The 144,179-nt window shown below is 41.2% G+C and overlaps 3 protein-coding genes and 2 pseudogenes across 3 annotated transcripts; 2 read left to right on the forward strand and 3 right to left on the reverse strand.

Moving 5' to 3' along the window:
* Positions 1-7,600: 7,600 nt before the first annotated feature.
* Positions 7,601-22,438, reverse strand: LOC135522035 (3-oxo-5-alpha-steroid 4-dehydrogenase 2-like). The gene is made up of 5 exons (XM_064947933.1): positions 22,013-22,438; positions 10,224-10,387; positions 9,526-9,627; positions 8,287-8,437; positions 7,601-8,086 (listed from the first exon to the last, which is right to left on the reverse strand). Exons 1-5 carry the CDS (start codon positions 22,288-22,290, stop codon positions 8,020-8,022), a joined length of 762 nt encoding a protein of 253 aa, XP_064804005.1. The 5' UTR covers positions 22,291-22,438; the 3' UTR covers positions 7,601-8,019.
* Positions 22,439-38,098: 15,660 nt separating this feature from the next.
* Positions 38,099-47,349, forward strand: LOC135520305 (presenilin-2-like; annotated as a pseudogene).
* Positions 47,350-51,001: 3,652 nt separating this feature from the next.
* LOC135522040 (protein dpy-30 homolog) lies at positions 51,002-53,441 on the reverse strand. Its single transcript, XM_064947946.1, has 5 exons — positions 53,321-53,441; positions 52,022-52,062; positions 51,881-51,928; positions 51,414-51,556; positions 51,002-51,213 (listed from the first exon to the last, which is right to left on the reverse strand). Exons 1-5 carry the CDS (start codon positions 53,328-53,330, stop codon positions 51,141-51,143), a joined length of 315 nt encoding a protein of 104 aa, XP_064804018.1. The 5' UTR covers positions 53,331-53,441; the 3' UTR covers positions 51,002-51,140.
* On the forward strand, positions 53,414-93,064 carry LOC135520310 (spastin-like; annotated as a pseudogene).
* Positions 93,065-118,988: 25,924 nt separating this feature from the next.
* Positions 118,989-136,700, reverse strand: LOC135522049 (catalase-like). Its single transcript, XM_064947959.1, has 11 exons — positions 136,437-136,700; positions 135,221-135,392; positions 132,476-132,586; positions 129,002-129,132; positions 128,702-128,806; positions 128,285-128,410; positions 126,139-126,330; positions 125,238-125,660; positions 123,074-123,181; positions 120,337-120,414; positions 118,989-120,002 (listed from the first exon to the last, which is right to left on the reverse strand). Exons 1-11 carry the CDS (start codon positions 136,500-136,502, stop codon positions 119,940-119,942), a joined length of 1,575 nt encoding a protein of 524 aa, XP_064804031.1. The 5' UTR covers positions 136,503-136,700; the 3' UTR covers positions 118,989-119,939.
* Positions 136,701-144,179: the final 7,479 nt, after the last annotated feature.

The following is a 144,179-nucleotide window of genomic DNA, read 5'->3' on the forward strand; positions in this document are numbered from 1 at the left end:
TTCCTCCAGCACATTGGTGCGGCTGGCTTCCGGGTTGGATGTGCACTGTGTTAAGAAGCAGTGCAGCTGGTTGGGTTGTGTATCAGAGGACGCATGACTTTCAACCTTCATCTCTCCCAAGCCCATACGGGAGTTGTAGCGATGAGACAAGATAGTAGCTACTACAACAATTGGATACTACGAAATTGGGGAGAAAAAGGGGTAGAAATTTCACAAAAAAAACAAAAGAAAAGTAGAAAGGGAAGAGGTAGAAAGGATGCTGTTGTCTCTTTCAGATGACAAGACGCCAAATTGCTTAGAGTTACAGCTAACAAAATATCAACACCAATCTCTCATATTTTTAATAAGTTCTTGATGTATGGATGCCCAGAAGTCTGGAAAGAGTCAAAGGATACACAATCTGCATTCACTGGTGCTAATAGTTGTCCTATAAGCTTGCTGCCTGTGTTAAGTAAATTATTGGAAAAAAATTGTCTGTACAAATCAAGGATTATTTCTCATATAATGGTCTAATAACAGGTTTCCAGCATGCATACAAAGAAGGGGATTCTACGAGTACGGCCTTAGCACAAATGACAGAGTATGGATGATAGGAAGTTAGTTGGTGCAGTGTTGCTGGATTTCAGTGCTGCTTTTGATGTAATTGATCATGAACTGTTACGAGGAAAACTCAAATGTTATGGTCTTAAGGATGCAGCTCTATCCTGGATGGAAAGCTATCTATCCAGGAGAAAGCAAAAAGTGGGAGCTTAATGGTAGCTTTTCAAATAGTAAAGATACACATTGTGGTGTTCCTCAAGGAAGCTGCCTAGGCCCACTACTCTAATGTATCTTTTCTAATGATTCTAATGATTTTCATGTATGCTGATGACTACAATGTATGGTGCAGCATCAGAATGTAATGAGCTAACAGATGTACTAAGCAGTGAACTAAGAATGGTGTCTGAGTGGATTGATATGAACAAATTGCTGTTGAACATTTCTAAAACTAAATGTATTGTATTTGGATCAAGATATATGCTTGCTGATGACCCCCAATTGAATTTGTCAATGAATAGAATACATGTAGAGCAAGTGAAAAAAACAAAACTACTAGGAGTCGTGTTGGACGCGGCTTTATCATTATCAAGATCAGAACACATAGATAATATTGTTATTAAGATGGGTAAGGGAATTTCTTTTACACGAAAATGTTCCGAGCATGTAACATCTAGCACTCGGATTCAGGTGATTCAATCCCTGGTCCCATCACACTTAGAGTTCGGTTATATGGTCATCTGCAGCAAAGAAAGTTATAAAAAAAGCTCCAAATGGCTCAAAACAGGACTGCCAGATTCTCTCTTCATTTCTCTAACTGAATGAATATTATTAAAATGCATCCGAAAAATGCATTTGTCACATACACATGGTTAGCAGATGTTAATGCGAGTGTAGCGAAACGCTTGTGCTTCTAGTTCGGACAATGCAGTAATAACCAACAAGTAATCTAACTAACAATTCCAAAACTACTGTTGTATACACACAAGTGTAAGGGGATAAAGAATATGTACATAAAGATATATGAATGAGTGATGGTACAGAGCAGCTGTCACGGTTTTCATAAGGTGAAGGAGAGTCGGACTAAACTGCAGCGTGTATATTGTGATCCATGTTTAATAAAACAAACGTAACACGAATCCAAAACACAAACTCTACAAAACAATAAACGTAATGAAAACCGAAACAGCCTAAACTGGTGCAAACTAACACATAATAAGGACGTCAAGACACTCAGGACAATCACCCACCATACAACCAAAGAATATGGCTGCCTAAATATGGTTCCCAATCAGAGACAACGATAAGCACCTGCCTCTGATTGAGAACCACTCCAGACAGCCATAGACTTTGCTAGATAACCCCACTAGCTACAATCCCAAATACATACACACCAAAACCCCAAGACAAAACACACATATGATATACATATGAGATGAATAATGTAGGGTATGTAAACATTATATTAGGTAGCATTGTTTAAAGTGGCGAGTGATATATTTCACATCATTTCCCATCAATTCCCATTATTAAAGTGGCTGGAGTTGAGTCAGTGTGTTGGCAGCAGCCACTCAATGTTTGTGGTTGCTGTTTAACAGTCTGATGGCCTTGAGATAGAAGCTGTTTTTCAGTCTCTCGGTCCCAGCTTTGATGCACCTGTACTGAACAGGCAGTGGCTCGGGTGGTTGTTGTCCTTGATGATCTTTATGGCCTTCCTGTAACATCGGGTGGTGTAGGTGTCCTGGAGGGCAGGTAGTTTGCTCCCGGTGATGCGTTGTGCAGACCTCACTACCCTCTGGAGAGCCTTACGGTTGTGGGTGGAGCAGTTGCCGTACCAGGCGGTGATACAGCCCGCCAGGATGCTCTCGATTGTGCATCTGTAGAAGTTTGTGAGTGCTTTTGGTGACAAGCCGAATTTCTTCAGCCTCCTGAGGTTGAAGAGGCGCTGCTGCGCCTTCTTCACGATGCTGTCTGTGTGAGTGGACCAATTCAGTTTGTCTGTGATGTGTATGCCGAGGAACTTAAAACTTACTACCCTCTCCACTACTGTTCCATCGATGTGGATAGGGGGGTGTTCATTGATAATGGCCAGACTAATGTGACTGCTAGAGTCTGGCAATTCCAGAAATCCCCCCCCACCCCTTTTCCCTACACCCATAGGAACTATTTGAGTAGCCACAGCTGCATTGGGCAACATAAGTATTCCATAAATGAAGTCTGGGATTCGCTATATCAAGTTTAATCAGTCATAACCTGACTCATCACAGCCTAGAACAAGACCAAACCAAACAGATGTTACTGGACCAAGACCCTGTACGTTCTTTATCTCTGCATTGTTGGGAAGGGCCCGTAAGTAAGCATTTCAGTTACTCCACATCTCTTGTTTACAAATATTTTAGATTTTATGTACTTGTGGCTTTAAATTTGGTCATTGTTTGTTTAAACAAAAGACATTTGTGCATGATAGTCCATTTATTGAGGCCAACTGAAGTGCATTGTCACAACTTTGATTTTCTTCACACCCTGGGGGTGCTTGCTATTCAGTAAAGTATATTTTCATGGCTTTAGAAATCTGTCGGCAGCTTGCCCAACAGGGAAGATAGATCTAGATAAGCTTCTCCATCAATAGAGAGAACACGTCAGTGTGTCCCACCCAAGACATCTGAAATGGACCGTTTTGAAAGAAGCTCCCATTTCTCACAACCTTTAAAATGGGCCAATGTAGCTTTAGTTCCTGGTTCTCATAAGAAGTGATGTATACTGTGGGCACAGGGAGTTGGGACTATTATGACTGATAGAGGCTCAGCTATCACTGGCCACTTAAGCCCAAATTCTTCATTGTACTGCTGCACCTTTTGTTCCCAACCACATTGTCACTAACCAGAACTCCACTTGATGCAAAGTGTCCCTCAGTGACATTTTTCTGATAAAAAAAAGAGTTTGCATTTAGCACAGGTATGGGCAACTTCAGTCCTCGGGGACAGGAGTGGTGTCACACTTTTTACACATACCTAATAACAGCTAATGAAACTAATTGCATTCTAAACTAAAGATCATGATTCGTTGATTATGTGTTAGCTGGGGCTGGGGTAAAAGTGTGACACCAATCAAGCCCCCGAGGACTGGACTTGCCCATCTCTGATTTAGTACATACTTAGCTTTTTTCACATACTGTTAGCTTCAGGCCTAACTGAATAGATTATTTGGTAAAACATAAAATAAGGCCAACAGGTACTGTATAGGCTAATGTATTATTATGTGATCATATATAATCCTTTGAAGACATAAGTTGTTGTGCTTGCACCCCCAAAAAAATATTGAACCGTTTCCAACTGTCCCAGTCAGAGAAATAATCAAAACAATTCTGTAATCTTGAATCTGATCCAAAAAGAATGAGGGAGTCGTCCACTTCAAGTGACTCCTTCTCCTCTTCACTCTTCCTCGGCCAAGTTCAAGCTACAGCAGATGCCTCCTCATTGATTCCACACGAATCCTCTGTCAGTATCTGGTCTGCATCATCTGCAGTTCGTGCCACCACCAAACCTTATCTTTCTAGCCCGTGTCCCAAGAGTATTACTGTCCAACTGTTGTGCTGCACAGACAGGCCATGACGCTCCCTCATCACCTTCCAGGCCTTGAACCTTCTACGTTCCTGTCCAATGATGGTTGACCACAATGCAGCTCTATATACAGTATCTTCTGTATAGCTACACCTCTTCCCTTTACACTACATTTTGTGTTCAGTACTTGTCCATTTTGGCCAGATTGGATAGTAGTAGACAGAAAACTGGTTCTGGATTTTACTCTTTCTGGATTTCATTCAGTGTTGACATTATTGAGTAGGCCAATTAACAAATATGTTTTATAATATTTAACTTTTTTCCTGGAATTTGGGTCGAGAGACATAAAAGGAAGAGAGAGAGAGAGAGAGAGAGAGAGAGAGAGAGAGAGAGAGATTCATCAGGTAATAATTACATAGGCAGACAGCGCCCTCTGCTGGCCCACATATCTAATCAATTTTGGAGAGCTTCAGAGACGTGTTAACATTTAACAACGATGAATTGTCAACATTTAACCAGCCAAAGGAACATTAAAATAGCTTCATAAGCATATAGCTTCTGCTTACCACTTCAACATTACATTGTGAAAACGCAGGAACACAATTTATCGTCCTGGCAAAGTTGCAAACATGTTAAATGAACATTGTAGTCATTTAGCTCTTATCCAGAGCGATTTACAGGCGCAAATAGGATAAAGTGCCTTACTCAAAGGGACATCGACAGATTTTTCACATAAACCAGTGAGTGACCTTTCAGTTACTGTCCCAACCATAGAGATGGAAAGAGACATCGTTGTGGCAGAGCTATTGAGGCTAACTCCATTTTGAAGTAGTCTATTTTCTTCTTCACAATTGGCTGATCCCTCAGGATGACCAAGTTGCACATGACTCTAAGAAGGTCACAAAGAGGGATTAGCCAATGACGTTGGATGTCCCACCCAGTTGACTTCATTAAAATGATGGCAGCCTGCAGTGGTATTGCCCATGCAAAAATAGGCTTTTGGCCACCAGAGGCCTCTATCATTCTCTATGGGCCCAACGCTCTTAACCACTAGGTAGCTAAAATATTGACTGCATCATTATTATTATGTAGTTTTTAAAAACGTTTGTTTAAAATGTTAAGCGGAAAATTAGTTTTCATTTAAAACATCTAATTTTCTAATATTTATATAAGAGAGGTGATTCTCTTTGCTGATATTATCAACATTACACAATTATCTCATGTTCAGGCATCTTCAAGTCGACAATACTGCGAGGACCCAGAAATGGTGGACGTACGAGAAAGAGCTGACTCTTGAAGGTGAGTACTAGCTAGCTAGCTAAACCTAGTCACACGTTAACAAACATTCAGTTAGCCTGCCAGCTTTTACATTTGGTGAAATACGACATTACTGAAGTTCACAACGTGAAAAATGTGTGTTATTGTATGTATGAAGCATGATGAATTAATGATCTCTGAATGTATCATAATGTCAGCTGTTTCACGAGCGAAAGCTGTACATAACCTAGCTAGCTGTGCTAGGGCAGAGAATAGCCTTGTGCTCAAATGACTCAAATGGCAAATCTAACCCAAGCAAGACAGTTATTCGTGCGGCATTGCAGTTTGATGACTGACCAGTTGAACAATTTTAAAAAGATCAAGAAAAAAATAAATGCATGGGGACATGACACCCTTTTGAAAAATGTCTACAGTTTGACTGAATAGAAGGTTATAATGCATTAACAAGTCAATGCTTCTTGACATTCATGTTTTCTTTATGCTTGTGGTTATAGTTGAGCCAAGTGCCTTTCAATCATGGGATTGCGGACAATCTGGAATAATTACAAAGTCTTGATTGTTATGGGCACGAGCCTTGGACTCATACACTGGGGTTGGTACAACGTCAAGTCTCACCCTGCGCTACACAAGAATAAACAGGACTATATGCCCGAACCAGGCATTGTGGCATATGTTTCTCCACCTCAAGCCCCTGCCAAGGCAAAGTAGCATGTGAAGGTAAGGTAAGCATGTTGGAGCTCTTTATTATTGTTATGTCATGAGTCATGATTATCATCCTATCAATCTCGATGTATTATGTGACATTTTCTCTCTGCACTCTAATCTAAGGCATGTCAAGGTCTTATAGTAGCTAAATCATATTTAATGTAACCATAAAGTGACACATCCTTCAGTTGTGTAGATCACCTTCATTTGGAGTTGCCATGGAAGGGAACCACGAGTCTCTTGTATCCTAATTGTTCTCTGTTTTGTTCCAGTGACGTACACATCCTTCAGAAAGGACAACACCGACTAGGCTATGAAGCCCCAGAGCTGGTTGAAGAAGAACTGGCTGTGGGTGGCTGGGGGGTCCTTCCTTGGCATCCATTTAACCACTTGGCTCATGCAGAGGGCTATGAGAAGCGTCGCTCGCTCTGAGATGGCACTGAAAGAGAAGGATTCCCAGGAGTGACTAGTGGTGAGGCATTTTGCCAGTGGACTACTATCTATTTAACGATTCACGTGTGGCGTAAATGGAAGATAATGATGTAATTACCTGTGCTTGATTAGCTGTAAATGTTATTCCTCTGTTAGAGATCAAATAAAACGATGAATTTCACAATAAGTCAAACTGCAGAGGAACTTGTTTACAGGTGTGTGGAGTATGAACATATTTCACCCAGGGAAGACCAGGGCTGCATTTCAAGACACTACAGACATCACATAATCAATTACATTTAAAATGTCAGCCATGAAACGCAAAGAAAACTTGAGATTGTATTCAATTAGACCAAAGAGTGGGCTTAAGTACCATCACAATTGAGTGCAATATTGGGACCTCCATTCCTAACATGTTCCATCCCTAACATATCTAAGGCCTGTTTCACACTACTGTGCTGACCCAAACTGTACTATGCTTTAATTTTTACATGCTCCTTTCCAGCATGGTTCCAGCAACTATGGTGACTGCGTAGCCAGGCCAGCGCATTACAGCTTGGCTGGCTCAGTGATGTGGAAAGAATTTAATCTTTTCCATCATCAGCACTGCTCTTTCTCCAGATCAGTGCCAATGAAGGAAATTAGAAAACCACCTGAAATTGAAATATTGATGTGGCCTGTCTGCTTTTAGAGGACTATGTTGCGCTCTCTAATACATGATATCCTCATGAAAACGCTTGTACTACCCCCTAGTGGTGGAATTGGAGGATTACAACTACTGTCATGTCATAACACATACTGTTAAGCTTGTCTGTCAAGAACCTCAGTGATGCACTAGCTCGACTCCAGTTCCCGAGGGTGGCAATGTTTGCCATCGCTACGGAACTTAATTGATTGAATGTCACTGCTTAGCCAGATATTGCATTCACGTGATTTCCAGTAAGCTGAGCCTCTGTCCCACCGAATGAAGGATGACTTTGCCTTTGGACTGGAAATTAAAAAGTGCAATTAACATATGCAGCAGTTATTAATCACATTTTTGATGAACTGCATAATAAAAACAGACCAAGGTTTTTTTCAGACCAAGGTAAATAAGCGGAGGTTTAATGAGCCTTTCCAAAAGTGAAGTAGTGCATCTAAGAAATCACTTTTTGCACAACGAAGGCAGTCAGTCGTCCCTTTTGAATGAAAAAATGTTTTTCCTTTATTCAAGACCTACCCACCACCCTCTTTCTCTTCACCCTGAATTCTTTATCCTTCATTGAGCTTTGACCATGCCGAATGCTGCCACATAATTCATTCCTCCAAGCATTTGGGAGTATGGTATTACAGATCTGTTGCTGCAGGTGTGAAATATGATCTAGCTCTGAATACAATGAGATGAGAGGAATATGTCTAGTTAATGAAAGCATTTCATTTCAGAGTTCCGTAAATGCCAATATCATGGCTATGACTAATGATTTTAGCTAGGTCCATCCATTTATAAAGCTTCTCTGGTTTTCTGTTCTTATAATATGAAAGGTATCACAGCTTTCCTCGACTGGGGGTAGTCTTCAAACTTCTCTTGGTAGTACCTGAAAGAGATGAGAATGTCATATTGAAGGAATCCTACTACCATGATTTTCCATTGTAAAATGTCAACACAAGACAGTCCATGGTTACTGCTTTGCTGAAAGACCTAAAGTTTTATCAATACCAGTGAACATGAGTGTATCGGTGTGAGTATGTGCATGAAGAGATTACAGAAGGCTCTTGAGGTTGGACCTGTCAGTACCTGTGGTGGTGGTAGGCCCGCGGTCCGATCGAGCATATAGTGAAAAGGGCAAAGGAGAATGTCGGCAGGGACCACGTTGCTAGGGCATACCCGCACCACTCCATAATCTCTCCAAAGAAGTTTGCTCCAGAGACATACTCAAACATTCCCCCTGGAGTAAAAAGGGTCAGACAGTTAATTCAGTAGTAATGAAGTAGGGTCTGTACACTCATACCTTGAGAGTAGTTCAAAACAATTCAATCCCTGAACTTTCAGACCCTACTTCATATCTACTACCTTTTTTTGGACACATCACCCCATGTCAAGGGATTGGATAGTTAATTCACCCAAAGGTGGGAGAAAACATCTGCTGTGCCGCTTGCAAGGTTCTGATAATAGTTGCAAGATGTTACTTTTTAACCTTTCCGCGAGGTAATGGCCCAGAAAACTGGAATGTTTGATTCCTGTGTTTCTTGGCGAAACTGAATGCCGTGTGTACTTTGCTCACAATCTTCTATGACCCTGGTGATTACATTCGCACTTAAAGGCCCAATGCAGAAGTGTTTATATCAATATCACATTTTTACTGGGTAACAATTAAGTACCTTACTGTAATAGATTTCTATTAAAATAGGCAAAAATAGCTTTTTAGCTACAACAAAAAATCTTTCTCAAGCAATAATTTAGCCAGGACTGTCTGTGAGTAGTCTGAGTGGGGAGGAGGAAACTAAAAACTAGCCGTTATTGGCAGAGAGGTTTGGAACTCTCTGTTATTTGTCTATTAACCAATTTACCACATGGTGATGTCACCATGAAAAGCCAAAACTCCTGCCCATGAAACCTGCTGAATTGAAGGTCTGTGTAGATTGTATTTTCAACCAGCAATTATCAGGAAGTAGTTTTCTTCTCACACCTTTAGTGTTAGTTTCATCAGCTGTTGTACAGTATTATATAAAACACAGGAAAACTGCATTTTGACTGCACTGGGCCTTTAAATATCTTTCGATCAGCACAGGCATAGCCCTTACAAAGCAAAAGTAAGTAGAAATAAAAGCAAAAGATCACATTGACACCAGAATGTTCTGAATATGCTCTTCTTCTGTTTATCATCACATGGCTGTGCAGACAGTGACTAACTAAACAGTACCGAACATGGTTAGTTATTTGGCTAAAGATTGACATTTTTGCTATTGTTTCACAACACTGGAACAGTTGCCTGAAACACTGCCTGACATCTGTTAACCAGAATTCATCTGGTACCTTTGGGAATCTTGTAAACAACTTCTCCGGGTTTTCTCAAATTTAGAAGAATGTGGTCACTGTGAATGTTGATGGCCATTCCCAGGAAAAATATCAGCAAACCTGAAAAGAAAACAGTACAGGCGCTTAACGCAAACCACATTCTAGTTCTATAAAAAAACAAATGTATGAGCTGTTAAAATATTTCATGCTGGCAGAAGCTTGTACAATGCAACCCCAAACTCAACAAATCATTATTTATATTCTTGTGGAAGAGTACTGTCAAATGTATCATCCCATATCCTGCTGAGACCAAAAATGCATGTTTTGAAGCTGACCAATAAACACAGAACATTTGCAAGGAGGAAGCAAATGCCAACTTGTTTTGTCACAGTTCCAGGCTAAAAGCCTCAAAGTTCTCTGGCCAGATTAGTCTCCCATACTGCACGACTGGTTTTCCCGTTGTGTTTTCCTAACCAATTTTTAAAAATGTTTTTGATCTCTTATTTATCTACAGTAGCTCTAGTTATCAAATGTTACCCTTTAAAGGGTGAAATTACACGACTTTGGAAATAAACCTATAGCATTTATTTAAGGCTTCAACATAGGATACCAAATGACTGTTAAATGTCTGTGAACATCATCCAGGCACTGTAATATTCAGAATAAGGGCTGGGAAAAGACTGAGAAATCATTTCCGCTGGTATCTCAGATCTTACCGGTGTACAGACGAATGTCGGTCTGCCACGCATCATCGTATGTGGCACAGTGGAGCATGTAGTGGCCTTGGAGAAAACCGTTGACAGAGCAGAAGACTACCGCAGAGAAGACAATGTAGAGAGGGAAAGGGCGGCCTTTGGTCAGCAAGGAGTAGATGAATGTTCTTGCAAGAAAATAGAAAAATATTGATTAAAGAAATCAAGTCAAAGATGGATCAATATAGCGCTGCTGTGTACAAACAATGTGAGTACCTGGAAGCCATGCAGTGCCGTGTTTCTTAACGTAGATAGAAATAGATTGTGTAGAACAAACATTCCCCTGTAACAAGTAGAATAGGAGATCACATCATTCATTACATTTCTATTTTAGATTAGAATCTGTTTGTCACAGACCTTTAAAAAAAGGTAGGGGCGTGGATCAGAAAACCAGTCAGTATCTGGTGCGACCACCATGTTTCTCATGCAGCACATGGAATTGATCAGGCTGTTGATTGTGGCCTGTGGAATGTTGTCCCACTCCTCTTCAATGGTTGTGCAAAGTTGCTGAATATTGGCCGTTGCTGGATATTTTGCGCCCCCCTCGGGTTTGTGCCGTGGCAGAGAACTTCATGGGCTATACTCAGCCTTGTCTCAGGGTAGTAAGTTGGGTGGTTTGAAGATATCCCTCTAGTGGTGTGGGGGCTGTGCTTTGGCAAAGTGGGTGGGGTTATATCCTGCCTGGTTGGCCCTGTCCAGGGCTATCGTCGGATGGGGCCACAGTGTCTCCCGACCCCTCCTGTCTCAGCCTCCAGTATTTATGCTGCAATAGTATGTGTCGGGGGGATAGGGTCAGTCTTTTATATCTGGAGTATTTCTCCTCTCATCCTGTATACATCTGGCCCTTCTTTGGGCCATCTGGCCCTTCTTTGGACACTGTGCAAACAAACCTACAAACGAGCTTCAATGCCATACAACACTCCTTCTCGTAGCCCCAAACTGCTTTTAAATGCTAGTAAAACTAAGTGTATGCTCTTCAACTGATTAGCATCACTACTCTGGATGGTTCTGACCTAGAATATGTGGACAACTTCAAATACCTAGGTGTCTTAGACTGTAAACTCTCCTTCCAGACTCACATTAAGCATTTCCAATCCAAAATTAAATCTAGAATCGGCTTCCTATTTCGCAACAAAGCCTCCTTCACTCTTGCCGCCAAACACCCTCGTAAAACTGACTATCCTACCGGTCCTTGACTTTGACTTTTACAAAATAGCCCCCAACACTCTACTCAGCAAACTAGATGTAGTCTATCACAGTGCCATCCGTTTTATCCCCAAAGCCCCATAAACTACCCACCACTACGACCTGGATGCTCTCGTTGGCTGGCCCTCACTACATATCTGTCGCCCATCCCACTGGCTCCAGGTCATCTATAAGTCTTTGCTAGGTAAATCCCCACCTTATCTCAGCTCACTGGTCACCATAGAAACACCCACCCGTAGCTCCAGCACGTATATTGCACTGGTCATCCCCAAAGCCAACACTTCCTTTGGCCGCCTTTCCTTCCAGTTCTCTGCTGCCAATGATTGGAACAAATGTAAAACAATCTCTGAAGCTGGAGTCTTTTATTTCCCTCTCTAACTTTAAGCATAAACTGTCAGAGCAGCTTACTGATCACTCTACCTGTACACAGCCAATCTGTAAATAGCACACCCGACTACCTCATCCCCATATAATTACTTACCCTTTTGCTCTTTTGCACCTCAGTATCTCTACTTGCACATCATCATCTACACATCTATCTCTCCAGTATTAATGCTAAATTGTGATTATTTTCGCCTCTAGGGCCTATTTATTGCCTACCTCCCCACTCTTCTACATTTGCACACACTGTACATGGATTTTTCAATTTTTTATTTATTTTGTGTTATTGACTGTACCTTTGTTTATGTGTAACTCTGTTGTTGTTTTTGTCGCACTGCTTTGCTGTATCTTGGCCAGGTCGCAGTTGTAAATGAGAACTTGTCTCAACTAGCTTACCTGGTTAAATACAGGTTAAATAAAAAACAAATGTAGAAAATCTGGTGTCCTGTGTGAAATTAAGTATGCTCCCTCTATTTCTCTCTCCCTCTTCTCTCCCAGAGGACCTGAGCCCTGGGACCATGCCTCAGGACTACCTGGCCTGATGATCTCCTTGCTGTCCCTAGTCCACCTGGCCGTGCTGCTGCTCCAGTTCTGCCTGCGGCTATGGAACCCTGACCTGTTCACCGCATGTGCTACCTTGTCCCGGACCTGCTGTTTTCGACTCTCTACCGCACCTGCTGTCTCTAACTCTGAATGCTCGGCTATGAAAAGCCAACTGACCTTTACTCCTGGGGTGCTGACCTGTTGCACCCTCTACAACCACTGTGATTATTATTATTTGACCCTGCTGGTCATCTATGAACGTTTGAACATCTTGGCCATGTACTGTTATAATCTCAACCCGGCACAGCCAGAAGAGGACTGGCCACCCAAGAGGACTGGCCACCCATTTAAGATGGTTATACCATGGATCATTTGCTTTTGAATTGTACTACCACTTTACTACTATATCCCATAGAAACCCATTGACCAACACATTCATAAAATACCTCCATACTTCCATTAATCTGTATGAGTTACCTTCAGACGAGTCCCATGACACTTGTGAGGGTCGTAGAGCCAAAATGGAGAACACATTCAGATCATTTTATTGGTCACATATACATGGTTAGCAAATGTTAATGAGCGTGTAGAGAAATGCTTGAGCTTCTAGTTCCGACAGTGCAGTAATATCTAACAAGTAACCTATCAATTCCACAACAACTACCTAATACACTCAAATCTAAAGGGATGGAATAAGAATATGCACATATACAGTGGGGCAAAAAAAAGTATTTAGTCAGCCACCAATTGTGCAAGTTCTCCCACTTAAAAAGATGAGAGAGGCCTGTAATTTTCATCATAGGTACACTTCAACTATGACAGACAAAATTAGAAAAAAAATCCAGAAAATCACATTTGTAGGATTTTTAATGAATTTATTTGCAATAATTATATCCAATAATTCTTCCCGGCTGTAGGTAAGAACACTTAAGATTTTCTGGGCAAACAATGTAAGAAATAATACATTAAAAACAAAATACTACATAGTTTCCTAAGGACAAGAAGGCATCATCTTGATCATGGGGTCATATTAGTTCGTATCCCAAATGGTTCAGACGCTACAGATAGAAGTTGACATATCAGCGTTATCGAATTCAGACGAGTCTTGTGGGGGTCATAGAGCAAAACCGTTCTGATGCAGAAGATCCATTTTCGGGATGTCTCCTGGTCTGACAAACAGTGCTGTAGCTCTGCCACTTTCCACCGCAGATGTGGAAGGGCGACATAGGCGGATGCGTTAGATTGTGACGGATTTTGATGGGGATTTTTTATGTTCATTAGCAATAAACTCGTATTAAACATTTATATAGGCCTAGACTACAGAATAGCATTATTACAGTATACATTTTGTATTGAACCAACAGGTGATTTGAATAAATAATGTGCATGTCTTAACAAGCAAGGAGTTCCATAGTGTAGGCATATGTAAAACTTTCTTTGCTAATAATGACATCACTGTGTCTTATAGGAAAAACTACTGAAAAGCAGGTCGGGGACTTTTCAATGTGCAACTCTGAATTTATGTGGTTTCCACCTCGGCTGAGACGGGTCTGGTGCGAGTATCCAGGATGTGGCCTACTGAGGCGGGGTCACTCGACAGAGAAGGAAGGCTTTGACATTCTTGTCATTCAAACCGATTGCTGGTTGATAACAAGTGTGAAGCATCAGACTTCAGGAAGATTTTGAAGGATGAAATACAAATATATACAGTACCAGTCAAGTTTTGACACACCTACTCATTCAAGGGTTTTTCTTTATTTGTACTATTTTCGACATTGTAGAATAATAGTAAAGACATCAAAACTATGAAATAACACAAATGGAATCATGTAGTAACCAAAAAAGTGTAAACAAATCAAAAATATATGTTAGATTCTTCAAAGTAGCCACCTTTGCCTTGCACCTATTGGCTGCTTTTCCTTCACTCTGCAATCCAACTCATCCCAAACCACCATTAAGTGTGCCTTGAATTGTAAATAATTTAATTCTAAATAAACACCATCACCCCTCCTCCTCCATGCTTCATGGTGGGAACCACAAATGCGGAGATCATCCGTTCACCTACTCTGCGTCTCACAAAGACATGGAGGTTGGAAACAAAAATCTCAAATTTGGAATCATTAGACCAAAGGACAGATTTCCACCAGTCTAATGTCCATTGCTGGTATTTCTTGGCCCAAGCAAGCCTCTTCTTCTTATTGGTGTCGTTTTAGTAGTGGTTTCTTTGCAGCAATTCGATCATGAATGCCTGCTTCACGCAGTCTCCTCAGAACAGTTGATGTTGAGATGTGTCTGTTCCTTGAACTCTGTGAAGCATTTATTTGGGCTGCAATCTGAGGTGCAGTTAACTCTAATGAACTTATCCTTTGCAGCAGATGTAACTCTGGGTCTTCCTTTCCTGTGGCGGTCCTCATGAGAGCCAGTTTCTGCGCCTTCTTCATGATGCTGTCTGTGTTGGTGGACCAATTCAGTTTGTCTGTGATGTGTACGCCGAGGAACTTAAAACTTACTACCCTCTCCACTACTGTCCCATCGATGTGGATAGGGGGGTGTTCCCTCTGCTGTTTCCTGAAGTCCACAATCATCTCATTAGTTTTGTTGACATTGAATGTGAGGTTATTTTCCTGACACCACACTCCGAGGGCCCTCACCTCCTCCCTGTAGGCCGTCTCGTCGTTGTTGGTAATCAAGCCTACCACTGTTGTGTCGTCCGCAAACTTGATGATTGAGTTGGAGGCGTGCGTGGCCATGCTGTTGTGAGTGAACAGGGAGTACGGGAGAGGGCTCAAAACGCACCCTTGTGGGGCCCCAGTGTTGAGGATCAGCGGGGTGGAGATCTTGTTACCTACCCTCACCACCTGGGGGCGGCCCGTCAGGAAGTCCAGTACCTAGTTGCACAGGGCGTAGTCGAGACCCAGGGTCTCGAGCTTGATGATGAGTTTGGAGGGTACTATGGTGTTAAATGCTGAGCTGTAGTCAATGAACAGCATTCTCACATAGGTATTCCTCTTGTCCAGATGGGTTAGGGCAGTGTGCAGTGTGGTTGAGATTGCATCGTCTGTGGACCTATTCGGGCGGTAAGCAAATTGGAGTGGGTCTAGGGTGTCAGGTAGGGTGGAGGTGAAATGGTCCTTGACTAGTCTCTCAAAGCACTTCATGATGACGGAAGTGAGTGCTATGGGGCGGTAGTCGTTTAGCTCAGTTACCTTAGCTTTCTTGGGAACAGGAACAATTAGGCACATTTGGGCAGTCTGCACACCTGTTAATTGAAATGCATTTCAGGTGACTACCTCATGAAGCTGGTTGAGAGAAAAGCTGTCATCAAGGCAAAGGGTGGCTACTTTGAAGGATCTCAAATATAAAATATATTTTGATTTGTTTAACACTTTCTTGGTTACTACCTGATGTGTTATTTCATGGTTTTGATGTCTTCACTATTATTTTACAATGTAGAAAATAAAGAAAAACCCTGGAATGAGAAGGTGTGTTCAAACTATTGACTGGTAGTGTATATATATTTTGTTTTGAAGTTAAAAATATACTGGCCCAAGTGGGCCATATGAAAGGTTGATTAAGTGGCCCGATTAGCGGGGAGCCCTGAATGTCGAACCCTGCAGTCAAGCTGATCCACTCCCTGTACACCAGGTCATGTGTCAAAGAAAAAACGGCACCTGCTGAAGAAAACAGATTTTGGACCCAGTCATCCCTCTCGCTTCGCCTCTTCCTCTCTTGTGTAACTCAGAAATGTCAGATAATTACTATAGCTCTCGCCTTCAGCCAATCTAGTAAATTCCAGATCTCTATGGCGTGATGCATCATTCAGCCAAGTTTCGTCAAAATTGGGCCAGTGCTGTCTGAGATATAGCGTGTGACTAAGGGATAGATGGATGGGATGTTCTAAGTCCACAAAAATGTTTAAACAACATGAGGAGACCACTTTTGAGGTCTGGGAAAAATAACATAAATGTAGATTCTTGAGTGTAGTTACCCTATAATTAAACTGTGCAGTCCCCTAGCAATCTCTGTTGTTTGGTTAGCTGTGTGTCTGTAGTGCACATGAGATGGAGTTTGCAAAACAAATGTCCACTGGATTTATGCAAATAATCATAATACCATTCTACTAGGTCGGCGTAGTCTACTTTGTAGCTAGTTAACATTTAATTGAGAATGTTTTTGGGGAAGCCTTTTCATCTACCAGAAGACGGTTAGGCTTGTCATTGGCATCGCTATATTTTTCCTGTGCCTTAATTGTTTGAAAGCTGAACGTTTTACTTCATATTATGAGGCGTCCTTACCATGCTTCAAAGTAGCCTATAGCCGAAATCCTAACATAGAAACGTGGCGGCAATTATTTTATAAATAATTCTTCATGCTCTCTCCTGTTCTGTTTTCAAAGCAACTATCATTGTCGAGTCATATTAGCAACAGATATTTCTATCTCTATAGGGTAGTTGGGGGTAACTAGTCCCCCCCCCCTGTAATTCACATTAAAACCACAAGATGTCACCAAATTATTTCCCCAAAACCTTCAATGGCGGCCACTGCTTTTGCTCAAATGAAAATGTCCTCTCCTCATAACTTTTGGAGATTTGTCAACAAAACAATTTTATTTTTTTTATGTTAAAGTTGTAGATGTTTTAATAAAGTTAGATCTATAGATGTATTTTTTTATATACAAGTAGGAAACTCTTAAGAAAAATAATCCACCTATTTAGAGAAAAATGTAGATTATTTTTGAGTAAATTAGTAATATGTTGGATGAGTGTGTTGCCCCCCGACCCCACCACCACTAGGGTCTATCTACTCCTTTATGGTTATGAATGGCGGTGAGCATAAGCTGCTAGCTAGCAACCTTACTACAAGTTCGTCTGAGGTAGAATACATAAAAAAAATATAGAACTTAATTGCAGTTGGAAATGTTTTCACTAATAGCTTTACAGTTCATCTTACTTTATAGCCTTTTAGCTATTTTACACAGCATTTTATGTCATATAGCTTGATATCTAGCTATGTTTTTAAGAGAGAGCTTTTAAATGAACACCTCTCCCCCCTGTATGTTAATAATAATACTTTGAGTCAGGTGGTTTGAAAGAAACTGTCTTGTCTTATGGTACACAGTGCTGTGTGTGGTAGTTGGGGTTAGGGCCATATGTTAGGGAGGGTTTTGGGTAAGGGTTAGGGTTAGGAGCCATTTGTTAGAATAGAGGTCAGTTCCTAATATGATTCATGTTTTTATTTTCAGATGAGCACATACAAGAAGAAAACAGACCGTTGAATCTATGGCTCTGAGGTGATACAGCATGCCCTGAAGGCAATAGAACATGGGAAGACCTTAACGGGGGCTGCCAGGGTGTTCAACATTCCACCAAGTACCCTACAGCACCACAGAGGAAAGGAGGTGAAAAACCCAGGCTTCAGCCAAATGGGTGGGGCGCCAGTCTTCTCTTCCACATACAGTTGAAGTCGTTTTTCAACCACTCCACAAATTTCTTGTTAACAAACTATAGTTTTGGCAAGTCGGTTAGGACATCTACTTTGTGCATGACACAAGTAATTTTTCCAACAATTGTTTACAGATTATTTCACTTATAACTCACTGTATCCAGTTGGTCAGAAGTTTACATACACTAAGTTGACTGTGCCTTTAAACAGCTTGGAAAATCTGCACACCTGCAAAAAGTGCAAAACAATCCCAGAACAACAGCAAAGGACGTTGTGAAGATGCTGGGGGAAAAAGGTACAAAAGTATCTATGTCCACAGTAAAATGAGTCCTATATTGACATAACCTGAAAGGCTGATCAGCAAGGAAGAAGCCACTGCTCCAAAACCACCATAAAAAAAGCCAGAATATGGTTTGCAACTGCACATGGAGAAATGTTCTCTGGTCTGATGAAACAAAAATAGAACTGTTTGGCCATAATGACCATTGTTATGTTTGGAGGAAAACGTGGGAGGCTTGCAAGCAAAAGAACACCATCCCAACCGTGAAGCACGGGGGTGGCAGCATCATCTTGTGGGGGTGCTTTGCTGCAGGAGGGACTGGTGCACTTCACAAAATAGATAGTTTTCATTCCTCGTGATGCCATGTGCATATATTGAAGCAACATCTCAACACAGTCAGGAAGTTAAAGCTTGGTCGCAAATGGGTCTTCCAAATGGACAATGACCCCCAAACATACTTCCAAAGTTGTAGCAAAATGGCTTAAGGACAACAAAGTCAAGGTATTGTAGTGGCCATCACAAAGCCCTGACCTCAATCCCATAGAAAATTTGTGGGCAGAACTGAAAACGCGTTTATGAGCAAGAAGGCCTAGAAACCTGACTTAGTTACACCAGCTCTGTCGGTAGGAATGGGCCGAAATTCACCCATCTTATTGTTGGAAGCTAGTGGAAGGCTACCCGAAACGTTTGACCCAAGTTAAACAATTTATAGGCAATGCTGACAAATACTAATTGAGTGTATGTAAACTTCTGACCCACTGGGAATGTGATGAAAGAAATAAAAGCTGAAATAAATCATTCTCTCTACTATTATTTCACATTCTTAAAATAAAGTGGTGATCCTAACTGACCTAAAACAGGGGATTTTTCAAGGATTAAATGTCAGGAATTGTGAAAAACTGAGTTTAAATGTATTTGGCTAAGGTGTATGTAAACTTCCGATTTCAACTGTATGAAAGTGACCTTGTCAACCACATTCAACAAATGGAAAGAGCCCTATTTGGCATAACATCATGAGACGTGAGAAGACTCACCTTCAATCTGGCAGAAAGGATGGGAATCAAGCAGAGGTTCAACAAAGGAAAGGGGTATGCAGGGGTGGCTTGGTTCAGTGGCTTCATGAAGCGCAACTCTAAACTGTCAGTTCAAGTATCGCTAGCAACCAGTCTTGCGAGGGCCGTGGGCTTTAATAAGCTTAAGGTTGACCAATTATCTAAGGCCTATGCGGACGTTTTAAACAGAGTCAGGGAGGTTGGGGGCCAACGAACATTTGGAACATGGATGAGACGGGAATAAAAAAAACATCCAGAAACCGTTGCCTGCGGTGGCCATGAAGGGAGCCAAACAGGTTGCAGAGGGGCTTCACAGTCACAGTCATTTGTGCTATCAGTGCAGCAAGGCAGTACGTACCGCCCCTCTTCATCTTCCCCCGGAAGAGGATGAACCAACAACTGCTGGTTGGAAGGGTGAGTTACTCAGGCTGAGTCGAAAGTTCCATCTTCACCACTTTGCCCACAGTGTTGGTTGCACCCCTGAGCAACCCCACATCCTCATCCTCGATGGGTTTTAGAGGAGCCTGGGGTTATAGAGGAGCATGAGCCCATTGCCGGAAAGAAAAATTAATCTAAATTAACGAAACGTGGCAGAAGCAGCATTTACTTGGTAGAAAGTGTTTATTGTACTCACACCGATGTATTGTTTTTCTCATATATTTTCGTTGCAAAGAATCCATTCAACCACAGTGCTCTACCGCCACCACTGCCACCTCTACCTCCAATGCCACCAGCTCTATCGCCAAAACTTCTACCTCCACCACATCTTTCTCAGCCACAAACTCCGCCCTGAAGCCTACCCTTGCTCCAAATGTTGGTATAAAAAAAAAGTTAGCACTCATTTTAGGGAATATATATTTGCATATAGTGATTATAAGTCTTTATTGTACCAATAGTCATGTGTTCCTGTTGTTTCTTTGTTTTTGCTTAAACCAAAAGTTGCAGCAGTTCTATTGGATTGGTCCCAGAGGCTCCTAGAGGCGAGGCCGAGGAAGGCAGTGTCATGATGTTGCCCTCTTTGGGTACAAGGTTTGAGTAGAGACCATGCATTTCTCGTGCTGAATTCTTAACCATACCACATGGTTAAACTCTTAGACTATCTAACCGACAGAATAAGAGTTATTGTTATAAAATGTTATATTCCAATGTTATTTCATGTTTTTAGTTATATTCCATTCCAATATTATATTCGAATGATTATTTTTTTAATGAATTAAAAACAACTATTGAAAATCTTTTGCTCCTGAATGTAATTTTAAAGACTGCGGGGATTTAAATGTGTGCATTATTCCAATAATATTTAGTGCAATTGTACATAATGGATTGTAAGGAAAAGGAACAACAAAGAAAGAACAAAGAAAATTAATGTGCAGGTGAGTTAAAAAGAGGGTCTTTACATCACATCCCCTCATAGTGCAGATATTAAAAGTGACGTGCAACACCATTTCCACCTATATTTTATCAAAATAATTAAAACAACTAGACTTAGCTTTTAACTATTGCTAAAGAATTTCTAAATAAAACTGATTGAATGGATTTTAACACACTTGTGTGAAACACTATGCCGAAAAACATTTCATGAAATAAAATTAAAAAGTCAACTGCAGCCATCTATTTACCTTAGTTTATTCGCCTATCCATGACCATCATCCACATTCCAATTTTTCCCCCAAACATTGCTTTTCTTGTGTCAGCATTTACACATTGTTCTTAGGTCGGGCAAGTTACCCTGTTACCCTACAGACTGCCGATAGGTACTTATCACAGTAGGAGACAATTCCTTCTCTTGCTAGAAACAAAATACGCAATGTGCGCCTAGACATGTAGACAATACTTGCTACAAAGTTGCAGAAAGCTACTCGGCTACGCCTATTCCCGCAATCCATTATTTCCAATATAATGTACAGAACGTCGGCGTTTACCCCTTACGTGTACCCACTTTTTGTGGGCATTGCATATACTCACTTTTTATCACTATGCGTATCAAAGTGTAGTGTAGCGGAGGCATACGCCATATCAATTAGTAAGGCTGGTAGAGCAGATCAGAATGTTTGGATCAAAATGTTGATAAACTATTATTTCTTCACATTTTAAGCAGCATTGTGCACACGGCAGTAGGCCTAAGCGCAAATGTTCCAAAATGCAATTTGTGGGAAAACACCATTCTAAAATGTGCACCGCACCACACATAGAGCGGTTTCATATATTGATGATCGTGCAAATCGTCGAGGTTTCATTTTCAAAATGACACAATTCAGGAAAAGTGGCATACATTGAATGCATCAGTTTACCAACCAATTTAGTAATGTTCTGTTTAATGTGATTCATCCATTTATTAGGACACCATGATGGATGGCTTCTTAATAGTGTCCATGCAGTGATGATGAGACAATTGTTCCACTGAAAATTGTGCAAAAACATTTACTTGAAGTACAGTGCAAAGGATGGTAAGAGATTGATGTTTTTTTTCTGTTTTTACATCATTACATTTTAAAGAGGAAAATCTGAGTCTAAGCCTCACTCTTTTACCGAATGTCCCTCTAGTCTTCACTCAAAATAGGGAATAGGGGACTCTTTTCATTGAATGGCCTGCATTGGTATTGCATACACGCAGATCAACTGTGAAGGAGGCAAAGATGTATGCTCAACACTTTTTAAGTGAAATAACTGCTGTTGCACAAAAAAAGTTGGCCATGTTTTTCAGTTGATTTATGAGTTAAAGATCCGAGACTCCATTGAAAGTTGGTATGTGGACATAGTCTCGTCCCACCATCACAGATCTAATTCTGTCTAGACAGGTGGCAAGACAATACTAACAGATTGGGGACCAGGCTAATGTGGACACATACCTTTGGAAGTAGTGCAGACAGAAGGTCCAGAGAAGCAGGTCTTTGCCCAGGCTGGGCTGTGTGTCAGTGGATAGCAGAAGGAACATGGGCACCAGGAAAGAAGGCAGTTCCTGGAGGAACCAGGCCAGCTTGGCAGGGCAGGTCCTCCCTGGGGTCCCATTCGAGGTCACGTAGCGTCCGTACGGGGTCTGGGTCCTGGTCTGCTGAAAGAGATACGCCACCCCACTGATGATGAACCCCCAGCTGAGGTAGTGGATCACATTCTCCTTACACTCCATTATTATCCCCCTCTCCTTTTCTCCTTTTTTCTCCTTCTCTTTCTTCGGGTCCTTGGGTCCAGCAAAGTTTCCACGGTCTCCACGCTTTGTCAAGCCGGAGTAGCCTCCATCTGTGTATGCTGGTGTGAGACGTGTGTGAATGGGAGAGGCACACTTACTACTCCCAACTCCTCCCCTTTAAAACAATGGGAGTCTCTCATGTTTCAGTCACTGTTGAAATCTGAGAGATAATGAGCGATTACGTAATTTTTAGTAGTAATTGTTTTTTAGTAAAGGTTAACTTCCACTTACAATTGCAGAACGAATAGACATAGACAAAATCATTAACAACATTGTCCTCCAGTCTTTGCCTACCACATGTACCACTATACTGATGTTTTTCATGTCATGTGAAAATTCTGAGTGATTCAATCTCCTCAAGAATGTATAAAGTTTGCCATGAGGCACTCTGTCTGGAAAGGGGTCAATTGTTTAAAAAGGAGCTTGGCAGTCGACCACTGTCAGTGACATTGTACTGTGAGAGAAGAGTGGGGTTTGGTACTAACACATAACAGGGATTACATAATCAGATAAAAAATAAAATAAAGCTATTAATTGGACAAAATTCATTTAAAGAAATGGTTTAATCGGAATACAGTTACATTCTTAAAAACAGCTGATTACATTTTAGATTACTTAATCTAATATCAAGATGTAAGTGTTTGTCTCAAATACACTAAAATGGCAGGTTTTCTGAAAGCTGTGCTAAGCCACACAGCCTGGGAATTTGATATTTTTTCTGCTGTTGTAATCTATTTGAAATCTAAAAAACGGTCAAATTTGCTCTCCTTGGTTGCTTTCCACCGAAACTATTTTTAAGCCAAAAACGTCAGATCCCCACTTACGGAGAACTGAATCATCCCACTTTCATCATGATCTTTGTGAAAAAAAGGACAGTAGTCCACACAGCTCCATCCAGTCCACTTCTCATGCACTGGGATGACACGTGACAAATCAAATCAAATTGTATTTGTCACATGTGCTGAATAAAACAGGTTACCTTACAGTGAAATGCTTACTTACAAGCTCTTAACCAACAATGCAGTTCAAGAAAGAGTTAAGAAAAGAGTTACAAAATAAACTAAAGTAAAAAATAATAAAAAGTAACACAATACAATAACGAGGCTATATACTGGGGGCACCGTTACCGAGTCAATGTGCGAGGGTACAGTTTAGTCGAGGTAACTTGTACAATTAGGTATGGGTAAAGTGACTATGCATAGATAATAGACAGCGCGTAGCAGCAGTGTAAAAATAAATGGAGGGGGGTGAGTGGGGGGTGTCAATGTAACTAGTCCGGGTGGCCATTTGATTAATTGTTCAGCAGTCTTATGGCTTAGGTGTAGAAGTTGTTAAAGAGCCTTTTGGTCCTAGACTTGGCGCTCCGGTACCGCTTGCCGTGCATTAGCAGAGAGAACAGTCTATGACTTGGGTGACTGGAGTTTTGGCAGTTTTTTGGGCCTTCCTCTGACACAGGCTAGTATATAGGTCCTGGATGTCAGGAAGCTTGGCCCCAGCAATGTATGGGGCTGTATGCACTACCCTCTGTATTGCCTTACGGTCAGATGCTGAGTAGTTGCCATACCATGCGGTGACGAAACCGGTCAAGATGCTCTCGATGGTGCAGCTGTATAACTTTTTGAGGATCTGGGGACCCATGCCAAATATTTTCATTCTCCTGAGGGGGAAAAGCTGTTGTCGTGCCCTCTTTCACAATTCTCTTGGTGTGTTTGGACCATGGTAGTTCGTTGGTGACGTGGACACCAAGGAACTTGAAACTCTCGACTTAGCTTACTCAGCTAAATCTCTAGTTTCCATGAGAATGTGTACACTAAAACCCACCGGTCTTTGCAGTCCGGTATACACATGTTTTTGCAATTGTATTTGCACAATTGACCATCCAAATCATGAAATAATCAGATATCTCTTGGATCCGTTGCATCTTTGTTATTGAAGTCTTTATCATTCCAGACTGTTATGTTAGGGTGGGTCAGACATTCAAATGACCATTTCCTCTTTTACTGGCCACAATTTACTTGGCAGCTCGGTGTAAAAGGCCTATCATTGCGCAATCAAATAATGAGCTTTGGGAATGCTTTTCCTGGAACTTGACAGTGAAGTTGACCTTTTAGCCATGATGCTATTTCATCAAGAAGATGCAGCAGACAGTTAAGCCAGTACTTGCCCAAAGATGCTGGGGGAGCTGGGGGAGCAGAGTTAGAGAGGAAACTGATCGTCTGCAGCATAAACTGAGGAGGCAGGTGCTGTCTAACCAATTAAGTAATCCACTATTTTTGAGTAATCCAATAGATTTTGTTACTAATTACTTTTATTGTCATGTTATCTGTCGTTAGTAACTGATTGCATTTGTCAAGTAATCTGCCCAGCCCTGGAAAAGTCACATTCAAACGTACCAATGTGCATATACAACTTATCTATCCTAATATTTAAACATGATTGTTTTTACTTTAGTATTTTAAGTCGTTCCACATTTCTTATAAGTTTTAATTGATTTCAATGTTTCAAAGTTTCTTGAACTTCTTTCATTTTTTTTTGTGTCAGTGCTCCAGAGCTCCATACACCCCCCCCCCACACACACACACACACATACACACACACACTTATCTACACACCATACTCCACACTTTTAAGGATAATTCGTTTTTGTGAAAAATATATATATAAAAAATACAAAACTGAAATATCATAATTGGATAAGTCTCCACTCCCCTGAGTTAATACTTGGTAGAAGCACCTTTGGCAAAAATTACAGCTGCGAGTCTGTTGGGATAGGTCTCCACCAACTTTACACACCTAGATTTGGCAATATTTGACCATTCTTCTTTACAAAACTGTTCAAGCTCTGTCAAGTTCCTTGCGGAGCGTTGATTGGATTTATGTCGGGACTCTGACTGGGCCACTCAAGGACATTTACCTTTTTATTCCTTAGCCACGCCACTGTAGCAGCTTTGGTTGTGTACTTCAGGTTGTTGTCATGCTGATAGGTGAACTTCCATCCCAGGATCAGCTTTCTTGCAGAGGGCAGCAGGTTTTCCTGTACATTGCTCCATTTATTTTCCATTCTATCCTGGGGTCTTATTTATAAAGGTTGTGTCCAATTGAATGTAATTAAATATCAATTTCTGAAAAGACTGTGCACTCACAAAAACATTGAGATTTCTAAACTTGGCACACGCTATACATATGCATGTTTCCACTATAACTCAGACCTGTGTCGTGGAAATGTCCTCTATTTACCAAATCATGGGAGCAAACCACACACAAGTCAGAGTTAGTTATCAAAGTCCATCTTTAATTATATGAGCTCTATCACAACCCTGTGACTCTCAGATCAATTCAGTGTCTATCAATTACTTCTCTGAGTGTCCCTTCCACATTGCAATAGCATTTTGACTTTCAACAGTTCAGTATCTCTAATGAAAAGTTGAGAGTCCCAACATAATGGCAAATGGGATCCTTTATAGCAAAGATACACAGGATAAGACAGCATCGGCATAATTCATTGTTCAGCTTTGTCTCCTTTCTCAAACTCAGAACCATAAACCAATCCTCCATATCAACAGGCATATATCAAATCCATCCTATCTTGACAAGATCACAGAGACACACTGACTGGCACTCAGACATTGTGGAGCAAAAGATATGTTTACACATGATGACACCTTGACCTCTCCCCTCTCTGCGGCCCAAGCAACTTAGTCTTGACATAGAACAGATACTGCAACCCCGCCACAGTACTATACAAAAACAACATTCTGATGAGAAGTAACTCATAAGCATATCATGAAAATAAAACATCCTATCTATGTTACCCAACTAATTCTGATTATTCCCCAACACCTGTCATAAAACTGTGCGCATGAACGAGCATTATGGCTCCCATTCACCTTTTATGGTGACAATAACGCCCTTATTTGCTTTATACTTGGTAGTATTGGAATTAGGCCAACACAGTATCTAAAGTAAATAGCAATTGCGAACTTGATCAAGTGTATTTTGCGGTGCCGAAATAATATGTTATATTGCAGTGACATTTGCTGTATCTGAAAGACAAAAACAATAGCAAATTGTTGTGGACCTGTAAACCGATCGTTTGAATACAATAATGTTTTGCATTAACTTTTTCTCGAACCTAAATGTGCTGCACTGCCCGCGAATTCTGAAACATTATTGTTTCTTCTATACAGTTGGCCATACTTACAGTGATAGCCTGCGCACTTCCATGCAAAATATCAACTGTCTGTTCACCTGTTAAATTCTACTATATGTTTTAAGGCTACTTTTGCCTTCCTGCAAGGCAATATTACACTAGAAACTGTGCGTAGCCTACGCATGGTCTAAAGTTTGCGGGAGGATAAGAACTTTCTCACGTCAAGTTCAGTTTTTATAAATGCCAACTTTTGCGTGAAAACTGGCTCACGCATGTTTTGTGCTTACACAACATTTATAAATGAGGCACCTGATGAGTGCTCCAGTCCCTGACTATGAGAATCAAATCAAATTAATTTATATAGCCCTTCTTACATCAGCTGATATATCAAAATGCTGAACAGAAACCCAGCCTAAAACCCCAAAACAGCAAGCAATGCAGGTGTAGAAGCACAGTGGCTAGGAAAAACTCCCTAGAAAGGCCAAAACCTAGGAAGAAACCTAGAGAGGAACCAGGCTATGAGGGGTGGCCAGTCCTCTTCTGGCAGTGCCGGGTGGAGATTATAACAGAACATGGCCAAGATGTTAAATGTTCATAAATTCCTGTTATGGGATTTTTTTATGAATAATGACTAAATGAGGTGTACGGCACTATAACTGGCAAAAATTCTACCCTGACTTTCTTGTAGTGTTAAATCATGTTTGTTCATTTGGAAGGGGTTATATTGCATGTACCTAGGAAGAAATGAGTGTATGTGGGGGTAGAAAGAGAACAGAGAGGCGCATTAACCTATGTTTGATATAACCCCACCCACTTTGCCAAAGCACAGCCCCCACACCACTAGAGGGATTTCTTCAACCACCAACTTACCATCCTGAGACAAGGCCGAGTATAGCCGACAAAGATCTCCACCACGGCACAACCCAAGGGGGGTGCCAACCCAGACAGGAAGATCACGTCAGTGACTCAATGAGAAACATCCCCATAACATGACACTGCCACGCTTCACAGTAGGGACAGTATTGTTTGGGTGATGTACCATGTTGGATTTGCGCCAAAAAGTTATGTTTTAAGTTTAGTCAGACCACAAAACTTTGGCTATATGGCTACACAATCTCCGTTTTATTTTTTTGTATACTTCAAACGGGATTGAAGGTGGGATGGGATATCTTAGCCATTACTCAAGATATCCCATCCCATCTTCAATCTCGTTTGAAGTGCTTGGGTTTTTGTTGTCACATGCACACTGACCAGTCTTGGCCATAAAAGCCTGTAGCTCTTTCAAAGTTGCCATTGGACTCTTGGTAGCCTCTGATCAGTCTCCTACTTGATCAGTCATCCAGTTTTGAGGGACGGCCTGACCTAGGCAGGGTCTTGCCATATAACATCCACTTCTTAATCGTCTTGACTGTGTTCCAATGGATATTCAAGGCTTTTGAAATATTTTTATACCAATCCCCTGATTTGTGCCTTTCCATAACTTTGTCCTGGAGTTCTTTTGAAAGCTTCTTGTGCAATGTAGATGCTGGGAAACAGGTGCAGGTCGAGAAGTCGAGAAGCAGGTGCAGGTGGTAAGTTTAATAAAACAAAGAACATTGAGCAATACAACATAGGAGTAGCGTCTTGACATGAAACACATAAACCATACTGCCTGGGGAATTAACCTAAGGGAGTGCCAGTTAAAGGGGAGGTAATGGAGTCCAGGTGTACCTCATGATGAAGCGCAGGTGTGGGTAATAATAACTGCCAAGACTGGTGGTAAGTAAACCGTTAAGGTTGGGAGCCAGATGCATGGCTCCAGCCGCAGGACGAAGCTGGCCAGAGGGAAGGGTCCTGCCACTCCTACTCTGAAACAGTGGAGAGAATCAATGTTGGAGGTAGCATCTTATGAACAAATGCTTGCTAGGATCACTGGTAGAAACAACAGTCCTAGAAGCTAGATGAGTTTTATTTGTCATGTTTCTAAGACTGGGAGGTGATTACTTATGCTTGTGAACCCATTTCGGTCTGTATTTTAAATTGCGACATACTATTTGGCTGTGTATATGTGCACTGTTGGAGGATATATCTTGATGTCATGCTCAATGTTTTTATGCTGTACAATGTTTTATTTTGTTTGTGGGAAAAAAAAATGTACTTACTTATTTTTTTAAACTTCCACCTTGCTTGGCGTGGATTCAGCCTCCTCGTTGTCCCTATGTACTCCAGGTTCCGATGGTCAGTGAGGATGATGAATGGGTCCTTGGCGCCCTCCAGCCAGTGTCTCCACTCCTCTAATGCCAACTTCACCGCCAGGAGCTCTCGATCGCGCCGACGCTGTAATTCCTCTCTGCAGGGGACAGTTTCTTTGAGTAATGTGCACACGGATACTATTTTTGTGGCCCCCACCCCCACCTCTGAATTGTCCACCTCCACCACAAAGGGTATAGTGGGATCTGGGTGTTTGATCAATGGGGCGGAGGTGAAACGTCCCTTCAGTGGGCGGAAGGCCTCGTCAGCTGCTGGACTCCACACCAACCTACGGGGACCACCCTTAAGGAGAGAGGGGAGGCGATGGAGCTAAAGTTCCTGATGAAATGGAGGTAGAAGTTGGCAAACCCCAAAAAACATTGTAACCCCTTTATGGTGGTTGAGACTGGCCATGACCTGCCCGCATCTACCTTCTTGACGTCCATCTTCACTCCTTGCGGGCTGATTTGGTAGCCTAGGAAGGAGACAGCCTCCTGATGAAACTACCACTTTTAAGCCTTGACAAAGAGTTGACTAGCCAGGAGGGGTTCCAGGACTACTCGGATGTGTGCGGTGTGATCTTCCAAGGTAGCTGAGTAGACCAGGATGCCGTCGATATACACGACCACCTGGTGTCCGAGTTTGTCCCGGAACACCTCATTGACAAATGTCTGGAACACTGATGGAGCATTGGCTAAGCCAAAATGCATCACAGAGTACTCAGCTTTTAGCATGATGTCTGGTCACTGTCTTCCATTCATTCCCCCCAGATGCACATGAGATTGTATGCACTCTGCAGGGCCAATTTGGTAAAGAACCGGGCCACGCGTAGTTATTCGATGTCTGCTGGCACCAACAGGAGAGGGTAACGGTACTTGGTGGTGATATCATTGAGTCCTCTGTAATCAATACACGGGCGTAACCCTCCAGCCTTCTTGGACACGAAGAAGAAGCCTGCAGATGCAGGAGAAGTGGACGAGCAGATAAAACCTTGGTAGTGAGCCTCATGGATGTACTCCTCCATGGGCTTGGTTTCAGCCACCGACAGAGGGTAGATGCGTCTGCGCGGGGGCGCAGAGCCTGCAAGCATGTAGATGGCACAGTCCCATGGGCGATGAGGAGAGAGACAGGTGTTGCGGGTCTTGGAAAATACATCCAGCAGGTCCTGGTATTCTATACCTCCGGGATGTTGGGCTGAAGGACAACCACAGAACTCTCAACCGATGTGGAACCACAGGGGACAGGAAAGCAGGTCCTCCGGCATTCGGGTGCCCAGTCCGTGATTTTCATGAGATTGTGTGGTCATGGCATTGAAGCCAAGGGAGGCCGAGGATGATCTTGTGAGCTGGTGCACTGGTGATGAAGAAGGGAATGTTCTCCAGATGGATGGACTCCATGGTGAGGGTGAGTGGTTTGGTGATGTGTGTGATGGACCTGGAACCTAGTGGCAGATTACTGAGGTCTTGAACCAGAAAAGGAGAGCGGTTACGAGGTGATGTTAAGAGGGGAGGCAAGGGTCTGGTCAATAACGTTCCCCGTGGCACCGGAATCCAGTAACGCTGTAGAAACAGTACACGAGGGACAGTCAAATAGTGTGATCGACACAAAAAGGGTTTGGCTGAATGTGATGATTAGGGGATACTCACACCTGCCCCAGGAGGTGGAAGATCACGTGACAGTCCCTCTGCTCTCGTGGATCCCGAGTTGGGACAAACTGGACATTGCCGAAGCCCTCCTTGAACACAATAGAGACAGAGCCGCAGCTGTCTCCGTCTGCGTCGCTCCACCGCGGGGAGCCGTGTGACCCCTACCTCCATGGGTTCAGGCTCTGATCCAAGGTGTTCACTGAGGGAGGGAGAGAAGCAATGAGAGTACCGATGCTCCCGAAGTAGATTATCCAGATGGATGGCGATTGCAATGAATGCGTACAAGGAGAGGTTGTTGTCTCGACAGGCCAGTTCCGTCTGAACCTCCTCGCGCAGTCCTCTTCTGAATAGCATACGAAGCGCCGGCTCATTCCATCCGCTGGATGCTGCTACTGTCTGGGAGGTGAGCTCGTACTCAGCAGCAGTCTGGTCCTCCTGCTATAGTTGGAGTAGGCGCTCACCCCCCTCTCTGCCCTCCGGTGGATGATCATAGATACCTCTGAACAGAGCCATGAAACCCTCATATGAATTCAGTTCTTCCTCTCCTCTCTCCCAGATGGCTGTGGCCCATTCCAATGCCCGCCCAGTCAGCAGAGAACTAACCGTGGCAACCTTGGACTTCTTAGTGGTTGGGGCTCCCATCTGGTATGCAAAGTAGAGGGAGCACTGTAGTAGGAAGCCATGGCATTTAAAATAAAATCAAATCCCAGTACTTCCGGCGCCGACAGAGATGGCCGCCTCGCTTTGCGTTCCTAGGAAACTATGCAATATTTAGTTTTTTGATGTGTTATGTCTTACATTGTTACCCCAGGAAATATTAGGTTTTATTACATACATTCGGGAGGAACTATTGGATATAAGAGCAACGTCAACTCACCAACATTACAACCAGGACTACGACTTTCCCGAAGAGGATCCTCTATTTGGTCCACCACCCTAGGGAAAATGGATCGGATCCCAACCGGCGACCCAAAACAACGGCGCCGCAGAAGGGGCAGACGGAGCGGTCTTCTGGCCAGGCTCCATAGACGGGCACATCGTGCACCGCTCCTGAGCATACTACTCGCAAATTTCCAGTCTCTTGACAAGGTATACGAAATCCGAGCAAGGGTTGCCTTCCAGAGATACATCAGAGATTGTAACATTCTTTGTTTCACGGGAACATGGCTCACTCGGGATACGTCATCAGAGTCGGTACAGCCACCCGGCTTCTTCACGCATCGCGCCGACAAAAACAAACATCTATCTGGTAAGAAGATGGGCGGGGGTGTATGCCTTATGATTAACGAGACGTGGTGTGATCATAACAATATACAGGAACTCAAGTCCTTTTGTTCACCTGACCTATAATTCCTTATACCGACCGCATTATCTACCAAGAGAATTCCCTTCGGTCATAACCACAGTCGTGTATATCGCGCCCCCAATCAGACACATCGACGGCCCTGAAAGAACTTCATTTGACTCTATCTAAACTGGAAACCACATATCCTGAGGCTGCATTTATTGTAGCTGGGGATTTAACAAGGCTAATCTGAAAACAAGGCTCCCTAAAAAAAAATCAGCATATTGAATGCGCGATCCAGGCTGGCAAAACCCTGGAACATTGTTATTCTAACTTCCGTGACGCATATAAAGCCCTCCCCCGCCCTCCTTTCAGAGAATCTGACCACGAATCCATTTTGTTGCGCCCAGCCTAAAGACAGAAACTAAAACAGGAAGCGCCCGTCCTCAGTTCTGTTAAATGCTGGTCCGAAAAATCGCATTCCACGCGGATTCCACGCTTCGATCACGTGGACTGGGATATGTTCCACATAGCGTCAGACAATAACATTGATGAATACGTTGATTCGGTGAGCAAGTTTATTAGCAAGTACATCAGTGATGTTGTACCCACAGTGTCTATTAAAACATTCCCCAACCAGAAACCATGGATTGATGGCAGCATTCGCGCAAAACTGAAAGCGCGAACCACTGCTTTTAATCAGGGCAAGGTGACCGGAAACATGACCGAGTACAAACAGTGTATCTATTCCCACCGCATGGCAATCAAACAAGCTAAGCGTTAGTATAGAGACAAAGTAGAGTCGCAATTCAACGGCTCAGACACGAGAGGTATGTGGCAGGGTTTACAGTCAATCACGGACTACAAAAGGAAAACCAGGCCCGTCGCGGACCACGATGTCTTGCTCCCAGTCAAACTAAACAACGTCTTTGCTCGCTTTGAGGACAACACGGTGCCACTGACACGGCCCGCTACCAAAACCTACGGGCTCTCCTTCACTGCAGCCAACATTTAAACACTTAAACGTGTTAACCCTCGCACGGCTGCTGGCCCAGACGGCATCCCCAGCCGCGCCCTCAGAGCATGCGCAGACCAGCTGGCTGGTGTGTTTACGGACATATTCAATGAATCCTCATCCCAGTTTGCTGTTCCCACATGCTTCAAGAGGGCCACCATTGTTCCTGTTCCCAAGAAAGCAAAGGTAACTGAGCTAAACGACTATCGCTCCGCAGCACTCACTTCCGTCATCATGAAGTGCTTTGAGAGACTAGTCAAGGACCATATCACTTCCAACCTACCTGACACCCTAGACCCACTCCAATTTGCTTACCGCCCCAATAAACGACACAATAATCGACACAATCGCAATCACACTGCACACTGCCCTAACCCATCTGGACAAGAGGAATACCTATGTAAGAATGCTGTTCATCGAATACAGCTCAGCATTTAACACCATAGTACCCTCCAAACTCATCATTAAGCTCGAGACCCTGGGTCTCGACCCTGCCCTGTGCAACTGGGGCCCCTCAGGGTTGTGCTTAGTCCTCTCCTGTACTCCCTGTTCACCCATGACTGCGTGGCAACAACACAACTCCAACACCATCATTAAGTTTGCTGACAACACAGCAGTGGTAGGCCTGATCACCGACACCGATGAGATTGACCTCCTCCCTATAGGCTGAGACCTGGCAGTGTGGTGCCAGGACAACATCCTCTCCCTAAATGTGAGCAAGACAAAGAAGCTGATCATGGACTACAGGAAAAGGCAGGCCGAACAGGCCCACATTAACATCGACGCGGCTGTAGTGGAGCAGGTCGAGAGTTTCAAGTTCCATGGTGTCCAGATTACCAACATACTATCAATGGTCCAAACAAACCAAGACAGTCATGTAGAGGGCACAACCTTTTCCCCCTCAGGAGACTGAAAATATTTGGCATGGGTCCCCAGATCCTCAAAAGGTTATACAGCTGCACCATCGAGAGCATGGTTGCATCACCGCCTGGTATGGCACCTGCTCGGAATCTGACCATAAGGCGCTACAGTGGGTAGTGCGCATCTTACCATCCAGGACTTACAGTGGGAGAACAAGTATTTGATACACTGCCGATTTTGCAGGTTTTCCTACTTACAAAGCATGCCGAGGTCTGTAATTTTTATCATAGGTACACTTCAACTGTGAGACGGAATCTAAAACAAAAATCCAGAAAATCACATTGTATGATTTTTAAGTAATTAATTCGCATTTTATTGCATGACATCATTATTTGATCACCTACCAACCAGTAAGAATTACGGCTCTCACAGACCTGTTAATTCTTCTTTAAGAAGCCCTCTTGTTCTCCACTCATTAACTGTATTAACTGCAACTCGTTACCTGTATAAAATACACCTGTCCACACACTCAATCAAACAGACTCCAACCTCTCCACATTTGCCAAGACCAGAGAGCTGTGTAAGGACATCAGGGATAAAATGGTGGACCTGCACAAGGCTGGGATGGGCTACAGGACAATAGGCAAGCAGCTTGGTGAGAAGGCAACGACTGTTGGCGCAATTATTAGAAAATGGAAGAAGTTCAAGATGATGGTCAATCACCCTCGGTCTGGGGATCCATGCAAGATCTCACCTCGTGGGGCATCAATGATCATGAGGAAGGTGAGGGATCAGCCCAGAACTACACGGCAGGACCTGGTCAATGACCTGAAGAGAGCTGGGACCACAGTCTCAAAGAAAACCATTTGTAACACACTACGCCGTCATGGATTAAAATCCTGCAGCGCATGCAAGGTCCCCCTGCTCAAGCCAGCGCATGTCCAGGCCCGTCTGAAGTTTGCCAGTGACCATCTGGATGATCCAGAGGAGGAATGGGAGAAGGTCATGTGGTCTGATGAGACAAAAATAGAGCTTTTTGGTCTAAACTCCACTCGCCGTGTTTGGAGGAAGAAGAAGGATGAGTACAACCCCAAGAACATCATCCCAACCGTGAAGGATGGAGGTGGAAACATCATTCTTTGGGGATGCTTTTCTGCAAAGGGGACAGGATGACTGCACCGTATTGAGGGGAGGATGGATGGGGCCATGTATCGCGAGATCTTGGCCAACAACCTCCTTCCCTCAGTAAGAGCATTGAAGATGGGTCGTGGCTGGGTCTTCCAGCATGACAATGACCTGAAACACACAGCCAGGGCAACTAAGGAGTGGGTCCGTAAGAAAAATCTCAAGGTCCTGGAGTGGCCTAGCCAGTCTCCAGACCTGAACCCAATAGAAAATCTTTGGAGGGAGCTGAAAGTCCGTATTGCCCAGCGACAGCCTCGAAACCTGAAGGATCTGGAGAAGGTCTGTATGGAGGAGGGGGCCAAAATCCCTGCTGCAGTGTGTGCAAACCTGGTCAAGAACTACAGGAAACGTATGATCTCTGTAATTGCAAACAAAAGTTTCTGTACCAAATATTAAGTTCTGCTTTTCTGATGTATCAAATAATTATGTCATGCAATAAAATGCAAATTAATTACTTAAAAATCATATCATGTGATTTTCTGAATTTACAGACCTCTACAAGATTTGTAAGTAGGAAACACTGCCAATTTAGCAGGTTATCAAATACTTGTTCTCCCCACTGTATATACTCGGCGGTGTCAGAGGAAGGACAAAATGTTTTCAAAGACTCCATCACCCAAGTCATAGACTGTTCTTCTTGCTCCTGCACAGCAAGCGGTACCGGAGCGCCAAGTCTAGGACCAAAAGGCTCCTTAACAGCTTCTACCCCTAAGCCATAAGACTGCTGAACAATTAATCAAATGGCCACCCGGACTAATTACATTGACGACCCCCCCTTTGTTTTTACACTGCTGCTACTCGCTGTTTATTATCTATGCATAGTCACTTTACCCCTACCTACATATGCAAAATAACTCAACTAACCTGTACCCCCGCACGTTGAGTCAGTACCAGTTCCCCCTGTATATAGCCTCATTGTTTTTATTATGTTACTTTTTATTTCTATTTAAGTATTTTTACTTTAGTTTATTTAGTAACAATTTTCTTAACTCTTTCTTGAACTGCATTGTTGGGTAAGGGTTTGTAAGTAAGCATTTCACAGTCAAGTCTACACCTGTTGTGACAAATAACATTTAATTTGAGTTGATGATTATTCCCTAGATCAGCTAAACTTCAGACTTCAACTGTATGTAGTTCTGTCCTTGAGCTGTTATTGTCTATTATTATTCTGTATTATGCAGTGGTGGAAAACGTATCCAATTGTCATACGTGAGTAAACGATACTCCCCAAAAAAATGTAGACCTCCACAAGTCTGGTTCATCCTTGGGAGCAATTTCCAAACGCCTGAATGTGCCACGTTCACCTGTACAAACAATAGTACGCAAGTATAATCACCACGGGACCATGCAGCCGTCATACCGCTCAGGAAGGAGACGCGTTCTGTCTCCTAGAGATGAACATACTTTGGTGCGAAAAGTGAAAATCAATCTCAGAATAACAGCAAAGGACCTTGTGAAGATGCTGGAGGAAACAGGTCCAAAAGTATCTATATCCACAGTAAAAAGGAGTCCTATATCGACTTAACCTGAAAGGCCGCTCAGCAAGGAAGATGCCACTGCTCAAAAACCGCCATAAAAAAAGCCAGACTACTGTTTGCAACTGCACATGGGGACAAAGATCGTACTCTGGTCTGATGAAGCAAAAATAGAACTATTTGGCCATAATGACCATCGTTGTGTTTGGAGGAAAAAGGGGGAGGCTTGCAAGCCAAAGAACACCATCCCAACCATGAAGCACGGGGGGGCAGCATCATGTTGTGAGGGTGCTTTATTGCAGGAGGGACTGGTGCACTTCACAAAATAGAGGGCATCATGAGAATGAAAATTATGTGTATATATTGAAGCAACATCTCAACACATTAGTCAGGAAGTTAAAGCTTGGTCGCAAATGGGTCTTCCAAATGGACAATGTCCCCAAGCATACTTCCAAAGTTGTAGCAAAATGGCTTAAGGACAACAAAGTCAAGGTATTGGAGTGGCCCCCACAAAGCCCTGACCTCAATCCCATAGAACATTTGTGGGCAGAACTGAAAAAGTGTGCGAGCAAGGAGGCCTACAAACCTGACTCAGTTACACCAGCTCTGTCAGGAGGAATGGGCCGAAATTCACCCAACTTATTGCGGGAAGCTTGTGGAAGGCTACCCGAAATGTTTGACCCAAGATAAACAATTTAAAAAAAGTATAAGCAGTGCTAACAAGTACTAATTGAGTGTATGTAAACTTCTGACCCACTGGGAATGTGTTTGAAAGAAATAAAAGCTGAAATAAATATTATTTCAGCTATTATTCTGACATTTCACATTCTTAAAATAAAGTGGTGATCCTAACTGACCTAAGACAGGGAATTTTTACAAGGATTAAATGTCAGGAATTGTGAAAATCTGAGTTTAAATGTATTTGGCTAAGATGTATGTAAACTTCCGACTTCAACTGTAAATAAAATAACGGCCTACATATCATTACATACAAACAAAATATCTAGGTCAACTAGGGTTGAGGCCTTGTGCTGTAAGGTGTTGCTTTATTTTACTTTTTTTAAACCAGGGTTGCTGTTCATTTGGGCAATATGAGATGGAAGGGAGTTCCATGCAATAATGTCTATATATAATACTGTACGCTTTTTTGAACTTGTTCTGGATTTGGGGACTGTGAAAAGACCCCCGGTGGCATGTCTTGTGACTATGTAAACAATTTGGAATTTTCAGCACATTAATGTTTCTTATAAAAATAAGTGATGCATAGTATTTATATTAGCCCTAGTATTTATATTAGCCCTGATTACAATGAAAAGCAAGATGCAAGACGCTATGTTCTGGGCCAGCTGCAGCTTAACTAGGTCTTTCTTTGCAGCACTTGTCCACATGACTGGACAATAATCAAGATAATCAACAAAACTAGATCCTGCAGGAGAAGCGCTTTCTTTCATCAAAGAACGGGCGCGGTTTCCTTGGGCTTGTTGATGTCAAATTGTGGATTAAGGAGGTACTTTGATACGTTTAAAAACTCACTTTAATATAGTACGTACAGCTTTTTTTTTTAACCGGCAAGCTAACTTGCACTTCTCACAATCTGTTCTAAATACCGGACTGTAGTGGCTTAATCAATCCATTGGGGGTAATCCTCCTTTTAGCTAGCAACAGTTAACGTTTGAGTATCCTGAAATTATGTATGCAGTTTTGGGCTACGTTTTTCGACATCAACATACTCAATTATCAAGTATGTCAAAAAAAAGCCTGCGGGACTATAATGATTGAACTTCAGTAAAGTTGCAGTTTCTCCAGTTTTTTTTTGTCAGTAACGTCGCAATGAATTTTGTCTTGACTTATTTGTAGAATTTTGCAGCTGTGCCCTCCTCTGCCGTCGCTAACATTATATCCATGAGTACCTCGGACAGTGAAGGGGACACTTACAAAGAGAGGACAGCTCAGGTTGCATCCGCGATACCGTCTGTGCCATTTTACCAACAAGACCCCGACCAAACCCAGCCTGCAGACATGGAGCCCAGGGTAGGTGTCCTCTGCACTGTTGGGCAAGTGCCCTTTCCCACAGCGGCGACACCTTGGATCATTTCAATGGCTCTATCTCAATTGGTCTTAGGATACAAGGAATCGCAATCTCACCTCCTTTGCAAATGTATTGGAGGAGATGGTCCAAGGTTGCTCCCTGGACCCTCCTCAACGCATTTTGAGAAGTCAGGGAGAGGATGCAAGGAATTTAGCATGACTTGAGAAAGAGCCTTTGAATCAAGTGTCTGCAGCACTTAGATAGTGGTGATTGTGATGAAGATATTACTGTGGGTATCACAGCCACTACTTGCTATTTTCTATTGACTTCTTCATAGTGCAATAATAACACTATTATTCACACCATGTACTATTTCCATGTGATAAGCAATACCAGAAAATGCTCCATTACCTTGCAGCGGCGCCTGATGGCCCCAGAGCCTGCAGCTGAACCCCCCAGCCTGAACAGGAGTGCCACGGAGCAGGAGCACATAGACCTGGAAGAAGACGAGGAGCTCACACTCAAGTACGGCGCCAAGCATGTTATCATGCTGTTCGTCCCCGTCACCCTTTGCATGGTGGTCGTAGCCACCATAAAGTCTGTCAGCTTCCACACTGAGAAGAACTGACAGTAGCTGTAAGTGTTTTTTTTTCCTCCTTCCGTTTAGCAGCCCACCTTGAGTTATGTTCATGAGGCATCAAATGGACAGAAGTGGGGATGGGCTGCTATCTGGACTTTTCCAATAAGAAATGCTCATTTTTGTGTTCCGTTTCAAATATTTTCTGTTGTGCCCTAATGAACACGACCCAGCGTAATATGAGAGCTGCTTCTTTGCGTGACAATATGAGATGAGCTGCTTCTATGCAGGACATTATGAGAAGAAGTGGTTATTGCATATCTTTATGACAGATCCTTAAGGGATATTTTCATGTGATTTGACACTGACATGCTTAGAATTTAGTAGACACTAATGTCTCTATTACTTGAATATTTGACTGTTTTTCCAAAACCTTAGTACAAGCTAAGTTCATATCTATCTTGCTGGAACTAAGGCTAAATTACAGGTGGCCAACCCTCCCTCTGGACATGGGGAGCTACAGGGTGTGCAGGCTTTTGCTCCAGCACTACTATAACAGCCTGAAACCTGGAACCTGATTTTGTAGAATAAGGTGTGTTCGAGTAGGGCTGGATCCTGCAGGAGGGTAGCTAGCTAATAATCTGAGAAGGATGGTTGGCCACTCCTCCTGAGATAAAGATTAGGTGTAGATGATATTAGATTTAGAGTGAAGTTGCCCCTGATGCTGATCCAGGGTCAGTTCTGCATTTCTCCCACTAATAGTTAGTGGTTATGCTCTACAAGTACCGCTGCTACAAGGTGAGACAGACTTAGGGTGTGTATTCAGTGATGTTAAACATTCTGAATGTTGCAGATAGAAATAGAATGACTAGAGTGGACACGATTCCCTGGTATTCTATCTGACATGTAATCATATGTTTTACACTGTACATTTCTATCTAAACGTTCTGTAACGTTACATCCTGAACAAGCCCCAAACTTGGAGTGCTATATTCTAATGCTCTGTGTCATGGTTAATTTTGTCCTAGTTCATTCACGGATGGCTCTTGATGCTGCTCTTCTGGTTCAGCTTCATGTACCTGGGGTGAGTGTCCCTACCTGCAATTGTTTGTAGTCAGTCGTATGGTATCATGTTGCCTGGCTGTTGTGGTTGTTTCAAGGAGAGAGCGGGACAGGAAGGCTGTCTCATATAATATATAGGCTCTTTATATGGGCTTAGTTCATGGCTCTGGTCAAAGGTTGTGCACTATATATAGGGAATAGGATGTCACTTGTTTTACGCCTTAAAGTAATTTCCACCACACTAGTGTATTAACTAACTTTGTTGGCTCAAACTTCTCCCCCCTCAGCTTTTCTTATTTAAAGAACTGTCCGACAGATCTGAAAGATCACCTTAGTCCCTGGGCCAGAGATTTAACTTAAACAGATCCCCACTGTCCTCACTTATAGTACCAGTCCAAAGAGAAACAAAAGTCCATTACTTTAACGTCTTGGTGACAGGGGGGCAGTATTGAGTAGCTTGGATGAATAAGGTGCCCAGAGTAAACTACCTGCTACTCTGTCCCAGATGCTAATATATGCATATTATGAGTAGTATTGGATAGCAAACACTCTGAAGTTTCTAAAATTGTTTGAATGATGTCTGTGAGAATAACAGAACTCATGTGGCACGTGAAAATCTGAGACAAATCCACCAGGAAGTGGGAAATCTGAGGTTTATAGTTTCACCGTGCCTTCTTTTTCCTCTGTAATGAACATGCTATTGTCCGGTTGGAATATTATTGAAGATTTATTATAAAAAGACCCTAAGGATTGATTGTAAACATAATTTGACATGTTTCTACAAACTGTAATGGAATTTGCGCTCGCGCATTGTAAACTAACCGCGTGAACAAAACTGAGGTATTTGGACATAAATATGGACGTAATCGAACAAAACAAACATTTGTTGTGGGAGTCCTGGGAGTGCATTCCGACGAAGATCAGCAAAGGTAAGTGGAGATTTATAATGCTATTTATGACTTTTATTGACTCCACAACTTGGCGGGTAAATGTATGGCTTGATTTTGTGGCTGAACACTGTTCTCAGATTATTGAATATTGTGCTTTTGCCGTAAAGCTTTTTTGAAATCTGACACAGCGGTTGCATTAAGAACAAGTTTATCTTTAATTCTATGTAAAACATGTATCTTTCATTGAAGTTTATGATGAGTATTTCTGTTATTTGATGTGGCTCACTGCAATTTCTCTGGATGTTTTGGAGGCATTTCTGAACAAGGTTTTTGGATATAAATATGAACTTGATCGAACAAAACATACATGTATTGTGTAACATTGAGTCCTGGGAGTGTCATCTGATGAAGATTGTCAAAGGTTAGTGATTAATTTGATCTATATTTCTGCCACCTCTCTTTGGTTGTAAAATGGCTGAATGCTTTCTGTGACTAGTTGCTGACTTAACATAAGGATATAAGCCTTTTTGAAATCGGACACTGTGGTTGGATTAACGAGAAGAGTATCTTTTAAAATTGTGTAAAATACTTGTATGGTTAAGGAGTTTCAATTATGAGATTTCTGTTGTTTTTGAATTTGGCGCCCTGCAATTTCACTGGCTGTTGGCGAGGTGGGACGCTAGCATCCGAACGATCCCAGAGAGGTTTAGACATGAAGGTCCTTCAATCCGGAACATTTCAAGGACTTTGAACGTTTCTTCAGGTGTAGTTTCAAAAACCATCAAGTGCTATGATGGAACTGGCTCTCATGAGGACCGCCACAAGAAAGGAAGACCTAGAGTTACCTCTGCTGCAGAGGATAAGTTCACTAGAGTTACCATCCTCAGAAATTTCAGTCCAAATAAATACTTCAGAGTTCAAGTAACAAACACATCTCAACATCAACTGTTCAGAGGAGACCGCGTGGATCAGGCCTTCATGGTCAAATTTCTGCAAAGAAACCCCTACTAAAGGACACCAATAAGAAGAGATTTGCTTGGGCCAAGAAACACCAGCAATGGATATTAGACCGGTGGAAATCTGTACTTTTGGATTGATGAGTCCAAATTTGAGATTTTTTGTTCCTACTGCTGTGTCTTTGTGAGATGCAGAGTAGGTGAACGGATGATTTCTGCATGTGTGGTTCGCACTGTGAAGCATGGAGGAGGAAGGTGTGCTTTTCTGGTGACACGGTTAGTGATTTATTTCAAATTCAAGACGCACTTAACTAGCATGGCTACCACAGCATTCCGAAGTGATATGCCATTCCATCTGGTTTGTGCTTAGTGGGACTATCCTTAGTTTTTCAACAGGACAATGACCAAACACACCTCCAGGCTGGGAAGGGTTATTTGACCAAGAAGAAGCGTGATGGAGTGCTGCATCAGATAACCTCGCCTCCACAATCACCTGACCTCAACCCAATTGAGATGGTTTGGGATGAGTTGGACCGCAGAGTGAAGGAAAAGCAGCCAACAAGTGCTCAGCATATGTGGGAACTCCTTCAAGACTGTTGGAAAAGCATTCCTCATGAAGCTGGTTGAGAGAATGCCAAGAGTGTGTGAAGGGTGGCTACTTAAACAAATCAAAATATTTATTTTTTAAACACTTTTTTTTTGTTTTGGTCACTACATGATTCCATGTGTTATTTTATAGTTTTTGATGTCTTCACTATTATTCTACAATGTAGAAAATAGTACAAATTAAGAATTACCCTTGAATGATTAGGTTTGTCCAAACTTTTGACTAGTACTGTCATCAAAGGCAGCATTCTAATTCCTCAGTTCAAACTGAATGGGAGTATCTCAACGGTTTTTAATGTGAATTCCTCATCCTAACAGACAAGGCAGATGAAAGGAAGGATATTCATCGGTCCTCTAATCACTATGGATGAAGGATAGGAAAGGAAGCAACTAGGACCATTGAGATACATCCCTTGTCTGTAAAGCGGTTTGAGGTTTAAATGCACTTTACATAAAGTTTGATTTGACATTTCTCTCTCTTCCTATCCAGGGAGGTATTTAAATCCTACAACATGGCCATGGATTACCCCACAGTAGTCATCATCATCTGGAACTTTGGGGCGGTGGGAATGATCTGCATACACTGGAAGGGGCCCCTGCAGCTGCAGCAGGCCTACCTCATCGCCATCTCAGCCCTCTTGGCCCTGGTGTTCATCAAGTACCTGCCCGAGTGGTCCGCCTGGGTCATCCTCGGAGCCATCTCTGTCTACGGTAAGAGGGCTCAGAGTACATATTGTTGTTGGTTTCTACTGTCTAGCATTGTCCGGAATACCATGAAAAAGGGGTCAAAATAAAAATCCACCTTGCCTATCCCAGTGCAAGGTGAATCTACCTTCTTATTACGTATACCTATCTAATCCTTTTAGATCTTAGCCAAGATGGGTAGAGGCTACAGATTGTTTCTGGACGTGCCCTGTGATTTAATGGCATAGGTGTTAATGGTAGACCAGTTATCATGCTGCTGTACAGACCTTGACTATTAGCTGAGCACCACCTATCAAAAAGTGTGCAATTTCATCATGCATAGATGTTGCAATCATTCTTCCAGTAGTTCAGTACTTTTTTGCTCATTCAGAAATTCCTGTGTGATGCTGTTTTCCTTTGTTTGCAGATTTGGTTGCAGTCTTGTGCCCCAAAGGTCCTCTAAGGATGCTTGTGGAGACAGCATAGGAGCGTAACGAGCCCACCTTCCCTGCACTCATATATTCATGTAAGTACAAGGTTTTGTTCATTGGGGCACACCGTAGTAAAATGTTTTGCAACAAAGTGTATCTTGTTAAACAAGTTCACGGGTGTGTATTTACAGTAGCTATTACAGTGAAATAATACCATGCTATTGTTTGAGGGGAGTGCACAACAACAAAACTTATCACAGCAACTGGTTTGATACATTCACCTCTGAAGGTAAATAATGTACTTACATTCAGTAATCTTGCTCTGATTTATCATCCTGAAGGTCCCAGAGATAACATGTAGCATATTTTTGTTTGATAAAATCCATTTTATATTCAAATGCAGGAACTTGGTTCTAAAGTTTGAACCTCTGCTGTGTCTGCCCGTCAGCTGTATGAATAACATGCAGCTGGTGGGTTTTAAGCTTTTTGGCAGGATAGAACAGCGGCCTCTGGTCTATGTATATTTGTAAACAACAGCTGGTGCACGGAATATAAGGAAGTCTCGAGGTTCTGCTCGCCTGAGGTAGAGTATCTTATGATAAGCTGTAGACCACACTATTTACCAAGAGTTTTCATCAATATTCTTTGTAGCTATTTATTTACCACCACAAACCGATGCTGGCACTAAGACTGCACTCAATGAGTTGTATACGGCCCTAAACAAACCGGAAAACCCCCTTCGAGGCGGCACTCCTAGTGGCTGGGGACTTTATTGCAGGGAAACTTAAATCTGTTTTACCTCATTTCTATCAGCATGTTAAATGTGCAACCAGAGGGGAAAAAACTCTAGACCACCTTTACTCCACAAACAGAGATGCGTACAAAGCTCTTCCTCGCCCTCCATTTGGCAAATCTGACCACAATTCTGTCTTCCTGATTCCTGCTTACAAGCAAAAACTAAAGCAGGAAACACCAGTGACTCGGTCAATAAAGAAGTGGTCAGATGACACAGATGCTAAGCTACAGGACTGTTTTGCTAGCACAGACTGGAATATGTTCCGGGTTTCTTCCGATGGCATTGAGCGGGACACCACATGATCCACTGGCTTCATCAATAAGTGCATTGATGACATCTCCATAGTGACCGTATGTACATACCACAAGCCATGAATTACAGATCACATCCACACTGAGCTAAAGGGTAGAACTGCCGCTTTCAAGGAGTAGGACTCTAACCAGGACGTTTAAGAAATTCTGTGATGTTCCCCCCGACGAACCATCAAACAGGTAAAGCGTTAATACAGGACTAAGATTGAATCGTACTACAAAGGCTCCGACGCCTGTCAGATGTGGCAGGGCTTGTAAACTATTAGACTACACACAGCCACGAGCCTACTAGAAGAGCTGAACTACTTCTATGCTCGCTTCGAGGTCAGCAACACTGAAGCATGCATGACAGCATCAGCTGTTCCATACGACTGTGTGATCGCGCTCTCCGTAGCCGATGTGAGTAAGACCTTTAAACAGGTCAACATTCACTGCAGAGCCAGGTGGATTACAAGGACGTGTACTCCGAGCATGCGCTGACCAACTGGCAAGTGTCTTCACTGGCATTTTCAACCTCTCCCTGTCTGAATAAGGGTAGGTAACAACATATCTGCCATGCTGATCCTTAACACAGGTGCCCCTCAGGGTTGTGTGCTCAGTCCCCTCCTGTATTCCCTTTTCACCCATAACTGCATGGCCAGGCACTACTGCAACACCATCAAGTTTGCTGATGACAACAGTGGTAGGCCTGACCACTGACCACGATGAGACAGCCTATAGGGAGGAGGTCAGAGACCTGGTCGTCTGGGGCCAGGACAACAACCTCTCCCTCAACATGATCAAGACAAAGGAGATGATTGTGGACTACAGGAAAAGGAGGACCGAGCACGCCCCCATTCTCATCGACAGGGCTGTAGTGGAGCAGGTTGAGAGTCTTAAGTTCTTTGGTGTCCACATCACCTACAAACTATCATGGTCCGAACAGACCAAGACAGTAGTGAAGAGGGCACGACAAAGCCTATTTCCCCTCAGGAGCCTGAAAAGCTTCGGCATGGGTCTATAATAAAGTTCAGATCTTTAATAAAGTTCTACAGCTGTACCATCGAGAGCATGGTTGCATCACTGCCTGGTATGGCAAGTGCTCAGCCTCTGACCGCAAGACACTACAGAAGGTAGTGCGTATGGCCCAGCACATCACTGGAGCCAACCTTCCTGCCATCGAGGACCTCATTACCAGGCGGTGTCAGAGGATGGCCCTAAAAATTGTCAAAGACTCCAGCCACCCTGGTCATAGACTGTTCTCTCTGCTCCCACACGGCAGACGGTACCGGAGTGCCAAGTCTAGGTCTAAACAGCTTCTACCCCCAAACCATAAGACTCCTGAACAGTTAATCAAATGGGTACGCAGACTATTTGCATTGTACCCTCCCCACCCCGTATTTTATGCTGCTGCTACTCTGTTTATTATTTATGCATAGTCACTTTAACTCTACCTACATGTACATACAGTGGGGCAAAAAAGTATTGTCAGCCACCAATTGCGCAAGTTCTCCCACTTAAAAAGATGAGCGAGGCCTGTAATTTTCATTATAGGTACACTTCAAATATGACAGACTAAATGAGGGGAAAAAAATCCAGAAAATTACATTGTAGGATTTTTTATGAATTTATTTGCAAATTATGGTGGAAAATAAGTATTTGGTCACCTACAAACAACAAACAAGCAAGATTTCTGGCTCTCACAGACCAGTAACTTCTTCTTTAAGAGGTCCGATGTCAAAATGGTTCAGATAATGACTACAGAATGAAGCCAAGCTTTGAGCTTTGGTTGCAAAAGGTAAGAAATTTGAACTCTTATTCACTACAGAAGTGATACCTCCTAGCCGTTGAGTTAGCAAACGCAGGTTAGGAAGGAACAGACAGACAGAGTATCCCGTCTACCACACAACAACGTTACTACACCGTATTCAATTTACCAGCAGAGACATTCTTCAAAGGACACAGGAATCGGTTGGGCAACACGGCCTTCCATCTACCACCAACCTACCAAAGCACAGCTCAGAGTAAATATTTATTGCATTTTCCTTTTCCAAATGGGCGGTAATTTAGACTGCATAAGATAGTGTATTTACGATAGCACAGCTTTGGCCTTTGTTCCTCATTCTTCCCGCTCCTTCACTCAAACCCAGCCCCTTTTTCATTTGTGTAACAAGCTGTCATATCTGTTCCGCCCGCTAGGGACGTTATGATTTAATTATGTGTATGTGTAATTCTGTTTGATTAGTTAGGTATTTTGTATTGCTGATTCAACCTGTTAGCCCGGGTTCATGCAGATAACTAAGAATTTACAACTTTCAGATGAGACTGAATTAAGATGACGATTAATATTGACTGCATTTGATGTCAAATGTTACTTGCTCTTTAAGAGTTTATTCGTAAGATAATAGCTCTATAAATATTATTTTGTGGTGCCCGACTCTCTAGTTAATTACATTTACATGATTAGCTCAATCAGGTAATATTAATTACGGAGAAATTATTTTATGGAATAGCATGTCATCACTTAATCCGGCATAGCCAAAGACACGACAAGTGTAAGCATTTTATTATATTTTTTTGTAATAAATGTGGTTTCTTATGGTGTGAAACTAATCTAAATGGACATGCTGTGGTGTTGTATAATCTGCAGGAGGAGTCAAGCTGGGACTGGGAGACTTCATCTTCTACAATGTGCTGGTGGGGAAGGCTGCCGCCACTGGAGGAGACTGGAACACCACGCTGGTCTGCTTTGTGTCCATTCTCATAGTGAGTGTTACAGCCAGACCTAGGGCTGTTCCGGTGGCTGTATTACTGCCATACCGGCAGTCATGACCACAGTAAAATTCCACGTGACCATTGAGTAATCTCCTTTTATTTTTTTTATTTTACCTTTATTTAACTAGGCAAGTCAGTTAAGAAAAAAATCTTATTTTCAATGACGGCCTAGGAACAGTGGGTTAACTGCCTGTTCAGGGGCAGAACAACAGATTTGTACCTTGTCAGTTCGGGGGTTTGAACTTGCAACCTTCCGGTTGACTAGTCCAACGCTCTAACCACTAGGCTACCCTGCCGCCCCGGCATGCATTGGTGGTATTCAACTCGTTAATGACCATCAGGTTGCTAATGGCCTGGTACTCTGGGCTCTTGTCCGTCAAACCACTCTGACATCAATGTAAAATCACACTTATCAACTTCAAAGTGAGTGGTTTAAACTGAGTGGAAAACATGGTCATTGTGGATATTGTTTCAAAGTGGACAGCGCTTTCTAAGGTGACGATTAATTCAAAACACCCATAAGCATAAGCTATAATGCCTTTTAATCAAATGTTGTATATTTTGCTAACAGGTCACCACAAATGAGGGTAAAATGCATCAAGGATTGTTTCATGGGGTCTTCAACGTGGCATGTGGTACTTCTGCTAAATGAATTCTAAGAGCACAAATCTAACAATGGATGAAAGGGTGATTCTGACAATTAATCTTAATGGTTGTACAGTCGTTTCAAATAAAACTGTGAAGGACCTCGGCATTACTCTGGACCCTGATCTCTCTTTTGAAGAACATATCAAGACTGTTTCAAGGACAGCTTTTTTCCATATACGTAACTTTGTCTGTTATTTTCCAGATATAGGATGGCGTCAATTTTTCTTCTCATTAGATAGGTCAATTTTGATAAGATGCAGGTCAGAAAAATAGGACATTGTGAATGATCAGGAGAAATCACATTTGTATTACGCACTATAGATCATATTGAATTAGGCATTTATGTCCCACTCAACCAACTTTGGGTTCTTTTGAGGATAACTTGGCACATCAATAGTTCAAGTGTAGTGGTAACTTGAACAGTCAAGACATGCTGCAGTGATCCATTCAAGTCAAATCTCTGCTCAAGGCTACTGGTTTTTAAAGGGGCAGTACAGTCCAAAACTTGATTTAATTATATTTTCCCACCAAGGTCAAAATAGCTCTGAAATTGGGAAAATTATAATTCCCTTTTAGTGTGAGGTTTATTTTTTTACTCCTGGAATTTGCCTGTTCAGGTGGGATGTAGTTTTTGGCCCCCACAGCATGACATCACAATCCGATTGGATTATTCTGACCAATAACCTGTTCACAAAAATGGTTAGCTCCTACAGACAGTGAATCTGTCTGTCTGGGGCTTGCTATATAAAGCAGGCATCGAGGTCAGAGTGTATTTGGTGTTATTTTCATGAAATAAAGTTTTTTACACTGATTTTAATGTCTTGAAAGCAGAAAGTCTGTCTTCACTTCTAACCCCCATTCCCCTTCTGTAAATAAGGAAGACAATCAAGCAGATTTAAATGAAAGTTCTGTTTGAGGCACTCTATTCGTCAACAATTGATTTAATCTTGTATTACTTGTAGGAAATTATTTAACTTTACATTTTCTAATAGTTGGTTTGAAACCAAATGGAAGTCAAATCATACACTCTCTATTTTTATAATTGCTGCTATGTATAGTGAAGGTGTAGGATTGGGGGAGAGGCTGATGCTAGATCTGTACCTAGGGAAAACATCCCGGAGAGCCCGAAAACAGAAACTAAACATGAAGCATGATGGTCCTTACTAGCTTGAAATCCAAACCGATATTCTCTGTTCATCAGTTTGTATTGCAGTCTAGGTTCTAAATTCTCACTGAAGACCAAAACTTGCCGGTAGCTTAAAGATAAAGTACTGGTATGCTGTTTGAATGCAACGAGAGTGTGTAGTCTTTATACTGAAGATATATTTTATAGAATGTAATGCTGCAACATGTTATATTAATACACTTAAATGAAGTTTGACGGATTTTGTGTTGCGCAATAAAGTGGTACTTCTGCTAAATGAATTCCAAGAGCACAAATCTAACAATGGATGAAAGGGTGATTCTGACAATTAATCTTAATGGTTGTACAGTCGTCTCAAATAAAACTGTGAAGGACCTCGGTGTTACTCTGGACCCTGATGTCTCTTTTGAAGAACATATCAAGACTGTTTCAAGGACAGCTTTTTTCCATCTACGTAACATTGCAAAAATCAGAAAATGTCTGTCCAAAAATGATGCAGAAAAATTAATCAATGCTTTTGTCACTTCTAGGTTAGACTACTGCAATGCTCTATATTCCGGCTACCCGGATAAAGCACTCAAACCTCAGTTAGTGCTAAATACGGCTGCTAGAATCCTGACTAGAACCCAAAAATTTGATCATATTCTAGCCTCTCTACACTGGCTTCCTGTCAATGCAAGGGCTGATTTCAAGGTTTTACTTCTAACCTACAAAGCATTACATGGGCTTGCTCCTACCTATCTCTCTGATTTGGTCCTGCCGTACATACCTACACGTACGCTACGGTCACAAGATGCAGGCCTCCTAATTGTCCCTAGAATTTCAAATCAAACAGCTGGAGGCAGGGCTTTCTCCTATCTGCCTACCCATGTGAGAGACGCAAACTCGGTCTCAACCTTTAAGTCTTTACTGAAGACTCATCTCTTCAGTGGGTCATATGATTGAGTGTAGTCTGGCCCAGGAGTGGGAAGGTGAACGGAAAGGCTCCGGAGCAACGAACCATCCTAGCTGTTTGCCTGGACGGTTCCCCTCATTCCACTGGGATTCTCTGCCTCTAACCCTATTACAGGGGCTGAGTCACTGGCTTACTAGGAATCTTTCATACCGTCCCTAGGAGAGGTGCGTCACTTGAGTGGGTTGAGTCACTGATGTGATCTTCCTGTCTGGGTTTACCCCCCCCCCCCACCACCTGGGTTGTACCGTGGCGTAGATCTTTGTGGGCTATACTCGGCCTTGTCTCAGGATGTTAAGTTGGTGGTTGAAGATATCCCTCTAGAGGCGTGGGGGCTTTGCTTTGGAAAAGTGGGTGGGGTTATATCCTTCCTGTTTGGCCCTGTCCGGGGGTGTCATCGGATGGGGCCACAGTGTCTCCAGACCCCTCGTCTCAGCCTCCAGTATTTATGCTGCAGTAGTTTGTGTCGGGCGGCTAGGGTCAGTTTGTTATATCTGGAGTACTTCTCCTGTCTTATCCGTTGTCCTGTGTGAATTTGATATCAGCTGATGTACGAAGGGCTATATAAATACATTTGATTTGCTATATAAATACATTTGATTTGATTCTAAAATTAATGATTAATAGAATCTGAGATTGACCCTTTTATCAAAGGGGTTTATCACCAGCTCTATAGCTCAACTAGTGGTAAAATAAAACAAGGCACTGGAATATTACATGTGTAATTTGGCAATATGTAAACATGGACTGGACTAGTTCTCAATGTTACATCACAGAGGATATTGTTAATTAAAAAGCAATGTTTCCTCTTGTAGGCATTTTGGCAAATAGACTGAATTTGAATTTAGAATAGTTTGCCCTGAAGGGGACCTTGATGCAAGGGAACTTAAGGTGCACACTAGTGTGTGTCTGTTTCATAGATATTAGTTTACTGCTGACATTTGCCCTAAAAGAAGAGTACCATATTTCCCTGCAGCACAATCTTTATTCTGGTTTAAAAAACAACATACACTATCATTAGCAAACATAACCATTGACAGAAACAACAATTTTCTTAATTTTAAACATATGGCCTCAAAGTGCACATTTCCATCCGTCTGGGGCTTAATTTCGATTTTCAAACTGTGATTTGTTCTTGAGAAGGAAGGCTGCTAAGAATTCAATAGGATTTGTAGGTCTGAAAGAGAAGACAAAATGGAGAAAGGCACATCTTTAAAGTATATTAGCTTGACAATTGTTACTCAAATGCTCTTCCCTTTTCATAGTACTGCCTGTTCAATGCATGTTTTTTTTTTTTACAAATGCATTTCCAAGCATGTCACACACAAATGTGAATGGGGAAAAATCTGAGCCCATGCACAGACATTTTCAACATACCTTTCCTTGGCCAACACAGATAAGCCTTGAAGAAGAATGGGCACCACTGTCTGATCCAAATATGCCCTGGTGGGGAGCGACTGCAGATCCACCTTCTGTTTGGAGACCTTCTCTGTGTTGGATTTCTCGTTTTCCACTATTCTCTACACAATGAGGTGGTGAGAGAGGAAGCAGAGATACAGAAATGTCACAAGTTACTGCTACTCACGCCACTATCCATGTATGTAAGCGTCTCAAAAGTGTACTCAGAATTGCAATCTCATGCAATATAGCCTAACCAATTTCTACCAAAAAGCATAGGCTTCACACATTAGTGCCTGCTATGTTAGAGAGCTGTGCATACAGTGCTTGTTCAGTAGACAAGCAAGGTTACCACAATGCAGTGTGATAGTTTGAGTCTTTGAAATTCACCCCTTTTCATGGACATAATTTTCTGAAAGGCACAATAATCATATTGATGGTCATACCTGGATGTTTTCTGTCAGTCCATATTCAGAATGGGGGTTTTCAGCAATCTAAAAAGGAGCAGAAATTAGTCTAACTATAAAACACAACTTTAAATGAAGAGAACCACTTCAAATCCCTAACTACATCTGTATAAGACTTACTGGAGTGTTCCCCTCCATAGATTGGTCTGCGTCTGTGTGATCTGAGAGAAACATACATTAATGTCAGCTAACATTACTACATTCTAGGCAATTCACTCTGGCTATCTACTCCGATTTCAGAGTGCAGAATAACTGATGAATTTACGAACACTCAACACCTGTTGAATATGGCCAGTGTCAGTAAAAATACACAAAAAAGCTTAATTAAATTGTTGCCAGTAGCACATTTGCAGTCACCAACACTCTGGAAGCTAGCTACCTTTAGCCAGTTAGCTTGGGTGATTGACTGCCATTGTGAGGTCAGATCAACCTTACTCCTACACAGCCCTTCTGTAAATAGCACACCCAACTACCTCATCCCCATATTGTTATTTTTGTTGTTGTTTCTATTTTGTAACCCAGTATCTCTACTTGCACACCATCTGCACATCTATCACTCCAGTGTTAATACTAAATTGTAATTATTTCGCCCCTATGGCCTATTTATTGCCTTACCTCCCCAATCTTACTACATTTGCACACACTGTACATAGATTTTTCTATTGTGTTAGTGACTGTACGTTTGTTTATCCCGTGTGTAACTGTTGTTTTTGTCGCACTACTTTGCTTTATCTGTTCCATGTCTCAGTTGTAAATTGCTTTATCTTGGCCAGGTTTCAGTTGTAAATAAGAACTTGTTCTCAACTGGCCTGCCTGATTAAATAATGGGGAAATTAAAAACTCCTCGGCCAGCGCGTCCAGTGTGCGCTCTAAACGCCCTGCGAAACGCTTCGAATTTACGAACACCGAGAGCGCTTACTGGCACTCCAGAGTGAATTTACGAATGTACCCGAAGAGGACAGTCAGTCCGTTAACGTAAATGTATTCAGAATCATTCGGAGACAGATCAGAAACAATATCAACATGTCAACAACCGCAAGGACGGTCGTTCTGTCATCGTTTACCTATATAACGTAAGATACACACAGTTACTCCAGACTAAGTTCCGGTAGATGACTAGTCACATAGCATTACCATCTATTCTTAAAAGCCAAAGAAGGTACCCTACAGGCGGGCTAGCTACAGTAACGTTAAATTAATTCCAGAGGCGAGTAACGTTACTTTAGCTCGTTGGCTAGCTAACGTTATCATGTTGGCAACGACCTTCCACCGTGAACCAAGGACTGTTACGGAGAGATCAGATTGGATTAAACCAATTGTTGGCGTATAAAGACATATTTCAAGCTAAATGTATGCCTAAAATTGACTACAATTATAATTGAACTCACAAAAGTGCCGATAAACGAACATTTCACTTACCGTCCGCCATGTTTGTTGTTAGTATTTACGCAATGTGGGTGGTCTCTACGTAAACTCTTGTTTGCAGTTACGTACTTTCTATGATAGGACAAGAGCGCGCGTGCCCCTCCTCTCTTACCCTTTTGTTCGTTTGGTAACCGCCCCGTCCAATTGTATCAACATTTGGACCACCATGTCGGAGAATATATGGCAACTATAGACGCTTCAAAAGTTGAACCCAAGCAAAAGGCTATGTAATGTAATGTAATGGATACGATAGCAAGTCGTCGGGTGAATGAGTTCTCCGGGAGGAAGAGGCAACAGAAAGAAGCGAGGCCCTGCAGGGTCCCCGCCCGACGGAGGGGACATCTGGGTCCAGGTGTCACTACATAAACGAAATGTGTACTACTTCTTCTACCCACTGCTGGCGTTGTTTGCAGTGCTCCGTTTCCAAATCTTGAATTTTGGCGTACTCTTCGCCTGGCTGTGCGAGCGAATGTCTCGCGCTATGGTTGCGAGACCCAAACAACGGGCAGCAGACGAACATGCGAACAAGGTGTGCAAGCAGGACAGCGGCGAGCAGATTCGAAACAGCCACAAACAAGCATTCGAGTACATCTCAGTGGCTCTGAGAATTGACGAGGATGACAAAGGTACTTTTTCAGTGTAGTGTGACTGCTATTTGCAGCAGCACCACTGACTGTTGGCTAGCTGGGCTTAAACAGCAGTTATCAACTGTCATACACCGATGTGTGGATAATGCAAATAAATATACTACTGTCAATACAGATTGTAACAAAACTGGTTCAATTTAATTGATTCAAACGCATGCTCTTTACCCAAGGTGTGGTGTTGAAGTGTTGATCCCATCATTTCGTTTTTTTATTCGGACTTTTCCATTGAAACCACCACCGTTTTTATAATGTCATCATGCAGACAAAGAGAACAGTTGTTCTGTCAATGACATTCAGTATGCAATCACATAGAGATATTAGCTTATTGGACAGCAGATACATGTCTGTCCAATATACCACCACATTATTACTACAATGGCTTAATGTTGAGCCAGTTGACAGTGTTATGCAGACTTCAATATGGCTAGGAGAATGTGCCTGCCTACTCAACCTAGGTCTCAGACTGGCTGAATGCAGTCAGCCATATGGTATGCCCAGGGGCAATATGTTAGTGGCTGAGTGCGGGGGGCACACACTAGTATAACTAGCCTGCATAAATTAAGGTGCCAATGAATGTTTTATAGTTTGTTAACAAAATGAAAGTAACAATGATGGGCAATACTGTATGGATATGCAAAAAAAAAACAGCAAATATATATATGCTTTGTCCTCCTTTGTGCCACCGTGTTTTTGAAACCAGGACAGTGTATATTCCCAATATACTGTCCACACACACAAGCCTATACAGTATAACAGCAGAGCTACTGCCTATCTGCATGTGCCTTTCTCCAATCTGTGTGATCCCAGGGGATCAATAGACATGTGCTTGGATGATGTGAGCCAACATTAATTGGTATCGTCAGCAGGGAGGAAAATGCCTCAGATTCTCCTCTCCGAGTTGGCCGTGTCATCATGCATGAGCAAACTGAATTAATCGAGTTCCTCCCTGACTATTTACAATGTTCCAATGTACTGTAACTGGGGTGTTATCATTAGTCCAAACAGTTGGAAAAGGGAAGGTTTTGCAACTAAAACAAAAGTTTCTATTGGACAAATTCAGGTAGGTCTCTCCCCATTTCGTTCCTCTTGCTTGTGTTTAAGAAACTCCTCCCCTCAATACACAGGGGCCGGAGCACATAGGAAAACAGTCTACAGTCAGTGCTATGTTTTGAAAGGCTATACTTTCATCATGTTGGTGAGTTTGGTTAGTTAGACCTGTGTTTTCAATGCAAACACACAAAATGTATTGATTATGTTTCTCCCAGACTCCTAGGTCTGTCATAAGCTAACCTTGTCACCAAGCTATTTTGCACAGTGGTGTCTTGAGTAGAGGTCGACTAATTATGATTTTCCAACACCGATACCGATTATTGGAGGACCAAAAAAAAGCAGATAGCGATTAATTGGCCGATTTTTATTGAAAAAAAACAAACATTTATTTGTGATAATGGCAATTACAACAATACTGAATGAACAGTTATTTTAACTTAATATAATATATCAATAAAATCAATTTATCCTCAAATAAATAATGAAACATGTTCAATTTGATTTAAATAATGCAAAAACAAAGTGTTGGAGAAGAAAGTATAAGTGCAATATGTGCCATGTAAGAAAGCTAACATGAGTCTTCAATATTCCCAGGTAAGAAGTTTTGGTTTGTTGTTATTATAGGATTCTTTCTCTCTATACGATTTGTATTTCATATACCTTTGACTATTGGATGTTCTTATAGGCACTTTAGTATTGCCAGTGTAACAGTATAGCTTCCGTCCCTCTCCTCGCTCCTACCTGGTCTCGATCCAGGAACCCATTGACAACAGCCACCCTCGAAGCAGCGTTACCCATGCAGAGCAAGGGGAACAACTACTCCAAGTCTCGGAGCGAGTGACATTTGAAATGCTATTAGCGTACACCCCGCTAACTAGCTAGCCATTTCACATCGGTTACACCAGCCTAATCTCAGGAGTTGATAGGCTTGAAGTCATAAACAGTGCAATGCTTGAAGCACAGCGACGAGCTGCTGGCAAAACGCACAAAGGTGCTGTTTGAATGAATGCTTACGAGCCTGCTGGTGCCTACCATCACTCAGTCAGACTGCTCTATCAAATCATAGACTTAATTATAACATTAACACACAGAAATACGAGCCTTAGGTCATTAATATGGTCGAATCCGGAAACTATCATCTCGAAAACAAAACGTTTATTCTTTCAGTGAATTACGGAACCATTCCGTATTTATCTTAACGGGTGGCATCCATAAGTCTAAATATTCCTGTTACATTGCACAACCTTCAATGTTATGTCATAATTACGTAAAATTACTTTTCGCTAAATATGCAGGTTTAAAAATCTATACTTCTGTGTATTGATTTTAAGAAAGGCATTGATGTTTATGGTTAGGTACATTGGTGCAACGATTGTGCTTTTTGCGAATTTGCTTTTGTTAAATCATCCCCCGTTTGGCGAAGTTGGCTGTCTTTGTTGTCACACCGTTTACAATGAGCTAGGCGGCCCAAACTGTTGCATATACCCTGACTCTGTTGCAAGAGAAGTGACACCATTTTTCCTAGTTAAAAGAAATTCATGTTAGCAGGCAATATTAACTAAATGTGCAGGTTTAAAAATATATACTTGTATATTGATTTTAAGAAAGGCATTGCTGTTTATGGTTAGGTATATGTTGGAGCAACGACAGTCCTTTTTCGCAAATGCCACCGCATCGATTATATGCAAAACAGGACACGCTAGATAAACTAGTAATATCATCAACCATGTGTAGTTGACTAGTGATTATGATTGATTGTTTTTTATAAGACAAGTTTAATGCTAGCTAGCAACTTACCTTGGCTTCTTACTGCATTCGCGTAACAGGCAGGCTTCTCGTGGAGTTGACAAGGTATAACTGGTATAAATCTGTCGTTCCGCCCCTGAACAAGGCAGTTAACCCACCGTTCCAAGGCCGTCATTGAAAATAAGAATGTGTTCTTAACTGACTTGCCTAGTTAAATAAAGGTGTAACTAAAAAAATGGCGAAATAGGTGTACAAAAATACAGATTTCCGATTGGTATGAAAACTTGAAATCGGCCCTAATTAAATCGGCCATTCCGATTAATCGGTCGACCTCTAGTCTTGAGAGTCGGGTTATAGATAAGCCAAACCCTTACTTTGCTGAAGGCATAATTGTAATACATCTGATCATCTGCATTATCATAGTAGTTGGAGTAAAGCAGAGATCCTGGAATCCAGCCTAATCTTCCAGCCCTGGAAACCCACACATCTGCATCCTCGTCTTCTCTGCCAATGTTCGATTGACCTACTGCACTGGCAGGAGCGACGTGCCAAGGGGCTTACTGTACTCTACCACTATACTGTACTTACTCAGGTTTATCCTAGTGCACACAGTCACACCAGTCCCAAACAATTTCAGACATTCAGGGGTTGACTGGATATTGTATATCAAATCATATGTCACATGCGCCAAATACAACATTACATTACATTTAAGTCATTTAGCAGACGCTCTTATCCAGAGCGACTTAGGTGTAGACTTTACAGTGAAATGCTTACTTACATGCCCTTAACCAAAAATACTTTAAGAAGTTAAGAAAAAGTGATAAGTACATTTTTTTTGAAAAGCAGCAGTAAAATAACAACAGCAAGGCTATATACAAGGGGTACCGGTACAGAGTCAATGTGCGGAGGCACCGGTTAGTCGAAGTAATTGAGGTAATATGTACATGAAGGTAGAGTTAAAGTGACTATCCATAGAAAACAACCAGAGAGTAGCATCAGTGTAAAAGTGCGTTCTGGTTAGCCCTTTGATAAGCTGCTCAGGAGTCTTATGGTTTGGGGGGGTAGAAGCCTTTTGGACTTAGACTTGGCGCTCCGGTATTGCTTGCCATGTGGTAACAGAGAGAACAGTCTGACTCCAGGTGGCTGGAGTCTGACAATTTTTAGGGCCTTCCTCCGTCACCGCCTGGTATAGAGGTCCTCGATGGCAGGAAGCTTGACCCCAGTGATGTACTGGGCCGTACGCACTACCCCCTGTAGTGCCTTGCGGTCGGAGGCCGAGCAGTTGCCATACCAGGCAACCAGGCAGGATACTCTCGATGGTGCAGCTGTAGAAACTTTTGAGGATCTGATGACCCATGCCAAATCTTTTCAGTGTCCTGAGGGGGAATAGATTTTGTCGTGCCCTCTTCACGACTGTCTTCGTTTGTTTGGACCATGAAGCTGTCTGTAGGCCTGTCCCTATAGGCTGTCTCATTGTTGTCGGTGATCAGGCCTAGCACTGTTGTGTCGTCGGCAATCTTGATGATGGTGTTGGAGTCGTGCCTGGCCATGCAGTCATGAGTGAACAGGGAGTACAGGAGGGGACTGAGCATGCACCTCCGAGAGGCCCCTGTGTTGAGGATCAGCGTGGCGGATGTGTTGTTACCTACCCTTATCACCTGGGGGGCGGCCCGTCAGGAAGTCCAGGTCCAGTTGTAGAAGGAGGTGTTTAGTCCCAGGGTCATTAGTTTAGTGATGCGCTTTGAGGCCACTATGGTGTTGAACGCTGAGCTGTAGTCAATGAATAGTATTCGGAAGTCGGAAGTTTACATGCACCTGAGCCAAATACATTTAAACTCAGTTTTCACAATTCCTGACATTTAATCCTTGTAAAAAAACTGTTTTAGGTCAGTTAGGATAACCACTTTATTTTAAGAATGTGAAATGCCAGAATAATAGTAGAGAGTGATTTAATTCAGCTTTTATGTCTTTCATCACATTCCCAGTGGGTCAGGTGGAATGGGCCGAAATTCACCCAACTTATTGTGGGAAGCTTGTGGAAGGCTACCCAAAATGTTTGACCCAAGTTAAACTATTTAAAGGCAATGCTACCAAATACTAATTGAGTGTATGTAAACTTCTGACCCAGTCTGGCTTTTTTATGGCGGTTTTGGAACAGTGGCTTCTTCCTTGCTGAGCGGCCTTTCAGGTTATGTCGATATAGGACTTGTTTTCTGTGGACGTAGATACGTTTGTACCTGTTTCCTCCAGCTTCTTCACAAGGTCCTTTGCTGTTGTTCTGGGATTGATTTGCACTTTTCCCAACAAAGTACGTTCATCTCTAGGAGACAGAACGCGTCTCCTTCCTGAGCGATATGACGGCTGTGTGGTCCCATGGTGTTTATACTTGCGTATTATTGTTTGTACAGATGAACGTGGTACCTTCAGACATTTGGAAATTGCTCCCAAGGATGAACCAGACTTGTGGAGGTCTACAATTTTCCTGAGGTCTTTGCTAATTTCATTTGATTTTCCCACGATGTCAAGCAAAGAGGCACTGAGTTTGAAGGTAGGCCTTGAAATACATCCACAGGTACACCTCCAATTGAATCAAATTATGTCAATTAGCCTATCAGAAGCATCTAAAGCCATGACATAATTTTCTGGAATTTTCCAAGCTGTTTAAAGGCACAGTCAACTTAGTGTATGTAAACTTCTGACCCACTGGAATTGTGATACAGTGAATTATAAGTGAAATAATCTGTCTGTAAACAATTGTTGGAAAAATTACTTGTGTCTTGCACAAAGTAGTTGTTCTAACCAATTTTTTTTTGTGGAGTGGTTGAAAAAACGAGTTTTAATGACTCCAACCTAAGTGTATGTAAACTTACAACTTCAACTGTACGTGATTGTAGTTCGTCTATTTTATTTACCATTGATTGTATGCTGGCTAATGGGACCGATGGAAAAGGGAGATTACCGCTCGGTGTCAGATCCTTAAAAGGCACCCAGATCTACGTCCCCTATAGCTCTGTCTCTTTGTCCTGCGAATAATGAGGGCCTTGTCGGGCTTCTGAAGTAAATCCTTCCCGTCTGACTCATTGAAGAAAAATTATTCCTCCAGTACGGGGTGAGTAATAACACACAGTGGCAGAAACATTACATACAAAATAATTGTAAAAGAATGCGATAAAAAACACACACAATAGGTTAGGAGATCGTAAAACCGCAGCCATCACTTCTGTTGCCATTATGCAGAGTATATTTCTACCACTGTTTTTTGGAGTAGGCCTGTACTGTAGTGTAGAAAGCCTTGTGCTCTTTTTCAACCAGGCCCCTCCCATATTAGACATCCCGTTTCCCTGTGTAACACCATTGTGATGGGATGGGGAGAGAAAATGGTTTTGGCATCACGGAACAAAGGGCCTGGTTGAGGGCTTTGGACTTTTTTGAACGCTTTGCTCTACCTCTGGGAGTGTGGAGAATGCCATCACTTTGAACAGGAATCCCCCAGTATGCAGCACTGTTGACCCACATCTTTTGAAAAAACGACTGGGTTATCGAAATCTAGGTTAGTCTCACAGAAAGATGGGGCATTCCTAGTCCCTGTTTTGGTCTATCTAAATGTCCTACTTTTTTTTATCATGGTTGGACATTAGCTTATAAATGGAATTAGATCTGGAATTCATTGATATAGGATTAGCCTTCATTGAAAAGGTCATGACTTATTCAATGAAGGCTAAGCCTACATTGGGGCAAAAAAAGTATTTAGTCAGCCACCAATTGTGCAAGTTCTCCCACTTAAAAAGATGAGAGGCCTGTAATTTTCATCATAGGTACACTTCAACTATGACAGACAAAATGAGAAGAAAAAATCCAGAAAATCACATTGTAGGATTTTTAATTAATTTATTTGCAAATTATAGTGGAAAATAACTATTTTGTCAATAACAAAAGTTTATCTCAATACTTTGTTATATACCCTTTGTTGGCAATGACAGAGGTCAAATGTTTTCTGTAAGTCTTCACAAGGTTTTCACACACTGTTGCTGGTATTTTGGCCCATTCCTCCATGCAGATCTCCTCTAGAGCAGTGATGTTTTGGGGCTGTTGCCGGGCAACACGGACTTTCAACTCCCTCCAAAGATTTTCTATGGGTTTGAGATCTGGAGACTGGCTAGGCCACTCCAGGACCTTGAAATGCTTCTTACAAAGCCACTCCTTCGTTGCAATGGTGGTGTGTTTGGGATCATTGTCATGCTGAAAGACCCAACCACGTTTCATCTTCAATGCCCTTGCTGATGGAAGGAAGTTTTCACTCAAAATCTCACGATACATGGCCCCATTCATTCTTTCCTTTACACGGATCAGTCGTCCTGGTCCCTTTGCAGAAAAACAACCCCAAATCATGATGTTTCCACCCCCATGCTTCACAGTAGGTATGTTGTTCTTTGGCTGCAACTCAGCCTTCTTTGTCCTCCAAACACGACGAGTTGGAGTTTTTAACAAAAAGTTATATTTTGGTTGTCATATGGTCAGATGAATTCTCCCAATCCTCTTCTGGATCATCCAAATGCTCTCTAGCAAACTTCAGACGGGCTTGGACTTGTACTGGCTTAAGCAGGGGGACACGTCTGGCACTGCAGGATTTGAGTCCCTGGCGTGTTACAGCTCTTTGGTCTTAGCCATAGTGGAGTTTGGAGTGTGACTGTTTGAGGTTGTGGACAGGTGTCTTTTATACTGATAACAAGTTCAAACAGGTGCCATTAATACAGGTAACGAGTGGAGGACAGAGGAGCCTCTTAAACAAGAAGTTACAGGTCTGAGAGAGCCAGAAATCTTGCTTGTTTGTAGGTGACCAAATACTTATTTTCCACCATAATTTGCAAATAAATTCATTAAAAATCCTACAATGTGATTTTCTGGATTTTATAAATTCTCATTTGGTCTGTCATAGTTGAAGTGTACCTATGATGAAAATCATCTTTTTAAGTGGGAGAACTTGCACAATTGGTGGCTGACTAAATACTTTTTTGCCCCACTGTATATCACATCCCTCTATTTATTTGCAATTAAAGGCTCTGGCCTATATCATGCCCCGAAGTAACCTAAACCGGTAGAGATGAGTGGTGGTTTGAAGTGTAAGTCAAATCCACCTTATTTATTGCTATATTGAAATGGGGAGGGCCAGAGTGGCAGCTATCATTGTCCTTAAGTGGCTAGAGAGGATACAATGGCATTTCTCATATAGCTAAGATCCTAAAGCAATACATAGATCAGGGCATGCAACCTAATTTAAAGAATTGAACGCAACTCGGCTGAACCCAGTAGAATTTTAGGGTCTGTCTGCCTGCCTTGGGGATTAAGGGAGCCCCTGTCTCAATAATACTCAATCACTCATAAGGAGTGGATATGCTGTATATTCCCACAGCTATGAAAATCAGTCCCATGACTTAAACCCCTCTGGCCTGGAGCAGTGTTAAGAGACCGGGTCAGTCATGTGAAATGATTCATTATAGTTCACTTCATTATGGTTTATGCACTGATTGATCCATGAGTCTCTGTACCCTTGTTTGAGGTCATGATTGACTGTCATGCACCTTTTTTTTTTTTACTACTCTTCCAATGCCTCTTGAGATGCTATACCTTTATGCAACACATAAATCATGTAAAATATGTAGACTGGTACATGGCAAATGTGTATTGTACACTAAAGGATGTTTAGCCTACTGCAAAAGTGCTAAATATCTCATCCTTTTACATTGACTTTTGTTGGATCTTATTTGACTGTGAGCAATTTCCGTGTATGTTGTACCTCAAATTGCTTTTTTTCTGTGCCCGTCTGACTGTCCCGACTTGTGGTTTGTGTGTTACTAGTGCACAAGGAACAGGCAGTCCAGTGGTACAGACGCGGAATCGCAGAGCTCGAGAGGGGCATCGCGATCAAGGTAGCTGAAAACGGTGAGTTGACTGTGCACACGTTTGCTGTATTTTGTATTCCCTAGGACCTAGGATTTCCTGAACAACTCCTTTTCCTGGAGAGCTAGTGATATGCAGGGTTTTGTTTCAACCTAGCATTAACACACATGGTTCAGCTAGTCGCGGCCCTGATTGAAGACCATGCTCAGCTGATTATTGTAAGCACCTAGTGTGTGGCTGCTGGGCTGGAACAAAAACCTGCATATCCAGTAACTATAGGAGCGGAGTTGGAGACCTCTGCTATAGCAACACACTAAAAATCAGTAGTGGAAACCAAGGAAGAATACAGCTATTTTACTAATAGATTTGTTTTTAATCTCTCTTCTCTTCCAGGCGAGAAATATGAACGTGATAAACGTCTACAGGCCAAGATGATCACCAATCTGATCATGGCAAAGGATCGCCTGGAGCTTTTAGGTGAGAATCAAGCATATGGACACATTTGAAGGTCTTGCCTTCCGTGTCCACATTGATACCGCATGGCACCTTCTGAATGGCTACATGCATGTTGATTGTGTGACATTTGTTGTTTTTCATCATGCTAGCTTAGATACTGTTAGCTTTGTATGGACTGATTTAGGTGCCAACAGAAATTGTATTTGAATTCCATAATTTTGAATTTGTTTAAGGATATTGAATTTGAATGAAATACTTTTGAATTTGTAATGCACAAATTAAATCATTGAATTCATATATTGATCTTGAATTTCCAGATTTGAAACTGAATTAAATGAATATTGCATTTAGTTTTAATATTCAAATTCAATATTTAAATCAAATCACATTTTAATTGTCACATGCTTCGTAAACAGGTGTAGACTAACAGTGAAATGCTTACTTACGGGCCCTTCCCAACAATGAATTGAAGAATAATAGGAAGGGAAAAAAAGTTCAAGGAGGAATAAATAGACAATGAACAATGATAGCTTGGCTATGTACATGGGGTACAAGTACCAAGTGGATGTGCAGGGGTACAAGGAAATTGAGGTAGATACTGTATGTACATATAGGTACGGGTAAAGTGACTAGGCAACAGGATAAATAAGACTGTAGCAGCAGCGTATGTGATGCTTGTGGCGAATATGTGCCTGTGTGTACGTGTGTGTTGGCGTGGCAGTGGCAGTACTGTATGTGTGAGTTTGTGGTTAGAGTCCATTGTGTGTGCATAGAGTCAAGAAGAGTTTGTGCAAAAAGGGTCAATGCAGATAATCCGGGTAGCTATTTGGTGAACTATTTAGCAGTCTATATAGTCGCCCCATTTAAGGGGACCAAAAGTATTGGGACAAATTAACTTATGTAAGTTATTTGCTCCCATATTCATAGCCCTAAATACTCCAGTACCTTTTTATTAAACCTGTAATGGACACCCCAAAACAGGATTTACTCCTTTAAATGACAGAATTAGTAAATTAGGGTAAAAATCCACTCAGTGGTTCCCCAAAGCTCTTTTAGAAGCTTCTCGTCGTTCCACAGCTGGTTGTAACATTATCCTGAGTCATGTTCATCAGGCACCAAACCTAAGATAACAAAGACTTGTCCAATAAGAAATTATCATTTTCCTTTTGCTTTGCAGAATGTTTTAAAACATTTCTCTAATGAACAGGACCCTACTCTTGGTGTTTTGATTCGTCCTGTTTGGAATTTTTATAAATGTATTTTTATTTAACCTTTTATTTAACTAGGCAAGTGAGTTAAGAACAAATTCTTATTTACAATGACGGCCTACCCCGGCCAAACCCGGATGGCGCTGGGCCAATTGTGCACCGCCCTATTGGACTCCCAATCACGGCCAGATGTGATACAGCCTGGATTTGAACCAGTGACTGTAGTGACGCCTGAGATGCAGTGACTTAGACTGCTGCGCCACTCAGGAGACCATATGGCTGCTATGTTTGGCTTTGCTGCCCAAGACACTGACAATCCTCTCAGCCCTACCCCATATGCCTCTTTTTTTGGATGTGGCATGACAACCTCACTTAGGCACCCTTCCAAACATTGCTGTTTGTCCCCCATTTAAAGAATCATCTTATCTTATTTGTTTATTTTAATATAATTTCCTTTTCTCTCCCTTCTCCTATTCCGTTTCCCAATTTCGTTTTGTTTTTGTTGTTGCCATTCCTGTTGTATAGCAAAGCTGTGTTCAGGGCCAGCTCAGAGAGACATCTATACAGAGAGCTCAAACCAGTCGTACCATAACGGGCATCTACGCTCAGGTGGGTGCTTACTGGGAATCTGCTTTCAGTTGTCATGACTGGTTTCTTAAAAGTGTTGTTTTCAGGGGTGTCATTGTTCCTCATTATTCAGGAATTCCAGTTTTTCTGGCTTTATTCTCTTCATACATCATTGAAATTGATCTACCCCCAACCCTACTTTTCCTGTTTGTTCCTATTTCATCTTTGAAGTTTGAAGTCTGTTGGACCTGTTCAGATTCACACAGTCTAAGACTAAATCAGGCCTGGAGAATCATTATGCCTCTACTGAAGGGACATTAGCTCACACACAGCTTAATTAAATGTCCTAAAACTACCATACTGATAAATCATCGATCATTAATCTTGATTGTTCTAACAGTCTCCTTGCTCTTGGCAGTAAGTGGAGCTGTACCCAAAAAGAGGGACTCCCTGACCACTCACTCCAGTCACTCCCTCCCACGACCAAAGCATACGGACAAAAAAACCTTGGCAGCAGGCCACGGGGGCCACCAGCACTCCCCCAGCTTCAGTGGGCCCTCCAGCAGTCTCACACAGCACAGACCGGCCCCCAGTCCAACAGCAACCAGGTGAGACACAGATTGTCTTTCCTCAACTAACTCCACATCAAGCCAAGAGTCCAGGGCCCATATTGATAGTGTCTCAGAGTAGGAATGCTGATCTGGGATCAGTTCCTCCCTGTCACGGTAAATTTGATTAATTATGCTCTGAATGGAATAACTGATCCTAGACTAGCACCACAGTCATGGACTATAAAATAGCTGGAATAAAAAAACTAATACTAAAAGAACATCTCCAGTCTATATCTATTTTTAATGAAAGGAAGACAAAATTAACAAACTTAATAAAATAGGAGAATTTCCAATCATCATCACAAGAGATTAGCTTGTTTAAAATCGTAACCAAATCTGAATTCATGGTTATTTTGTTATAGGGTAAAGCGGGCTGTAAACCCACCACCACCACTCTCACATCTATGTCCCCACTGAAGAACAGGGACATGAAGAACTTGAAGAATGTGGACAGCAAGCTTGCCAACCTCATCCTCAGCGAGATCATAGACAGGTGAAAGACAATGATTTGGAGTGTTATGTATTATTCACTGGACTTAAAGCATGTGCTTTGCAAGGTGTCTCAGTTTGGAACACAATAGATGTTGACTGCTTGACCTGGGTCATGTTCAATAGGGCACACTTTTTATAACGTTTTGACACTGAAAGGTTCTGCCTGCCTGTTTCAGTCTGTCTTTGCTGCCTAATTTATACAACCCAGGCAGAGTTGAGTATGTCTTTATTTCTGTATGGGAATGAGCACTCAGACCAGTCTCTGTGTGTGTGTGTGTGTGTTCCAGTGGCTCATCAGTGAGGTTCGAGGACATTGCTGGCTAAGCAGGCCCTACAGGAAATAGTCATCCTTCCTGCACTGAGGCCAGAGGTGAGATTGGAGAGGAACAGCAATTCACTGGACAATGGAGAGTATATGGTAGTCTTTTCACAGGCTGTTATGGGCAGCCTCTTACAAAGTATCACCTCTCAGTAACATCGTCAGTAAAAATGTTGAGCAGCAACCGTTAGTGTGGGCAGTCCTAACATAATGGTCTGTATTTTTTTGTTCTGTTGATTTAACTAGGCAAGTCAGTTAAGATCAAATTCTTATTTACAATGATGGCCTACAAAGGTGTCTCAGCGTATGAGTGCTAATCTAGGATCGGTTTTGACTTTTCAATCATAATGAATAAGGGGGAACCGTGGATACGAGCAAATGTGTTCAAGCTTTATAGGAGGGAATTTTTATTTTGTAGCACCAGTGCACCTTGAAAAGCCAGCGCTTCGGTTGCACCATTACTACAAAGAAAGCGCTTGTCTCCAGCCCAAACCGTTCGAAAGTTGTGACCATATTACCGGCGCTATGTTTTTCTCCCTTCTATTGCACATTGGCGCTGCAGCTGGATGCATCTCCATTGGTGGGCTGCATTTTACATTCTTAAACCATGTCGCAAGCCATTCTAAAACTATTCGTGGGCCATTAACGCCTTGTTCAGTCATGTTACGACAACAGTGGTAGGCCTGATTACCAACAATGATGAGCCCTGGCAGAGTGATGCCAGGATTTTTTTTATTTTTATGGGGTCGCAGTGGAGAAGGTCAAAAGCTTCAAGTTCCTCAGTATGTACATCACTGACAACCTGAAATGGTCCCTTCACACAGACAGTGTGGTGCGGAAAGCACGACAGCACCTCTTCAACCTCAGGAGGCTGAAGAAATTTGTCTTGGCCCCTAGGATCCTCATAAACTTCGACAGATGGACCATTGAGAGCATCCTGTCAGGCTGTATCACAGCCTGGTAAGGCAATTGTGCCATCCATGGCAGTGCGATGAGCCCAACACATTACCCGGTAGCACACTGCCTGCCCTCCAAGACATCTACGGCATCTGGTGTCACAGAAAGGCCAAGAAAATCAAGGAACTCAGCCACCCGAGCCACGGCTTGTTCACCCGTTACCATCTAGAAAGCGGAGACATTACAGGTGTATCAAAGCTGGGGCCGAGAGACTGAAAAACAGCTTTTATCTCCAGGCCATCAGACTGTTAAACAGTCACCACTAGCTGGCCTCCGCCCAGTACCCTGCCCTGAACCTTAGTCACTGTTCTAGCTGGCTACCACCAGGTACTCAAGACTGCTGCCCTATGTACATAGTCATTGAACACTGGTAACTTTAGTCATGTTTATGTACAGTTTTACCCACTTCATATTGTATGTATACAGTAAATGTTAAATCAGCCTATCAGAATCAATAAATTACTATGTATTGCTCTGTAATTTTGAACTTAGGGACTATGAAAAAGTGCTGAGTAGATTTATTTTTCCAGTTGTTTACAGGCTTGAGGGCTCCAGCACGAGGCCTTCTGCTCTTCGGTCCTCCTGGCAACGGAAAGACGATGCTGGTGAGTGTGGTGCAGTGCCATGTGGCAAGAGACCGAATGAGAAAATATTAGGAGAGTGGGTCTTGGTTAGGCTCACAAAGATCACAAGTGATCATGATATAACATAACTGTCATAGAAAATGCACAAAACGATGCATTTGTAAAATCTTTATAATACAAGACTAATATAATTAATATAGACAGTGGCTATAGTCCTTTCACTGGATTAGCTGGTTGAGACATCCTCTAACTACAAGATGCTTTGTCCAAGAGTAGAGCTTGGTTTAGGTCTAAATTTGTAAGTACATTTTATATGGTAGTACTTTGACAGTAGAGTACTATGACCGATGGCACAGAATGATGTAAGGATAGGCTAAATCCGTGGAAATGTATATTTTGTGGGGTTTTTTGTCATACAACATTGCATTATCCATTATGAATGTAGTTTAGCCATCATTCATGTACTCAATCTCACAAAATGTGTCTGACCTGCATTAAAACAAATGGTGACTCTATAGAGCAGGAATTTGGATATGTTATCAAATTTAAAACAAAGCGAACAGAAAAAGAATGGATTTAAGGATTATAGAGCATATCGTTAAAAATATCTCAAAATAAGTATAATGTTCTGCATTTGACATTTTTGCTCTTTCTTTTACGGATAGGCTAAAGCAGTGGCCATGGAGTCCAACGCCACATTCTTCAACATAAGTGCAGCCAGCTTGACCTCGAAATATGTGAGTACATTATTAGCGTAGAGATCTCTTTACACTTTAATTTGTTACATTTTACATTTCTTTGCATGTTAGTTATTTAGCAGATGCTCTTATCCAGTGCAACTTAGTCAGCTGAGTTTAGCAGAAAAACAACCATATATCAGTCATTTCAAGTAGACCCTTGTGGAAAAAGAGTACACTCACTATTCTTTTGGTCTTTCCCTGTAGGTGGGGGAGGGAGAAAAGCTGGTGCGAGCTCTGTTTGCCGTCGCCAGAGAACTGCAACCCTCGATCATCTTCATAGGTAACTCTGACTTTGTTAGATGAATGCGTAACTGCAATGAACTGGTCAAGAAAGCACATAACGATAATGATGTTTCATTACCTGCAATCTAATAATAAGCACAGATATTGTATGCAAGAAAGTTGCATTGTAGCATGTTGGCAAGACTTTTCTATTGAATAACTGATGGAAATGGAGTGTGCGACTGTGCATAGAATACTAGGATAATGGGACCCTTCCATTCAGATTATGACTACAGTTACTTACCCCACACAGATGATTGACAGTTTACTCTGTGAGAGGAGAGTGGGAGAGCATGATGCCAGCAGACGACTCAAGACTGAGTTCTTGATTGAATTTGATGGGGTAAGGAGGTCTCTCCCTGTGTGTGTTTCTGCGTATGCATGCATGTGTGTTCCAGTGTTAATTTTGTGACCTGTTTATTTGTTTTGTTTTATAAGTTCATGAGAGTATGCACACGTGTATACAATGTTTGTCCCTGGAGGGATTCTGTGTGTTGGCCACATCCTGCAACCAGCCATGTCTGTTTAGGAGCTAGTCACACATGAATTTCACTACACCTGCTATAACATCTGCTAAACTGTGTACGCGACCAACCAGTTTGATTGGATTCTTTTGTCCATATCCTGCAGAAAGATTTTGCATCTTCCACATTAAATCTGTTTCTGCCAATAGTATTTATTTGTGTGTGTGTTCAGGTGCAGTCTGGTGGGGATGAGCGGGTGTTGGTGATGGGAGCCACCAACAGACCTCAGGAGCTGGACGAAGCTGTTCTTAGGTACTGTAGGCCAGTGTGGCTGGGGCAGGGGATGCCCAGTTTTTTTTTTTTAGTATGCACGGTTATTTTCAATTGGACACAGGGTATTGCAATGGAAAACATGCAAGTTGTTCATGCAGTACCGCCCTACCCATTTTTGTGTGCCTACTGAACACAATCCAGGTTTACTTTTCAGTTAAGGTCTCTCTGCCACGAGGTAGCACTGTCAAAGGGCAACTCCACCACATTTAACATTTGGTTTGTTATTATAAAGTATTTAGTGATGTCATAAACAGTTTTTTTTGTGTAATTTTGTCAGCAGTCTAAGGCACTGCAAGAGGCGTCACTACAGTCCCTAGTTTGTATCCATGCTGAAACACATCCGGCTGTGATTGGGAGTCAAAGGGCAGCGCGTCGCCCGGGTTTGGACGGGGTAGGCCAAACCCGGGCGTTCTTAACTGACTTGCCTAGTTAAATAAAGGTTAAATAAAATGTAAAAACTCTTTATAGATCATGATCTTATTCGAACTCCCTGCTATGTGTTGCTCTGGTTGTCTTCGTCTAATACAGCGATGTAGGCCATTGGACCAATATTTATTTTCTCTAAATAAAATGTATTTTGAAACTCAGTCGGTGTCTCAACTTACTGTTGAGAGTTAGAATAATATAATTGTTTTATGTGGTTGTGCATCGCCAGTAACTAAATTAGTACGTCAGCTTAAATGTTTTAGATTGATAAGTTAGTCTAGTGGCCAGCTATCTAAACTTGTAGTATGGTCAAATTACCAACCGGGGTGGGCCCTTTGATCATCAGTTATCATATTCCTCCACCCTATGGAAAAATGTGTATAATTGTATGAAGTGAGTTACAAAATTGCTAAATCTTCTATCCGCCTCCAAAAAATGAACTTCAAAACATACATTTTTTTCTCTTCGCTGTCATGAGGGAGGCGGTTAAAATGTTTTACTTGCAAGGTGACGCTCAACCTATAGAATGATATTTTGTTGGCTTACTCCAATATTTTTCTGTTGTTCAAGGCTCGAACTACCATGATTCCATTTGGCAAAACCACTTCGGCCATCACCGATGAAGTAGCAGCTCCGCCCTTTTCCAAATAGCCTATATTTTTGTAGTGAATTACTTATAAATGTCGTACTTTTTAGTAGTTCTAATAGGCCTACAGTGTTATTGGATGGTTACTTGGACAGGCTGTATTTGGCTGTTATTGTTGAAAACACTTTATTTCAGATGCAGCAGGGTTAGCTACTTAGCCATGAGAGACTAGGATTCCATAGTGATTTGCCTGTAAATGTCTTAATAAATGTTTTAACAGGCCTACATGTTGTTTGGACATTTGTTTAAGAGAGTCGCTATGTTTAACTCGACTGTGATTGTTGGAAAAACGTATTTCTGATGTATTAGTTGGGCTAGCTAGCATACTTGCTAACCATCAGATACGGTAACTTATGGTTAGCATTTGTTAGCATCTAACTCCTTTTTTTTGTGTGTAATGCAGTTGCTTGGTTACAATGACATTAACATATATTCAGAATTCTATTCATGCAAGCATTATAAGAATATTATTATAACCCAAAAGGAATGTGAAATGCACTTAATTTATGATAAGCTTCATCTGGGCTTGCAGTATGACTAACAAAAAATGCTAAAACATCCTACAGTAGTTCATATACACTGTGTGCAACTTAGACCATAGGATGTTTTGTACAAACATCCTTTGGTCTAAGTTGAACACCCTTTTGCACTCAGAACAGCCTGAATTCGTCCGGGCATGGACTCTACAAGGTGTCAAGTGTTCCACGGGGATCCTGGCCCATGTTGTGTGTCAAGTTGGCTTGATATCCTTTGGGGAAACTGGAAACTGTTGTGTGAACACGGGAAACTGTTGTGTGTGAAACCCAGTAGCGTTGCAGTTCTTGACACAGCCAAACCTGTGCGCCTGGCACTTACTACCATACCCCATTCAAAGGCACTTAAATATTTTGTATTGCCCATTCACCCTCTGAATGGCACACATACACAATCCATGTTTCAATTGTCTCAAGGCCTAAAAATCCTTTAACCTGTATCCTTCCCTTAATCTACACCGATTGAAGTGGATTTAACAACTGACATCAATAAGGGATCAAAGCTTTCATCTAGATTCACCTGGTCAGTCTGTCATTGAAAGAGCAGGTGTTCCTAAAGTTTTGTTCACTCAGTGTATCCTAACAGCATAATAACTGGTTATAAAGTGGTGGAATTGTCATTTAAGTCTTCAAGGCATACCCAATGGTACATGTTCTCAAACTGTTTCTATTCACAGGCGATTTGCAAAACGGGTGTACGTGGCTTTACCAACAGAAGAGGTATGTTAAGAAACCTATTCATTCAATTTATAATTGTAGCCATACAGTAAACAAATCACATTTTCCCCATACAATTTCCCTGCAAAAATGTATATAATTGTGTGTTGTGTATAGACACGGCTAAAACTGGTCAAGAACCTTTTGGAGAAGCACGGAAATCCTCTCGCACATAAAGAACTGTCACAGCTAGCCAGGTAAACTGACTTGGAAACCTACCTAATATGTTATGTACTTTTAGATATCCTTTACCATAATATAAATAAACATTGTACAATAGGTAGTTGATAGAGCATTAGATATAGCGATAGATCATGATATCCATATATCTTTATAATATAACATGTTTTGTTCACTGTAATCCTTTCAAAATGATGGATAAATAAAGAGATTTCAATAGATATATTAATATATAGAGAAGAATAGAGACATAATGTTATATTTTAAATGTTTGCTATCTCTCTATGCTTTCAGAATGACATACAGTCACGTCTAAAATTATATGCAACCTAGATAAAGATGAGCAAAACTATATTATTGTATGCTAATACAATTGCTCAGTGAAAGATTTTCTTTAACAAGTCATTTAAAAATATATAGTTTTCAATAGTCCGGCACCCTCCCCTTGGATAATGGTACTTTATTTAAAAACATTTTTATTTATTCAACTAGACAAGTCAGTTAAAAACAAATTCTTATTTACAATGACAGCCAAACCTGGACGACGCTGGTCCAATTGTGCGCCGCCCTATGGGACTGAGCCTTTTTCTCAAATGTTTTATGAGATTGAAGAACACCAGTGGCAACCCTTCATTCAAGGCAGGTGGGGCTCTTTTGAGCCCCACATTTTTTAGCAATTGTTTTGAAAATATATATTATCCATATATTTTTTGGGGGGGCTTGCCTGTTTTGCATGTTATTTTGGCATTAATACATATCATATATCAGTTTGCAAACAATGTAAAAAAAATATATGTCATTCAGTTAATAAAGCTGCATACATACACACATGGTCACTTTTTTTTGTTTTCTTGGGTAAGGCAGCTCCAAAATGCAGGTATTTCAGCCTAGCTCAGTGCTTCCTGTTGGTGGTGGGGCGAGCCAGCAGAAAATAGGAGCATTGTGCCGTGATTGGCTCAGTGTTCTGTCACTCATGGGGACACTACGCCATCGCCAAGTTCATGTCCTTAGTAAGGGTAGACATCCAAAATTTCAGCCCTTTGGGTCCTGCCGTGGAGTTATTACAAGTGCCCTTCCAAGAAGGCTCAAGGTCACTGGCCACAGATAAAATTATGTAAATCACGTTATATGTACAGTAGCTTTGATTGGATTGATCATGTCAACATCTTAATTTCAAAGTCTTAGCTAGCAGTCATCATCATGAATCAAGTCGACAATCTACTGGCAAATTCTTTTCATATGAAGATAAATAATGAAGAGAAATTATAGATAAAACGTATCAGTGCTCATCGGCCATAAAGATTACACAACAAGTTGGAAATCACAAATTCAACAATCAGTCGTTTGGAAGGAATCAGTGACTAACTGCAAGCATTGCAAAGCAACCACTAACGTTTGCCTGCTATTCAATGGAGTGGCTGTGTGTTATTTTTTGTTTGAGTTCCCATCATAAATCCAGAGAATGCCAGACTTTGATGACAAAGTTTGATGACAAAATTTGCCCACAAAGGACCGCTGCGCCACCTTCACAGGGTGAGTCCAGTAAGTAGTAAGCTGTTAGTAGCCCATGTGCCTCACCCTAAAAATGTGGTATATTTTCAGCTCTTAATTTTACCTACTGTTCTAACTTGGTGGTGCACATGAAGCCTTTAACCAGTTTTAGAGAAATGTAGTCATTGAATATTGTAAGAGCTTTCATTCTGTTTATATGCCCCCTTTGTTTATCCTACGGTTCTGACTTGTCGTACAGTACTGTAAGAACGGCCAATGTTCTGAATTCTGTCACTGTACATTTCAAAAGTGCTGAAAAAATAGTTATACTGACTACGTCCTTCGTCGCTTGCTCATTAATGTCTTAATCAAAATTACGGATTGCCTCTTATCCGCTTGTCGCCCCCTTATGCCATAGTTTGTACATTTCAATTGTCAGTAGAAACCACATGAGGCTGGATGAACAATTTCACTGCCAGACAAGGCTCCGCTGAAAGCCAGGTGTAGCAGTGGTAAGGTGTTAGGCCCCCAACAGCAGAGTCCCAACAGTTTGTGGGCATCATTTGTCAGCGTTATAGTGCAATTAATGTATTGTGTAGTGGCTTTGCTGGGATGCGTCCCACATTTTTTGTTTGTTTTGTTGCCCCACCAAGATTTACATGCTGCTAGAAACCCCCCTGGAGAGCACACACAGAATCTTTCCAGATCCTTGATATCCTTTGGTCTGCGCTTATGGACTGCCTTCTTCAATTCAAGCCACATGTTTTTAATGAGGTTCAAGTCCGGAGACTGAGATGGCCATTGCAAAATAGATTTGTTTGGTCAGTTAACCATTTCATTGTGGATTCTGATGTTGTGCTTGGGGTTATTGTCTTGCTGGAATATCCACTTACGTTGAAGTTTCAGCCTCCTGGCATAGGCAACCAGATTTTTGCCTAAAATGTCCTGGTACTTGCTACAGTTTATGATGACGTTGACCTTAACAAGGACCCCAGGACCAGTGGAAGCAAAACAGCTCCATAACATCCAATATTGACTTTTTAAATAGACAGCCAATTTGTTTTCAGCACATTAACTTCCATGACTGATCAAAACTCATTTTCTCATGGCTCCATCTTGTCACTCTGTAGCAGATATGTGGTGAGCAATATGTTTGGACCATAGAATCGCAATAAAATCACAGTTTTGAATCGCAATACATGTAGAATCATGACAATCGCAATACATATCGTTGGCACCTAATTATTGTGATAATATTGTATCGTGAGGTCCCTGGCAATTCCCAGCCCAAGTAGGTATGAGGTTATTTTTTTCTTCCTTTCTCCTCCTTTCAATACCAAGCTTTATTTTTGTGTTATCTGACTACAGCAAGCGTTCCAATCCAAGTGTCAATGCCGTTTAGCAAACTCCAGGAGTTTACATTAGTTGGTTGCTCTCAATAAAGGCTATTTTCTGGCAACCCTTCCAAAGAGCCTATTGGCATGGAGGTGGCATCTAAGTGTAGATTTGGAGACTTGGTGACCCCAAGAAGTGACCAAGTTCTGTAATTTTCCAACTTTAGCCCTTCAATATTCTTTGCTTCCCAAACTATCTTCCTTACTGTGTGGGGACAAGATACACTTTTTTTCCAATACCAGGCAAGTTTGAAACTTCTTAGTTTTTGTTTTTTAGCTTTTTTTTGTACCCATTGCCTGACTTGATGTTCAACAACCATTTGTCGGTTTTGTTTTGTGAATTTTCACATGGTGACGGATGACAATGGGATTTTACATGCATGTTACCTCATTGTTATACCCTATTGAAACAAGATGCCATGGAAGGACACAATACAGTTGCTTAAAATGAGATTCATTAAAAAAAGTTGAATGTAAATGAAATATAATTTTGTATGATTTTATAAAAATATTTAGGGTTGCCAATCATTTTGACAGCTGTCATATATATATATATTTTATTTATTTATATTCATTAATTAATTAGAGGTCGACTGATTATGATTTTTCAATACCGATACCGATTATTGGAGGACCAAAAAAAAGCCAATACCGATTTAATTGGTCGATTTTGTATTTATTTATTATTTGACTATTTTTTTAAAGTTATTATTATTTTTCAATATATATATTTGTAATAATGATAAATACAACAATACTGAATGAACAGTGAACCCTTTTTATTTTAACTTAATATAATACATAAATAAAATCAATTTAGTCTCAAATAATGAAACATGTTCAATTTGGTTTAAATAATGCAAAAACAAAGTGTTGGAGAAGAAATTAAAAGTGCAATATGTGCCATGTAAAAAAAGCTAACATTTAAGTTCCTTGCTCAGAACATGAGAACATATGAAAGCTGGTGGTTCAATATTCCCAGTTCTTCAATATTCCCAGTTAAGAAGTTTTAGGTTGTAGTTATTATAGAAATTATGACGTGTTGACTATCCCTCTCTACACCATTTGTATTTCATATACTTGTGACTATTGAATGTTCTTATAAGCACTTTAGTATTGCCAGCCTAATCTCGGGAATTGATAGGCTTGAAGTCATAAACAGCGCTGTGCTTCAAGCACTGCTAAGAGCTGCTCGCAAACGCCTTTGATCAATAATATGGTCAAATCCGGAAACTATCATTTCGAAAACAAAACGTTTATTCTTTCAGTGAAATACGGAACCATTCCGTATTTCATCGTACGGGTGGCAACCCTAAGCCTAAATATTGCTGTTCCATTGCACAACCTTCAATGTTATGTCATAATTATGTAAAATTCTGGCAAATTAATTATGGCCTTTGTTAAGAAGAAAGTTCGCAACGAGCCAGGAGACCCAAACTGTTGCACATACCCTGACACTGCTTGCACTGAATGCAAGAGAAGTGACACAATTTCCCAAGTTAATATTGCCTGCTAACATGCATTTATTTTAACTAAATATGCAGGTTAAATAAAATATATATACTTCTGTGTATTGATTTAAAGAAGGGCATTGATGTTTGTTTATGGTAAGGTACATTTGTGCAACGAATGTGCTTTTTTCGCAAATGCTCAAGTTGTTATTTATTTATATTATTTTATACTAAAACAATTGCTCAGATTGTTTAGCAAGATATATATATATGTATGTATATGTGTATATATATGTGTGTGTATATATGTATATGTGTGTGTATATATGTATATGTGTGTGTATATATGTATATGTATGTGTGTGTGTGTGTGTCTAATTTTTAAAAAAGCCATGAGTTTTTTTATTAACTTTTATTGAAAAGTGATGTAAAAACACTAAACAACCTTAATGTAACATCTAGAGACATCACCTTAACCTTTTCATATAATCATTTTTGAATTAGTCATAGGGACCAGGGTTTGAGTTCATAATAGCTGGGGCTGAGTATGCTGACTCTTTGTTAAGGTCCCTGGAAAACCAGACGCGACCAGAGCAGACTGACACGTAAACCGGCTGCGCCATCGTGCATAAATGTATTATTATTATTATTATTATTAATATTATTATTATTATTATTATATATATATTATTATTATTATTATTATTATTATTATTATTATTATAATATTATTATTATTATTATTATATATATATATTATTATTATATATTAAATACATACACATATATTAATATTATATATATATTATTATTATTATATTATTATTATTAAGTTATCCCCCACACCAAACGCGATCATGTCCCCCCCACACCAAACGCGATCACGACACGCAGGTTAAAATATCATAACGCACATTTGTGGCGATTTAGCTAGCCAGCTTGCACTTGCTAGCTAATTTGTCCTATTTAGGTAGCTTGCTGTTGCTAGCAAATTTGTCCTGGGATATAAATATTGAGTTGTTATTTTTCCTGAAATGCAGAAGGTCTTCTACTCCGACAATTAATCCACACAAAACGGTGAACCAAATCATTTCTAGTCATCTCTCCTCCTTCCAGGCTTTTTCTTCTGGACTTAATATTGCGATTGGGAACTTTCATAAATTTGGTGTATTACCGCCACTGACCTCATTCATCTTTCCGTCTTTCATAACCAATGAGATGGCACGTGGGTACCTGCTTCTATAAAACAATGAGGAGATGGGAGAGGCAGGACTTGCAGCGCGATCTGTGTCACAAATAGAACTGACTTCTATTTTAGCCCTTGGCAACGCAGACGCTCGTTGGCGCACGCGAGCAGTGTGTGCAATAATTGAATAATATATTTCTACATTTATTTTGCAATGCTCGCGCACGCGACGTGAGCGGTGTAGTCAGGGTATGAGCATTTGATAGAATTTCCCTCAAGTTATTAGATGCAGAGGATGGGGTGGGAATTGCCCCTTCGCTAAGCCCGCCACAGAATATTTGTGCAACCAATCACAGCGCTCTGTTGGATAACAACCGTCACTAACCAGAATCCAATCCGACCAGGTCACATTTGAAATGCAAGGAAGCCAATGACTGCAGTTGCAAAAACAGAGTTTTCATCAACAAATAAATTGTTTAAATAAATGGTTTAAATGGCTAAATAATTTATCAGTGCACCAGGGTTACTTACGATTGTGATTCCTGAAATGCAGAGCCTGTTGGACTAGTTTTCGAATCCAAAATTATACTTTTGTTCTGTTGTTTTCTAGCTGGTTAGCTGCTGCACAAGCCACCATTGAAAACACTGCTAACGCTAGTTAGCTAGCCAGTTAATTATAACTTGTTATAGCTAGCTATATTATGAATACAGCCTTGAGTCTTCTTGGGTATGAAGCTACAAGCTTGCCACACCTATAGTTGGGGAGTTTATCCCATTCTTCTCTGCAAATCCTCTTAAGCTCTGTCAGGTTGGTTGGGGAGCTTTGCTGCACAGCTATTGGCTGTATGCTTAGGGGCGAAACTTCACCCCAGTCTGAGGTCTTGAGCGCTCTGGAGCAGGTTTTCATTAAGGATTTCTCTGTATTTTCCTCTTCATCTTTTCCTTGATCCTGACTAGTCTGCCAGTCCCTGCTGCTGAAAAACATCCCCACACCATGATGCTGCCACCACCATGCTTAACCTGGCACCATTGCTACGGTGATCTCCAGACGTGACGCTTGGCATTCAGGCCAGAGAATCTTGTTTCTCACTACTGTCAGAGAGTCCTTTTAAGTGCCTTTTGGCAAACTCCAAGCTGGCTGGCATGTGCCTTTTACTGAGGTGTGGCTTCCGTCTGGCCACCATAAAAGCCTGATTGGTGGAGTGCAGACGCTGGACCTGTATGTGCGCTGGAACAAGGACTATGGGGACACCACTGGTGTATGAGACGAGAGGGGACACAGTCTCTGTCCTAACCCTGAACCTCCATTGAGACAGTGGATTGTTCAAAACACTTTTCAGAGGTATTTTCGTTATTGTTTTACTTTTAACTCTAAGGACTGTTCAAATAAACTATTTATTGTGTGTTATGATACAGCTGTTGTCTTCCAAACTATTATAGTCAGTGATTTTATAAATAAATACGTATACATATCCTTAAATTTGAAATTATTAATTAAACGGTACATTGAGACAAGGCACATGTACAGTGCATTTAGAAAGTATTCAGACCCCTTTTTCCATATTTTATGTTACTGCCTTATTTTAATTTTTTAAATTCCCTTATCAGTCTAAACACAATACCCCATTATGACAAAGTGTAAACAGGTGTTTACAAATTTATAAAAAATAAAGTAAAAATATAACATTTACATAAGTATTCAGACCCTTTTACTCAGTACTTTTTTGAAGCACCTTTGGCAGCGATTACAGCCTTGTCTTCTTTGCTAAGACGCTACAAGCTTGGCACACCTGAGTCGTTGTCCTGTTGGAAGGTGAACCATCGACCCAGTCTGATGCCAGGTTTCCTCTAGACGTGACGCTTGGCATTCATGCCAAACAGTTCAATCTTGGTTTCATCAGACCAGAGCATCTTGTTTCTTGAGTGTCCTTTAGGTGCCTTTTGGCAAACTCCAAGTGGGCAGTCATGTGCCTTTTTACTGAGGAGTGGCTGCAGTCTGGCCACTACCGTAAAGGCCTGATTGGTGGAGTGCTGCAGAGAGGGTTTTCCTTCTGGAAGGTTCTCCAGTCTCCACAGAGGAACTCTGGAGCTTTTTCAGAGTGACCATCAGGTTCTTGGTCACCTCCCTGACCAAGGCCCTTCTCCCATGATTTGCTCAGTTTGACCTGCCAGCCAGCTCTAGGAAGAGTCTTGGTGGTTCCAAACTTCTTCCATTTAAGAATGATGGAGGCCACTGTGTTCTTGGGGTCCTTCAATGCTGCAAATATTTATTTGGTACCCTTCCCCAGATCTGTGCCTCGATACAATCCTGTCTTGGCGCTCTACAAACAATTCCTTTGACCTCATGGCTTGGTTTTTGCTCTGACATGCAATGTTAACTGTGGGACCTTATACAGTAGACAGGTGTGTTCTTTCCCAAATCATAATTTCCAATGAATTGAATTTACCACAGGTGGACTCCAATCAAGTTGTAGAAACATCTCAAGGGTGATCAATGGAAACAGGACGCACCTGAGCTCAATGTCGAATCTCAAAGGGTCTGAATACTTATGTAAGTAAGGGAAATCTGTATTTATTTTTAATCTGTTTTTGCTTTGTCATAGGGTATTGTGTGTAGATTGAAGAAAAAAAATATATTTTATCCATTTTAGAATGAGGCTGTAATTGAACAAAATGTGGGAAAAGTCAAGGGGTCTGAATACTTTAGAATGCACTGTACATAAGTATCCCATTGTACATAACGTTTGTGTGTAACATCCCTCCAACAAGAGAGGCCTTAGTCGTGTGCATGGTAGCATGGATCTGTGCCTTTGTTTTTCACAACAAAATGGTGCTTCTTCCCTTTTCTTTAGCGACAGCAGTCCTTATATAAAAAAAAATAGTTTTGAAACTGCAGTCGACTGGTATTTTGGACAAAATAATTGCTGAATTAACTGCAGTGTACTGCTGTTATTCTGCACTCTTAACTGTAGTTACACTGCAAAATTACTGCAGTAAAAATAGTGTTATTTTTGGACGCAGTATTTGCAGCATACTGCAGTTCTACTGCACTCTAACAACAATTATTGTTTCTTAAGGGAGGGTTTTTAAAATGGACACTGCCTTTTTTGACTGAGATGCATTGGAATACTGTGCCAATATGCTTGACATCAAGGCTCCAATTCAATCAATGACAGATAGGGACACCACAATGTGACTTCTCTCAGAATGTTAACACTGTTATAGGTGTGGTTTGGCATCAATATAGAACAATGTCTGTGAAAACAGCTCATTGTGGTGTTGTTTTTAAACTTGATTCACACTTCCAATATAGCATAAGCATTCTGAATTAATCCCCAATGCAGTTTAACTTAATCTGCAACTGATTTAAAAGGGGTCTTGTGTTTCCTTTGGGTAAACCAGCTTAACCTGTTTTGAATATTATCCCACTGGACCACACTGGTTGACTCAATTGTTTCCACGTCATTTATATGAAATGACATTGAAACAACAGCGTGTAATAGACATTGAATTTATGTCTGTGCCCAGTGGGATATGTTTACGATGTCAAACGTAAATCATGGCTTTTGTAATGCATTTGTGTAGAATATGAAAAGGCACTAGCTTCTCAGTAAAATAAAAAGTACTTATTGTGTCATATGTTGCAACCAGTTGCTAGGCTAACTTTTTTTTGGTTGTTCAGCTTGATAGTTATGAGGCAGCACACCACTGCATTAGTTGTTGCTTGTTTACACAAATATTTGATTGTTACATTTGGATTTCATGGTTTGAAGTAAATCGCCTATTCCCCTCAATCAACTCTGGACCTCGAAGCCAGTTCCACTGCTTTTTTTCATTGTCCCCCTCTAATCAGGGACTGATTTAGACCTGGGACACCAGGTGTGTACAATGACTTATCAAGTAGAACAGAAAAGCAGCAGGATCTGGACCTTGAAGGGTAAGAGTTGAATGCCCCTGCCCTACTCATTGAACGTAATGCTGTTGTCCCACTCCAAACCAAAAGGGGACAGCAAAAGTTAGACGGTGTACGATAGACTATTGCTTATTAATTCAAGGTAATGTTTTGCAGACATCTGCCCTGTACATTCTCAGGTTGTACAACTGATGTAGCTTACAACAAATTTGACATGATTATGTAAAAAAAGGGTGTGCAGACAAACTCATAAAACATTTTTTATTATAACTAACCTTGTCAAATGTGTTGTACAACCTGAGTGTTTACAGGCCAATTGTGACTTAGAGTGATTTGGGTTTCCATACTCTCAAAGTCTTAAAAAATAAGATTAGGACCTACAGGACATACAGGACTCATATTCAGAAATGCTTCATTCACAGCAATGCTTTACACGTCTGCCACGCTGATCCTCAACACTGGGACCCCTCATGAGTGTGTACATAGTCCCCTCCTGTACTCCCTGTTCACCCATGACTGCGTGGCCAAACACGAATCCAACACCATCATTGAGTTTGCTGATGGCACAACAGTGGTAGGCCTGATCACCGACAACGACGAGACAGCCTCAATGTGAGCAAGACAAAGGAGTTGATCGTGGACTACAGGAAAATGCGGGCCGAGCAGTCCCCCATTAATCGATGGGGCTGTAGTGGAGCGGTGTCTACATCACCAACGAACTATCATGATCCAAACACACCAAGACAGTCTCCCCCCAGGAGACTGAAAAGATTTGGCATGGGTCTCCAGATCCTCAAATGTCTTCAGCTGCATCATTGAGAGCATCCTGACCGGTTGCATCACTGCCTGGTATGGTAACTGACCGTAAGGCACTACAGAGGGTAGTACGTACGGCCCAGTACATTACTGGGGCCAAGCTTCCTGCCATCCAGGACCTATATAATAGGCGGTGTCAGAGGAAAGCCCATAAACTTGTCAGAGACTCCAGTCACCTTAGTCATAGACTGTTTTCTCTGCTACCACACGGCATGTGCGCATGTGACAGTTTGTGTGTTTTGTTTGCCCTGTCTTCAGTATATTCACCATTAACACTACCCCCTGCCCCCCTTTTTGTTTTTTAAGGTGAATGGCAAATTCCTCTATTGTGGTTAATCCTTATTGTGGCTAGCTTCACACGTGTGTTATTTAGACAACAAAAACAGCCTGGATCAAATGTGAGAAATATTGTGCCTGTTGCTTTAACTGTTTCAAGGCAGCTTCCTTAAAGACAGGGCATCCCTGTCAACATAAGGATGGGACTATTTAATGTTAGATCACTCTAATAAAACCTATTTCAGAGCACAATCTAGAACTGTGTGTTTCTAACTGAAACTTGTCTTATTGAAGCTTCACCGAACTATAGCTTTTTTTAAATTCTTTGAGACAAGGGAGAGAAAAAAAAGGTGGAGGGACAGTCACTATTTTTCAAATGCTCTAAATGGCAGGGACATCTGTCGGTCACCTCAGTTACTTAAAACATCATGCTGTATTGTTAAAATGACAATTATGTGTGCTTGTCGAAACCCTCTATAGACCACGAAAGCCATGTCCCACTTTGCTTAGCTGATTTCTCAGAATTTCTGTTTATCATTCATCCAAATTATAACAAAATTGTGATCTCAGGTGATTTCAATTTACATACAGTGCATCAAAAAGGAGGACCAAGGCACTCTTCATATAATTTATTAAAATGCCTTTTACTATGGCATGTTCAATAGAAAAAAAGTTGTTTTTTTTAACTGACGCATTTCGGCTGCATGGCCTTCGCCAGGGAGTACAAAAAAAGGAATACAAGGTCCTTTTTTTAACAGCTTTTCAATTAGCCCTAATTGGAAGAGGGAGTGGTTACACAATTGATTGGACACACTAAGTAAGCAATACTATACACATTAAAACGTGAAATACTGTAGCAATGTTATCATAAAAATACAATTCCAAACTAGAAGTATCAGAACACTAAAAGGTAGTTCTAACCTTAAATATGACTGGGCGAAGTGTCAATAATAAGAAATGTATATATTCCGTAGTACACTAGAACACAGCAAAACAGGAACCACAGTCTAACCATAGCTGAGGCCAATTGAGCAAAATGTCCACTAGATGACAGCAAATGGACCCATCACGACCCTACAGGAAGGGTGAGAAATCCATATCTCCATTTAAACCAGGGTATTTAGTGGCCTGTAGTTTGTAAATCCATATCTACATTTAAACCAGGGTATTTAGTGGCCTGTAGTTTGTAAATCCAAAAACTTTCCCCATGGGTTAACTGTTTAAGATGGTCCCCTTTTCTATTAGAGGCCGGAATATGATCAATACCCATAGCTTGTAGGGAAATGTGGAAATGTCTGCTCTATCCAAAATGACAACGAATTGTTTGCAGCATTACCGCAAACACGGAGGAGGCAAGTGGAACGTGGAGAAGGTAAGGAATTTATTTGTCGGCCCAGCATTAAAGAGCAAAATTGGCTAAATACATTTTTTTTTTACAAATAAAAGTATACCTGTTTAATTTAAGGACCAAAAAATTCACAGCTGCACCATAAAGGTTGCAAAATAGTTGGGAGATTTTCGATGTACCGATTCCATGGCACATGGTTTATGAACTGATACACAAAATGATGACAGATTCAAAATGTAGAGTTTTTCTATTTAAATTATTACACAAAATTCTTGCAACGATTATAATGTTATAGATGGGGGATACAACCATCCCAACTCTGCACATTGTGCTGCGAAGAGATCATTAGATCACTTGTTGTGGTAATGCCCATATGCAGCTTGTTTTTGGTCGCAGGCACAGGAAAGGCTGAAAAATTGCGACATTTACTTGCAACTAACTCTGCAAATAGCACTGCTGTGTGATTGGAAAAGTCAACCAATCGATCAATCATATAATAATACTCTGAGAATATAAAGGTTTTTGAAACATCACAGCACAATGGAAAAATATGGATGGCAGCTAGAAATTATTTTCTTTCAAATGGTACGAAATAAAAGTATAAGAATATGCATATCCTTGCTTCAGGTCCTGAGCTACAGGCAGTTAGATTTGGGTGTATCATATTACTTGAGAGAAAAAGTTTTAAAAAAGGATCCGATCCTTTGAAACAACTCTAAATGTATTTTATATTTGAGATTCTTCAAAGTAGCCACCCTTTGCCTTGATGACAGCTTGGCACACTCTTGGCATAAAAACATTAAGCCATAGTCTCTTCCTCCTTTTAGCCCCGAAAGGGCCCAGAACTCTGCAGGCTATCGAGCTTTGCAAGGAGCCTGAAAATGGCCCCCAGCTCACACTTTATTTTTAGCTTTGTCCCAAACAAATTATTAACAGATGTTGAATCAGAGGAATAGGTCAAAAATACCTAATACTGTTCATTCTTGGGGTTGATAAAGTTGTTCAACATACTCTAATTCCTACATCTTTATATCACACAAGGACAAGTAATCTTAGCAACCATAAATAGTACAGATTGTGGCTTAAACTTTGTTGGAGAGCGACAACAAAGACAAGCCATGTCAGGATATGTATGTTCACGGACCTCTCAGATTCAGTAAACAGTTTAATTGCTGACCCGAGCCAAGTTCTGTTACTCTTTCTCTGCCAAGTAGATACAAAGCCATGGGAATTGTTTTCTTGTTAAGTGAGTGTATGTCTATATGGGATGAGTCTCACAGAGTCGTTAACATCCATTCACAGCTATAAAAACTGAAATGTAATGCATTTACAAAAAGGTTGAATTTATTAATAAAAAATTACATTTGAATGGTACTTCAAAAGAAACATCTTGCGTCCTTAAAACACAAAACTAAAGAAGAGCAAATAAGATCTGGTACACAGTGCTGAAGGAACTTCTGTGGCGTGTGTGTGTTTAAGAAATGAGCTGAAATGTATCAGGACACAATCCTAGAGATGTATAACACCTGCCAAGATTTCAAATGAACACTTTTTACAAAAGCAAAGACTGGGACTACTCAGTGTGCAACTTGGTAGATGATGATACAATAGGCGATGAAGAAGAAGAGCAGCCCGAGGATTACCAAAGTCAGAGTCACAGTATTAAAGCAGCATGCAGTCTTCCCGTGTTTTCTTGCTCCCTCCAAGTCTCCAACCATCTTCCTATCCCTGGACTGGAAGACAAAATGTAGAATCATTTATATTATAGAATCCTTCTTGTGTTGCTGATTGTGTTTATGTAGCTATGCACATTAGTTAACAACATGCACACATGACATTTCACACTAATGAGATGACCTCAGTAATGAATTACCCTCTTAGTGGTTTAATACTCCATAAAATACTTATTTTGGAGTAAAGATCTATGAGCCTATAGATGAAGTACAGGCTACACATTTTTTATAACAGTGTGATAACAAGAAAACGAAACGCAAATGTAGATACTTGTTATGCTGTCCTCCTTCCATAGTTCAAAGTTGGTCACCTATATAATAACTTGCTCAACTTCAAAATCCAGACAATACAAGCACCAACACCAGACATTGCTATAAAAATCTTTATAAGGAGAATTCCAACTCACCTTTATGGAGAAATACACCGCTAACATTCCGAGACAGAATGGGTTGCCGTACACAAGGCTGCAAAGTGACCAGATAATGTGATCCCTGGGCTGAGGTACAACGGGCCGTGGCTGTCCCACGTCGACGGTATGTTGGAACTTGGGCACTCCATGAGTGTCTTCAAGATGCATGTACTTATTTCCTTTCATTGGGACACACTCTGGCTGGTACGGTGGTGATTGATCCATGGCAAGCGGATATAGCTACTTATTTAGCCTCATGTTAAAAAATAATCAAAGCTTCTAGTGCAAATGAGAAAGTGAGACCCAAAGAGACATTTCTTTTGTGAGGTGAGGTGGAGGGTTTATAAGAGGAGTGGGTGGTGAACGATGGCGTCATTAGCACTGTTTCCAGTAAATGTGTATGTTTTGATTTCTGGAGGTCCTCCCCCCTCTCTTGCACAATAGCAGGTTTGTCAAACTTTTTGTGCTGCTTTTGGGAGTGTAAACCCAAAGATATTTCACTGGACCTCCTGTCATTACCATATTTGGTCATGAGAAAACGTTATGAACGGATGCTTCAGCATTATAACCCCTGTGACATGTCTGGGTTACCACTTCTGTCTGTGGTATACCAGTCTGTCCATCCTGCCCTCTTACTGGTTAGAATGTCTGCCAAGTTTCACCTAGTTCCATCTTCTCACACTACCCGGGACTAGACTTCCTCTCACCAACATATGTTCTTGATGTGTCTGGGTTACCACTTCTGTCTGTGGTACAGTGCAAATGGGAAGTATTCAGACCCCTTGACTTTTTTTGTTGTTGTTATGTTACAGCCTTATTCTAAAATTGATTACATAAAAAAATGGCTTCATCAATCTACACACAATACCCCATAATGACAAAGTGAAAACAGTGTTTTAGAAATGCTTGCAAATGTATACAAATTTAAAAAACTGAAATACCTCATTTACATAAGTATTCAGACCCTTTGCTACGAGACTCGAAATTGAGATCAGGTGCAACCTTTTTCCATTGACCATTCTTGAGATGCTTCTACAAGTTGATTGGAGAACACCTGTGGTAAAATCAATAGATTAGACACGATTTTGAGTGATAAAAAGCAGTTGCTTCGCGAGCCTGAAAATGCGTGAACTAAGTGACTGATAGTTGGTGTTCAGCAGTCATAAAAGTCATTATTTACTTTGAAATCACTACTCAAATTGTGATTTTGTCAGACAACATAGGCAGCAGCTCTACAGAGATGAGATGACTTGTAATGAAATAATAAAGTAATAAAATAAAACAAATATTTAAAGTCATGTTAATTAATAGAGTTGAAGTCGAAAGTTTACATACACCTTAGCCAAATACATTTATACTCAGTTTTTCACAATTCCTGACATTTAATCCTAGTAACAATTCCCTGCCTTAGGTCAGTTGGGATCACCTGTAACTGATCTCGTCCTCCTCTTCTGAGGAGGAGTAGCGAGAAGGATCGGAGGACCAATGCGTAGCGTGGTAAGTGTCCATAATGTTTAATCAAAACACAACAGAACACTGGAACAAAACAATAAACGTGAATAAACGAAACAGTCCCGTGTGGCAACAAGCACTGACACGGAAGACAAACACCCACAACTCAAAAGTGAAACCAGGCTACCTAAGTATGATTCTCAATCAGGGACAACGATTGACAGCTGCCTCTGATTGAGAACCATACTAGGCCTAGTATGGAACACAAAATCCCAAATGATAGAAAAACGAACATAGACAACCCACCCAACTCACGCCCTGACGATACTAGAACAAAGATATAATAACAGAACTAAGGCCAGAACGTGATAGTACCCCCCCCAAAAGGTGCGGACTCTGGCCGCAAAACCTGAACCTATAGGGGACGGTCTGGGTGGGTGCCTGTCCGCGGTGGCGGCTCTGGCGAGGGACGTGGACCCCCCCTTCATCATAGTCCTTGTCCACCTCTTAGCCCGCCTCCGTGGCCTCTTTAGAGCGGCGACCCTCGCCGCCGACCTCGGACTGGGGACCCTAGCCACGAGTCCCGAATGGACGGGAGATTCCGGCAGCACCGGACAGGCGGGAGACTCCAGCAGCTCCGGAGTGAAGGGCGATTCTAGTAGCTGCTGGCTGACGGATGGCTCTGGCAGCTGCTGGCTGACGGATGGCTCTGGCAGCTGCTGGCTGACAGACGGCTCTGGCAGCTCCTGGCTGACTGACGGCTCTGGCAGCTCAGGACAGACTGGAGACTCTGGCAGCTCAGGACAGACTGGAGTCTCTGGCAGCTCAGGACAGACTGGAGACTCTGGCAGCTCAGGACAGACTGGAGACTCTGGCAGCTCAGGACAGATGTGAGACTCTGGCAGCTCAGGACAGACCGGAGACTCTGGCAGCTCAGGACAGACCGGAGACTCTGGCAGCTCAGGACAGACCGGAGACTCTGGCAGCTCAGGACAGACCGGAGACTCTGGCAGCTCAGGACAGACTGGAGACTCTGGCAGCGCTGGGCAGGAGGAACGCTCTGGCAGTGCTGGACAGGCGGGAGCACCTGTAGGGAGAAGACTGAGAGACAGCCTGGTGCGTGGAGGTGGCACCGGATAGACCGGACCGTGAAGGCGCACTGGAGCTCTTGAGCACCGAGCCTGCCCAACCTTACCTGGTTGAATGCTCACCGTACCCAGGCCAGTGCGGCGAAGTGGAATAGCCCGCACTGGGCTGGGCTGGCGAACCGGGGATACCATGCCTAAGGCTGGTGCCATGTACACCCTGGCCTGAGGAGATTCACTGGAGACCAAATGCGCTGAGCCGGCTTCATGGCACCTGGCTCGATGCCCGCTCTAGCCCGGCCGATACGAGGCGCTGCAATGTACCGCACCGGGCTAAGCACGCGTACAAGGGACACCGGGCTAAGCACGCGTACAGGGGACACCGGGCTAAGCACGCGTACAGGAGACACCGTGCGCTCCAACGCATAACACGGTGCCTGCCCGGTCCCTCTGGCTCTCCGGTAAGCACGGAAAGTTGGCGTAGGTCTCCTACCTGACCCCGCCACATTCCCCGTGCCACCCCCCCAAGAAAGTTTTGGGGCTGCCTCTCGGGCTTCCAGCCGCGCTGCCGTGCTGCCTCCTCATAACGCCGCCTCTCGACTTTTGCTGCCTCTAGCCCTGCCTTGGAGCGGCAATATTCTCCCGGCTGTGCCCATGGTCCCTTGCCGTCCAGAATCTCCTCCCATGTCCAGGAGTCCTGCGATCGCTGCTGCTGCTGCCCATTACCACGCTGGTTGGTCCTTTGGTGGTGGGTGTTTCTGTAACGGATCTCATCCTCCTCTTCTGACGAGGAGTAGCGAGAAGGATCGGAGGACCAATGCGCAGTGTGGTAAGTGTCCATAATGTTTAATCAAAACACAACAGAACACTGGAACAAAACAATAAACGTGAATAAACGAAACAGTCCCGTGTGGCAACAAGCACTGACACGGAAGACAAACACCCACAACTCAAAAGTGAAACCAGGCTACCTAAGTATGATTCTCAATCAGGGAATCATGCTCCAAGTAGATGTCCTAACTGATTTGCCAAAACTATAGTTTTGTTGCCAAGAAATTTGTGGAGTGGTAGAAAAACGAGTTTTAATGACTCCAACCTAAGTGTATGTAAACTTGCGACTTCAGCTGTAAGTAATAAGCAGTAATGGGCAGTCACTACCATCATGGGACTTCTATTGTTTTATTCTATTCGGTGTCATTTAATTACATTAAATGCATAGTGCATTTAATGTAATTTTTTAAATAATTCATAATAAATAAACATGACTATTTTTGACACAAATACCAGTCTATCCCTGCCCTCTATCTACCATTCATAGTGACAATAGTAGTAAGTGGATCATTTGTCCAGTTTTGCAATAGTCTAACTAGCAATCACAGGGTAACATGGGGTAAGACGCCCCCCCCCATAAGATCAATGTCTAATTGCTGACACCAAATAGCAAAGGTGGATGATGGTGATTCTTAGGGTAACAAACTATAAAGGAAATAAATGGCTACAGACTAACAGACTTAACAGACTTGTAGTTATTTAATACAATAGATTTTTTTTAGCAAAGGGGCATTTTGCCCACCTAGGTGCCGCTTCATAAAACTATAAAAGCCAGTCTATGCCTGCCAAATGCCTTCCTCTCCGCTAGGTCAAAGGTACATTTTCGCATCACATGATGTAAGTCCAAAAAGGGCTCTTTACATTTTTGGGATATGACTCACTAGGTCACATTTGAAAGAGCAAGTGAAGACTGGTAACCCACCCAAATGACCGTGGCCTGGGGTTTTGACCTGCTTGTCTTGGTGGCGCCTCAGGGTTTTGTGTGGTACATTATGTCATGCCCTGATCTGTTTCACCTGTCCCTGTGATTGTCTCCACCCCCTCCAGGTGTCGCTTATTTTCGGCAGTGTATTTATCCCTGTGTTTCCTGTCTCTCTGTGCCAGTTCGTCTTGTATGTTTAGTCAAGTCAACCAGTGTGTCCACCCCCCCGTACCCCTTCTCTATTCACTTTTGCTAGTCTTCCCAGTTTTGACCCCTGCCTGACTCCGGAATACTTCCCACCTGCCTGGTCATCCTGCCTGCCCTGATCTTGAATCTGCCTGCCCTTCGGTACATATTGGACTCTGAACTGGTTTTGACCTTTCGCCTGTACACAACCATTGTGTTGCCTACCCCTTTTTGGATGAATCAATATTGTAAGACTCCAACCATTTGTGTCCTGTCTTTGCATCTGGGTCTCACCTTGTGCTTGATACATTAACATCACGGGTATCTACCTTAATGCCCTGGCAATTTTCAATAGCATTCAGGGCACAGCGAAGTGCATCTTTGCCATAGCCACCACAATCATATATTTTCATGGAAACTCATATCATAACACCTTTTTAAGGTGTTTTATGAACAGTTGAGGACTGACCCCTAACCCCTATTATGACCCTAACCTAACCCTAAACCCTATTCTAATCCTAACCCTGGTCCCTAATCGAACCCCTTTTTTTATTTATATTTTTTTTTATTATGAACACAAATACAAAAAAACAGAAACATACAAACAAGAGTACATAAACCTAACAGACAGGGTTGTTACATATCAATATTCTTTTTCAATTTGTTAAATACTTTTATGGTGCGTATTGCTTTTTTTTTTACATTTACTGATCATTTCAAAATAATATTTCAATTCTATCTTTGTCACACCCTGACCATAGTTTGCTTTGTATGTTCTATGTTTTGTTTGGTCAGGGTGTGATCTGAGTGGGCATTCTATGTTGGATGTCTTGTTTTTCTGTTTCTGTGGTTGGGCCTGATATGGTTCTCAATCAGAGGCAGGTGTTATTCATTGTCTCTGATTGGGAGCCATATTTAGGTAGCCTGTTTTGTGTTGGGTTTTTGTGGGTGATTGTTCCTGTCTTAGTGTTTGTTACACAAGATAGGGCTGTTTTCGGTTTTTCACATTTCTTGTTTTGTATATTGTTCATTTATCATCTTCATTAAAGATGTATCACAATAACCACGCTGCGTTTTGGTCCGCCTTTCCTTCAACAGAAGAATCCCGTGACAATCTTAATTAATTGTGAAGATAGGTTTGTTCTCCACCCACTTAATTTATGGACAAAAAATCTTACATGAAAGATAAACAAATGAACAATGAAAGTTAAATCAGGCTGCAAATCATTTGGAGTCTTTCAAATTAACATTAATAGATGTTTCTTTTAAAATAACATCTTCTAACTCACGCCAAAAACTTCTGACATAAGAACAGTCTCAAAATAAATGGTCAAGAGTCTCTGGGTCACAACCACAAAATACACATTTGTTATCAATAGCTATTTTAAATCTGTGTATAATAAAGGTCTTTTCAGGGTAGATTCTATGAATGAGTTTGTATGATACTTCTTTCGCCTTATTAGATATACAATATTTACCAGATAACAACAAAACCTTGTTCTTGTTCACTTGTCCTAGAGCTGCATTCCAGTACATTTTAGCAGAGTGAATAGTAACATATTGACATAGTTTCCTAATATACATGCTATTACATTTATAGTTTAAAATGTCAATTCCTCCTAATTGTATTGAGGCTACAAAACCTCAACAATTTTTGGAGTCCTCCTAAAAGAAGAATAGCACCTTTAGGGATCGCTCTAACAACAATTTGATACTCCTCAGGAGTGAATGTAACATTGCGTGTTCTAATAAATTCTGGATAATCAAATATTCAATAATTATTTATCATTATTCAATAATAATTTTTCAATAATAATACATTCTGGATAATCATATATTCAATAATTATCCATCATTATTCAATAATTGTTTAAACCAAATAATGTTGTTGTCAAACCAGTTCTGGAAAAACAAAGACTTGTTTTTGTATTTGATGTCTTTATTATTCTGGATTGTATACCTATTTGGGGAAAAATTGTGTTTGTACATGAAGTTAGAAGTACTTGTTTATGAAAGTTTGCAAGCTTAATAGGGATTTTACCCATATCAAAGTTGCATTTGAGTAAGAATTCTAGACCACCAATCTGTTGGAAAATTAAATTAGGGATGATATTCCAAATGCAATCCTTATCCTCTGGCAGCTCCGGACAGGAGGGCGACTCTGGCAGCTCCGGACTGGAGGGCGACTCTGGCAGCTCCGGACAGGGGGGTGAATCTGGCAGCTCCGGACAGGAGGGCGACTCTGGCAGCTCCGGACAGGCTGCAGGCACAGGACTCACCAGGCTGGGGACAAACACAGGAGACCTGGCTCTGGGAGCAGGCAAAGGATTCACCAGGCTGTGGAGACCTACTGGAGGCCTGGTCCGTGGAGGAGGCACAGGATAGACCGGACCATGGAGGCACACTGGAAGTCTCGAGCTAAGAGCCTGCACAGCCAGTCCTGGCTGGATGGTGACTTTGGCCCGGGACGTGCGGGGCGCAGGCCAGGACGCAATGGGCTGTGCAGACGCACTGGAGACACAGTGCGCAGAGCCGGCGTAAGATATCCTGGCCCGAGGAGACGTACTGGAGGTCTGGAGAGCAGGGCTGGCACAAGACGTGCAGGGCTGGGGAGGAGCACAGGAGACCTGGTGCGTGGGACTGGCAGTCTTCAACAGACGGCTAGCACGCACCTCAGGACGAGTATGGAGAGCTGACTCAGGTGACATCAAATCGAGGACACGCTCTGTCGGGCGGATGTCGTCCCTCATTCACCAACACAGCAACTCTCTCATTACTCTCTCCTCCAATCTCCCCATCAACTCCTTCACTGTCTCTGCCTCGCTCCCTTCGCTCACCTCCAATTTCATCCCGACTGGCTCTGGTTCCATCCTCAGCTCCTTACGGTAAGCACGGGGACTTGGCTCAGGTCTGAATCCTGACTCCGCCACACTCCCCATGTGACCCCAATTTTTTGGGGCTGTCTCTTCTGTCTGCTTCATTGCTGTGACTCCTGGTAGCAAAGTTGTTCCTCCTCGCTACTTCAGCCTGTTTCCATGGCAGGTTCTTGTCCCCTGCCATCACCTTCTCCCATATCCACGATGTCCTCCATTCTCTCTTCTCCCGGGCCCAGGATCCCTGCTCCTCCTGGCCACGCAGCTTGGTCCTTTGGTGGTGGGTAGTTCTGTAACAGATGTTGGAAGGAGAGGACCAAGTTGCAGCGTGGTACATGTTCATGCTTTTATTAGAACTGAACACTGAAATAACAAAAATAACAAAGAGAATGAACAAAAACCGAAACAGTCCTGTCAGGTGCAGAAAGACACAAAACAGAAAATAGAAAAGGGATCGGTGGCAGCTAGTAGACCGGTGACGATGACCGCCGAGCACCGCCCGAAGAGGAGCCAAAATAGTTTTGTATCCATTTAAACTTAAATATTATTTTAGAGGTTTTAAAATCCAGAGTATTCAACCCTCCCTCATCTTGGGTGCTACATATTACCGCTTTTCTTAAATAATGAGGTTTATTCCTCCATATGAAGTTAAATAATTTAGTATCAACCATTTTAGTTACTGACAGAGGAACATCCAAGGCAAGGGAGGTATAAACTAATCTGGACATACCTTCACATTTTGATAAAAGTACACATCCAGATAAAGAAAGCTATTTTAATAACCAGGAGTTGAATCTCTTTCCAATTTTCTCTACAATAGGAGAGAAATTTAAGTTGGCCCTTTCTTTCTGATCTTTGCTAACTGTAATACCAAGATATGTGATCACATCTTTTACAGGGATATTACATACCAGGTTAAAGTCACATCTTTTCAAAGCAAATAATTCACATTTCCTAATATTCAAAGATAAACCTTATTGTTGAAGCGAGGCGTTCACCTCAGGGAACTCCACCTCCCCCCGTTCAGCTGAAACGGTGGCGCAGGGAATGCAAAAATATTCTTAGAAATATTTAACCTCCACACATTAACAAGTCCAATAGCTCAAATGAAAGATAAACACTGTGTTCATCTACTCAGCATGTCAGATTTTTTAATTGTTTTACGGCGAAAACATAGCACATATTTATGTTAGACCACCACCAAAACAAAGACATAAGGCAGCCATTTTGTACCACAAATGATAAAATGACAAAAAGCAGGATTAAAAAAATAATAATTCACTAACCTCTTGAAAATCTTCATCAGATGACAGTCATATGACATGTTACACAGTACATTTATGTTTTGTTCGATAATATGCATTTTATATCCATAAATCTCGGTTTACATTGACGCCATGTTCAGAAAATTCTCCAAAATGTCCGGAGAAATTATAGAAAGCTACGCCAGATAACAGAAATACTCATAAACTTTGACTAAAGATACATGTTCTACATATAATTAAAAAGATACACCGGTTCTTAATGCAACCGCTATGTCACATTTTTTTTAACGTTACGGAATTAGCCTACCATGCAATAACCTGAGACAGCGCTCAGACGTAACAATATTTCTCCACTATGTTGGAGTCAACAGAAATACAAAATTACAACATAAATATTCCCTTACCTTTGATGGTCTTCGATCAGAATGTAGTGGAAGGAGTCATACTTACCCAAAACAGCGTTTGGTTTCAAGTCGTGTGTCTTTGTGTTAGCAAATGCGACAAATTCCAGCTGAAATGCATCCAAAATTACTTCTGGTCTCGAGGGGTTGCGCATCAAAACTTCAAAATTACATATTATATGTCGACTAAACTGGTCAAACTAAGTGCAGAATCAAGCTTTAGGATGTTATTAACGTACAAAACAATTGGTGATTCGACCGGACAAAAACAACTCATCTCAGACAATCTGGAACGAAGGAATGACTGTGTACAATTCGCGCCAGAGCGCGCATCTATTTTCTCACGACACCCAGTATTTAGCCTGCCAAAGGGTTAAAGCTCGTGGGATTTGCACAATTACATGCTCTACTGATAGAAGACATCTCGCGGAAGACATAGAAACTGATCCCAGATCCATAGCTGGTTGGGAAGGGTGGGGGCGATGACATCAAAGTTGGCCCAACTTTCCTGATGAGAAAAATAGTTTGGGAGATTGGCTGCCCTGTGAGTTCTGCTATACATACAGACATAATTCAACGGTTTTAGAAGCTTTAGAGTGTTTTCTATTCAATAATAATTATTATATGCATATATTAGCAATTTTGGACAGATTTTTTCCAGTTTACTATGGGCACGCAATTCATCCAAAGGGGGCAGTATTGTCCCGAGCCTTAACAGGATTTATACATGTGTGAAGGCATTAATACACTCAATAGCTTTCTTGACTTCATTATGATCTTTCGAAAAAATGGTGGGTGTCGTCAGCCAATTGTGAACATTTTATCTCTTTGTCTTGTATCTGAATACCCCTAAGACGATCCTTATTTATATGCGGTGCCATAACTTGTGTGACCAATAAAAATAAGAAAGGAGATGTTTAAATCCACGTCTAATGTCCAATCTTTGTGAAGTTCCATGGGATAATTTAACAGAGACTTTACTATTGTAAAGTGTCTTCATTACACTTTGAAAATATTGACCAAAACCAAACAATCGAACAGTCTCAAAAATAAAATAATGTTCAACGGTATCAAATGCCTTGTAAAAGTCTACAAATAAAATTAAGCTGTCTTCCATAGTGTGCTCATTGTATTCTATCAAGTCCAATACTAGTAGAATACCATTACATATATGTCTGCCCTTAATAAAATCCAGACTGGGTTTCATCAATGATTTGGTCAAGACCTTTTTTAAGTCTTTCTGCAAAGATGGATGCAAGTAACTTTCCATCATTGTTCATTCATGTGATTGGTCTCCAATTTTCTAACATCATAGAATCTATGTTTGGTTTGGTTATTACAGAAATTAGGCCTTGTGTCATAGAAACAGGCAGGACCCCTAAATCAATTGCCTCCTTAAAAACATTGAATATAAACTCAATAATATCCACCTGAAAATATTTATAGAATTCACTGATAATGCCATCATCCCCTGGAGATGTTTTTATATGTATATTTTTTTTAGCTTTGTCCCAATCATCTGATCTAGATCAACTCACTCTACTGATCTGCTTCCCTTCAAGAACTATACTGACAAGAGGAAACCTGTGTGAATCCCTATAAAAATGCATCCTTGTTACAAGCCCTACTGTCTCCTTCCTCCCCATCTTAAAGTAAACAATCGCTGTGTATAAATGGATAAAGTCTGCAGCTATTGCTTTCACCAATCCACCTTTGTCAGATAAGGCAGAAAGAAGGTGAAGGATAGAAGGAATGATACATGTAAGTATTTTAACAGGGCCATGAATTGAATAGTGTTTTTTTTACCCATCAAACCTACACAGTATATTTCTCCAAAGGGAAAATAGATATTCAAGAGTACTGTGACACAGCCAGCCAGGGATTCCTGGTAACATGGCTTGTATCCGGAAACCAGGCCTGGACTTTTTACACTGCTGGAAATTCCACTTTTACAAATTATTAACAGATGTTGACGTTGTATCAGAGTAATAAGTCAAAAATACCTAATACTGTTCATTCTTGGGGTTGATAAAGTTGTTCAACATACTCTAATTCCTACATCTTTATATCACACAAGGACAAGTAATCTTAGCAACCATAAATAGTACAGATTGTGGCTTAAACTTTGTTGGAGAGCGACAACAAATACAAGCCATGTCAGGATATGTATGTTCACGGACCTCTCAGATTCAGTAAACAGTTTAATTGCTGACCCGAGCCAAGTTCTGTTACTCTGTCTCTGCCAAGTAGATACAAAGCCATGGGAATTGTTTTCTTGTTAAGTGAGTGTATGTCTATATGGGATGAGTCTCACAGAGTCGTTAACATCCATTCACAGCTATAAAAACTGAAATGTAATGCATTTACAAAAAGGTTGAATTTATTAATAAAAAATTACATTTGAATGGTACTTCAAAAGAAACATCTTGCGTCCTTAAAACACAAAACTAAAGAAGAGCAAATAAGATCTGGTACACAGTGCTGAAGGAACTTCTGTGGCGTGTGTGTGTTTAAGAAATGAGCTGAAATGTATCAGGACACAATCCTAGAGATGTATAACACCTGCCAAGATTTCAAATGAACACTTTTTACAAAAGCAAAGACTGGGACTACTCAGTGTGCAACTTGGTAGATGATGATACCATAGGCGATGAAGAAGAAGAGCAGCCCGAGGATTACCAAAGTCAGAGTCACAGTATTAAAGCAGCATGCAGTCTTCCCGTGTTTTCTTGCTCCCTCCAAGTCTCCAACCATCTTCCTATCCCTGGACTGGAAGACAAAATGTAGAATCATTTATATTATAGAATCCTTCTTGTGTTGCTGATTGTGTTTATGTAGCTATGCACATTAGTTAACAACATGCACACATGACATTTCACACTAATGAGATGACCTCAGTAATGAATTACCCTCTTAGTGGTTTAATACTCCATAAAATACTTATTTTGGAGTAAAGATCTATGAGCCTATAGATGAAGTACAGGCTACACATTTTTTATAACAGTGTGATAACAAGAAAACGAAACGCAAATGTAGATACTTGTTATGCTGTCCTCCTTCCATAGTTCAAAGTTGGTCACCTATATAATAACTTGCTCAACTTCAAAATCCAGACAATACAAGCACCAACACCAGACATTGCTATAAAAATCTTTATAAGGAGAATTCCAACTCACCTTTATGGAGAAATACACCGCTAACATTCCGAGACAGAATGGGTTGCCGTACACAAGGCTGCAAAGTGACCAGATAATGTGATCCCTGGGCTGAGGTACAACGGGCCGTGGCTGTCCCAAGTCGACGGTATGTTGGAACTTGGGCACTCCATGAGTGTCTTCAAGATGCATGTACTTATTTCCTTTCATTGGGACACACTCTGGCTGGTACGGTGGTGATTGATCCATGGCAAGCGGATATAGCTACTTATTTAGCCTCATGTTAAAAAATAATCAAAGCTTCTAGTGCAAATGAGAAAGTGAGACCCACAGAGACATTTCTTTTGTGAGGTGAGGTGGAGGGTTTATAAGAGGAGTGGGTGGTGAACGATGGCGTCATTAGCACTGTTTCCAGTAAATGTGTATGTTTTGATTTCTGGAGGTCCTCCCCCCTCTCTTGCACAATAGCAGGTTTGTCAAACTTTTTGTGCTGCTTTTGGGAGTGTAAACCCAAAGATATTTCACTGGACCTCCTGTCATTACCATATTTGGTCATGAGAAAACGTTATGAACGGATGCTTCAGCATTATAACCCCTGTGACATGTCTGGGTTACCACTTCTGTCTGTGGTATACCAGTCTGTCCATCCTGCCCTCTTACTGGTTAGAATGTCTGCCAAGTTTCACCTAGTTCCATCTTCTCACACTACCCGGGACTAGACTTCCTCTCACCAACATATGTTCTTGATGTGTCTGGGTTACCACTTCTGTCTGTGGTACAGTGCAAATGGGAAGTATTCAGACCCCTTGACTTTTTTGTTGTTGTTATGTTACAGCCTTATTCTAAAATTGATTACATAAAAAAATGGCTTCATCAATCTACACACAATACCCCATAATGACAAAGTGAAAACAGTGTTTTAGAAATGCTTGCAAATGTATACAAATTTAAAAAACTGAAATACCTCATTTACATAAGTATTCAGACCCTTTGCTACGAGACTCGAAATTGAGATCAGGTGCAACCTTTTTCCATTGACCATTCTTGAGATGCTTCTACAAGTTGATTGGAGAACACCTGTGGTAAAATCAATAGATTAGACACGATTTTGAGTGATAAAAAGCAGTTGCTTCGCGAGCCTGAAAATGCGTGAACTAAGTGACTGATAGTTGGTGTTCAGCAGTCATAAAAGTATGCCTTATTTACTTTGAAATCACTACTCAAATTGTGATTTTGTCAGACAACATAGGCAGCAGCTCTACAGAGATGAGATGACTTGTAATGAAATAATAAAGTAATAAAATAAAACAAATATTTAAAGTCATGTTAATTAATAGAGTTGAAGTCGAAAGTTTACATACACCTTAGCCAAATACATTTATACACAGTTTTTCACAATTCCTGACATTTAATCCTAGTAACAATTCCCTGCCTTAGGTCAGTTGGGATCACCTGTAACTGATCTCGTCCTCCTCTTCTGAGGAGGAGTAGCGAGAAGGATCGGAGGACCAATGCGTAGCGTGGTAAGTGTCCATAATGTTTAATCAAAACACACAGAACACTGGAACAAAACAATAAACGTGAATAAACGAAACAGTCCCGTGTGGCAACAAGCACTGACACGGAAGACAAACACCCACAACTCAAAAGTGAAACCAGGCTACCTAAGTATGATTCTCAATCAGGGAATCATGCTCCAAGTAGATGTCCTAACTGATTTGCCAAAACTATAGTATTGTTGCCAAGAAATTTGTGGAGTGGTAGAAAAACGAGTTTTAATGACTCCAACCTAAGTGTATGTAAACTTGCGACTTCAGCTGTAAGTAATAAGCAGTAATGGGCAGTCACTACCATCATGGGACTTCTATTGTTTTATTCTGTGTTGCAGCATTTAACGCACGTAATGCATAGTGCATTTAATGTAATTTTTTAAATAATTCATAATAAATAAACATGACTATTTTTGACACAAATACCAGTCTATCCTCCTAGCAATCACAGGGTAACATGGGGTAAGACGCCCCCCCATAATATCAATGCCTAATTGCTGACACCAAATGGCAAAGGTGGATGATGGTGATTCTTAGGGTAACAAACTATAAAGGAAATAAATGGCTACAGACTAACAGACTTAACAGACTTGTAGTTATTTAATACAATAGATTTTTTTTAGCAAAGGGGCATTTTGCCCAACTAGGTGCCGCTTCATAAAACTATAAAAGCCAGTCTATGCCTGCCAAATGCCTTCCTCTCCGCTAGGTCAAAGGTACATTTTCGCATCACATGATGTAAGTCCAAAAAGGGCTCTTTACATTTTTGGGATATGACTCACTAGGTCACATTTGAAAGAGCTAGTGAAGACTGGTAACCCACCCAAATGACCGTGGCCTGGGGTTTTGACCTGCTTGTCTTGGTGGCGCCTCAGGGTTTTGTGTGGTACATTATGTCATGCCCTGATCTGTTTCACCTGTCCCTGTGATTGTCTCCACCCCCTCCAGGTGTCGCTTATTTTCGCCAGTGTATTTATCCCTGTGTTTCCTGTCTCTCTGTGCCAGTTCGTCTTGTATGTTTAGTCAAGTCAACCAGTGTGTCCACCCCCCCGTACCCCTTCTCTATTCACTTTTGCTAGTCTTCCCAGTTTTGACCCCTGCCTGACTCCGGAATACTTCCCACCTGCCTGGTCATCCTGCCTGCCCTGATCTTGAATCTGCCTGCCCTTCGGTACATATTGGACTCTGAACTGGTTTTGACTTTTCGCCTGTACACAACCATTGTGTTGCCTACCCCTTTTTTGGATGAATCAATATTGTAAGACTCCAACCATTTGTGTCCTGTCTTTGCATCTGGGTCTCACCTTGTGCTTGATACATTAACATCACGGGTATCTACCTTAATGCCCTGGCAATTTTCAATAGCATTCAGGGCACAGCGAAGTGCATCTTTGCCATAGCCACCACAATCATATATTTTCATGGAAACTCATATCATAACACCTTTTTAAGGTGTTTTATGAACAGTTGAGGACTGACCCCTAACCCCTATTATGACCCTAACCTAACCCTAAACCCTATTCTAATCCTAACCCTGGTCCCTAATCGAACCCCTTTTTTTATTTATATATTTTTTTATTATGAACACAAATACAAAAAAACAGAAACATACAAACAAGAGTACATAAACCTAACAGACAGGGTTGTTACATATCAATATTCTTTTTCAATTTGTTAAATACTTTTATGGTGCGTATTGCTTTTTTTTTACATTTACTGATCATTTCAAAATAATATTTCAATTCTATCTTTGTCACACCCTGACCATAGTTTGCTTTGTATGTTCTATGTTTTGTTTGGTCAGGGTGTGATCTGAGTGGGCATTCTATGTTGGATGTCTTGTTTTTCTATTTCTGTGGTTGGGCCTGATATGGTTCTCAATCAGAGGCAGGTGTTATTCATTGTCTCTGATTGGGAGCCATATTTAGGTAGCCTGTTTTGTGTTGGGTTTTTGTGGGTGATTGTTCCTGTCTTAGTGTTTGTTACACAAGATAGGGCTGTTTTCGGTTTTTCACATTTCTTGTTTTGTATATTGTTCATTTATCATCTTCATTAAAGATGTATCACAATAACCACGCTGCGTTTTGGTCCGCCTTTCCTTCAACAGAAGAATCCCGTGACAATCTTAATTAATTGTGAAGAGGGGTTTGTTCTCCACCCACTTAATTTATGGACAAAAAATCTTACATGAAAGATAAACAAATGAACAATGAAAGTTAAATCAGGCTGCAAATCATTTGGAGTCTTTCAAATTAACATTAATAGATGTTTCTTTTAAAATAACATCTTCTAACTCACGCCAAAATCTTCTGACATAAGAACAGTCTCAAAATAAATGGTCAAGAGTCTCTGGGTCACAACCACAAAATACACATTTGTTATCAATAGATATTTTAAATCTGTGTATAATAAAGGTCTTTTCAGGGTAGATTCTATGAATGAGTTTGTATGATACTTCTTTCGCCTTATTAGATATACAATATTTACCAGATAACAAAACCTTGTTCTTGTTCACTTGTCCTAGAGCTGCATTCCAGTACATTTTAGCAGAGTGAATAGTAACATATTGACATAGTTTCCTAATATACATGCTATTACATTTATAGTTTAAAATGTCAATTCCTCCTAATTGTATTGAGGCTACAAAACCTCAACAATTTTTGGAGTCCTCCTAAAAGAAGAATAGCACCTTTAGGGATCGCTCTAACAACAATTTGATACTCCTCAGGAGTGAATGTAACATTGCGTGTTCTAATAAATTCTGGATAATCATATATTCAATAATTATTTATCATTATTCAATAATAATTCTTCAATAATAATACATTCTGGATAATCATATATTCAATAATTATCCATCATTATTCAATAATTGTTTAAACCAAATAATGTTGTTGTCAAACCAGTTCTGGAAAAACAAAGACTTGTTTTTGTATTTGATGTCTTTATTATTCTGGATTGTATACCTATTTGGGGAAAAATTGTGTTTGTACATGAAGTTAGAAGTACTTGTTTATGAAAGTTTGCAAGCTTAATAGGGATTTTACCCATATCAAAGTTGCATTTGAGTAAGAATTCTAGACCACCAATCTGTTGGAAAATTAAATTAGGGATGATATTCCAAATGCAATCCTTATCCTCTGGCAGCTCCGGACAGGAGGGCGACTCTGGCAGCTCCGGACTGGAGGGCGACTCTGGCAGCTCCGGACAGGGGGGTGAATCTGGCAGCTCCGGACAGGAGGGCGACTCTGGCAGCTCCGGACAGGCTGCAGGCACAGGACTCACCAGGCTGGGGACAAACACAGGGCTGGGGAGGAGCACAGGAGACCTGGTGCGTGGGACTGGCAGTCTTCAACAGACGGCTAGCACGCACCTCAGGACGAGTATGGAGAGCTGACTCAGGTGACATCAAATCGAGGACACGCTCTGTCGGGCGGATGTCGTCCCTCATTCACCAACACAGCAACTCTCTCATTACTCTCTCCTCCAATCTCCCCATCAACTCCTTCACTGTCTCTGCCTCGCTCCCTTCGCTCACCTCCAATTTCATCCCGACTGGCTCTGGTTCCATCCTCAGCTCCTTACGGTAAGCACGGGGACTTGGCTCAGGTCTGAATCCTGACTCCGCCACACTCCCCATGTGACCCCAATTTTTTTGGGGCTGTCTCTTCTGTCTGCTTCATTGCTGTGACTCCTGGTAGCAAAGTTGTTCCTCCCTCGCTACTTCAGCCTGTTTCCATGGCAGGTTCTTGTCCCCTGCCATCACCTTCTCCCATATCCACGATGTCCTCCATTCTCTCTTCTCCCGGGCCCAGGATCCCTGCTCCTCCTGGCCACGCAGCTTGGTCCTTTGGTGGTGGGTAGTTCTGTAACAGATGTTGGAAGGAGAGGACCAAGTTGCAGCATGGTACATGTTCATGCTTTTATTAGAACTGAACACTGAAATAACAAAAATAACAAAGAGAATGAACAAAAACCGAAACAGTCCTGTCAGGTGCAGAAAGACACAAAACAGAAAATAGAAAAGGGATCGGTGGCAGCTAGTAGACCGGTGACGACGACCGCCGAGCACCGCCCGAAGAGGAGCCAAAATAGTTTTGTATCCATTTAAACTTAAATATTATTTTAGAGGTTTTAAAATCCAGAGTATTCAACCCTCCCTCATCTTGGGTGCTACATATTACCGCTTTTCTTAAATAATGAGGTTTATTCCTCCATATGAAGTTAAATAATTTAGTATCAACCATTTTAGTTACTGACAGAGGAACATCCAAGGCAAGGGAGGTATAAACTAATCTGGACATACCTTCACATTTTGATAAAAGTACACATCCAGATAAAGAAAGCTATTTTAATAACCAGGAGTTGAATCTCTTTCCAATTTTCTCTACAATAGGAGAGAAATTTAAGTTGGCCCTTTCTTTCTGATCTTTGCTAACTGTAATACCAAGATATGTGATCACATCTTTTACAGGGATATTACATACCAGGTTAAAGTCACATCTTTTCAAAGCAAATAATTCACATTTCCTAATATTCAAAGATAAACCTTATTGTTGAAGTGAGGCGTTCACCTCAGGGAACTCCACCTCCCCCCGTTCAGCTGAAACGGTGGCGCAGGGAATGCAAAAATATTCTTAGAAATATTTAACCTCCACACATTAACAAGTCCAATAGCTCAAATGAAAGATAAACACCGTGTTCATCTACCCAGCATGTCAGATTTTTTAATTGTTTTACGGCGAAAACATAGCACATATTTATGTTAGACCACCACCAAAACAAAGACATAAGGCAGCCATTTTGTACCACAAATGATAAAATGACAAAAAGCAGGATTAAAAAAATAATTCACTAACCTCTTGAAAATCTTCATCAGATGACAGTCATATGACATGTTACACAGTACATTTATGTTTTGTTCGATAATATGCATTTTAAATCCATAAATCTCGGTTTACATTGACGCCATGTTCAGAAAATTCTCCAAAATGTCCGGAGAAATTATAGAAAGCTACGCCAGATAACAGAAATACTCATAAACTTTGACTAAAGATACATGTTCTACATATAATTAAAAAGATACACCGGTTCTTAATGCAACCGCTATGTCACATTTTTTTTAACGTTACGGAATTAGCCTACCATGCAATAACCTGAGACAGCGCTCAGACGTAACAATATTTCTCCACTATGTTGGAGTCAACAGAAATACAAAATTACAACATAAATATTCCCTTACCTTTGATGGTCTTCGATCAGAATGTAGTGGAAGGAGTCATACTTACCCAAAACAGCGTTTGGTTTCAAGTCGTGTGTCTTTGTGTTAGCAAATGCGACAAATTCCAGCTGAAATGCATCCAAAATTACTTCTGGTCTCGAGGGGTTGCGCATCAAAACTTCAAAATTACATATTATATGTCGACTAAACTGGTCAAACTAAGTGCAGAATCAAGCTTTAGGATGTTATTAACGTACAAAACAATTGGCGATTCGACCGGACAAAAACAACTCATCTCAGACAATCTGGAACGAAGGAATGACTGTGTACAATTCGCGCCAGAGCGCGCATCTATTTTCTCACGACACCCAGTATTTAGCCTGCCAAAGGGTTAAAGCTCGCGGGATTTGCACAATTACATGCTCTACTGATAGAAGACATCTCGCGGAAGACATAGAAACTGATCCCAGATCCATAGCTGGTTGGGAAGGGTGGGGGCGATGACATCAAAGTTGGCCCAACTTTCCTGATGAGAAAAATAGTTTGGGAGATTGGCTGCCCTGTGAGTTCTGCTATACATACAGACATAATTCAACGGTTTTAGAAGCTTTAGAGTGTTTTCTATTCAATAACAATTATTATATGCATATATTAGCAATTTTGGACAGATTTTTTCCAGTTTACTATGGGCACGCAATTCATCCAAAGGGGGCAGTATTGTCCCGAGCCTTAACAGGATTTATACATGTGTGAAGGCATTAATACACTCAATAGCTTTCTTGACTTCATTATGATCTTTCGAAAAAAATGGTGGGTGTCGTCAGCCAATTGTGAACATTTTATCTCTTTGTCTTGTATCTGAATACCCCTAAGACGATCCTTATTTATATGCGGTGCCATAACTTGTGTGACCAATAAAAATAAGAAAGGAGATGTTTAAATCCACGTCTAATGTCCAATCTTTGTGAAGTTCCATGGGATAATTTAACAGAGACTTTACTATTGTAAAGTGTCTTCATTACACTTTGAAAATATTGACCAAAACCAAACAATCGAACAGTCTCAAAAATAAAATAATGTTCAACGGTATCAAATGCCTTGTAAAAGTCTACAAATAAAATTAAGCTGTCTTCCATAGTGTGCTCATTGTATTCTATCAAGTCCAATACTAGTAGAATACCATTACATATATGTCTGCCCTTAATAAAATCCAGACTGGGTTTCATCAATGATTTGGTCAAGACCTTTTTTAAGTCTTTCTGCAAAGATGGATGCAAGTAACTTTCCATCATTGTTCATTCATGTGATTGGTCTCCAATTTTCTAACATCATAGAATCTATGTTTGGTTTGGTTATTACAGAAATTAGGCCTTGTGTCATAGAAACAGGCAGGACCCCTAAATCAATTGCCTCCTTAAAAACATTGAATATAAACTCAATAATATCCACCTGAAAATATTTATAGAATTCACTGATAATGCCATCATCCCCTGGAGATGTTTTTATATGTATATTTTTTTAGCTTTGTCCCAATCATCTGATCTAGATCAACTCACTCTACTGATCTGCTTCCCTTCAAGAACTATACTGACAAGAGGAAACCTGTGTGAATCCCTATAAAAATGCATCCTTGTTACAAGCCCTACTGTCTCCTTCCTCCCCATCTTAAAGTAAACAATCGCTGTGTATAAATGGATAAAGTCTGCAGCTATTGCTTTCACCAATCCACCTTTGTCAGATAAGGCAGAAAGAAGGTGAAGGATAGAAGGAATGATACATGTAAGTATTTTAACAGGGCCATGAATTGAATAGTGTTTTTTTTACCCATCAAACCTACACAGTATATTTCTCCAAAGGGAAAATAGATATTCAAGAGTACTGTGACACAGCCAGCCAGGGATTCCTGGTAACATGGCTTGTATCCGGAAACCAGGCCTGGACTTTTTACACTGCTGGAAATTCCACTTTTACAAATTATTAACAGATGTTGACGTTGTATCAGAGTAATAAGTCAAAAATACCTAATACTGTTCATTCTTGGGGTTGATAAAGTTGTTCAACATACTCTAATTCCTACATCTTTATATCACACAAGGACAAGTAATCTTAGCAACCATAAATAGTACAGATTGTGGCTTAAACTTTGTTGGAGAGCGACAACAAATACAAGCCATGTCAGGATATGTATGTTCACGGACCTCTCAGATTCAGTAAACAGTTTAATTGCTGACCCGAGCCAAGTTCTGTTACTCTGTCTCTGCCAAGTAGATACAAAGCCATGGGAATTGTTTTCTTGTTAAGTGAGTGTATGTCTATATGGGATGAGTCTCACAGAGTCGTTAACATCCATTCACAGCTATAAAAACTGAAATGTAATGCATTTACAAAAAGGTTGAATTTATTAATAAAAAATTACATTTGAATGGTACTTCAAAAGAAACATCTTGCGTCCTTAAAACACAAAACTAAAGAAGAGCAAATAAGATCTGGTACACAGTGCTGAAGGAACATCTGTGGCGTGTGTGTGTTTAAGAAATGAGCTGAAATGTATCAGGACACAATCCTAGAGATGTATAACACCTGCCAAGATTTCAAATGAACACTTTTTACAAAAGCAAAGACTGGGACTACTCAGTGTGCAACTTGGTAGATGATGATACAATAGGCGATGAAGAAGAAGAGCAGCCCGAGGATTACCAAAGTCAGAGTCACAGTATTAAAGCAGCATGCAGTCTTCCCGTGTTTTCTTGCTCCCTCCAAGTCTCCAACCATCTTCCTATCCCTGGACTGGAAGACAAAATGTAGAATCATTTATATTATAGAATCCTTCTTGTGTTGCTGATTGTGTTTATGTAGCTATGCATATTAGTTAACAACATGCACACATGACATTTCACACTAATGAGATGACCTCAGTAATGAATTACCCTCTTAGTGGTTTAATACTCCATAAAATACTTATTTTGGAGTAAAGATCTATGAGCCTATAGATGAAGTACAGGCTACACATTTTTTTATAACAGTGTGATAACAAGAAAACGAAACGCAAATGTAGATACTTGTTATGCTGTCCTCCTTCCATAGTTCAAAGTTGGTCACCTATATAATAACTTGCTCAACTTCAAAATCCAGACAATACAAGCACCAACACCAGACATTGCTATAAAAATCTTTATAAGGAGAATTCCAACTCACCTTTATGGAGAAATACACCGCTAACATTCCGAGACAGAATGGGTTGCCGTACACAAGGCTGCAAAGTGACCAGATAATGTGATCCCTGGGCTGAGGTACAACGGGCCGTGGCTGTCCCACGTCGACGGTATGTTGGAACTTGGGCACTCCATGAGTGTCTTCAAGATGCATGTACTTATTTCCTTTCATTGGGACACACTCTGGCTGGTACGGTGGTGATTGATCCATGGCAAGCGGATATAGCTACTTATTTAGCTTCGTGTTAAAAAATAATCAAAGCTTCTAGTGCAAACGAGAAAGTGAGACCCAAAGAGACGTTTCTTTTGTGAGGTGAGGTGGAGGGTTTATAAGAGGAGTGGGTGGTGAACGATGGCGTCATTAGCACTGTTTCCAGTAAATGTGTATGTTTTGATTTCTGGAGGTCCTCCCCCCTCTCTTGCACAATAGCAGGTTTGTCAAACTTTTTGTGCTGCTTTTGGGAGTGTAAACCCAAAGATATTTGACTGGACCTCCTGTCATTACCATATTTGGTCATGAGAAAACGTTATGAACGGATGCTTCAGCTTTGTAGCCCCTGTGACGTGTCTGGGTTACCACTTCCGTCTGTGGTATACCAGTCTGTCTATCCTGCCTTCTAACTGGTTAGAATGTCTGCCAAGTTTCACCTAGTTCCATCTTCTCACACTAGACTTCCTCTCACACCTTAGCCAAATAAATTTAAACTCAGTTTTTCACAATTCCTGACATTTAATCCTTGTAACAATTCCCTGCCTTAGGTCAGTTAGGATCACCACTTTATTTTAAGAATGTGAAACGTCAGAATAATAGTAGAGAGTGATTTATTTCAGCTTTTATTTCTTTCATCACATTCCCAGTGGGTCAGAAGTTTACATACACTCAATTAGTATTTGGTAGCATTGTCTTTAAATTGTTTATCTTGGGTCAAACATTTCAGGGAGCTTTCCACAAGCTTCCCACAATAAATTGGGTGAATTTTGGCCCATTCCTCCTGACAGAGCTGGTGTAACCGAGTCAGGTTTGTAGGCCTCCTTGCTCACCCACGCTTTTTCAGTTCTGCCCACACATTTTCTATAGGATTGATGGCCACTCTAATACCTTGACTTTGTAGTTCTTAAGCCATTTTGCCACAACTTTGGAATTATGCTAAGGGTCAATGTCCATATGGAAGACCCATTTGCAACCAAGCTATAACTTCCGGACTGATATTTTGAGATGTTGCTTCATTATATCCAAATAATTTTCCTACCTCATGAAGCCATCTATTTTGTGAAGTGCACCAGTTCCTCCTGCAGCAAAGCACCCCCATAGCATAATGCTGCCACACCCGTGCTTCACGGTTGGGATGGTATTCTTCGGCTTGCAAGCCTCCCCCTTTTTTTTCCAAACATACCAGTGGTCAATGTGGCCAAACAGTTCTATTTTTGTTTCATCAGACCAGAGGACATTTCTCCAAAAAGTACTATCTTTGTCCCCATGTGCAGTTGCAAACTGTAGTTGGTTTATGCCGGTTTTGGAGCAGTGGCTTCTTCCTTGCTGAGCGGCCTTTCAGGTTATGTCGATATAGGACTCCTTTTACTGTGGATGTAAATACTTTTGTACCTGTTTCCTCCAGCATCTTCACAAGGTCATATGCTGTTGTTCTGGGATTGATTTGCAATTTTTGCACCAAAGTACGTTCATCTCTAGGAGACAGAACGCGTCATGAGCGGAATGATGGCTGCGTGGTCCCATGGTAAGTGGATCATTTGTCCAGTTTTGCAATAGTCTCACTAGCAATCACAGGGTAGAAACTGATCCCAGATCCATAGCTGGTTGGGAAGGGTGGGGGCGATGACATCAAAGTTGGCCCAACTTTCCTGATGAGAAAAATAGTTTGGGAGATTGGCTGCCCTGTGAGTTCTGCTATACATACAGACATAATTCAACGGTTTTAGAAGCTTTAGAGTGTTTTCTATTCAATAATAATTATTATATGCATATATTAGCAATTTTGGACAGATTTTTTCCAGTTTACTATGGGCACGCAATTCATCCAAAGGGGGCAGTATTGTCCCGAGCCTTAACAGGATTTATACATGTGTGAAGGCATTAATACACTCAATAGCTTTCTTGACTTCATTATGATCTTTCGAAAAAATGGTGGGTGTCGTCAGCCAATTGTGAACATTTTATCTCTTTGTCTTGTATCTGAATACCCCTAAGACGATCCTTATTTATATGCGGTGCCATAACTTGTGTGACCAATAAAAATAAGAAAGGAGATGTTTAAATCCACGTCTAATGTCCATTCTTTGTGAAGTTCCATGGGATAATTTAACAGAGACTTTACTATTGTAAAGTGTCTTCATTACACTTTGAAAATATTGACCAAAACCAAACAATCGAACAGTCTCAAAAATAAAATAATGTTCAACGGTATCAAATGCCTTGTAAAAGTCTACAAATAAAATTAAGCTGTCTTCCATAGTGTGCTCATTGTATTCTATCAAGTCCAATACTAGTAGAATACCATTACATATATGTCTGCCCTTAATAAAATCCAGACTGGGTTTCATCAATGATTTGGTCAAGACCTTTTTTAAGTCTTTCTGCAAAGATGGATGCAAGTAACTTTCCATCATTGTTCATTCATGTGATTGGTCTCCAATTTTCTAACATCATAGAATCTATGTTTGGTTTGGTTATTACAGAAATTAGGCCTTGTGTCATAGAAACAGGCAGGACCCCTAAATCAATTGCCTCCTTAAAAACATTGAATATAAACTCAATAATATCCACCTGAAAATATTTATAGAATTCACTGATAATGCCATCATCCCCTGGAGATGTTTTTATATGTATATTTTTTTAGCTTTGTCCCAATCATCTGATCTAGATCAACTCACTCTACTGATCTGCTTCCCTTCAAGAACTATACTGACAAGAGGAAACCTGTGTGAATCCCTATAAAAATGCATCCTTGTTACAAGCCCTACTGTCTCCTTCCTCCCCATCTTAAAGTAAACAATCGCTGTGTATAAATGGATAAAGTCTGCAGCTATTGCTTTCACCAATCCACCTTTGTCAGATAAGGCAGAAAGAAGGTGAAGGATAGAAGGAATGATACATGTAAGTATTTTAACAGGGCCATGAATTGAATAGTGTTTTTTTTACCCATCAAACCTACACAGTATATTTCTCCAAAGGGAAAATAGATATTCAAGAGTACTGTGACACAGCCAGCCAGGGATTCCTGGTAACATGGCTTGTATCCGGAAACCAGGCCTGGACTTTTTACACTGCTGGAAATTCCACTTTTACAAATTATTAACAGATGTTGACGTTGTATCAGAGTAATAAGTCAAAAATACCTAATACTGTTCATTCTTGGGGTTGATAAAGTTGTTCAACATACTCTAATTCCTACATCTTTATATCACACAAGGACAAGTAATCTTAGCAACCATAAATAGTACAGATTGTGGCTTAAACTTTGTTGGAGAGCGACAACAAATACAAGCCATGTCAGGATATGTATGTTCACGGACCTCTCAGATTCAGTAAACAGTTTAATTGCTGACCCGAGCCAAGTTCTGTTACTCTGTCTCTGCCAAGTAGATACAAAGCCATGGGAATTGTTTTCTTGTTAAGTGAGTGTATGTCTATATGGGATGAGTCTCACAGAGTCGTTAACATCCATTCACAGCTATAAAAACTGAAATGTAATGCATTTACACAAAGGTTGAATTTATTAATAAAAAATTACATTTGAATGGAACTTCAAAAGAAACATCTTGCGTCCTTAAAACACAAAACTAAAGAAGAGCAAATAAGATCTGGTACACAGTGCTGAAGGAACTTCTGTGGCGTGTGTTGTGTTTAAGAAATGAGCTGAAATGTATCAGATCACAATCCTAGAGATGTATAACACCTGCCAAGATTTCAAATGAACACTTTTTACAAAAGCAAAGACTGGGACTACTCAGTGTGCAACTTGGTAGATGATGATACAATAGGCGATGAAGAAGAAGAGCAGCCCGAGGATTACCAAAGTCAGAGTCACAGTATTAAAGCAGCATGCAGTCTTCCCGTGTTTTCTTGCTCCCTCCAAGTCTCCAACCATCTTCCTATCCCTGGACTGGAAGACAAAATGTAGAATCATTTATATTATAGAATCCTTCTTGTGTTGCTGATTGTGTTTATGTAGCTATGCACATTAGTTAACAACATGCACACATGACATTTCACACTAATGAGATGACCTCAGTAATGAATTACCCTCTTAGTGGTTTAATACTCCATAAAATACTTATTTTGGAGTAAAGATCTATGAGCCTATAGATGAAGTACAGGCTACACATTTTTTATAACAGTGTGATAACAAGAAAACGAAACGCAAATGTAGATACTTGTTATGCTGTCCACCTTCCATAGTTCAAAGTTGGTCACCTATATAATAACTTGCTCAACTTCAAAATCCAGACAATACAAGCACCAACACCAGACATTGCTATAAAAATCTTTATAAGGAGAATTCCAACTCACCTTTATGGAGAAATACACCGCTAACATTCCGAGACAGAATGGGTTGCCGTACACAAGGCTGCAAAGTGACCAGATAATGTGATCCCTGGGCTGAGGTACAACGGGCCGTGGCTGTCCCAAGTCGACGGTATGTTGGAACTTGGGCACTCCGTGAGTGTCTTCAAGATGCATGTACTTATTTCCTTTCATTGGGACAAACTCTGGCTGGTACGGTGGTGATTGATCCATGGCAAGCGGATATAGCTACTTATTTAGCTTCGTGTTAAAAAATAATCAAAGCTTCTAGTGCAAACGAGAAAGTGAGACCCAAAGAGACGTTTCTTTTGTGAGGTGAGGTGGAGGGTTTATAAGAGGAGTGGGTGGTGAACGATGGCGTCATTAGCACTGTTTCCAGTAAATGTGTATGTTTTGATTTCTGGAGGTCCTCCCCCCTCTCTTGCACAATATCAGGTTTGTCAAACTTTTTGTGCTGCTTTTGGGAGTGTAAACCCAAAGATATTTGACTGGACCTCCTGTCATTACCATATTTGGTCATGAGAAAACGTTATGAACGGATGCTTCAGCTTTGTAGCCCCTGTGACGTGTCTGGGTTACCACTTCTGTCTGTGGTATACCAGTCTGTCTATCCTGCCTTCTAACTGGTTAGAATGTCTGCCAAGTTTCACCTAGTTCCATCTTCTCACACTAGACTTCCTCTCACACCTTAGCCAAATAAATTTAAACTCAGTTTTTCACAATTCCTGACATTTAATCCTTGTAACAATTCCCTGCCTTAGGTCAGTTAGGATCACCACTTTATTTTAAGAATGTGAAACGTCAGAATAATAGTAGAGAGTGATTTATTTCAGCTTTTATTTCTTTCATCACATTCCCAGTGGGTCAGAAGTTTACATACACTCAATTAGTATTTGGTAGCATTGTCTTTAAATTGTTTATCTTGGGTCAAACATTTCAGGGAGCTTTCCACAAGCTTCCCACAATAAATTGGGTGAATTTTGGCCCATTCCTCCTGACAGAGCTGGTGTAACCGAGTCAGGTTTGTAGGCCTCCTTGCTCACCCACGCTTTTTTCAGTTCTGCCCACACATTTTCTATAGGATTGATGGCCACTCTAATACCTTGACTTTGTAGTTCTTAAGCCATTTTGCCACAACTTTGGAATTATGCTAAGGGTCAATGTCCATATGGAAGACCCATTTGCAACCAAGCTATAACTTCCGGACTGATATTTTGAGATGTTGCTTCATTATATCCAAATAATTTTCCTACCTCATGAAGCCATCTATTTTGTGAAGTGCACCAGTTCCTCCTGCAGCAAAGCACCCCCATAGCATAATGCTGCCACACCCGTGCTTCACGGTTGGGATGGTATTCTTCGGCTTACAAGCCTCCCCCTTTTTTTTCCAAACATACCAGTGGTCAATGTGGCCAAACAGTTCTATTTTTGTTTCATCAGACCAGAGGACATTTCTCCAAAAAGTACTATCTTTGTCCCCATGTGCAGTTGCAAACTGTAGTTGGTTTATGCCGGTTTTGGAGCAGTGGCTTCTTCCTTGCTGAGCGGCCTTTCAGGTTATGTCGATATAGGACTCCTTTTACTGTGGATGTAAATACTTTTGTACCTGTTTCCTCCAGCATCTTCACAAGGTCATATGCTGTTGTTCTGGGATTGATTTGCAATTTTTGCACCAAAGTACGTTCATCTCTAGGAGACAGAACGCGTCATGAGCGGAATGATGGCTGCGTGGTCCCATGGTGTTTATACTTGTGTACTATTGTTTGTAAAGATGAACGTGGTACATTCAGGCATTTGGAAATTGCTCCCAAGGATGAACCAGACTTGTGGAGGTCTACAAATTTTTTTCTGAGGTCTTGGCTGAATTATTTTGATTTTCCCATGATGTCAAGCAAAGATGCACTGAGGGTAGGTTGGCCTCGAAATACATCCACAGGTACACCTCCAATTGACTCAAATTATGTCAATTAGCCTATCAGAAGCTTCTAAAGCCTTGACATAATTTTCTGGAATTTTCCAAGCTGTTTAAAGGCACAGTAATGTAAACTTCTGACCCACTGGAACAGTGAATTGTAAGTGAAATAATCTGTTTGTAAACAATTGCTGTAAAAATGACTTGTGTCATGCACCAAGTACATGTCCTATGTAAACTTGTGACTTCAACTGTAAGTGATAAGCAGTAAAGGGCAGTCACTACCATCATGGGACTTCTATTGTTTTATTCTGTGTTACAGCATCTAACGCACATAATGCATAGTGCATTTAATGTAAAAAATATATATAATGTGTAATAAAAAAACATGACTATTTTTGAATAATTTAACACACACCAAAATGACCTTAGGAAGCACTAATCACTCAGCACTTATACCAGTCTGTCTATCCTGCCCTCTATCTACCATTCATAGTGACAATAGAGGTAAGTGGATCATTTGTCCAGTTTTGCAATAGTCTCACTAGCAATCACAGGGTAGCATGGGGTAAGACGCCCCCCCAAGATCAATGTCTAATTGCTGACACAAAATAGCAAAGGTGGATGATGTTGATGCTTAGGGTAACAAACTATAAAGGAAATAAATGGCTATATTTAACAGACTTTAACAGATTTTTTGGAAAGGGGCATTTTGCTCAGCTACTCTAGGTGCCGCTTCATAAAACTGTAAAACCAGTCTATGCTTGACAACTGCCTTTCTTAATTTTATGTGTTTTGTCTTCCCATCCTCTCCACTAGGTCAAAGGCAAGTTTTCACATCACATGATGTAAGTCCAAAAAGGCCTCTTTACATTTTTGGGATATGACTCACCAGGTCACATTTGAAAGAGATAGATAAGATTGGTAAACCCACCCAAATGGCTGTGGCCTGGGGTTTTGGCTTGCTTGTCTCGGTGGCGCCTCAGGGCTTTGGGTGGTACATTAAAAGCATGGGCATCTATCTTAATGCCCTGCCCATTTTCAATAGCATTCAGGGCACAACGAAGCACATCTTAGCCATAGCCACCATGATCACATATTTTCTTGTAAACTCTCATCTGAAAATATATATTTTTTAAGTATTTTAGAAACAGTGGAGGACTGACCCCTAATCTAAATCTAACCCCTATTCTAATCCTAATCCTGCTAACTAGCTATGCTAGCAGACATCATTTTATGCTAACTAGCTGGCAAGCATTTATTTCATCTCAGACTTTCTGCTAGTGAGGTTGCTAGCTGGGGGCTAGCTAGCTATGCTAGTGTAAACGGTTCTTCACCGGTACATTTCTGCATTGTGTTCTGGTAAGGTGTAGGTGGAAGATAAGTCTCTGGACACAATTCAGCCAGTTGTCTCTCTTTTAATGACTGCATGGAATGGATACAAATACAAAAATACTGCTGCAGTCTGGAATCCATACAAGTATATTTGCCTCTCCTCATCACGCTCGGAGCAAACTCCGTAGTAAGAGTATAAACAAAACATACATTGTACAAAATGTACATGTTCATATTTTCAAGACTCATTACATTTTCTAAATGTTGTACACCAATAATTTGCTAATAAGTGCAAAATATTTCTTAGAGAGTGTACTATTGTACCATTATACCTGAAGCATACCAATGGCGCAACAACGGCATTTCTGACATGCCCGGACAGCTAACTAACATATTGAACATGAAATACAAAATTGTCACATTTGTTAAGGATTGCGTCAATCGAATCTGGTATCAGGATAAGTATGACACTGAGTCACCGATTGTATGCTATGTATTTTTTATTAGCTAAGCAATAAGTGGTAAATGCAATTTTCGTATATACGGGCTCTCTGTCACACCTCGCAGGGCAAACAGAGAACTGACTTGTTCCTGACAAAAGTATTATAATATACTCTGATGACAGAAGTAGTTCCTGCTTCCGAGCCGGCCTGTCAGAGTAGAGACTGGGCGTGGTTTAGACTCACCCAGCCTATTGTTGATTGTTGGTGCAGAGGCTGGTCCCAGCCCCCTAAGCGCTTCAGCGGTCAGTCGTTGTAGCTGTGTAGAATATACTGTTATCAGGCACCTGGCTCCTGTTTTCTAACAAGAGACCGTTTGTTCTCGCAACACTACATTCTGAATGTGCCTCCCCAACTCATTGCACAGTTCCTGTCTTCATGTTATTCTGTATTTTTCCATCATGAGAAAGGCCCATGGCCCTGAAACTGTTAACAATATCTCAAGTCAGCTATGTTGCATAACACATACATCCACATAAGCCAACAGCAGATAATATTCAATCACATATATGGTAACGGTCTATATTGCATAACACAGAATCCTCAGAAAAGCCACAACAGCACGGGCTATAGATTTGGCATCTCCTCCCTCCAACTCAACAAGCCCCAGAAATGTTGATACAATTGTCTGCTTGGTGTCACTAAAGTACCTTATCACAACCCCCAGGTACTTAGAAACACTTACATCTGTGGACTCATCAAGGAGGAGGCTGGTCACCCACATCTGCGACCAGCTTTTTCAGAAAGTATGGTGCTAGAACACCATTAATCATCTCTGTGCACTCTGTCCTGTGCATTTAGAAGTGGGTAGCAGCAGTGGAGTCTGAGAAAGCAGCTCTACATGCTTCTCCAATGTGATCACATGCCAGCATCCTTAAGATGTTTCTACATTATTTGGAAAGGCACACACCCTTTCTATGTAAGGTCCCACAGTTGACAGTATGTGTCAGAGCAAAAACCAAGCCACGGGATTGAATGAACTGTCCGTAGAGCTCCGAGACAGGATTGTGTTGAGGCACAGATCTGGGGAAGGGTATAATTTTTAAATTATGCAGCATTGAAGGTCCCCAAGAACACAGTGGCCCCCAACATTCTTAAATGGAAGAAGTTTGGAACCATCAACCTCACTAGCAGAAAGTCCAAGGTAAAATAACACTCCCCAACCAACCTGACAGAGCTTGAAAGGATCTGCAGAGAAGGGGAGAAACTCCCCAAATACAGGTGTGCCAAGCTTGTAGCACCATACCCAAAACTTGAGGCTGTTATCGCTGCCCAAGGTGCTTCAACAAAGTACTGAGTAAAGTGTCTGAATACTTGTGATCAGTTAGAGTCTGAATATTATAAATGTGATCAGTTAAAACAAATTAGGAAACATGTCTAAAAATCCTCTTTGCTTTGTCATTATGGGTTATTGTGTGCAGATTCATGAGAAACATTTAATCAATTTTAGAATATGGCTTTAACCTAACAAGGTGAAAAAAGTCAAGGGGTCTGAATACTTTCAGAAGGCACTGTATAACAGAGTTCAAAATACTTAAAATTCCTTTCCAATGAGTGTTTGCTTGAGTCTACATGGAGTGCTAGACAGGCCTGGGTTACAGGGTTGGGACATTTCTATTGGTGTATTAAGACAGATGGCAGGCAAGTGCTTCTTTTACTCCTTCTACATTAGGCAAGCTCAAACAGGAACTAAAGTTTTTTTTTTATTACATATTTGAAAAATAAAGTCTGGTACCATGATTCATTGATACAGTGTAACCAAGTACATTATAAAGCAAGGTGGGGGAAATATAAAACAAAGCCAACTCATTTCCCCCACTTTACCTATAAAATATTATCAACTGGTAACACTGTGAAGAAAATGCTGCTACCTACTTACTAGTCAGACAATTTAGGCATACAGTTCAATGTATTGATGGGAATTAAGTGTGAACCTGGCTTGAATGTTTTGTACAGTTGAAATCAGTCATTGTCAAAGTGTTTACCCTTAACTCGGAGTGTCTGGTATGCTTACTTTAGTCTTAGCCACTCTCGTGTCTGTTTGCATATGTAAATCTAATGGAGCTGAATGACTTGTTGAAATGCTGGGCCCTCCAAAGGCCAAACCACCATTCAGTTTGAACTGCATCATAGATGACAACCCCATATACACGCTCAATGTATTCAATCCTGGTCCGAGAGACCAACAGGGTGTGCAGGCTTTTACTCCAGCCCAGTAACACACCTCAACCAATGAAGGGTTCGATAAGTAGAATCAGGTGTAGTCCTGGGCTGTAACAAAAGCCTGCATACCCTGGAGTTAAGATCAGCCTGCTTTAAACCAGACACACCAAAACCACACATACAGCATTACCTTTTGATTTATTACAATCTCATTGTGGTTAAAAAAAAACAACTTTTTTTTTACAATTTTACATTTATATGACAAATCACTTCTCTTCAGACAGGCGATATGAGTAGGAATGCTACCTAACATAGAAACATTAACAGCGATAAGGCGCAAAATAGCAATAGAGTCTGGAGGATTGCGAGAAGAGAACTTAGTCGTTTTCTTCCCAGGAAATAGTGGTGGTTGTTAATTCCCCAGCCCCAACTCAAACGACATCTCTTCAGTGATTCATTCTGGTACAGAGTATCTACAGAAAACATTTAGTGAATCTCACTAATCGATGTCCTGAAAAGCCATTTCTGATATAACCAAGAAATATGATGTAGGCATAAGCACTTAAAAATGTTAAGAGAACTCAGAAGTTTAAACAGCTAAATATACTATAAAATAATTATGAATCTTATTTGAAAACATTGGTGGTTTGTTAAACTTTGTTTAAAATGCCATATTTCATATAGGCTAACGCATACCTGTTTATTAAGCTAACTATCAGAGCATACATGAGGCCTGGATACACAAACAATAAGTCATTGGGAAAAAGATTAAACATTATACTGACAATGGAATGAAAACTATACTATAAACAACTGAATAAAGGCATGGCTTTTCAGATAGCACCAGTGTATTTGACTGATTTGTGGACAGATCTTCTCCCATAGGGCTGCAGTCTGACCATATTATTTTCTGTGTGAACTTAAGAAAAATGGACAGGAAATTACATGTAAGAACGGACAGCAATGCTGTCTCGTCATCTGTGCAGCAAGTAGCCTGAGGAATTACAAAAACAATCATGATAGTTTGCCATTTAATTAGCTATAGTATTTAATGACGGCCTGTAGTAAGATCTTCTATAGCAGATGGTAAGTGCAACAGGTAGAACTGCCCCCAGGTGGAAGTTAACGCATCACATCTTGGAGGAGGCAGCAACGGCAGAGGCACCGCCACGAGTGTACACTCTCACAGTGTCCTGGTAGAGAGGAGGAGGGAAGGAGACAAAGGGAGAGAAAGACAAAAATAAGTTAGAGCTCAATGTTAGAGCTTCAATTAATTTCATTTGACGAGAATTATGGATATAAACAAGTAAAACACAATCTTGTTTATGAGGCGTCCTGAGAGAAACAGTTAAAACACAAATATATACTAAATGTAAAGGAATAAGAAAAAAGTAAACATGTTCTACATGTATAAAATAAAAAAATAAAACATTTTTTCTATTTTAACTATACTTTGATTGAAATAGGCAAACACCCCTTTAAATGACACAAGCTTTAGTGTCCTCTGAAAAGAATGAATGGTCTTACCTTCGTGGGCTCAGTGTTGTTGAGTAGGGCCTGAACCCCGTTTCCATAGTCTGCATGCACAGCCATCAGGTTCTGAATCTGGAAAAACAGGGTGCAAGACCAGGGAGAGATGGTCAGAAGTGTTGATAGCGATGGCAGTAAAAATAGATACATTTTTCAATATTACATTGCAAAGATGACCTTCGTGGTAGTGAGGAAGATGGCTGGGAAATATACAGTGCCTTCAGAAAGTACTCACACCCCTTGACTTTTTCCACATTTTGTTGTGTTATACAGCCTGAATTTTTTATTTTATTTATAATAATCCCACTGGCCTACACACAAACAATACCCCATAATGTCAAAATGGATTGTTTTTCTAGATATTTATAAATTAATACAAAATGAAAAGCTGAAATGTTTTGAGTCAATAAGTATTCAACCTGTTTGTTATGGCCAGCCTAAACATGTTCAGGAGTAAAAATGTGTTTAACAAGTCACATGGACTCACTGTGCAATAATATTGTTTAACGACTACCTCATCTCTGTACCCCACACATAAAAGTATCTGTAAGGTCCCTCAGTCAAGCAGTGAATTTCAAACACAGATTCAACCACAAAGACCAGGGAGGTTGTTCAATGCCTTGCAAAGGGCACCTAATTGGTAGATTAAAAATAAAATAAAAAAGACATTGTATATCCCTTTGAGCATGGTGAAGTTAATGACACTTCGGATGGTGTATCAATAGACCCAGTCACTACAAATTTACAGGCACCCTTCCTAACTCAGTTGACAGAAAAGGAGGAAACCACACAGGGATTTCACCATCAGGCCAATGGTGACTTTAAAAAAGTTAGTTTTCTGCCATCACAGCCATTAAACTCTAAGTATGGCTCAACAACATTGTAGTTACTCCACAATAGAGGTCGACCGATTAAATAGGGCCGATTTCAGGTTCATAACAAATCGGTATTTCTATGCGTAGATTTTTATATACCTTTATTTAACTAGGCAAGTCAGTTAATTAAGAACACATTCTTATTTTCAATGACGGCCTAGGAACGGTGGGTTAACTGCCTTGTTCAGGGGCAGAACGACACATTTTTACCTTGTCAGCTCGGGGGACCCAAATCTTGCAACTTTACAGTTAACTAGTCCAATGCAATAACGACCTACCACTCTCGTTGCACTCCACGACTGCCTGTTACGCAAATGCAGTAAGCCAAGGTAAATTGCTAGCTAGCATTAAATGTATCTTATAAAAAAACAAATCACTAGTTAACTACACATGGTTGATGATATTACTAGATATTATCTAGCGTGTCCTGCGTTGCATATAATCTGACTGAGCATACAAGTATCTACGTCTCTGATTGAGCGGTGGTAGGCAGAAGCAGGCTCGTAAACATTCATTCAAACAGCACTTTCGTGCATTTTGCCAGAAGCTCTTCGTTGTGCGTCAAGCATTGCGCTGTTTATGACTTCAAGCTTATCAACTCCCGAGATGAGGCTTGTGTAACCAAAGTGAAATGGCTAGCTAGTTAGCGCGCGCTAATTGTCGTTGTGTTGCTGGTTCGAGCCCAGAAAGGAGCGAGGAGAGGGACGGAAGCTATACTGTTACACTGGCAATACTAAAGTGCCTATAAGAACATCCAATAGTCAAAGGTTAATGAAATACAAATGGTAGAGAGGGAAATAGTCCTATAATAACCACAACCTAAAACTTCTTACCTGGGAATATTGAACATTAAAAGGAACCACCAGCTTTCATATGTTCTCATGTTCTGAGCAAGGAACTGAAACGTTGGTGCACTTTTACTTTCTTCTCCAAACACTTTGTTTTTGCATTATTTAAACCAAATTGAACATGTTTCATTATTTACTTGAGGCTAAATTGATTTTGATGTATTATATTAAGTTAAAATAAGTGTTCATTCAGTATTGTTGTAATTGTCATTATTACAAAAAAAAAAAACTTGGCATCGCCTTTTTTGGTCGTCCAATATCGGTATTGAAAAATCATAAATCCGTCGACCTCTACTCCACAATACAAATCTTACTGACAGAGTGAAACAGAAGTCGAAAGAAAAATCCTAGAGGAAAACCTGGTTCAGTCTGCTTTCCAGCAGACACTGGGAGATGAATTCACCTTTCAGCAGAACGATAACCTAAAACAAGGCCAAATCTACACTGGAGTTACACACAGTACCAAGAAGACAGTGAATGTTCCTGGATGGCTGGGTTACAGTTGACATAAATCTGCTTGAAAATCTATGGCACGACCTGAAAATGGTTGTCCTAGCCATGACCACAAACCAGTTTGACAGAGCTTGAAGAATTTTGAATTTTACCCAGAAAGACTCAGCTGTAATTGCTGCCAAAGGTGATTCTAACATGTATTGACTTTGGGGGGGGGGGGGGGGGGGGGTGTTGAATACTCAAGTAATCAAGACATAATGGGGTGTATTTTTCATATATATAAATTTTGTTTTTATAAATATACTTTTTTCTTTCACAGACTTGTGTAGACCGTTGACAAAAAAGACAGTTAGACAATTAAATCAAATTGTAATCCCACTTTGTAACAAAATGTGTAAAAAGTCAAGGGGTGTGAATACTTTGATGACAGTGTGGTGGAGGAGAGTTTGATTTGAATAGTAATGATTTAAAAAAAAAAACATGAGGATAGAAATAACATGATTGCTGAGCCCAATGAAGAAAATGGTGACTTAAACAATCATAATGATGAGAACTCACCCAGCGTTTCTGGATGAAGACTTGGGCCCCCTTCAGGGCCCCAGCCATGTTCTGACAGAGCCTCTGGCGCTCCTCCTCATTCAGCACCTCAGTGAAGAAGGTACGCACCTGCAATACACACTCAAGGTCAAGCAATTGGTCACACACGCGCATTAACAAACAATTAAACTATCAATAAGTAGTTCATTATTTGTAATCATTTATAAGCATTACAGTCAAGGATTTTTTTAAATGTATAAATTACAAAGCCAAACATTTGAACACAGAAACAAAGTAGTATTGCTTAAAAAAAAAAAATATTTAAAAAAATAAAAGGAGATTTAGAGTTCTATATAGGGCGTATCATCGTTGTGCCTGGCAGTGCACACAGATCTCTATGTGTATGAATTCACCCTCAGGTCACATCAGTGCAACCCTCTCTACTGAGGGCCTATCAGCCTCTCGCGACCAGGAACCCTGGTTGACCCCGGTGGCCAGGACGAGCCCCTTTTGAAGTGCCAGGATTGACCAGCAGGGCCAGGATATGGCCCCAATCTACAGATCCTGGAAGAGCCAGAGCTTAGAATGCTCTTTGCTCCAGTATGGCAGGTAAAGTCCAGATCCACAAACCTTTTTTGGACTACATTAAGTGGCAAGCCTTTTTCTAAAACACATTGCCTGACAGCACATCAAAACACAAGCCTCGTAAAATGTTGGGGTTAATGAAAAGTATGTTTTATGTTCCTCTTAGAAATTGTCTTTCTTCCTTGAAGCAGAGATAACATTGCAGATCACTGGCTTGCATCTGACTGATCTAGGGTTGTCCCAGACAACAACAACAAAATACAAGTTGCCTGTTCTTTTGACCAATCGAATGCTGCCTGTTCTTTCGAACAATCGATTGCTGTATTTTTCCATATTCGGAAAGTATTCAGACCACTTTCCTTTTCCCAAATGTTCTTACATTACAGCCTTTAAAATACAGTACTCCCCCCCCAATCAATCTACACACAATACCCTATAATGACATTTCTAAAAAAATTATAAAAACATCTTGGACCTGCCTATATAAATAAAAAAGGTCCCACAGTTGACAGTGCATGTCACAGAAAAAAAAAACAGGCCATGAGGTTGAAGGAATTGTCCGTAGAGCTCCTAGACAGGATTGTGTCGGGGCACAGAGCTGGGGAAGGGTACCAAAACATTTCTGCAGCATTGAAGATCCAAGAACAATGGCCTCCATCATTCTTAAATGGAAAAGGTTTGGAACCATCAAGACTCTTCCGAAAGCTGGCCACCTGGCCAAACTGAGCAATCGGGGGAGAAGAGCCTTGGTCAGGGAGGTGACCAAGAACCCGATGGACACTCTGACAGAGCTCCAGAGTTCCTGTGGAGATGGGAGAACCTTCCAGAAGGACAACCATCAGGCCTTTATGGTATAGTGGCCAGACAGAAGCCACATGACAGCCCACTTGGAGTTTGCCAAAAAGGCACCTAAAGACCCTCAGACCATGAGAAACAAGATTCTCTTCTCTGATGAAACCAAGATTGAACTCTTTGGACTGAATGTACTGGGAGACTCGTCAGGGTCGAGGCAAAGATGAACAGAGAGTGGAGACTTACGGTAGAAAAATTAACATTCAATTCTCTGGCAAGAGCTCTAGTGGACATTCCTGCAGTCAGCATGCCAATTGCACGCTTAATCAAAACTTGAGACATCTGTGGCATTGTGTTGCATGACAAAACTGCACATTTTAGAGTGGCCTTTTATTGTCCCTTCCACAAGGTGCATCTGTGTAATGATCACTCTGTTTAAAATCAGCTTCTTGATATGCCACACTTGGACTGGATGGATTATCTAGGCAAATGAGAAATGATCATTAACAAGGATGAAAGAAGAATATTTCAGGGATCTTTTATTTCGGCTCATCAAACAGGGGACCAACACTTTATGTGTTGTATTTATTATGTTGTTCAGTGTATTTCCAAAACGTTGGTTTACTTTAATGTAACTAGGGCTGACTCCATTTAGTCGACAGGCTGTTGGTCGACCAAGATGTTATTTTGTCAAGCAGAAGCAAAAATATATATACACACTTTTTTTTTTAAATGGCACACGAGACACCCATTTGATTCGCGCCCATCTCAGTGAACTAATCCATTGTGCGCTACATAGATACATTACCTGTGTGACATCATCGTCGTCAGCGCTGTTGTAGCGGCCCACATCTGGGGACACCTTAAACCTGGTCTCCACGTGCTGTTGCTGGGTCTCTGGAGCACTGAAGCTGTTGGGGAAGTAGTTGGGAGCGCCAGCCTGGTTGTCGAACATGCACATGGGCCCATCTCGCTGGTAGTTGGCCACACGGGTCCTGAAGGGGCAGTTGACAGGCAGCTGCAGGTAGTTGGTTCCCAGCCGGTGGCGGTGTGTATCTGGGTAGGAGAACAGACGCCCCTGCAGCATCTTGTCGGGGCTGGGCTCGATGCCAGGGGGCATATTGCTGGGGTCAAAGGCCAGTTGCTCGATCTCAGCAAAGTAGTTGGCAGGGTTTCTGTTGAGCACCAACCTCCCCACCGGAATGAGGGGGTACTCCTTGTGAGACCACACCTAAGGAAAAAGAGAAGTGTTGCTACTTCTCAGGCCAACCAAGGTGCATGCAAGTGCAAGAGATTTCTAGCCATTCTTAGAGGACAAAGAATTTTTTAATGCATTCATGCATGACCCCTACCCTATATTTTCACCTAATAATTATCCCGAAAAGATTGCAGCTATTCAGTCAGTTACCCATTATTCTACCATTCACAAACACTATGACACCATAACAGAGCTCAGACCACTTTCAGAGGTTATGTGGAGTAAGTCCCCCCTCTGGCGGAAAAGTCAGAGTACTGCATATGTATGGACAATATTTTTGGGGACATCTTGTTTAAATTGCTAACAAAGTACAATACTAAGACATTTCAGGTATTTCTGTCACATTCTTTAAAAAACAACAAAGTATTGATCAAATGTTTAGTAATGGACCTACTATAAAGGTTAGGATCCCCACATAATTGAATAAATTAAAATGGTATCTCTATGCTACCTTGGTCAGGTCAAAGGGGTTCCACTGGAACTTCTCGGCCTGGTCAAAGGTCATGATCTGGATGTAGAATGACCAGGAAGGGAATTTGCCGTTGGCGATGGAGGTGTAAAGGTCTCGAATGGCATAGTCCGGGTCGGTGGAGGCCAGGCGCTCGGCGTCCTCAGGTTTCATGTTCTTGATACCCTGGTTGGTCTGAGAGGAGAGCAGAGGAAGGATGCTATGAGTTACTATGGACACATTGCAATTTTTCGAACGAGGTTTACTTCTTCCCACTATTACTCTTTCATCCTTCAGTTAATTAAGTATAGTCGACTCCTATCTATTTAAGTGTAGTACATTTCACTAGTCCTGTAGCATCTTTTTTTGAGGATAATACAGTGCCACCGTTGTGGCCCGCTAACAAGGACTGCGGCCCCCCCCCTCTCCTCCTCCGCGGCCGAGGTGAGTAAAACTTAAACGCGTTAACCCTTGCTAGGCTTAACCCTCCCTAGCCGCGCCCTCAGAGCATGCGCAGAACAGCTGGCTGGAGGGTTTACGGACATTATTAAAATCGCTCCCTATCCCAGTCTGCTGTCCCCACATGCTTCAAGATGGCCACCATTGCCACTGTACACAAGGCAAAGCAAACTAAATGGCTACCACCCTGTAGCACTCACTTCTGTCATCATGAAGTGCTTTGAGAGACTAGTCAAGGATGATATCACCTCCACCTTACCTGCCACCCAAGACTCACTTCAGTTTGCATACCGCCCAAACTGGTCCACAGATGATGCAATCGCTATCACACTGCCCTATCACATCTGGACAAGAGGAATACCTATGTAAGAATGCTGTTCATTGACTGTTCATTGTACCCTCAACACCATAGTACCCTCAAAGCTCATCATTAAGCTGGAGTCCCTGGGTCTCAACCCCACCCTGTGCAACTGGGTCAGGGACTTTGACGGGCCGCCCCCAGGTGCTGAAGGTAGGAAACATTTCTACTTCGCTGACACTCAACACTGGGGCCCCCCCACAAGTGTGCGTGCTCAGCCCCCTCCTGTACTCACTGTTCACCCATTACTGCGTGGCCATGCACGCCTCCAACTCAATCATCAAATTTGCAGACAACACAACAGTTGCGGGCTTGATTACTAACAACGACGAGACAGCCTACAGGGAGGAGGCGAGGGCAGAAAAACAACCTCTCACTCAATGGCAACAAAACAAAGGAGATGATTGTGGACTTCAGGAAACAGCAGAGGGAGCATCCTCATGGAAGGGGGTCCACATGGAAGGGACAGTAGTGGAGAAGGTGGAAAGTTAAGTTCCTCGGCGTACACATCACAGACAAACTGAAATGGTCCACCCACAGGCAGCATAGAGAAGAAGTCTCAACAGTGCCTCTTCAACCTCAGGAGGCTGAAGAAATTTGGCTTGTCACCTAAAATCCTGACAAACTTTTACAGGTGCACAATCGAGAGCATCCTGTCGGGCTGTATCACCGCCTAGTACGGCAACTGCACCACCCTCAACCGCAAGGCTTTCCAGAGGGTGGTGTGGTCTGCACAACGCATCAACGGAGGAAAACTACCTGCCCTCCAAGACACCTACAGAACCCGATGTCACAGGAAGGCCATAAAGATCATCAAGGACAACAACCACCCGAGCCACTGACTGTTCACCCGGCTACCATCCAGAAGGCGAGGTCAGTACAGGTGCATCAAAGCAGGGACCGAGAGACTGAAAAACAGCTTCCATCAAGGCCATCCGATTGCTAAACCAAAATCACTAACTCAGAGGCTGCTGCCTACATAGAGTCTCATATCACTGCCCATTTTAATAAATGGATCACTAGGTCGCTTTAAACAATGCCACTTTAATAAATGTTAAGATATCTTACATTACTCATATGTATATACACACTGTACCGTATACCATCTATTGCACCATGCCTATGCCACTCGGCTATGTCTCATCCATATATGTACATACTCTTATTCATTCCTTTACACTTGTCTGTAGTTGTTGTGAAATTGTTAGATTACTTGTTAGATATTACGGCACTTGCAGAAGCACAAGAATTTCACTACCTTCGCATTAACATCTGCTAACCATGTGTATTTGACCAATAAAATGTGATTATATTCTTTAGTTATGCTCTAACCTTGTAGTGGAACTTGCAGTAGACGGGCTGACTGTCAGCGTTCACCAGCTTGAAGGTGTGGGATCCGTAGCCGTTCATGTGGCGGAAGCCGTCGGGCAGACCACGGTCACTGAACAGGAAGGACACCTTCACAGAGATTAAGACAAAATTATGAACAAAGGCACATATTCAGTCATAAGCAATTTAGCCATTGTGATAAGTAAATAAGATTAGAAGAATTATATAATAATCTATTTAAATTAATGCAGCAACCACCATTTCTAGATATACTGGCACAGCTTTTAAGTTGTTAATGACATGTTCTTACTAGAATTTGACTGAGTGTGGGGTGAAATCAGAAAATACAATGCATTTTCTGATTCTAACTATCGTGCGTGTACAGGTTTGGTGGCGAGTAGAGAGGAGCAGATGCAGTACCTGATGCATACACTCAGGCCGCAGGCTCCAGAAGTCCCACACCATGTCTGGGTCCTTCAGGTGAGTCTGGGGGTTGCGCTTCTGAGAGTGGATGAAGGATGGGAACTGCACAAACAAAGGGAAATTAGAGAGATATGATATTAAATACCATTACCACACGGGGAGATGGACTAATGTACTAGCCTGGTTGCCAGTCTGTTCAGCTAACATTCCACTCCTTGTACTCCATGTCATGTGTCAAAGACTGAATCTAAGCAAGGCACACCCAGACGCAATCTTGACTCACACGTCTGAACTCACCAGCATTGCATCCCTGATAAAGAATATGGGGGTGTTGTTGCCAGTAAGGTCCCAGTTGCCCTCGTCAGTGTAGAACTTGACTGCAAAGCCACGTGGGTCTCTCACTGTGTCCGCTGAGCCCGATTCCCCAGCTACATGAGTTCGAGACAAAAATAGGTTGATAAGAAACACACATGGACAAGCAGTTTAAACACAATACACTATTTGCAGACTAAAAATATGACATTGTGTATTTATTCAATGGTGTATTGATGATGTGTGGTCTGAAATAATCGACTCCCTTGATAAACACAAGCAAAAATGTCTGTATACTAGGGATGCACCAATATGACATCTTTGGCCGATACCCGATATTTTCCTTGCAAAAAAAAAAACCCGATACCGATCTCTGATATTTACAATTTTAGTGGCCTTAAGCATTCTAGCACAGTTAAATAGTACACACACACACCCCATCTCAGTGCAAGAGGCGTCACTACAGTCTCTGGTTCGATTCCAGGCTGTATCACATACGGCCGTGATTGGGAGTCCCATAGGGCGGGGTAGGCCGCCATTGTAAATAGGAATTTGTTCTTAACTTTGTCTTGTTAAATAAAGGTTACACACAAAACAATTGTTATTTTGTTGGCATTTACACATGTCCACATTACCAGTAAAACATAATCAAAACCTATTTCTTTCACTTACTTGCTGTGCTGTTTCATTGTTCATTTGTTCAGTCATTTCATTCTCAACCAGGATTTCATCATGCGTGTCAAGCAATGAAGCTTTTCAGCTTTGTCTGTGGTAGAGGTCGACCGATTATGATTTTTCAACGCCGATACGATTATTGGAGGACCAAAAAAAGCCGATACCGATTAAATCGGACGATTTTTTAAATTTGTAATAATGACAACAATACTGAATGAACACTTATTTTAACTTAATATAATACATCAATAAAATCAATTTAGCCTAAAGTAAATAATGAAACATGTTCAATTTGGTTTAAATAATGCAAAAACAAAGTGATGGAGAAGTAAAAGTGCAATATGTGCCATGTAAGAAAGCTTACGTTTAAGTTCCTTGCTCAGAACATGAGAACATATGAAAGCTGATGGTTCCTTTTAACATGAGTCTTCAATATTCCCAGGTAAGAACATAACACAGAAATACGAGCCGTAGGTCATTAATATGGTCGAATCCGGAAACTATCATCTCGAAAACAAAACGTTTATTCTTTCAGTGAAATACGGAACCGTTCTGTATTTTATCTAATGGGTGGCATCCATATATCTAAATATTCCTGTTACATTGCACAACCTTCAATGTTATGTCATAATTACGTAAAATTCTGGCAAATTAGTTCGCAACGAGCCCCAAACTGTTGCATATACCCTGACTCTGCGTGCAATGAACGCAAGAGAAGTGACCATTTCACCTGGTTAATATTGCCTGCCAACCTGGATTTTTTTTAGCTAAATATGCAGGTTTAAAAATATATACACTTCTATGTATTGATTTTAAGAAAGGCATTGATGTTTATGGTTAGGTAGTCGTGCAACGATTGTGCTTTTTTCGCAAATTAGCTTTTGTTAAATCATTCCCCGTTTGGCGAAGTTGGCCGTCTTTGTTAGGAAGAAATAGTCTTCACACAGTTCGCAACAAGCCAGGCGGCCCAAACTGCTGCATATACCCTGACTCTGTTGCAAGAGAAGTGACAATTTCCCTAGTTGAGAAATTCATGTTAGCAGGCAATATTAACTAAATATGCAGGTTTAAAAATATATACTTGTGTATTGATTTTCAGAAAGGTATTGATGTTTATGGTTAGGTACAGGTTGGAGCAACGACAGTCCTTTTTCGTGAATGCGCACCGCATCGATTATATGCAACGCAGGACACGCTAGATAAACTAGTAATATCATCAACCATGTGTCGTTATAACTAGTGATTATGATTGATTGATTGTTTTTTATAAAGATAAGTATAATGCTAGCTAGCAACTTACCTTGGCTTCTTACTGCATTCGCGTAACAGGCAGGCTCGTGGAGTGCAATGTAAGGCAGGTGGTTAGAGCGTTGGACTAGTTAACCATAAGTTTGCAAGATTGAATCCCGAGCTGACAAGGTAAAAATCTGTCGTTCGACCAAGGCAGTCAACCCACTGTTCCTAGGCAGTCATTGAAAATAAGAATGTGTTAACGGACTTGCCTACTTAAATAAAGTGTCCAAAAACACAGATTTCCGATTGGTATGAAAACTTGAAATAGGCCCTAATTAAATCAGCCATTTCGATTAAACGTCGACCACTAGTCTGTGGCCTCGTCCTCGGTGCGTACTGTCACAATATCCGTTTCCATCTTGTCCAGCTGTGTATGTAACACTTCACGTAAACCCTGTTTCTTGCCTGCGTCGAAGTAGTGGTCCTTGTACATAACATTGAGCATGGTGGTGACACAGTAGAGGCTCAGAGAGAATGCCACCAAATCGCTTGTTCACAGCCGGGTACTTTCGTACGTTTTAACCCCGCGGTCTGTCGGCAGTTTTGTTGAGCAGTAGTTTCAATGCCATGGCGGGGTATCGCGTCTGCTGCAGACGCAGTTGAGCTTTTTTCTCAAGTCAGTTTTTCGAATAGAGCTAGCAGTGTTCATGTTTCCAAGTTTCAAACATGTTCTCAAATGCCAGCAGCGGTATGAGAACCAGCACATTCTTGAGCATGCAATATGGCTTTCCTCAGTATGGAATCCTCGTTGACCCACTGTGCTGTCAGACTCAATGTTCATGGGGCTGACATTGCTTGCACAAATGTCAGTTGTGAAGCTAATAATAGTGACTCTCATGGAGGCAAGTTTCAATAATATTGTGTAACTCCAGTAAGGCAACATCTGAAAAATAGTGTGTACCGGGGCTCGACCAGTTGGCAAAAGCCAACATCCACGACAGAGCATGGTTGATTTTCAAGGGCAATGAATTACATTATCTTGGCGTTAATGGGTTTCGCCTTTGAGTTCTCACTGAAATGTTCTTACTCTTTCAAATGACTGCTCGACTTGAACTTGTTGGAAGTGTGGGCTTAATATTTTTCTGCTTTTGTTCTGTGTAGCGCTGTATTTTTCATGCCGTCATTACGTCACCTACTTACATTATACATTCTTGTACTGGGTAAAGTCCATGATAACGTTGACCTTAACAAGAGCCCCAGTTGGTTATTGGGCCAACGTGCTTAACCACTAGGCTACCCGACTGTCCAGAATTCTTCAGATATCGGCAAACGCTGCTCTTGCAGACAAGCGTGCTCTTAGTCATTTCCTGTACAGTGGCAGTAGTCAAATTGGTAGCTAGCAAATCCGATAGTGTTTCTTTTTGCATGTCCTTAAGGAAACAAAAGTAACAGTTTGTAGCAGTTTTATAGAAAAACCAGAGTGAGCTGCATCAAAATACAAGGGACAAAAAGCTATGTTAAAAGAAAATGTAATGTAGGCTAATGTCTTACCCACGGTGGAGAAGCGAATGGCGACAGGTGTGGTCTTGCCCACATGCTCAAACACCTTGGCCTTGCAGTAGCGAGAGATGTCATGTGTCACCTCAAAGTACCCAAAAGCTCCTGTGTAGGAAGAGGCAAAGAAAGGGTCAGTTAATGAGTATATAGTACCAGTAAAAAGTTGACACACCTACTCATTCAAGTTTTTTTTTTTTACATTGTAGAAGAACAGACATCAAAACTGTTAAATAACATATGTGGATTCATGTAGTAACCAAGAAAGTTTTATATTTGAGATTCTTCAAAGTAGCCACCCTTTGCCTTGATGACATCTTTGCACACTCTTGGCACTCTCTCAACCAGCTTCATGAGGTTGTCACCTGGAATGCAATTTTAATTAAACAGGTGTGCCTTGTTAAAAGTTAATTTGTGGAATTTATTTCCTTCTTAATGTGTTTGAGACAATCATTTGTGTGGTGACATGGTACGGGTGGTACACAGAAGATATCCCTATTTGGTAAAATACCAAGTCCATATTATGGCAAGAACAGCTCAAATAAGTGTTAAGTTCTAAATGAGCCTAGTAAAACTCATGTACAATTAGTAAAGCTTAAACCAAGTCTATTCACCCATTGGGTCATACAACTGCATAAGACAAAGACATGGTTCCGCCAGTGGTAGTATGTATATACCCCAATTTGAGGTGGATTCCCCTCTAAACATTACATATTTGTTGCTAGGCCGGAAATTAAGTGACGCAGGCAATAAAATGTTCCTTCTCCCTTAGCGTGACCTAACCTTAGCACCCCTTCCTCACTAATCCACATCTCGCCACCCTTATCCAGTGCCTGCCAACATCTTTCCTTCACTCAGTATATTCCAAGCTTAATTGCCTCCACCATATACATTCATCCTACAGATAACCATTACCTTCTGGTGTAGACCTTAGACTATAGCACTCAATATTTCAATAGGTTACCTGATAATTAACACTATTCCAAGTTTAGGAGTCAGAACCCAGAATCCATCATAAGCAAAGAAAAACGACAGTCCAATATTACTTTAAGACATGAAGGTCAGTCAATCCAGAATATTAAAAAAAAGTTGAAAGTTTCTTCAACGGGCTTGTCTATTTAAATAAATATGCAAAAAAAACAACATTTTAAATAAATAAATAATAAAACCGCAAAAACCCTCAAGCGCTATGATGAAACTGGCTCTCATGAGGACCGCCACAGGAAAGGAAGACAGAGTTACCTCTGCTGCAGAGGATAAGTTAGAGTTACCAGCCTCAGAAACTGAAGCCCAAATAAACGCTTCAGAGTTCAAGTAACAGACACGTCAACGTCAACATCAACTGTTCAGAGGAGACTGTGATTCAGGCCTTCATGGTCGAATTGCTGCAAAGAAACCACTACTAAAAGGACACCAATAATAAGAAGAGGCTTGCTTGGGCCAAGAAACACAAGCAATGGACATTAAACCGGTAGAAATCTGTCCTTTGGTCTGATGAGTCCAAATTTTAGATTTTTGGTTCGAGCCGCTGTGTCTTTGTGAGACGTAGAGTAGGTGAACGAATGATGTCTGCATGTGTGGTTCCCACTGTGAAGCACGGAGGTGGTGGTGAGATGGTGCTTTGCTGGTGACACTGTCAGTGATTTATTTAGAATTCAACTCACACTTTACCAGCATGGCTACCACAGCTTTCTGCAGCAATACACCATCCCACCTGGTTTGCGCTTCGTGGGACTACCATTTGTTTTTCAACAGAACAATGACCCATCACACCTCCAGGCTGTGTATGGGCTATTTGACCAAAAATGAGGAGTGCTTGAGTGCTGCATCAGATGACCTGGCCTCCACAGTCACCCAACCTCAACCTAATTGAGATGGTTTGGGATGAGTTGAAGGAGTAAAGGAAAAGCAGCCAACAAGTGCTCAGCATGTGGGAATTCCTTCAAGACTGTTGGAAAAGCATTACAGGTGAAGCTGGTTGAGACAATGCCAAGTGTGCAAATCTATCAAGGCAAAGGGTAGTTACTTTGAAGAATACATGTTATTCTACAATGTGTAAAATAGTACAAATAAAGAAAAACCCTTGAACGAGTAGGTGTGTCCAAACTTGACTGGTACTGTACATCCTAGCTAGTTAGTAAACACCAACTTATAATGCCATACACATGGTGCACTTTACCCTTCTGTATAGTGGGCCAACACAGAACATCACATGATCAAGTATGGTCCTATAATATTCTGCCCCGAGTAGACTAACGAGTTAGAGTTGGTATTTTGGCCTAGACCCAGAAGTAGGCCAACACTTTAATATGTTTATTTCAAATGTGATAGGCATGTCTGGGGAAGTATTTCCCTATACCATTACTTTGTGAAGGTCCACTTTTAAGAATAAATCTAGTAGCTTCTGACTCTTTCCAGCCAGTCTTCAAAACATTTCTGACAAATACAGTGAGCTCCAAAATAATTCAGACAGTGACCATTTTTTGTTGTTGCTTTGGCTCTGTACTCTAGCACTTTAGATTTGAAATGATACAATAACTATCCGCTTTAATTTGAGAGTATTTTCATCCATATCGGGTGAACCGTTTAGAAATGACAGCACATGGTCGGCCCCCCCCCCACACACAATGATTACATCAGGCTTGTGACTTTACAACTTGTTGGATGTCATGCTTTTGGAGCTCACTGTATATTGCATAAATGCTGATCGGTGTCTGTTAATATGCATTGGTGGACACCCACCGCCTCCCTTGGCATGTACCACCCTCTCTGGGATGCGCTCGCGGTCGAAGTGGGCCATCTCGTCTATGAACGGGGTGTCCTGCACTAGGAGGGGCCCCCGGGGACCCGCTGTTATTATATTCAGCTTGTCCCCTATCGGGTGACCAGCCCCAGTGGTCAGGTTGTCTGGCCTCTGAAGGGGAAGCAATGACATAGACGTCATACATAAGACATTGCACAACACACTTTATTTACAGTCATTAGGCCTACTCTCTCTATTTTCCTTTGGCAACAGAGTAGGTCCTTCCCTGATTCCACATCAGCTACATTTACACTCTCTTAATGTACTTGTTTTCGGGAGACATAACTACACACACAATAAGACTAGTAATGTACAGGTATACTTTGTGCACCTGACACTTAATAGCCTGGGCAATGGACTCAATGGTCCCATTAGGTATGTGTGAAATGAGCCTTGTTTACTGACAATCTTGCATAATGTTGATCCATTAAATATGCCCTTCCTGCGCACTAATGATTAGATAACCATGATTTGACATGGCTAAAGTCCAAGCTAAACTATAGGCAAGACAATGGCCTAGCTACATTTCCTATCCCAACAAATCAAGGTCCATAATCATCCAGTTATTGCAAAGTGTCACTGATTATTCTATTCTCATCTTGCAATGTTTTCACGTTAAACCAGCAAATTAAAACACAAGCAGTCAACTTCTTGGCATTTCATTAGGTAGGTAGTTGACGTTAGTTAGCTAATCAAAACAAATAGCTACTCTGCAGTTGTTACCTCAACATATTACAAGAGTATGGGAGTAAACCCTAGATAACATTGGAAATATATTCTACAAATGTCAAGGAAGCTCGAACTGCAGGGGTTTGTTAGACATGGGCAGGGTTTGACTTTGTGATTGTGGGTATAGCAGCTAGTAACGACCAGCTGCTAGTCCTAGCTAACTAGTAATAGGCTAACGTTAGTTGTAGGCAGCAGCCAGCTAACAATTCTTGCACGATCAAAAAAAAGACAATTCAAATACAAAATATGCATTCTTTGGTTGTGGAATTGAACAGTATAATGGTTCAGTAAATGTGTAGCTAACTAACTACCTAACGTTAGCATTATAGCTAAGAAGTCCAGGGGGCAGAAAGCCACCCTGGATGATCTCTCACTCATTTCTAAACAGATCTGCACAACACAAACTAAGAATAAAAATTGACAAACCTTATCGCTTCGGCCCTCTTTCCATAACTTAATTTGATCGTTTGCTTTCCCTCTATCCTCGTCCATCTTAAATGAAAAAGTTTAAACCACAACTGCTTGGGAGGAATGATATTTCGGGGGTGCTATTTAACACCGGTACGATTAAAGTCCTACTGCTTTCTCCCCGACTCCTATTGGCTGCTGGATCACCATCTAAGCTACTTTCGGGGCGAATAAAAAGTACCCCTGGCTGCGGACCGCATAACAGGGCGGGGTTAAACATGTAGCTCAAACCAAGACCCAAAGGTGGGCGGGTTATATTTCGGGTTTCTACGGGTAGTCAGTTATTGGTTCACGTCTTGTCGAACTCCAAACTTGCGATCCAACTCTCACACGAGGCAACAGACTAAAAAACGTATTTAAACATGTGACATGTTTACATTGCAAGTTGGCTAGCTTGGCAGAGATGAAGTGTCATATTTATCAGATACTGCTGACCCCATAACTAACTGTATCACAATTGCAATTACAATGTAGCTGCTGTGTGCTTGAATGTAGTCATCATGTTGTGCTGCCACGGAAACGTATGCACACAGACGGAGAGAAGGCTTTATTACCTTTTATTAATAGTGTGTTGTCAGTCATGATGTTGTGTTGTCACGGGCACATATGCGCACAGAGGCAGGTTTGATTTCCTTTAATGAATAGAAAATACAAAAATGACAGTTGTTTTATTGCTTGGTGATATTTGTTTAATTGAGCAAACACAGCGCTATTTAGCCATTTCAATTGGGAGCATAGTTCGTGATAGGCAGAAAGGGTTGACTGGGTGGATATAGGTGGCTTCAAGGTAAGAATCATGAGCCTTTTTATTTTAACTCAATATTCACACCCAAAGAACATTAAATAGTCAGGAGGCAGAGTTGAATGTATTAATATCTCTATTCTGTGGAAAGTGGTAAGCATAGAAGTATACTGTTATTGTAAGAATCCACTGTTCCATACACTCTTAGAAGAAATGGTTCCAAAGGGATTCTTTGGCTGTCCCCATAGCGGAAGCCTTTTGGTTCCAGGTCGATCCCTCTGTGGACAGGGTTTTACATGGAACCCAAATTCACTGTATGTTGTTTCTGAGATGTTACCTCTAACAAATTATCCACAAAAGCCTTTTTGAAAATGAAAGAATATATGCTAACTGAAATCCTTGCTATGACCATAACCTCCTACCCTAACATTAACCTAACACTTTTAAATCTCAACTTCAATAGGGAGAAATCAGATTGGGTATCCTAAGCATCCCACTGAGCATTTACATCCCCCTCTGGGTGTGTCTGAGGGGATGGCTGAGCTCCATCCCCTGCACGTCTGAAGTTTGCAAAAGTGCACCTGGATGTTCCACAGCGCTACTGGCATAATATTCTGTGGACAGATGAAACTACAGTTGCGTTGTTTGGAAGGAACACACAATATGTGTGGAGAAAAAAAGGCACAGCACACCAACATCAGAAGCTCATCACAACTGTAAAGTATGGTGGAGGGAGCATCATGGTTTGAGACTGCTTTGCTGCCTTAGGGCCTGGACAGCTTGCTATCATCGATGGAAAAATTAATTCCCAAGTTTATCAAGACATTTTACAGGAGAATGTTAGGCTATCTGTCCACCAATTGAAGCTCAACAGAAGTTGGGTGATGCAAAAGGACAACGACCCAAAACAGAAGTAAATCAACAACAGAATGGCTTCAACAGAAGAAAACATGCCTTCTGAAGTGGCCCAGTCTGAGTCCTGACCTCAACCCGATTGAGATGCTGTGGCATGACCTCAAGAAAGCAGTTCACACCAGACATCCCAATAATATTTCTGAACTGAAACAGTTTTTGCAAAGAGTCCAAAATTCCTCCAGACAGAAAACATTTGGTTGAGGTTATTGCTGCCAAAGTAGGGTCAACCAGTTATTAAATCCAAGGATTCACATACTTTTCCCACCGTGGACTTTGAATGTTTACATGGTGTGTTCAATAAAGACATGAAAATGTATAATTGTTTGTGTGTTATTAGTTTAAGCAGACTGTGTTTGTCTATTGTTGTGACCTAGATGATCAGATCACATTTTATGACCAATTTATGCAGAAATCCAGGTATTTATAAAAGGTTCACACACTTTTTTCTTTCCACTGTACATGCAAGGAAGATGAAAGGGAAACTATACTCCTTACACCTTGCCTCCGAGATGAGCTTCCTGTTAACAACACTTATTACACAAAGGTACAGAAGTGCAACAGCAATACTTTTTCTACTGCTGGGTGGAAATTAAGTTGTCAAATATGCACAGCTGCAACTTTTGTTGACTTAGTTTTTTATACATTTTCAAGGAATTGGCATCTAGTAACTGGGCAAGTATAGGCCAATGTCCAACCTCCTGCACCTTCACTGGCAGCTTCTGAGAGACTGAGAAGGAATGGAGAGAGAAGGGGAAAAAAGGGAAGTTAGATGACAATACAGTGTTAAATATATCATGTCCATATCAATGTATCCTCTATAATATTCCGTACTTTGCAGCAGGCCAGCAGTAGGTAGATTGCTTCTGCTCCATGCAGGTCAGTCTGCAGATCCAGGGTCATCAAATCAAACTTTATTTGTCACATGCGCCGAATACAACAGTACACCTTACCGTGAAATGCTTACTAACAAGTGCTCAAACAACAATGCAGTTCAAGAAAGAGTTAGGAAAATATTTACAAAAGAAACTAAAGTAAAAAATTATAAAAAGTAACACAATAAAATAACAATAACAATGCTATATACAGTGGGAACCGGCACTGAGTCGATGTGCAGGGGTACAGGTTAGTCGAGGTAATTTGTACATGTAGGTAGAGATAAAGTGACTATGCACAGATAATAAACAGCGAGTAGCAGAAATATAAAAACGAATGGAGAGGGGGGTTGTCAATGTAAATAGTTTGGGTGGCCATTTGATTAATTGTAGTTTCATCTGTCCACAGAATATTATCTATGCATAGTAGGAGCTGTTTTTTGGTCCTAGACTTGGCTCTCCGGTACCACTTGCCGTGTAGTAGCAAAGAAAACAGTCTATGTCTTGGGTGACTGAAATCTTTGAACACTGTCTGTGCTTTCCTCTGATAGCACCTAGTATATACAGGTGAAGTCGGAAGGTTACATACACTTAGGTTGGTGTCATTAAAACTCGTTTTTCAACCACTCCACAAATTTCTTGTTAACAAACTATAGTTTTGGCAAGTCGTTTAGGACATCTACTTCGTGCATGACATAAGTAATTTTTCCAACAATTGTTTACAGACAGATTCTTTCACTTATAATTCACTGTATCACAATTCCAGTGGGTCAGAAGTTTAACATACACTAAGTTGACTGTGCCTTTAAACATCTTGGAAAATTCCATAAAATGATGTCATGGCTTTAGAAGCTTCTGATAGGCAAATTGACATCATTCGAGTCAATTGGAGGTATGCCTGTGGATGTATTTCAAACTACCTTCAAACTCAGTGCCTCTTTGCTTGACATCATGGGAAAATGAAAAGAAGTCAGGCAAAAATTGTAGACCTCCACAAGTCTGGTTCATCCTTGGGAGCAATTTACAAATGCCTGAAGGTACCACGTTCATCTGTACAACAATAGTACGCAGGTATAAACACCATGGGACCATGCAGCCGTCATACCACTCAGGAATGAGACGCGTTCTGTCTCCTAAATATTAATGTACTTTGGTGCAAAAAGTGCAAATCAATCCCAGAACAACAGCAAAGGACCTTATGAGGATGCTGGAGGAAACAGGTGCAAAAGGTATCTATATATACAGTAAAACAAGTCCTATATCGATATAACCTGAACGGCCGCTCAGCACGGAAAAAGCCACTGCTCCAAAACCGCCATAAAAAAAACAGACTACATTTTGCAACTGCACATGGGGTCAAAGATCATACTTTTTGGAGAAACGTCCTCTGATCTGATGAAACAAAATTGGCCATAAAGACCATTGTTATCTTTGGAGGAAAAGGGGGAGGCTTGCAAGCCGAAGAATACCATCCCAACTATGAAGCACGAGGATGGCAGCATCATGTTGTGGGGGTGCTTTGCTGCAGGAGGGACTGGTGTACTTCACAAAATAGATGGCATTATGTGAATATATTGAAGCAACATCTCAAGACATCAGTCCGGAAGTTAAAGCTTGGTCGCAAATGGGTCTTCCAAATGGACAATGGGCCCCAAGCATACTTCCAAAGTTGTGGCAAGATGGCTTAAGGACAACAAAGTCAAGGTATTGGAGTGGCCAACACAAAGCCCTGACCTCAATCCTATAGAAAATGTGTGGGCAGAACTGAAAAAGATTGTGCGAGCAAGGAGGTCTACAAAACTGACTCAGTTACACCAGCTCTGTCAGGGGGAATGGGCCAAAATTCACCCAATTTATTGTGGGAAGCTTGTGGAAGGCTACACAAAACATTTGACCCAAGTTAAACTATTTAAAGACAATGCTACCAAATACTAATTGAGGCTATGTAAACTTCTGACCCACTGGGAATGTGATGAAAGAAATAAAAGCTGAAATAAATAATTCTCTCTACTATTATTTAGACATTTCACATTCTTAAAACAAAGTGGTGATCCTAACTGACCTAAGACAGGGAATCTTTACTACGATTAAATGTCAGGAATTATGAAAAACTGAGTTTAAATGTACTTGGCTAAGGTGTATGGAAACTTCCGACTTCAACTGTAGGTCCTGGACGGCAGGAAGCTTGGCACAAGTGATGTACTCGGGCCGTAAGCACTACTCTCTGTAGCTCTTCACAACTGTCTTGGTGTGTTTGGACCATGATAGTTCGTTGATGATGTGGACACCAAGGAACTTGAAACTCTCGACTCGCTCCACTACAGCCTCGTCCATGTTAATGTGGGCATGTTCGGTCCGCCTTTTCCTGTAGTCCACAATCAGCTCCTTTTGAGAGATGAAAGAAAAGAGAAGACTACCTTTACCCATGTTAACTAGATTGATGAATTCTCTCTATCGATTTATGGCATTATTTTGGTGAGTAAGGGTTTATTTCATCTTCTCGGGCAACAAGTAATGACGGAAGAGAAGCTACATGTATCTAATTTTAGACAAGTTGGCTAACAAATAGTCTACCAAAATGTTGGAAATTTTAACATGCCTATCTAAAAAGGCCTGTCAAAACATCTGACTGAACAGTGTATTTTCTATATTTGTGTGTTAGGGTCAGATGTTCACTTTATCACATACAGTACTAGTCAAAAGTTTGGACACCTACTCATTACAGGGTTTTCTACATTGTAGAATAATAGTGAAGACATCAAAACTATGAAATAACACATATGGAATCATGCAGTAACCTAAAAAGTGTTAAACAAATCAAAATATATTTTAAATTTTATATTCTTCGAAGTTGTTATGTACTTGAGTGAAGACCCAAAAGCGGTTTAACAGAAACAGAGTTCTTTTAATGAAAAAACAGGAATGGCATAGATCCTCTTCCGACGTTGTCAATGGCACAATAGAATACCCGCAGAGAGGGCGAGAAATGAAACATAAAGTCCCTCTGATGAATAGCTGGGTAGCGGCGACAGGCTGCAGGTCGCTCTGGGTCGGTGCGGGTCACAGAGGAACGGTGGTAGCTGATCACACGTAGCATATGATGAACTGGACACGGTGCAAACAAAAGATAGTTAGTAGTGTACAGGATGCACCTGCCAGGCAGACTCCGACAGGATAGGACTAGGAGGAAGCAAACGAGACGATAGCTTGCTTCTGGCATGAGAAACACAAACGAGAATCTGACACCGAAAGTAGCAGGAACAGAGAGAGAAATAGAGACCTAATCAGAGGGAAAAAAGGGAACAGGTGGGGAAAGGGTGAACAAGCTAGTTAGGGGAGATGAGGAACAGCTGGAGAAGGAGAGAAAGAGAAGGTAACCTAATAAGACCAGCAGAGAGAGACAGAGTGAAGAGAAAAGACAGGAACAGACATAATAAGACATGACAGAAGTAGCCAGCTTTTGCCTTGATGACAGCTTTGCACACTCTTGGCATTCTCTCAACCAGCTTCACGAAGAATGCTTTTCCAACAGTCTTGAAGGAGTTCCCACATATGCTGAGCACTTGCTGGCTGCTTTTCCTTCACTCTGTGGTCCAACTCATCCCAAACCATCTCAATTGGGTTGAGGTCGGGTGATTGTGGAGGCCAGGTCATCTGATGCAGCACTCCATAACCCTCCTTCTTGGTCAAATAGCCCTTACACAGCCTGGAAGTGTGTTTTGGGTCATTGCTCTGTTGAAAAACAAATGATAGTCCCAATAAGCACAAACCAGATGGGATGGCATATCACTGCAGAATGTTGTGGTAGCCATGCTGATTAAGTGTGCCTTAAATTCTAATAAATCACTGACAGTGTCACCAGCAAAGAACCCCCACACCTCCTCCTCCATGCTTCACGGTGGGAATCACACATGCATAGATCATCCGTTCACTTACTCTGCATCTCAGAAAGACACAGCGGTTGGAACCAAACATCTAAAATTTGGACTCTTCAGACCAAAGTACAGATTTCCACTGGTCTAATGTCCATTGCTGGTGTTTCTTGGCTCAAGCAAGTCTCTTCTTCCTATTGGTGTCCTTTAGTAGTGGTTTCTTTGCAGCAATTCGACCATGAAGGCCTGATTCACGCAGTCTCCTCTGAACAATTGATGATGAGATGTGTCTGTTACTGGAAGCATTTATTTGGGCTGCAATCTGAGGTGCAGTTAACTCTAATGAATTTATCCTCTGCAGCAGAGGTAACTCTGGGCCTTTCCTGTGGCAGTCCTCATGAGAGCCAGTTTCATCATAGCGCTTGATGGTTTTTGCAAATGCACTTGAAGAAACTTTCAAAGTCCTTGACATTTTCTGGATTGACTAACCTTCATGTCTTAAAGTAATGATGGACTGTTGTTTCTCTTAGCTTATTTGAGCTGTTCTTGCCATAATATGGACTTGGCCTTTTACCAAATAGGGCTATCTTCTGTATACCACCCCTGCCTTGTCATAACACAACTGATTGGCTCAAACTCATTAAGAAGGAAAGAAATTCCACAAATTAACAAGGCACACCTGTTTATTGAAATGCATTCCAGGTGACTACCTCATGAAGCAGGTTGAGAGAATGCCAAGAGTGTGCAAAGCTGTCATCAAGGCAAAGGGTGGCTACTTTTTTAGTTACTACATGATTCCATATGTGTTATTTCATAGTTTTGATGTCTTCACTATTATTCTACAATAAAAATTAAGCTAAAACCCTGGAATGAGTAGGTCTCCAAACTTTTGACTGGTAATGTACACCGAGCACAATATAAACACAACATGTAAAGTGTTGGTCCCATGTTTCATGAGCTCAAATAAAAGATCACAGAAATGTTTTATATGCACAAAAGTATTATGTCTCTCAAATATTGTGCACAAATTTGTTGGTGTTAGTGACCATTTCTCTTTTTCCAAGATAATCTATCCACCTGACAGGTGTGGCATATCAAGAAGCTGATTAAATGTTACTCACCACCTGGATTCGGTCTTATGTAGCAAAATTTGTAGTGTTTTTTACATTATATAAAGTAGAGACTCAGAGCTACAAAATGGTATATCATACACTGCATTTGAGGAACAATGTGAAAGTAATTCTGCTTTGAAAGTTGATCAACTTTAAACTCACTTTTCAGAAAATCGCCTTTGAATGTT

Source organism: Oncorhynchus masou, chromosome 4 (assembly GCF_036934945.1).
Source record: "Oncorhynchus masou masou isolate Uvic2021 chromosome 4, UVic_Omas_1.1, whole genome shotgun sequence".
NCBI lineage: Eukaryota > Metazoa > Chordata > Actinopteri > Salmoniformes > Salmonidae > Oncorhynchus > Oncorhynchus masou.

Coding starts and splice junctions, on each gene's coding strand:
- LOC135522035 (XM_064947933.1), bottom strand. CDS start 22,290: ATGGAGTGTAAGGAGAATGTGATCCACTACCTCAGCTGGGGGTTCATC. Junction 10,388..22,012: donor TGTCTGCACTACTTCCAAAG/GTATGTGTCCAC, acceptor TTTTCTTGCAAG/AACATTCATCTACTCCTTGC. Junction 9,628..10,223: donor CGACATTCGTCTGTACACCG/GTAAGATCTGAG, acceptor TTTTCTTTTCAG/GTTTGCTGATATTTTTCCTG.
- LOC135522040 (XM_064947946.1), bottom strand. Junction 51,929..52,021: donor CTATGGAGGGGAACACTCCA/GTAAGTCTTATA, acceptor GCTCCTTTTTAG/ATTGCTGAAAACCCCCATTC. Junction 51,557..51,880: donor GACTGACAGAAAACATCCAG/GTATGACCATCA, acceptor CTCATTGTGTAG/AGAATAGTGGAAAACGAGAA.
- LOC135522049 (XM_064947959.1), bottom strand. CDS start 136,502: ATGGACGAGGATAGAGGGAAAGCAAACGATCAAATTAAGTTATGGAAA. Junction 135,393..136,436: donor AAGAGGGCCGAAGCGATAAG/GTTTGTCAATTT, acceptor CTTCCCCTTCAG/AGGCCAGACAACCTGACCAC. Junction 120,003..120,336: donor ACAACACTGAGCCCACGAAG/GTAAGACCATTC, acceptor CCTCTCTACCAG/GACACTGTGAGAGTGTACAC.